General features: G+C 55.3%; 9 protein-coding genes and 1 non-coding gene across 14 annotated transcripts; 7 read left to right on the top strand and 3 right to left on the bottom strand.

Moving 5' to 3' along the window:
- Positions 1 to 2,914: 2,914 nt before the first annotated feature.
- Positions 2,915 to 4,063, bottom strand: NEUROD2 (neuronal differentiation 2). Its single transcript, XM_065910830.1, has one exon. It carries the CDS (start codon positions 4,061 to 4,063, stop codon positions 2,915 to 2,917), a length of 1,149 nt encoding a protein of 382 aa, XP_065766902.1.
- Positions 4,064 to 22,822: 18,759 nt separating this feature from the next.
- PPP1R1B (protein phosphatase 1 regulatory inhibitor subunit 1B) lies at positions 22,823 to 31,599 on the top strand. Its single transcript, XM_065909566.1, has 8 exons — positions 22,823 to 22,996; positions 23,143 to 23,310; positions 24,924 to 24,984; positions 25,242 to 25,264; positions 25,721 to 25,796; positions 28,865 to 29,062; positions 30,622 to 30,741; positions 30,830 to 31,599. Exons 2-8 carry the CDS (start codon positions 23,230 to 23,232, stop codon positions 30,877 to 30,879), a joined length of 609 nt encoding a protein of 202 aa, XP_065765638.1. The 5' UTR covers positions 22,823 to 22,996; positions 23,143 to 23,229; the 3' UTR covers positions 30,880 to 31,599.
- Positions 31,600 to 32,126: 527 nt separating this feature from the next.
- Positions 32,127 to 64,687, top strand: STARD3 (StAR related lipid transfer domain containing 3). The gene is made up of 15 exons (XM_065909457.1): positions 32,127 to 32,245; positions 51,350 to 51,628; positions 57,010 to 57,087; positions 57,443 to 57,520; positions 57,646 to 57,699; positions 58,099 to 58,216; positions 58,419 to 58,517; positions 58,749 to 58,804; positions 59,173 to 59,265; positions 59,903 to 59,965; positions 60,131 to 60,226; positions 60,594 to 60,673; positions 60,759 to 60,863; positions 61,890 to 61,983; positions 62,386 to 64,687. Exons 2-15 carry the CDS (start codon positions 51,401 to 51,403, stop codon positions 62,488 to 62,490), a joined length of 1,347 nt encoding a protein of 448 aa, XP_065765529.1. The 5' UTR covers positions 32,127 to 32,245; positions 51,350 to 51,400; the 3' UTR covers positions 62,491 to 64,687.
- Positions 64,688 to 64,823: 136 nt separating this feature from the next.
- TCAP (titin-cap) lies at positions 64,824 to 66,069 on the top strand. The gene is made up of 2 exons (XM_065909458.1): positions 64,824 to 64,981; positions 65,222 to 66,069. The coding sequence occupies exons 1-2, from the start codon at positions 64,872 to 64,874 to the stop codon at positions 65,613 to 65,615; spliced, it is 504 nt and encodes a 167-aa protein (XP_065765530.1). The 5' UTR covers positions 64,824 to 64,871; the 3' UTR covers positions 65,616 to 66,069.
- A 1,081-nt stretch (positions 66,070 to 67,150) lies between these two features.
- PNMT (phenylethanolamine N-methyltransferase) lies at positions 67,151 to 69,299 on the top strand. Of its 2 annotated transcripts, none has more exons than XM_065910208.1 (4): positions 67,151 to 67,226; positions 67,664 to 68,026; positions 68,447 to 68,654; positions 68,778 to 69,299. In XM_065910208.1, exons 2-4 carry the CDS (start codon positions 67,825 to 67,827, stop codon positions 69,217 to 69,219), a joined length of 852 nt encoding a protein of 283 aa, XP_065766280.1. In that variant the 5' UTR covers positions 67,151 to 67,226; positions 67,664 to 67,824; the 3' UTR covers positions 69,220 to 69,299. The 2 variants fall into 2 exon arrangements, with proteins under 2 accessions (XP_065766280.1, XP_065766281.1); XM_065910209.1 differs by lacking the exon at positions 67,151 to 67,226 and adding an exon at positions 67,356 to 67,569.
- Positions 69,300 to 69,876: 577 nt separating this feature from the next.
- On the bottom strand, positions 69,877 to 83,364 carry PGAP3 (post-GPI attachment to proteins phospholipase 3). The gene is made up of 8 exons (XM_065909058.1): positions 83,146 to 83,364; positions 81,804 to 81,901; positions 80,851 to 81,003; positions 73,367 to 73,429; positions 72,670 to 72,731; positions 72,210 to 72,346; positions 71,744 to 71,945; positions 69,877 to 71,554 (listed from the first exon to the last, which is right to left on the bottom strand). Exons 1-8 carry the CDS (start codon positions 83,324 to 83,326, stop codon positions 71,491 to 71,493), a joined length of 960 nt encoding a protein of 319 aa, XP_065765130.1. The 5' UTR covers positions 83,327 to 83,364; the 3' UTR covers positions 69,877 to 71,490.
- Positions 83,365 to 93,349: 9,985 nt separating this feature from the next.
- On the top strand, positions 93,350 to 117,777 carry ERBB2 (erb-b2 receptor tyrosine kinase 2). Its single transcript, XM_065908629.1, has 27 exons — positions 93,350 to 93,669; positions 100,312 to 100,463; positions 101,585 to 101,798; positions 102,510 to 102,644; positions 102,930 to 102,998; positions 103,162 to 103,277; positions 103,403 to 103,544; positions 104,412 to 104,531; positions 104,796 to 104,922; positions 107,620 to 107,693; positions 107,781 to 107,871; positions 108,111 to 108,310; positions 108,685 to 108,817; positions 108,909 to 108,999; positions 109,590 to 109,750; positions 111,182 to 111,229; positions 112,824 to 112,962; positions 113,045 to 113,167; positions 113,462 to 113,560; positions 113,838 to 114,023; positions 114,142 to 114,297; positions 114,394 to 114,469; positions 114,783 to 114,929; positions 115,263 to 115,360; positions 115,560 to 115,748; positions 116,042 to 116,294; positions 116,434 to 117,777. Exons 1-27 carry the CDS (start codon positions 93,597 to 93,599, stop codon positions 116,787 to 116,789), a joined length of 3,768 nt encoding a protein of 1,255 aa, XP_065764701.1. The 5' UTR covers positions 93,350 to 93,596; the 3' UTR covers positions 116,790 to 117,777.
- A 138-nt stretch (positions 117,778 to 117,915) lies between these two features.
- On the bottom strand, positions 117,916 to 119,303 carry MIEN1 (migration and invasion enhancer 1). The gene is made up of 4 exons (XM_065908630.1): positions 119,148 to 119,303; positions 118,946 to 119,043; positions 118,434 to 118,510; positions 117,916 to 118,346 (listed from the first exon to the last, which is right to left on the bottom strand). Exons 1-4 carry the CDS (start codon positions 119,234 to 119,236, stop codon positions 118,263 to 118,265), a joined length of 348 nt encoding a protein of 115 aa, XP_065764702.1. The 5' UTR covers positions 119,237 to 119,303; the 3' UTR covers positions 117,916 to 118,262.
- A 2,308-nt stretch (positions 119,304 to 121,611) lies between these two features.
- Positions 121,612 to 121,683, top strand: TRNAE-CUC (transfer RNA glutamic acid (anticodon CUC)). Its single transcript has one exon. It is a non-coding gene; the product is annotated as a tRNA-Glu (tRNA).
- Positions 121,684 to 124,836: 3,153 nt separating this feature from the next.
- On the top strand, positions 124,837 to 134,650 carry GRB7 (growth factor receptor bound protein 7). 4 transcript variants are annotated; one of them, XM_065910678.1, is made up of 15 exons: positions 124,837 to 125,005; positions 129,419 to 129,575; positions 129,682 to 129,835; positions 130,016 to 130,172; positions 130,299 to 130,420; positions 130,513 to 130,590; positions 131,868 to 132,005; positions 132,341 to 132,451; positions 132,600 to 132,698; positions 132,975 to 133,055; positions 133,163 to 133,279; positions 133,461 to 133,521; positions 133,649 to 133,736; positions 133,839 to 133,932; positions 134,135 to 134,650. In XM_065910678.1, exons 2-15 carry the CDS (start codon positions 129,424 to 129,426, stop codon positions 134,279 to 134,281), a joined length of 1,599 nt encoding a protein of 532 aa, XP_065766750.1. In that variant the 5' UTR covers positions 124,837 to 125,005; positions 129,419 to 129,423; the 3' UTR covers positions 134,282 to 134,650. The 4 variants fall into 4 exon arrangements, with proteins under 4 accessions (XP_065766750.1, XP_065766751.1, XP_065766753.1 ...); XM_065910679.1 differs by lacking the exon at positions 124,837 to 125,005 and adding an exon at positions 125,176 to 125,274; XM_065910681.1 differs by lacking the exon at positions 124,837 to 125,005 and adding an exon at positions 126,642 to 126,717.
- Positions 134,651 to 134,888: the final 238 nt, after the last annotated feature.

Genomic DNA, 134,888 nt, shown 5'->3' with positions numbered 1-134,888 from the left:
TTCCACCTCCGCCTCCAGCATTCTCGGGGCGGAGGAGGGAGAGCAAGGTCTCTACTGGGTTGGTCTTTCAGGGGAGCCGCGGAGCTCAAGGTCAGAGAGTATAATCCGATGGACCCTTTCGCGCCTAGTGAGTCCTTCAAGTGCCTTTCCCTTTTCTCATTTGTCAGGATGCTTGCATCTTGCGGTCTTGGGGCCAACCTTTAAAAGCCTCAGTGTGCCTGACTTCAAGCCCCAAACTCAACACTACAACCTCCATTTCAGCTCTAAAACGAGAAGTGTTTTTGCAAAAATAATTTAAATAAGCAGAGTCAGAAACAGGGCCATTGTGGTACTCCTAAGTGTGTTCAGGCTTTGGGATGGCCAGTGTTTGGGACTTAGACCCCTCTCCAAATATTCCAGTGAGCACTGGTGTCTGGATTGGAGTGGGGGGTACTGTTCTTTGCGGGGGAAGTCAGTTCAGAGCAGCCTCTGCTCCTGAGGCTCAGAGAAAGAGAACCCTGAGGTTACCTTGCCTGAGAGGAGGAAGTGGCTTGGGCCGTCTGCCTGAGGGCGTCCTTCGCCCAGGAGCAGCACCAGGCAGGAAGGGGGTTGTCCCTGTGTGGATCAGAAGGCTTCTCTCTGTCTGGTCAGGGGAAGCTAGTGGCTATGTCAGGCTCCGCTCTATCGACCTCCCAGGCTCCTAGACTCAGGCCCCTTCACAGAACTCTGTGGGTGTTCCATCAACTTCATCAACACCTCTACAAATTTCAATATTCTTGAGGTTGGAAATGGCTGATTCCCTTGAGTCCACTGAAATTTTAAATGTAAGACTGGAAAGACTTCTTCCATTAATATTTCATTCTCATAACCTGGTAGTTTTTCTATTTAAAAGCATTCCTGTCTGGCTCAAATGGTTTTCTCTTGATTTCTACACACTCATTTTTTTTGCAACAGTGGGCAAAGGATTGTAAAATGACCGACTGCTCTCATCTTGGTTATTTTTCAGTGATGAAAAGATATTTTGTTTTCAAAAGAGGTGCATGTGCATGTTAGGGAACTGAAGGAGTGTAATGAGTTTAGCGCAATGCTTTGTGCTGGGGGCGTGTGTGAGTCTGTGTAAGGTCTGTGAGGGGCAGCAAGTGCAGCTGTTTCGGTGCCCAGTGGGTGGGTGTGAGGGGGTTTGTAGTGTGGGAATCCTACCCAGGAATTTCCAGGGTTCCTCTACCTGGCCACCACACAGTCGTTGACTCTGTTTTTTCATCACGCTGAGTCCCAGCTCAATGCCCAGAATGAAACGAGGCCACCGTGAAAAACCGGTCCGGCTTTGCATCTCATTTACATAAATATTTATTAATCGTCATTAAACTGAACAGAAACACGCAATGCACTTCGGGTGTCCGACGGGAGTTTCATCTTCGCTACAAGAGGAAGGTAAAATTGCGTGTGAGTGTGTGGGTGTTTCGCCTGTGGGTTTGCATTTTTGCATCGTGTGTTTGGATGTCTGATCTCCTGCCTCCGGTGGGGAGAGGTTCTCCTTTTGCCCCCCCTTTTTTTGGGAAACCTCCAGGAGGAGTCCTCAGCCGTCTCCCTGCCCACCTGTCAGCCAGAGCCAAGAGGATGCCTCGGACAAAAACTCCCTCTCCAGCCACCGGAAATCGCCGGGCGCCTGAGGCCCAAAGAGGCACAGTAGGGAAGGGCTGCCTTCAGGTCTGGGTCTCCACCCTTGTCCCGGGAAGGGATAGAGTCGCCTGAGGGGGGTTGGGGGGCGGCGAGCTCTCCTCCCTCTGCCCCCCAACGCCGGCTCTGGGCCTGCGTGTGCGTGCGGTGTGGCGTGCGTGTGTGTCTTTCATGCAAACCCTCCCTCCCCAAACCGACCCCCCAACAGTTTGCCATTCCATACAAATTTGGAAACAGATTTTTAAAAAACAGCATGACGCACAACGGGGACGGGGCGGGGGAGGGCAGTGGCACTGGGGCCCCAAATCTCGGAGTCTCTGATTGTAAGAACCTGGGGAGGGGAGGGGGCAGCGCCGGCCCCCACTTCACCAAAGTGCACAGATCCGCGCTTGGGCGGCGCGGCCCGCGGGCCCGGAGGGGCATCCCGGGGCCGGCCGGGCCGCTAGGCTCAGTCAGAACCTCCTTGCATAGATATTTGTGTCTTTTTATTATTGGTAGTAGTATTTTTTGCCTTTTATTGCTTCTAAAAGTTCTTACTGCGTTTTTTTCTGATCCGGACTCTGCGTTCGGCCTCCGTCGCCTCAGATTTTTTTTTTTTTTTTTGTAGGTATGTTTGTTTAAAAAAGGAAAAGGGGAGAAATGGACTCTAGTTACAAATTATCTTGGCCTCTCTCTTTCCTCTCAATCTTTCCCTCCCGCCAAAATTAAAATCACAAAACGCTCAGACTAGGGGTTGGGGGTGAGGGCTTCCAGGTCCAGGTTTGGCGCCCAGACTTATGCCCTTTTCAAGAAAGAGGGGGCGCCCGGCTCCTCGGCAGCTCGGTGACTGTTTCAATAATAATAATAATAGAAGGAAAACAGTATACCACAGCTCAGCTGCCCCCCTTACCAAAGCCTTTGGGCCTGCAGGGGGAAAGGGGAAGAGGAACAGTGCAGGAATTGGGAATGGGGGGAGGGGTCTCCAGAGAGTGCCCGAAGAGGGTCCCTGTAGAAGAATTCCCTGGGAAAGAGGAGGAGAGAACCCCTTGGGGAGAGAGAAGGCGAGTCCCCTGGGGGAAGCGAGGCCCCTAGGACGGGCACCCACAGATAAGAGGACCGCGCTGCCCAGGAGAGCGGCAGAACCGTCGGCCCGCTCCCCGAACCCCGCGCTGGGGTAGGTGGGTGTGCCCCTGCGCTGGGGGGGTGGGGAGGTTGGGGGCAGGGGTGCGGGCAAAGGCCAAAAAAAAAAAAAAAAAAAGGAAGGGGCAGGCGCGAGGTCTCAGTTATGGAAAAACGCATTGAGCTCCTCGTACATGGGGCCCCGGTCGTGGTGAAGGTGCATATCGTAAGATAAGAGATTCTCCGAGTGGACGCCCCCGCGCACAGCCGACGAACCAAAGACCAGCCCGTGGCCCGTGGGCCGCGAGCCGGGCAGCGCCGAGTAGTGCATAGAGTAATGGTAGCTCTTCTCGTGGTCGGGCGACGAGTCCTGCTTGAGCGAGAAGTTGCCATTGAGGCAGAGCGGGGGGCTGAGCGGGCCCTCATACTCGGAGCTGTTGTAGTCCGGGCTCGCGCCGCCGCCGCCCGCCGCCGCGTACAGCGTCTCATAGGCGGCGCAGTAGCCGTGGGTCCGCAGGGCGTGCGCCGCGCCGCTGCCCAGGCCGCCCGCCGCCTGGCACTGTGCGCCCGCCAGGCGCGAGCACGGGTACGGGTAGGGGTGCATGGCGAACGGACCTCCCGAGCCGTGGAAGCGGCCCGTGCCGTCGGCGCCCTGCTCGGTGAGGAAGTTGCGCGAGTTGAGCTGCAGGCAGCCGGCCACCAGGTTGGTGGTGGGCTGCGACAGGCCCTTGCACAGCGTCTGCACGTACGACACCAGGTCGGGCCGCTTGCCCGAGCGCAGGATCTCCGAGAGCGCCCAGATGTAGTTCTTGGCGAGGCGCAGCGTCTCGATCTTGGACAGCTTCTGGGTCTTGGAGTAGCAGGGCACCACCTTCCGCAGGTTGTCCAGCGCCGCGTTCAGGTCGTGCATGCGGTTGCGCTCCCGCGCGTTCGCCTTCTGCCGCCGCAGCTTGGAGCGCTCCAGGCGCGCCTTGGTCATCTTGCGCTTCTTGGGCCCGCGCTTCTTGGGCCGCTCGCCCTCGGCCTCGTCCAGCCCTTCCTCTTCCTCCTCTTCCTCCTCCTCCTCACCCCCCAGCTCGCCTTCCTCCTTGACCTCGGCCAGCGCGGCCTCCTGCACCTCGTCGGAACGGAGAGGGACGGGCTTGGCGGCCCGGGCGGGCCCCGGAGCCCCGGGCCCCGACTGAGGCGGAGGCGGCGGCGGTGCGTCGCCCTTGTCGCTCCTCGGCTCGTCGTCGTCGCCGTCGCCCCAGCTGGCGAACTTGGGCACGTCCGAGAGGAGACCGGGCTCGCTGAACAGGCGGGTCAGCATGGTGCCTGAGGACGCCCGGCGGGCGGGAAGGGGAGACACAGAACACAGAGTTAGGGGCGCGCTGGGTTCATGCCGCGCCCCCTCCACCCGCCTCCACCCCCGAGTCCAGTGCGGACTCCTGCCCGGGGAGCCCTGGATGCCCACCTCCTCCGCCTGCCCCACCCCGAGCCTGCCCAGCCCTGCCCCGGCCGCGCGCTCGGGATCTCGGCCCAGGCCCTTTCCCCAGCGCTGGGCCCCGGCTCCACCCCTCGCCTGAACGAGGGGCCGCTCCCCGCGCCGGGTCATCTCCGGGTGTGGTTGGGACGGAGCTGAGGCTTTAGGGAGCAGATCTCTTCGCCGGGGGGAGGCTGCACGATCACCCGGAAAGCCTGTTCTCTCCGGGCGTTGGAGGAAGGCTGGGCGGCCGCCGGTGGGGACAGCTGCCCCGCTCGGCGGCTCCGGCGGCCCGGGCCCCTCCGCCCTGCTCCCTCACCCTCCCGTGGCTCTCACCCCCACGCTCCCTAATCCAATTTGCAACTTGGCCGCGCGCCGCCCTCGGCTCGGCCCCCACCCCCGCAGCCCCAATTCCAGAGGCGGGAGGATCGTTTCCTCTAGCCGGGCGTCCCCAGCTCCCGGAGCCGGCTCGGGGCGGCGAGGGCTGAGAAACCCGGGCGTGGGGAGGAGACGGAGAGAAGCGAGCCCCGTCCGTCTCCCCTGCGGTCGGGGACCCCCTTCCCCCCTTTAAACTGCCTCCCTCCCACACGGCTCTTCAGATCTCGTTGTATTTCGGGATTGATAGGAAAAAAAAATCCAAATTTGCTTGTTTGCTTCTCTCTCTCTTTTTCCCGGTGGTAGGGAAAGGTCGAAGGTTCCTCCGGGACAACCATGGGGGGTTCCCATCTCAGGCTCTTCACGCCCCCCATGACCCTGCTTCCCCCTCCTCCCCAAGCCCCAGGCGGGCAGAGACGCCTCCCTCCGCAGCCCCCTGAGCTGCAGCCCCTTACGCGAGAGGAAACCCAGGGCTCCTCCGATGCCCACCCCATGAGGGGGCATCATCCCAGGAAGGGGGGATTTGGGGACCGTCCTGTCGGCCGAAGAAGCTGCCCCCCCCAACCAGCGGGTCAGATCTAGCTCCCTTTCGGACAACTTACCTCGGAGAGGAGTCAAGGGGAGAGGGGAGGGGAGGGGGGGGAGGGGGGCAAGAGAGAGAGGGGGGAGAAGAGGAATCTTCTCGCTTATTTCATTGTTCCCCCATCTTCAGGGAGCGGGGGCAGCGGCTCCTCAAGGCGGCAGGCGCCGGCGTCTTCAGAGCGCCATGCGAACCGCGGAGCGAGTGTGGCATCTCTACCAGGCGGGGTACCAGCCTCTATGCCAGGCCATATGGGCTTGGCACGTCACGGGCAGCAGCTATCACATGAGAGACGGTGATTGGCATGCGTCTGCATTGGGGGAGAGCCGGCTCCCCCGGGACCCGCCGCCATCTGTCACTCTCTACTCCAAAAAAAAAAAAAAAAAAAAAAAATTAAATAAATAAAGGAAATAAATAAATATCTCTGCCGCCCTCCCCTCCCCGCCCAACGCAGGGAAAGCAGGGATTGAGAGGGAGGTAGGAGGAGTTGCCCCCCTTGGATATAGAGTCCCCCACATGGGAACAATGGGGTGGCGAGGTTGGAAATTGGGGGATTTTGATGTTCCCAATTCTGTGCTCCCTCCAGGGCCCTGCTCTGGCCATTTCTTTCCTTGCAGGCCCCCAAAGGTGGGTCAGGAACCAGAACCTAGGGTCTGGAGAGGGGACCTCTATGCTTGCCCCCACACCCCCCAGGGGGATTCGCTTGACCACAAAGGGACAGCTGAGGCCTCCTCCCGGGGTGGGCGTGGGGGGCGTCCCTGGCCTAAGCCCCATAGGTAGATGTTGGCACCGTGCCATCCCTCATCCCTGTCTGCCCCTCCCCCACCCACCCTCACGCACACACAACATATGTGGCTGAACGAAATTCAAACCAAGGGAAAGACAGAGAAAAGGAAAGACTTGCCTGGATGTCTGTGCCTCTGCATGGGCGTGTGTGTGTGTCTGTGGGGACATGTGTGTATATCTGTGGAGTCAGCCGATGGGAAAGATTTCCTTGGGTGTTTGGGGGCACATGTAGGTTGGGATCTGGATGGAAAGCAGCCCCTGGGATAAGACTATGCACCCACCGTCTGGGGGTGGGGGAGAGGGTTGGGTCTGAATTCCTAACCCAGAAACCTCTCCCTCCGCTCCCCACAATTCCCAGCCCCACATACCCTCCTCCTGAGAGACAAGTAGCTGTCCCACCAGTCTCTTTCTTTCCTGGCCTCTGACTTGGTTGTTTGAAGGAGGAGGGGGCTGGGCTGGGAATCACCTCAAGTTCCTGAAGGAGATGCAAGCATTCCCCTCCCCCTTCAAAAAATCCTGAAAGTAGAGAAGCCAACTCCAGCAGTCCACCAGTGACCAGGGGGAGGTAGGTCAGACAGGTGCCTTGGTGAGGAAAGTAGGAAATTGCTGTTTTATCTTACAGCTCACCTTTCAGCCCTCTCCCTGGGCCAGACACAGATGCATGGATTGAGGGAGGAAGCTTTACACACACACACACACACACACACACACACACACACACACCTGTTCCTCACTCTGTGTGCAAAAAATGGATACACACCCCTACTCAGATAGAGTCTTGTGTGTAAGCAGGCAATCACAATCAGGTGTAGAGAGACCCTGGTCTACACCTTTATTCAGGAATTTGTAGTGTGTTTCAGACCCATATTTCCTATCCCTTCCCATCCTCCAGCTTCAGTATGCTAAGACAACTTCAATTATACTTGACCACATTCACTTTGATGGCAACCATGTGCCAAGTACTGGGTGGTGCAAAGACAGAGGTCTCGTTCTCAGGCTGCACAGGAACACTTTTCTCCTTCTAGGACTTCAGGAAGGGGTCTTGGACTGGGAAGACACTGATTCAGTTTCTCATAGAATGAATTAGGTTCTACACAGAGGCATACATGGTGGCGAAGGAGGCCTTGGGAGAGGGGGGGCTGCATCTGTGTGAGGCTCAGAGGCACTGGACCAGGTACAGAAGGCACCTTGAAGAGTCCTGATGTGAAAGTGAAAGTGTCAGTCACTCAGTTGAGTCTGACTCTTTGGATTCCTGGACTGTAGCCTACCAGGCTTCTCTGTCCATGGGATTTCCCAGGCAAGAATACTGGAGTGGGTTGCAATTCCCTCCTCCAGGGGATCTACCTGACCCAGGGACTGAACTCAGATCTCCTGCACTGCAGGCGGATTCTTGACTGTCTGAACCACCAGGGGATCCAAGTGTCCTTACACTGAGGCCCGTGGTGGGGGACTGACTTGCCCAGGGCTATGCAGTGGGGCACAGAACTGGATCTAGAACCCAGGGACTTGACTCCCAACCCAGTGCTCCTCCTATAGTCCCACAGTCTGCCTCAGGGGGCCCCAAGGATGAGAAGCCAATGTTAAGTCTTCCTCCATTCATACATCCTGGTCCTAGGAAGGCACATGATCTGGGGGCACTCGACATGGCAGAGGGGGCCAAAGGATGGAACTCAGGTGGGGCAGAGATTCGGCAGTGCTGGCCAGGCCCCTGTCCACTTCTGGGCATAGCCTCAAAGGCTTTCCTGTCTCTTCACTGAGGCTGGGGGTCTTCAATCCAGACACACAGCTCTTCTTGAGTCCCCCCAGTTATATGGTATTTTGATTCCATGCATATGCTTTAGGCTCCAATTCCTAGCCAACCCTACTTACCATCCTTAAAGAATGCTGAATGCCTTGAACAAGTTACATAACAGCTCTCAGTCTTGATTTCCCCATCTGTAAAATGGGGACAATTATGCTACACTTCATAGGGCTGTTGTTAGCGCGAAATAGGATAATGCGTGTATTGAGTTGAGCATGGGGCTAGCAATAGAGTGCACCTTCAGTAAATGCCAGCTCTCCTTTTCCTTAAAGCACTTTGTAAACTGTAACATGCTTTACACTAATAATTTGTTGCACATACCCCCTGATACATATTCAGAATGCTCTGTCTACATGGGAACTGAGTTTTTGTTGAATTAATGGGTGAATGAATGGATGAGTGCATGAATTAATGCTTCCTTGGGGTTGAAAGATACCCCCTGCCCTCTCCTTTGGACACTGAGGCCTGGGTTAAGCCTCACAGGCCCCTACAGCTCTGCTTTCTACTCCAGCAGAGCCCTTTGGAGGGCTTCCATCCCTCCCCTATCTCCTTTCAGGAATGACCTCACCCCACTTCAGCACCGCCCCCCCACCTGGAGAATGAGGCCTGAGGAGTTGGGGGGATGTACCTGGGGGTATGGAAAACTTCATTTCTCTCAGTCTGTTTGCTGCCCCTGTCTTTTCTTCCTTCAGAAAAATGGAACAAGTTTTTCTCACTCGACACATTTCAACTTTTTTTTAGAAGATACAATAAAAAACAGGGGAAAATTGGAACAGAGGGAGGTGTGGGATGGGCCCGCCTTAGACATGAGCCTGAAGGAGGTATAAAACACACGTGTCCACATACACATGAACAAGCATGAACAGACAGGGACGCCGTGCACCTCTCTGTCCACCCAGAGAGGCAGAGATGCGGGGATAGAGAGACAGAAAGCGCCAGAAATGGAAGAAAGGAGATGGAAGAAGAAGGACACCCAGAGATGCCATCTGTTCCTCCCCCTGGCATTGGGGGAAGGGAGTTGGTGAGGGGCCTGGTCCCCTCTGGGTCTCTGAGAGGGAAAGGGGAAGGGTAGGCATCTCAGGCAAGCCTGGAAGATTCCCATTTCTGTTACCCACCCCCATCCAGGGAGCCGGGAGCTGAGGGTCTGAGGTTCCCATGGAGACATAGCCCCATCCCAGGGGAGGCCACTGTCTGGGCACCTAAAATGGCTGCCTCAGAGGGGTGGCGGCCATTTTGTGCAGGCGTAGGTCCCGGGTTGGCGGGGGTGGGGCCTTGGGGGGTGTAGAAGAGAGCGAGCGTGAGGGGATAGGTCATTCCTGAGCAGTCTAGGGAATCTTGCTCAGAGAACTGGAGAATGTTGTATAAAGCTGCTCTCATTACGCCCCCTGCTACACCAAAAAAAAAAAAAAAACAAAAAAACACCACACCACACATAAATCTGTAAATCTCCATTCCATTCAGACACCCAGAAGGACACCTAGCCAGACACTTGCCACCAACATCACCATGCTCCAAATAAGACTGGGGGGGGGGGGCAAGTGTGCTGGGGAAGGGGACTTTATTTCCCACCAAAGGGCCAAACCGTGGGGAGTAAGTGGGTTCGAGTCCAGGCGTCCATGCCCCTCAGCCATTTAACTCCATCTCCCGGGCGCTCCCAGGCTGAGGTGGTCTGGCAGGTGAAGAGTGAGGGCAGGAGCAGGACAAGGAGGGGACGGTCTCCTCGTCTCCCCCCCGCCCCGCCCCGGCTCTGATTTGAGGTGAAGGGCAGGAATGTGGGGGTCCTCGGAGGGCCCGTGCTCCTGGCACTGCGTGTGCTGTGGCGAGGGAGGGCGGGGAGGGGGCCGGCTGGCACTGCCCACACGGTGACTCTGCCATCGGCCGGAGGCGTGAAGGGCCCTCCCGAAGCCCCGGAGAGCCCGCCGCCCTCCCTCCGCCCCCTGTGCACCCCCAGTCTGACGGGACGTGGGGGGCGGGGACCTGCCGCGTCTCCCCGGCTCTGGGGGGGCACCTGCCCCCTCCCCCTGCCCGCCGCAGTGTGCTGGGGAGCGGCGGGCACGCCAGATGGCGTGGCTGAGAATGCGGCGACGTTGCCGGGAGGTGAGGGCTGGCACGGGCGATGTGCGGCTGCGTGCCTCGTGGTGCCACCGGGGAGGGCGGGGGCGGACCGGTGAGGTGTAGCCCCCCATGCCCGTGCTGACCTCCTGTCCTGACCGCCAGCTCACCGCCAGCGTTTGCACTGACTTCCTTTGCCTGCTGCCCTGGGCTCCCGCGCCAGGCCCAGGCCCCACCCAAAGATAGGTGGGCACCTGCCCACAGCACCAGGCCTGATCTGAAAGTCCTGAGTCGGACCCCTGCTGCACACCTCCCTAATCAGGGACAGAGGGCCATGAGGAGACCCACTGACCCTCCTGCAAAGCCAGCCCCCCGCAGGATTGTTGCCTTGCTCCAAAAGTACAGTGGCCTGTGCCCCATCACCTTTGCCTTCTGGCATCTGGGCCCTGTTTTGTTTTGAAAAGAGCTCCTTCCCTAATGGACTGTAGTCTCTGAGTCTCTTTTTTCTTCAAATTCATTCTCATGCCTCACCAAGAGCAGTCCTGCTTGGACACCTCCTCCTGGGTGTCTTCCCTGATCTCCTCCTGGCAATTTCAGTACTTACCACCCACTGTTAGGACAAACTGTTTGGTCACGTCTCCCTGACTTGACTGTGGTGGCCACTTACCTTATATCTCAGTAGTCTGGGGCTTCACACAGGTTGTATAGAGTTGATGTTCAATAAATGCTCCTTGTATTAATGCCTAGCTGACTTAGAGGAGTTGGGGTACTGGAGCCTATCTCCAGAGAATCTCCTAAAGCAGTAAGGTCTAAGGTCGCAGGTCAAGCCCAGAGCCCTCAGACTCCTCCTGCTGCCTTCGGCACAAATTTCAGTCTGGGGAGGAAGACTCGGGATGGGGTGGTGGGTCACAGGTTTTCCTTTGAGTGGCTCTCAGAGAGGGGGCTCTGTGCATGGAGACTGAGTCTGGGGGTGCTGGGCCCCCATTCCCTGGGCACGAAGCTCAGACTCAGGGCACATGAGGTCCCTCACTGCCTCCCCCTCCTGGGGGGTTCCTGCCCAGCTGCAGACCCCCTTCTTGGGCTTCATATCTCTCAGCAGGCTCAGCGCCCCTCTCCTATCCCTTGTCCTACCCCACACCTTCCTTGCGTGGGGTAAATGCAACTTGCCACAGGGACGGGAGATGAGGTCCAGGGACGCCGCTGAGTTGTCCCACTCCCACGCCATTTCTTCTTTGCTGATGCTGCTCCCCAAAGCCACCCCCAATACCTCAACCTTCTTTTGTAGGTCTGGCTCAGCCTCTCCTCCCTGGAAAGTTCTGACTCCCCACAGGCCCTTGCTCCTCTGGCTTCCTCACAAAGACTGGGGGTGTTCATCATGCCCATTCCATGGAAAAGTCAAATCTGAATGTAGTATTACCCTCATCGGGCACCTTCAGTGGTCCCCATCACCCCTAGGGTCAGGCCTTGCTCCTTAGGGACAACTGGATCTGGTTGCTGAGCAGTTCTCTCTCTATGTTTGTCCCTGCCTTGAAATCTGCCCCTCAGCCACTCTAAGCTCCTCCAGCTTTCACCAGCCTCCTGCCTGTGAGCTTGCTCAGGTTGTCCCCTCTGCATGGAGCACCCTCCACTTTCATCATCTTTTAAGCCTAAGCACCACCTCATCCAGGAAGCCTCTCTGGGTTAGATGCCCTCCTCTGACTCCCCTAATGCCTTCTGCACACCTCTAGGAAGGCACGGGCTTCCCTGGTGGCTCAGCGGTAAAGAATGTGCCTGCTAATGCAGGAGACACAGGTTCGATCCCTGGGTCAGGAAGGTCCACTGGAGAAGAAAATGGCAACCCACTCCAGTATTCTTGCCTGGAGAATCCCATGGACAGAGGAGCCTGGTGGGCTACAGTCCTTGGGATGGTAAAGAGTCAGACACAACTTAGCAACTAAATGATGATGACAGGGAGGCGCAGGCCATGACCTTTGCCGCACAGGTCTCTCTCACCTGGTAGGCAGTAACTAGGTAAGGGGTCTGACACCCACGATATCCTCAATAAGTGGCTCAAAGGCCTGTCCCCTCGTTGTCCAGAAACTGAATGCTGGAGCCAGGGCAGGACACCGGCCCATGGGCAGCTCCCCTTTCTTTCCCCTCAATCTCCCCCCAACCCCAGCACTGACATTGAGCATCAGCCTTCCCCTCTGTAAAATGGGCGTGATCATTACAATAAGATGCCTGTGGAGCATCAAATGAACAAACAGGTGTGGAAGCGCTGCCTCCAGGTATGGCTGCTCTGGCCTCAAGCCCCCGATCAACTGTATTTAAAACAACAACAACAACAACAACAACTTTGTTCCTGAAGTTCTGTTCATCACCACATCTTTGTTCTGCTTTTCTTGTCACTTTTCCAAGTGAGCAGTTGGGATGTCCTGCCCCTGCCCCTCCATGGGTCCCGCCCGCAGAGGAAGGCAGTCAGACGAAGAGGGAGCTCAAGGTAGTCCAGAGAGCACCAGACTTAGCAGGGTCTCAACCTTGATCAAATCATGTAACCCTCTGCTTCCGCATCTGTAAAATGGGAATAGTGCCACGTGCCCACCTGCTGTCTCTCTAAGCGCTGATGGGAGGACAAAAAGACAGTACTCGGGGTGGTTAAGTCCTGACTGACGGCGGATGGTGGGCACCCACGGGGCAGTGCAGGGCAGTGGGAAAAGCACAGGACAGTGGTGCGTCCCAGGCTCTCTTTCCTCCGGGCGGGCTCTGCTTTGAACTTGCCCATGACTTGGGCATGTCCTGATGTCCTCCGCTGGAAATCACAACTCAGGAGCTGGGTTGGGGACTCCTGGGAGCCTGGCACTGGAAAGTTCTCAGATGCTTGAGCCCAGCGTTGGAGCATAGTGGCACCTGAGGCTGGCAGTGGGCACAGATGACCCGCAGCTGCAGTGGTGCTGGCACTCACAGCATCCAAAAGCCGTGCGTGGAGGGTGCACGTAGACAGCAGTGCCAGCAGAGCAGGGGGTCATAATTTAACCTCCAGGTTTAGCCCCTGGGAAACTGGAGCCCAGGACAGTGTGAATGAGACTTAGCTGTTACTTCCTTAGTTCAGTACCCTGAGGGGTCAGGGGGCATGGGGAAGGAAGGGAACAGTTGAGGGGTAGGAGCCTCGAGGCCCAATGCCCCACCTTACAGATTAAAAAAACCCCACACCACAGAAAGGGGACGCAACCTGCCCGGTGTCACACGAGTGGTGACAGAGCTGGGACGAGAAATGAGGACCTGATTACCTCTTGCGGGTCCTCCTGTCCCTCGGGCTTTAGAGTTCTCTATAATAATGAAATATTTTATAATCCATAATAATGAAATGACAGCGGTGGTGTTATCGGTGCTGGGCCCTGGCTTCACTCACACACAGTCTTATTTCATTCTCACCATGACCTCACATGTGGGATGACTGTTAACTCCACTTAAAGACAAGACGCTGAAGCCCAGAGCGGTTGAGGTTAAGGCTGCTGAACCCAGCTCTGTCTGACCGAGTCCAGCCGCTTACTCACTTTTACATATGGTGTTCCTTTCTCTGAAACCCAGGTTATCTCTACACTGTGGGAGCAGTGGGCTTTCCAGTGGCACTAGTGGTAAAGAACCCGCCTGCCAATGCAGGAGACATGAGACGCGATCCCCTGGAGGAGGACACAGAGACCCACTCCAGGATCCTTGCCTGGAGAATCCCGTGGACAGAGGAGCCTGGAGGGGTACAGTTCATAGGGTCGCCGCAAAGAGTCGGGCACGACTGAGGTGACTTAGCACATGGGACCAGTAGACTCTAAAGGATAGAGGGAAAGGAGGGGGCCCTTGGAAGATTTAGTGCCAAGGGTTTGCCTGTAGTCCAGGCCCCCACATAATGCGAGCCAGTGTCCCTGCCTGGATCTCTGCAGTTCAATTCATGGGTAGGTGGGGGTGGGGGGTGGGGTCCCTCTGAACAGTGAAACGTGCAGTCACTTCAAACGTGGGGTTTATCCATCCAGTATCCCTCTTCCTTCAGCTCCTTTAGGAGGTGCTCTCCTCAGCTTTGCAGGTTTGGTGAGTTGCTTCCTTCACCAGGAAGTCCTCCCTGATGCTCTCTGGGGAAATGTCACTCTTTCCTCTGGCCCTTGGCTCCAGCTTGAGCACTTGGGATGGACAAACCAGGGGGAACCCCAGGTTTATAGCTTGATCACTAGCCACCTGCCAGGTCATTCTGTTTTTCCCTCTGTAAAGTGGGAATAAGGAGCCCTGCCGCACAGAATCTTTGAGAGGACTGGAAGCGAAGTGGTGTCTTATGAGGAAGCTCCTGGCACTCCTCCTCCTTGTCCTTCTCACTCCAGCTTTCTCCCGGATCTCTCCTCATCACCCCCTCCGCGTGCCCAGCAGAGGACCTGGCGCGCCCCGCCGCCGATTCCCGGCTCGCAGCCTGCCCTGCCGCCGCCGGGCTCCCTCGGCACGTGCCCCGAGCCCCGTGGGACCGCGTCACCTCCTGGGAGGCCTCGGCACGCGCCCTCTCGCCCCGAGCCCGGCTCCGGCCGCCAGTCGTCTCCGGGAAAGGGGTCAGACGGGCAGCCGGGAGGTGGGGTGGGCGGAGGCGGGAGCGGGCGGCTGCGGGAAGAGGACGCTGCCCCTTTAAGGTGCCACCGCCGCGTGGCAGGGAAACAGCTTGTGCCAGCCCCATTCCGCCCGGCTCCGCTCGCTACAAGAAACACAATGCATAACAATCAGGCGCGCGCTTGGAGCCGTGCCACGCGGCGGGGGCGGGGCGGGGCCGCGGGCGGGCCGGGGGGCGCCCGGGTCTCGACCCTCGACCGGCGTCCGGTGGCCGCGGGCGGGCCGGGACCCTGCGCTGCCCCGCGCGGCCGCTCCGCGCCCCGAGAGGTGGCCCAGCGCCCCGGCGTCCCCCCTGCCTCGCCCCGCTCGCCTCCCTCTCCCTCCCCGCCTTCGCGCTCCCTACAAAGTTCATTCCCACTAACTCTTTTCCAGGCCACTTCCCTCTCACATCTGACAATCCGGGGCCCCTCATTCTCCCAGTAATCACTCCACTGCACTAATTGCACATGCAAATATGCAAATGCGTATTAATTAATTACTATACTAATTAGTTCTGTGGTATTTGCGAGTAATAAATCATTGGATGGGAGCGAGGAAGCTGGAGACCTGGCCCATTTTCATTCTGCATAAAATTTTAATGGTCTCTCTGGCTGATCCGGGACGGCTTCGCGCGGAGAGGCTCTTAAAGGGCCAGTGGCGGCGGGAAGGGGCGCGGGGCACAGAGCGCGGGGCGACCCCGGCCCTGGGCGGGTTTGCAGGTGCAGTCCTACGCCCTGGAGAGGCGGTCTAGGGCACGGGCTTGGCTTTTCTCCTCCCATCCCGGGCGAGGGGTCCTCCTGGGTGCCTTCTAAGGCGAGAATCCGGGCGAGGAGGAAGAGGAGGAGGCCGAGCTTGGCTGCTTTAAGAAAGGAAAGCGGGCAAGGAGCTGTGAGAGGCCAATACCAAGGCCTTTGAGGCCCCAGGAAAACAGAAATGAAGACTCCATCTCCGGAATGGCTGAGTAAACTAAGGCACGAACAGGCCAAGCTAAGCTCTCACCCCAGCGGATCCCCAGGGGGAGAAAGCCTCCAGGACGTCTTGGGTTCCCTAATCCTGTCTCATCCTGTCTCTGATGGGGGCCACCAAGGCTGGGGGTACCTCCAACTTTTCCTTTCCACACACTCAACCTGCTGCCCCACCCCCATGGGCACCAGCTGGCACCCTGGCAAAGCAGTCCCTGACTTGAGTGGGCCCCTGGGACCCTCCTTTTTTTCTGGGAGGTAGTCAGGACCTGGGCATAGGGAGGGGGCTGGCGGCTTCACAGAACCATTGACTCAGGGAGGCAGACGGTTGTGCCTCCTGACTGAGCCCAAGCCAGGGTCTAGGGGAACGTCAGAGGTGGGGACATTGAGGAAGTGGAGGCTTTGGGCCTGTCCTGAGCTGGGATCTCCAATACCAGAGTCTCCAGTCCTGGTTCTACTCACCCTCCAAACTTCATCCCGCATGGGCAAGCCCCTGGTGGGGCAAGGCTTAAAGAGAATCAGTGCTCTAGTGGGGCCTGTAATAGTGACAGCAGCTCACCATACTGTTAATTCGGGGGAACATTTATTTAGCTGGAGACCTGTTCTGAGAATCCTAGGTGGCTCACAACCCGCCAGTGACGTAGCGTCTATCAAAGGCCCTTTCATGGATGGAGAAGCACAAACGCAGGCACGAGACAGCTAAGTAATCTGCCCAAGGTCACTCAGCTGCGAGGAGTGGAATGGGATTTCAGCCAGTCCTGACACCCAGGTTCTATTTGCCACCCTTTCCCACTTCTCTCTCCACCATCATGTCCCCTGTGGTAAGGATAAGAACTTCATGGGTGGAGTCTCGTATAACCCAAGAGGGAGGGACTGGGATTCTCCCCAGTCTAGAGCTGGGGAACCCAAGGCTCAGAGAGGGTGACTGTAAGTTGCTCTGGGTGCACAGGGGGGATGTAGTCAGCCAGGCTCACACCGGGCTGGGAGCCGCAGAGGCCAGCAGGTCTCTGGGGGTCGGGCAGGAAAGGGTCCTGACAGCTACTAGAACAAGAGAAGAAATGGAAGGGATTTCATTCAGTTAGATGGACTGTGGGGACAACTTGCTTTTTGAGAGGTGGGGGCTACAGGAGTAGGGTGGGGTGGAAGCTCTTCCTTCTTTCCCAAGAAGCAGACTCAGGCCATGGCTACCTGAGTCAGGAGGAGGTGGGGACAGAGGAATGTGAGGGAACAGAGGGCCCAGAATGACAGAGCCCAGTCAGAACCACAGAACTCAGAAATCCTGGTTAATTTTTCTGAATTTTGTCCCCAGACTGCCTATCTGCTCCCACCCCTGGAAATCTCCTGAGCGCCCCCACCCCAAGGTTTGCTATTTGTGGGGAGCTAGGAGATCCAGTCTCTGCTCTCATCTCAGCAGAGGGATGAGAAAGCTAACACTGTTACATGACTGTAAGCACCTACTATGTGCCAGGAACTTTGTATGCCTCTACTTTTCACAACAGTTGTGTAAATATTATCCCTATTTTATAAATGGAGACACTGAGGAAGGAAAGAGAAGTTATTTGCCCAAGGTCACACAGCTAGTAGGTGGGAGACAGGGATTTGAACTCCCAATCTGATGTGCTTTACCACACAATTCCCCATTTCCAACTGAGCTCCTTGTATCTATAGGGGCGTGACCAGATTGACCCTTTTGCCTGGCAGAGTCAGCAGCAGAACAGTAGCAGCAGGCATTTCACCTGGAACTTGGAGATAAAAAGAACATGTCTCCTGTCTGCCATTCACAAGACCCCACCCTCCACCCCACCCCGTGTGGATTTTCATGGTGCCTTTTATATGCTAGTGGAAATTGGGCAAGGTGTATATTCTAAAGGCCCAGATACCTCCTCTCATTATCCCGGGGCTGAGTGTCTGTGGTCATCTCCCCAGAACAGGGAGCTCTCCCAGCATTCCTCGCCCCCCATCCACCCCCCCCCCCACCTTGAGAGAACAGCAGGGTCAGTGAGTCTGTTAGCATCTGTCAGGGAGACCACCCTGAATCGGGAACTGAGATTCCAGTGCACTCAGGGATGAGTCCAGGGTTCCTTCACCTTCCAGTTGCTCAGGGAACTTCTCTAGGGAATAGGGACACTGCATCTCCCCAGGAACTAAGGAACTTCTGACACCTACCCTCTGGGACAGGCAGTCGTGGGTTGGGGGTTAGAGGGTGTTGGAATGGCCTTTGGGCTGCATAAAAATCCTCCTCCCCTCTCCACTCCACTGAAGCCCAGGGAAGCTGGGGTTTCATCAGGGTTTCCCCCACACATGCCCAGTTCTTGGGAGATTGGGGGCAAGTTAGCGAGCTGGGGGAAGGAGGCAGGAGGGGCAGGCTGGAGGCTCTGAGCTTCTCCATGCAGCCCTCGGGGCCGGGTGCCTGGGCAGGAGGGGGGGCAGAGCAGCTGCTGGCGATTTATTAAGCAGTCACGGAAAAATTGGTTTATAAATTAACAGCTGTTTTAACTTTAGGGCCTCTTCTTCAGGGAATGGAAGCAGCCGACTGGACCGGGATTGGAGTGTGTGTGAGGCTGGTGGAGGGGGTGGGAGGCGGCAGGCTCCGGCAGCTGGCGTTCTTTGGGGGCAGCCTCAGCTGGCACCTCGGGGGGCACCAGGCAGTGGCCAGAGCAGGGGGTCTCCAGGTGCCCGGGGCCGAGGCTGCCCCCGCTGTGGGCTGTCGGCTTGCTCATTCTTCTCATCAGTATCCCACCTGGGGGCGCCAGAGGGCAGAGATACCGCTGTACTCATATCTGCCACCAGAGGGCAGCCTCCACACATTGATTTTTGCTTCCCACCCAGATCCGTCCAAACTGGGCTGAGAGAGACAGAAACTGGGACCAATACAGAGCAAGGGAGAAGCCCAGTTCAGTGCATGCAAGAGTTGTTCTACTCGCCCATCCCGAATGTATTAAAGACAGCAGTTAAGAGTGGAAATTCTGGAGTCAGATGGTCTGCCTTTGAACCCAGGCTGTGGGCAGAAGTTCTGAGCCTCTTTTCCCTCATCTGTAAAATGGAGTGAATCTACTGAGGATTAAATGAGCTAATACATATAAAAGGTCTAGCCCAGTGTCCACTACAGAGTAACGCTCTCTATATGCCAATTTCTATAACTTATGTATTTATCTATTGATTCATTCCTCAAGCCATTGCCTCTACAGCATTTAGTGCTACTGTATTCTGGGCACTATAGAAGGAAGGTGATGATGCAAAGATAGATAATGGGTAGGACATGTCTCAAAATAGTGTGCTAAGAGTTAAGACACACCCAGTAAGGGAGGAGGGGAGATTGACTTGGATAGGGCAAAAGAGAACATTTGAGGATGATGGTAGTGGTCATGTGTTGAATAACATTTTCAAAAACTCATAGAAATGTATATTTTAATTTACATTTTATTGATACATTTTATAGCATATAAACTGTAATTCAATAGAGTTTTTTTTAAAAAGCACTCAATGTGAATTTATTGAATGGGCCAAGGGTTGGATGATGGATGAATGAATGAATGTGTGTCAGTGAATGCTCAGAGATTGCCACCTGTCCTGGTGTCACCAGTGTCCCGACTGCGAGTGCCCTTGCTCTCTCCTCTCGGTGTCCAGGGGTTTTCTCAGAGGCGGGTCTTGGAGTCCCCAACATTCTCTTCCCCCTCCCCATTTCCCTCCCCCTCACCACTAGCAGTGGCAGGGAAAGATGCCCCAGTGTGCCCTGCTAACGCTCCCTGGCTTCTCTAAGATTGCTTCCCAGGACTTCTGGGGACCTCCTTTCCAGCTGCCACGTGTCAACCCAGCCAGCTAAACTCAGCTCCGCGGTGCCAGGGTCAGGAGTGTGATGCCCAGCCACGGACCCGCAATGCCAGCAGCTCGGCAGCCCAAACCCTGGTCAACTCTCCCACCTGCTGGCCACTTCAGGAACTGCATCCCTAGCGCTCTTGGGAAAGTGTTGGTTGCTCTGTCTTGTCCGACTCTTTGCGACCCCACGGACCGTACCCGGCCAGGCTCCTCTATCCATGGGGATTCTCCAGGCAAGAATATTGAAGTGGGTAGGCATTCCCTTCTCCAGGGGATCTTCCCGACCCAGAGATCGAACCCGAGTCTCCTGCATTGCAGGCAGACTCTCTACCATCCGAGCCAGCAGAGAAACCCTCTAGAGAAGCTGGAACCTTTACTGAATACTGACCAGGAGCCTTGCCTTGGGCTGGGGACTTTATTAATTTTATCTTTTTGAATCGTCACAGGTACCATTGAGGTGGGTTTGGGGGCAGGAGGAGACAGGCATAGTGAGGCTAAAACATTTATTGTCTAAAATCACACAGTCCCCAGGTCTGTCCAACTCCGCAGTTTATGTTCTGTCCACGAGACTGTATCTTGCTTGGGAGAAGGGAGGGAATATTCACGATTGTCCACTCTCCCTGCCTCCCCAAAAGAAAGCAAAGGCTTCACGCTTCCAGAGAAGGTGAATGTAGAGCCTCCTGTATGCCGGGCGCGGTGGCAGGCAACAGGCAATGATGTGAGAGAACTGGTGTGCTCAAAATAGTGTGATCAGATCTGCTCTGTACGTTAACAGATACCCTATGGCAAACTTTTTTGGTTAGTCCAAGCAGAAAGACCCATTGCTCAATCGGAGTTAAGTCAAACAAGGTCTTGAATTTGTTCCTTGGACCCAACCGCCTGTGCTTCTAACTCAAGAATAATAACCAAGGAGTGGCACATTATTTTTACATCTCATTTGCATATGATTAATTCTAAGAGAGAAGGGAGGTCACCCTGGCCCCTTGCTTCTCAGCTGCTCTGGGATATTCCTGACCCTGGCCACCTCTCCCAGCCCCAGCCGGACTCCCCCATCCTCACCAGGCCCTCCCCACTCCTTGCCCCTGCCCACACTTCCCCCAGCCCCCAGAAGTCCCTGTCCCTCCTTCCTCTGTCACCCACGCAGCCCCCGCCACCTGGCCGCCCACCTGAAAAACTTTTCCCCAAGTTCTTGAGAAGTCGCGTAGGATCCAGGAGAGAAAAATCAAAGTAATAAAACCTCGTTTAATTCCTAACGGAGGGCAGAGCTGTGAGCTGCAATTATCTTAATGTGGAGCTATTTTTACTCTCTCTCCATCTCTGTCTCCTGCCTCTCTCTGTCGTGAGGCTTCCTCTCTCTCCCTCTGTCTCCATCTCTCCCATGTGTTTTCTCGCTCTTTCTTTTCCACGTTTCCTGCCTCCCCCTCCTTTCCCTCTCTCACCTCTTGTCTCTGCCATCCTTCCTTCCTTCTCCTTCCTGCCTGTCCCTTGTGCCTGTACCCCTGTGAGCCAAGCTCCCCCATCCTGCTTGACCCCAGGGTTTAGCAGCCAGAGCTGTAGGTGCCTGGGTAAAGGTTGGAAGAAAGGGAAAGACCCTCCTCTCTAGGCCCGAAGACCCGTCTTCCAGGTTACCCAGGAGAGGGGAGTCTCCCTTCCAGCTGTCCCAGCCCGGGTCTAGGGAGCTTTTCCTGATTCAGGGCCTCCCAGAACTCCAACCCTCTCGGCAGAACCTCTGTGAACAGGCCCTCCCTGGCCAAAGGAGCCTCATCAACTGTGGTCCCAGAGGCCCTCTCAGCTCCAATGGGCCCTGGGGTTCCCCTGGGAGCGATGTCTCCCTGTCCTCGTCCTCTCATTATCTGTCCAGCTGTCTTCTGTCCCCTTCACCCCACCCAGGACCTTCTTACCTCCCTAGCACTGGAAGCCACAGATCTCTCAGCCTCCTCTTGGCCCAGTGGCCACACAGGTTACTGCCTGGGCCGTGCCTTTCCTGTGCCCCTTCTGACCCCTGTGACCTCCTCATTTGCCTCCCAGGGCACTGCCAAATTGGTGTTTACCACCTCCCAACACAGCCCATCTGACAGAGGGGTCTGGGCCAAGCTGGGGACTGCCAGAGAGGCCCACACCCCAGGGCCAGGGACCAGGCATCTGGCTGTTTCCCCACAAGCATAAAAGTCAACAAACACAGCGGGACTTGAGCCAGGACTGAGGGTGGGGGAGCGGTGCGCCCAGCGGCCAGGCCTTCCAGCGCCCACGGGCAAAGCTCTGCTCCCATTCCCTCTCCTCATCCCCAGAGTAGGCGCTGACTCTGGGGTGCTGCGCCATGCCCCTGACCCCATTTTCACAAGACTCCGCTGGCCTTTTGCTTCCTTCTCACTCTGCCAAGGGCCCAGCGTGCTTGGCCTGGGAGTGGAAAAGTTGCTGGCTGGGGGAGGGGGGCTCCTGACTGTTCCAGGCCTGAGCGTGACCAGGAGAGAAGAGAGCCAAGGCACACACAGCCCCAGGAAGACACACACACGTACAAGTCTACACACACACACCCGCTCAGAGCGGCACTCATACCCTCGCCCCTGGGCCCGAAGAGGGAAACACCAGTTCCTGCCAAGGCACCCAGCACCAGATGATAAATAAACAGGGCCACTCCAAACCACAGGGCCATCTCCTCCCCTTTCCCCCCTTCAGAGACACATGCAAACACCTCTGCAGAGAAAGAGAGGCTCACACCTCCAAAGGAGCACACACACACCTCTCCCCTTGCTCTATTCCTGCACGGAACTCACACGTGATGGCACGTGTACACCCCAACTCCCCCAACTCTATCCCCCTGAGCTGGCTCTGTCTCCCCCACGTCACATCTGGGGAGAGCAGGCAGGAGACACGTGAATCCGGGGTACCTCACAGCGTGGACACATTTCCCCCCCCCCACAAGAGCGCTCCCAGGATCACAACCTTACCCCCCTCCACTCTTCCTGCTGGACCTGTGCATACGCGCTCCCACCCCGCTGCGAGCTGGCACAGCCTGCCCATCACCTTGACAGCCTCTGACATCCTCCCCCACCCCGCCCCCTCCCCCGCGCACACACGGCCTTCCCACACCCTGCCACTCACACCTGCATCCCTGACACTCTCACACTTACTCACGTAGACTCTCTCACCGCATGGACCCCCACCCCACACACACACTCCCCAGCTTCAGGCGCCGCAGGGCCCCTGGCACTCACTTTCACACACTCCCCGCCATGATGACTGACATGTGTCCTCCCACGCACACCCCGCTCCTTCACGCTCACTCGCTTTCTAGGACACCCCCATTCACAGCGTGACACGCTGGTGCTATTCTCTCCACGACCTCACAGCCTCCCCGCGAAACTCCAAGCACCCAGGCCAGGAAGGGGTTAAAGTCAGAGTCCCAGGGCCCCGCGGCCCCTCTCCCCTCGGCCTCCCCCCATTATCCTCCCTGCTGGACTCCATCAATAATGCAGCTTCAAGTTCTGGGGAGTCGGCAGGGGGCCCCCAGGCCGCTCCCGCGGTCCTGGCTCACACTCCCCGCCCTCCTCCCGGCCCGGGAGAACACGCTCCTCGGCGCCCATTGGCCGCGGTCTCCTGAGCCCTCCCACCAAGCGCCCGGGCGCCAGTCCCGGGCCGAGGGGACGGGCTGGGGACCCCAAGGCTGGGGCCGGAGGGCGAGACCCGGAGAGAAGGAGCGAAGTAGAGACAGAGGGAGACTCGCGGAGAGGGAGCAAGGGAGATCGAGGAAGGTTGGAGAGACACAGAGAGAGGAGGGAAGGAGGGACAGAGACCAGACCCGCGAGCCCGAGGTGCGGGCGCCAGGGGACCGAGGCACCCAGGAGCCCCAGAACCGCGGGCCGGCGGCCGCCCCCCACCCCCGCGCGCCCTCCCCTCGCCGGCGCGGTATTTTTATCTGTGCGTGAACAGCCCTCCAGCTCCTCTCTGCCGCACTCAGCCCGCTGCCGCCGCGGCGCCCGAAGCAGCGCGGGGGAGCGGAGCCGGGATCGCAGCCCGAGACCCCACGACGCGCGCCCCGCCCGCCATGGACCCCAAGGACCGCAAGAAGATCCAGTTCTCCGTGCCCGCACCCCCCAGCCAGCTCGACCCCCGCCAGGTGGAGATGGTAAGGGGGCTGCGCCCCACCCCTGGCAGCGCCCCCCCTACCCTACCCCCCACTCCCCGACTCCTCTGCGCTCCGGGATCGGAACTGGCCTGGGGGACGCGGGCGCCCGGCCCGCCTCGGACGCAGCGGGGGCGCGGGGCAGCGCGTGAAGTTCGCCGGAGACTCCTGTAACTTTTTCCCTTTCCCGGGGCCTCGCACCTGATCCCGGGGCGGGAGAATCCCCGGCGGCCCCAGAGAGGGAGGACTGTCCTCTGGACCCTGCACAGTGTCCTCCTTCCCTGGGGTCCCTCGGGGACCACTGGTATGACAAACACGATCCACTGACCCGTTACACAAAGCGGGCTTGCGCCTGCCTGCCCCACGCTCTGGCCATCTCTCTAATCCCACCCTGCATACCTGGGCTGGGGTCACCCGAGCCTTGTCCTGACCTCTAGATAAAGCCACAACATGGGCGAGGCGGGGCGGGTGGAGAGAGAAATGATGACCAGTCATTCCAGAAGCCGAAAGTCCTTACACAGACATCTGAGTCCTCTGGACAGCATTCCTGGGGACTGGGTACCAGAGGCCTCCAAAGGTGGGGATGAGATGTGGGGCCTGATGGCGAAAGAGACATGAGTTTTGTGCGGGCACCCCCCCCCCCCACTTAGCCATTCACTTGTTGCTGTTGTTGAGAAGCAGAGCAGAGAGAGGGGGGCCAAGTCGCTTTGCTGAGAGACGTCGTTGGTGGGGCGGCGGGGGGACCGGTTTGGGCCCTGGCCCAAGCAGCTTTTGACCTGGAGGGCAGTGTTGGGAGATTGTCAGGGGGAGGTGGCAGTTTCAGCTTAATTCACCTGGTTCTCTTTGTGCATTTCCCTGGAGCTCAAAGAGGACCTAATTAACTGACAGTGGATCTGATTGCCAAGCTAGGGGGAAGGGTGGGGGAGTTACTGGGAGTACTGAGTGCCCCCCCCCCCCCCTTCAGCTTGGCTTATGTATCAAAGAGGGCGACTTTGGAGGTTTTATGAGGACTGGGTGAAGAGTTCCACAGCCTGAGTGATACTGCTAGAGGGGCCCAGACCCAGGCCCCAGGGTGTCCGGGGCTCAGGCGCATGCCTGAGCCTCAGGGTGAGGTTGGAGGTGCCTGCCGTTGAGGCTCAGCCTCCCTCTGCAGCTGGGGCTGGTTTCTCTGGAGCCCTGAGCTGACTTTAGGTGGGCAGGCCACGTGAGTGCCATCTTCCACAGCCAGCGTCGGGTCCTGAGGTCCGATGTCTTCATAAAGGGGAGAGGGAGGGCCATGGCAGGGGAAGATACGGAGGGAGGTGGCAGTTCTGGAGTAGCCATGGAGAGAGACGGCCATTGGCTGGCAGCCAGAGGTGGGCTTTTCTTGCCCTTCTCTGCCTTGCCATGCTGTGTGGCTTTGAGCTCTTTGCTGAAACTCTCTGAGCCTTGGGTTTTCACCTCGGTAAAATGAGGGGGTTCGGTGAGCTCTGGAGTCCCTTTCAGCTCTGACAGTCTTTGATTCAAAGGTTCCCTGGGGACTCCAAAGCACAGTTTGTTCCCTGATGCCTGGGTGGGGGGTGGGGAGTGGGCTGCAAGAGTCCTGCCCTCCCTTCTCCCCATCTCTGTCTCCTTAGATCCGGCGCAGGAGACCAACCCCTGCCATGCTGTTCCGGCTTTCAGAGCACTCCTCACCAGGTGGGCCCCTTCCCTGCCCCCTAGTCCTGGCCCCACCCTAACTGCGATGCCTTCTGGGGGCCCCTGCCAAAGTCCCTTGAGTAGGAGACTGAATGGAGGATGGGGGGTTAAGGTCCAGGAGCCCAACTCCACTGGGCTCATTTATTGACCAGACACCTCCCAACCCCGGGAAGGAAAAGGCCCAGAGACTGGCTGAACTTTGGGGGAAAGTACCAATAATTCGGATTCTTTCTCTCTTCTTTTTCCTGGCTCCCCAGAGGAGGAGGCCTCACCCCACCAGGTGAGTTTCCAGGGGCAGCTGGAAGGAGGGAGGCCAGGCCCTTTGTGATGGGGTGGACAGGATTACTTCCCCGCTAGCTCAGGGTGCCACCCAGGAGGACATTAGCATATCAATTGGCACCTTGGTGAGAATGCCTGGTGCCAGGATGCAGATTCTCCTCTACCCTCGTCTTTGCTCTGCTCAGACTCTGGCTGGGCCTCCAGAATCCAGGGTCCCATCCTGAGCCAGGCCGTGGCTACAGTGCCCCTCCCCAAACCACCAGGTGGCTTCAGCCTGGGTGTGGGGTGTGGGAGCAGCGCCCGGACCTAGAGCTGAGGCTGGACCAGTCAATGCAGTTGCCCTGGGCAGCTGGCGGGGGGGGGGGGGGGGGGGGGGCGGGGGGGGGGATGGAATGGAGGGAGGGTTACAGGACCAGGGGTCTCTGTGAGCCCATTTAACCTGGCACTTCCCCGGCAGAGAGCCTCAGGAGAGGGGCACCACCTCAAGTCGAAGAGATCCAATCCCTGTGCCTACACACCCCCCTCGCTGAAAGGTACTCCCCCAACCCATGGTCTGCCTGTCCCCTTGACCCCTGGAACTGGGCTGACACTGGGTGTGCAGGGCGGGGTGGGGGGGAGCGTTGAGCTTTTGTTGATGGGGAGGGACTGTCTTGTGCACCCACCCCAACCCCAACTCAGAGACCAGTTCCTTCTTAATGTGGCCTTGGAAAAACAAGGCGCCCTGAGGCTGAAAAGGATGGTGTGGGTCTGAAAATCAGGTTTCGGGGTTGAAAGAAAAGAGGTATATAACAAGTAGGCATCGACATAAAGAGACTCAGCTCTCTGCCGCCTCTGCAAGCATGCGCTGAACCACCTCCCCCGCCCGCCCCCCCCAGGGCACCTTCTTAGGGTCGCACCCCTTGCTCTCCCCTCCCGTTCCCTGGCCTTTCACACAGGTCTGCACACCGATGCTTCTTCCGTTCCTACTTTTCCTTTCAATCCCCAAAGGCAGGTCACCCCTATAGCACTCTCTTATGGAGCGCCTAGTGTATGCCAGGCCCCCCTGGTGGGGGTGGAATAAGGGTAAGATCTAGCCTCAGCCCTCCTGGGGCCCTTCACCCCAAAGCATCCAGGAGAGCTACAGAGGAGAGGGGACTTGAAGGATGGATAGGAATTCAACAGGCGAGCCAGGCATGGAGGGGTATTCCAGGAAGAGAGAGGAAGGCGTGCACGGAGGAGCAGGTGTGAAATCACAGGGGGTCTTCAGGGCTGCCTGGAGACTTGGCTTCCAGGGGGGAGCTGAGGGAGAGACAAGTTGGTGGGCCAGGTGGGGGTGTGGGGAGGGTCCTTTTCTCACTAAGCCTTAGGATGCCTTCCCACCCCCAGCTCAGCTCCAGCTCTTCTGGCCTGGCCAGCGCCCTCCTCCCATGGAGGGAGAGAGGGAGGCTGGAAGGGTGTGCAGAAGGGTGTGCTGAGAGCTCGATTGGGTGGGTTTAAGTGAGCTCGCAACCACCGGCCAAGGTCAACAGGTGCAGCTGTCAGCCTGCCTGCCTCAGTTGGGAGCAGAGAGAATTAGGAGAGGAGAGAAGATGCGGAGACAGCAAGTGGGCACAGGTGTAGCTTTCAGAAGGCCTTCCGACCTGTGGGGATGTGGGGAAGGCCAGCCCCTGAAGCAGGCGTGAGGGAGGAGGTGCCATCTTCTCAGGAGAGAGCATGAGAAGTCTCTCTCCTCCGCACCCTGGGCTGAGTAGGGGGCAAGTGGATGTGAGAGGGAAGAACCACCCTTCGACTCCTGATTGTGAGCAAGGGGCAGCGGGCGGGGGTGAAGAGAACAGACCAGGGTGCTGCCCAGGCAGCCTGCCTTGGCCAGAATGTGCCCCCACCGCCACGGCCCCTTTGGGCTGCGACCTGGGAGGGGGCCAGGAGAGGGGCTGTGCTGGGGACCTTGGAGCTTCCAAAAGGGAGACTTGAGTCAGGGGGGAGTTCAGGGTCCCAGAGATGGAGAGAGAGAGAGAGAGAAGGAGGCAGTCGGGAGGCAGAGGGGGGAAGACCCCAGAGAGCCCTGAGAGGCACGAGGCAGGAGAGGCACGCGGGAGACTCTCACGGGGCGCCGCACACACCTATTGTTGTCGCTGTGGCTCACGAACTGAAGCACTGAACTCTCCTCCCCCGGCTGCCACCTCCTCTCCTTCCTCCTTTCCCCAACCCTCAGAGGACCCTTCTGAACTTCCAGGGCACTGTGTGTTGTGGGTTTCGCCCTTTCTGGGCAAAGTAAAGCCTCTGGCAGTGTTGGGGGATTGGTCGGGGGAGAAGCCTAGAGTCTTGGCTTGAAGGGGGCTCTCCAAGGCTGAGCTTTTGCACTTGGCTCAAGGTGAAGCTTTGCTGAGTCCCCAAGGACAGGGAAGGGCGATTTATTGCACTTTTATTGCCTGGGTAGTTTGCCCAGAGTTAGCAGGAGGCACTGGGTGGAGCTCGGGGCCAGACGGGGCAGCAGGCAAGCACAATACACCCTCTGTGCCTGTCCCTGAGTTGGCAGAAGTGCCGGGCCCTGCTCCCTGTACAGGTTTCCAGCCTGGATCTGCCCCTCGGGCTTTCTGAGGGGAGGGGCTGCCTGCAGATTAGGAAGCAGCTGCAGCAACCCTAGCCCCTAGACCATCAGCATCTGGTCTCTAGGCCTCTAGTTTAGTGACCTGAATGCTCTAAATCCCACCAGCTCCTGGCCCCCTGCTGCCTCTGCCCCGGCCACACTTCCCAGGGTCCCCTTCACTCCTGCCTTTCTCCCAGAGTCCTCCAGCCCTGGCCTTTATCTCTGAACCCCCTCGTCCTTTCCATCTTTTGGAAACTTCTCTCCAGCTGCCCACACTGTTCCCTTCCTAGGTCCTATCCCAGCAGGCCTTGTTGGTGTTGGGGGGGTGGGTGGTGTTTGCTGCTTTCTAGGTCACTGCAGAGGGAGCTAAAGCTTGGGGATGTGGGTCAAGATTGTGGGGGCCGTGTCTAAGCAGGCTGCATCCCCAGGCAAGGACATCACTGGCTGCAGACTATTATGTCCTCAGTCTCAGAACTGTTACTGCCTCTTAGAGCCTGGGGCAGGGTGTGTGGCATAGCATCTATGATGGAGCCCTGCCAGGGAGTGGGGACCAAGCCCAGTATGGGCAGCAAGCAGGATCCGGGTGAGCGATGAGCAGGCTGGGCACTCCCCTAGAAACTGAAAGGACAAATGCCTCAGGGCCCGGCCCACCAGTCCCGTACCTTCTCCAGGGGCTGTAGCTGGTAGACAAGCTCCCCAGCCAGGAATGTTAAGCTGTTGCTCTGCCCGCCTGGTCTTGTCCAGCTTGGCACCCTACGGCGTAGGGAGATGCCTGGGGCTGGCCTCTGGGGCCCAGCATCTTTGGACAGCTTAAGAGCCAAACATGATCAAGAGTCTACCCCCTGCTGCTTCTGCCCTGGTCTGGCCCCCAGCAGGCTGAGCAGCAGCCTGTAGTGTTTGAACTAGATCCCTGCGGGGGTCAGCTCTGCCCCAGCCCCCAGGAAGGAGGCTGGGGTTGGGCCACGTGCCTCTCCTGCTCCCTGGGCTCCTTCTCGGGCCTGGCTGACCCGTGCCTTCCTGGCCCCCCTGTGCCAGCCGTGCAGCGCATTGCTGAGTCTCACCTGCAGTCCATCAGCAACCTGGGTGAGAACCAGGCCTCGGAGGAGGAGGATGAACTGGGGGAGCTGCGGGAACTGGGCTACCCGAGAGAGGAAGAGGAGGAAGAAGAGGAGGAGGATGAAGAAGAGGAGGAGGACAGCCAGGCGGAAGTCCTGAAGGGCAGCAGGGGGTCTGGTAAGCGGAAGGGGCTGTGAAGCCTGAGTTTCACCAACCATGGGCTTGGGTGGGGTCCTCCTTGAGTGTCCTGGGACACCCCCTCCCAGTTTACAGTTTCTCCCACATGTAAAGGGCCTTCTTACTCTCTCACCCCACAGGATGCCTCGCACTCAGCTTTACCTGACACCTGGGCTGTTCCCATACTTGATTCCGTCCTTCTCCCTATCAGGTTTTCCCTAGTAATTCCTCTCTTCCCTAAGAATTAAGGCAAGGCTACATGAGGTTTGGGGCTAGACCCAAGAAAGGACTTCCCATCCATGGCCACTGGGAGGTGTAAAGAGATGAGGGATAGAGGACTAAGAGTGTCCAGGGCCTCCGTCGCCTGCATTTCTGGATACAGGATGTGGTCTCTGCTGGGAGACACAGGACTGGTTGATAAGTTGTCTCAGGAACCTGTGGTTCTCTCCTGCTTTTCTAATTTCCTAGGCTGGAGGTGAGCACCCCACTCCAGGACTCTTGCCTGGAAAATCTCATGGACGGTCGCGAAGAGTCGAACACGACTGAGCGACTTCACTTTCACTTTTCACTTTCATGCATTGGAGAAGGAAATGGCAACCCACTCCAGTGCTCTTGCCTGGAGAATCCCAGGGACAGGAGAGCCTGGTGGGCTGCCGTCTATGGGGTCGCACAGAGTCGGACACGACTGAAGCGACTTAGCAGCAGCAGCAGCAGCAGGCTGGAGGTGAAAGGGTGCCCTCTAGTGTCTGGATGGAGAATCTAGGATTCAAGAACCAACCCGGTTGTCTGCACCTCCAACCCCAACTGCCTGGGAAGAGAGAGGCCAGAGAGGGGCCTAAGACCTACACAGAAGGCCTCAGAGCTAGAGACCCCAGATCCCAAATTCTACAGAGCCGGGTCCCAAGACCCAAAGAATTCCTAGGCAGGAAGATCTCAGCCCCTCCCAGGGCTATTTTTTCCATGCCTGACCACTTCTAACCCTCTGAATGCATATTCAATGTTTTGGTCCCATTATTTATGGGGATGAAAAATAACCAACCATCACTGCTTGCAGTGTCCACTCTTTGCACCCTGCCTCAAAATGGCATAGGCCTCTGCTCTGCATTGGTGCTGGGGGCATCAGATGTGGAAGCAAAAGCTTCAGCTGCAAGCGTTGAGTTGACTCCCACTGACACCCCCAGAACAGGTGAAGAGGAGGTGAGAGGAGACCGTTCTCTCAGGAAAGTGCAGGGCAGTGGGTCAAATGGCAAGATGTCCAAGAAACAAATATCAGTTGCCACCAAGCCTGGAGTGGCTCCTAGGTGCTGGCAGTGGGTGTTAACTATCATTTAAGGCAGTCTACAGAACTTCCCTCCTACCAGCCCCTTCAGAGAGGTAATAATGACTTATCTAAGACATGTGGTTAGTCACGGGAGGTACTTAGTCCAGTGCTCACTCCACTACACCATGACACCCTCAGAAAGCTTAGTCTCAGCCAGCGGCTGGACTTGGCTCATGTTCTAGGGCAGCTAGATGGATACTCAGAGCTCCTGTTTTTATCCCTTCTTTCCTGTCCCCAGCTGGGCAGAAGACAACTTATGGCCAAGGTCTGGAGGGTCTCTGGGAGCGCCCGCCTCCTCTGGATGGGCCCCAGAGAGACGGAAGCTCTGAGGACCAAGTGGAAGACCCAGCAGTGAATGGTGAGACTTGGGAGTGGGGGGCTGAGGAGGCAGGGCTGGGATCTTAGTGGGCATGGCCATGCTCTAAGTCCCTCTGCTTGCTTTGCAGAACCCGGGGAGGAGCCACAGCGCCCTGCCCACCCTGAGCCTGGCACATAGGCACCCAGCCCTGCATCTCCTGGAAGGAAGTGGGGGGAGGCATTGATGTTCTCCAGAAACCCACTCTGTTCACACCCTATTTTGTACCCTGCCCCTCACTTGCTAGGGCTGCGGCTTCTGACTTTTAGAAGACTAAGGCTGGTCTGTGTTTGCTTGTCTGCCCACCTTTGGCTGATGCCCAGAGTCCCTGGGCACTTGCTGCCTTATGCCTACCCCTGCCAGTCATTCCCCCATACACCCAGCGGGAGGTGGGATGGGAGAGCTTGCATTGGGAAATCCAGTAAATGGGGGACAAAGATTCATCCTTCACAATTCTACTCCCTAGACCCTCTCCCCTGGGCACAGGAAACCCACAGGGCAAGACCCTAAGATCTGGGGGAAAAGGATACTGAGAACTTGTAAGTGCCCACAGATCTTTCTCCATCCCTTGAGCAATTCCAAGTCATCACCCCTTCACTGCCTTCTACCAGGGCCCAGAATTCAGGCATCTTTTCCATGGCCTCAACTTTTGGTAAATCTTCCCCCTTATCACCTGCTCCCCAGCCTGGGTGCCTGGAAGATGGACTGGCAGAGACTGCTTTGTTGCATTTTATGTGTGCTTTGATGCCAGGAATGCCGCCTAGTACAAGTCCTTAGGGGGGCACATGGTGGGGGAGCCAAGCTCTCCTTGTCCTCCAGCTGCTCTGCCCCTTCCCCTCTTCCCTGACTCCTGGCCTGAACCTGTAATAAATCTTTGTAAATAACTGTGCTGAGACTTCTCTTTCAGGGGAAAGGAGAGGGAGGAGGTAACAGGTTTCCCTACGTGGTAGTCATCCAAGAGTCAGGTCCTCGACCCTAGTGTCCAGTCCTCTAGCTTGGAGCCTTGACTGCAGACAAGCTCCAAACCCTCTTGGGAAAGACCTTAGCAGTTCTAGATCCCGCTAAGGATGGCTGAAAGGGGGTGGGGGAGAGAAGTCCTTCAAGAGTAATTGAAATCCTACAAAGGACCCATCCCCCCCCCCCCCCCACGCCTCCCCTCGGGAAGATCCTTTTTCTCCACAGTGCCAGGCTTTCGTGTCCCAACAAGGATGATGTCTCTGGGCTTCTTTCCAACTCCCCCTTCCGTTAGGAAGCTCTTTTCAAGCCTAACTTTGGCTGCAGTCCCCACTTCCGGATTTGGGGGGTGGGGCCCGAGGGCTTGGGGGCGGGGCTGAGGAGAAGGGGCGGGGCTGCAGTCCTACGCACGTCCCGGATCGCTCTCGGGGGCGGACTCAGTGGCGGAAGTGGCGACAGGAGCTCCCTTTCCGCTCGGAGGCGCTGCTGGGGCGGCGGAGTCAGATTGCGGTTGCGGGTAGGAAGAGCCGGGGTCGTGGCTGACCTGGAGCAGGTGGGTCCGCAAGAGGTCACTGGGACCAGGTGGTGGTACGAGGGCTACGTCTTGCCAGCGGATCCCGTCTCCCTAGCGGGTGTCCGTTCGTGGTTCCGTCCGACCCTTCCCACACGCCCTGCGCCCCACGTTCCGCCCCCTTCCTCAGCTCGGCCCAGCTCCACCCCGCACGGGATTCAGGGGTCTCCGGCGCTGACAGTCCGCGGCTCCGCCCACTCGAAAGAGTCCGGGAAGGGCGTCCCGGATCGCCCTCCATAGCTTTCCTTTTCACTGTGAGGGGGTGGTGTCTGGGTATTAAGGGCAAGAACTGGATATGGGGAGGTGTCAGGGTTAAGAATGAGCAGGAAAATACCTACAAGTTCCTGTAGGTCTCCGTCTCACTGTCATCCGGGCTCCCTCAACTTCCTTTGGAAATGGAAGTGAATGACTTCTTAATGGACATCAGGAGGGCTCTTTGATATCTTTCTTGAGTTCTTAAAGGTGCATAACACCAATGACGCTAACTCGTAATTGAAATAGTGGATATGTGTCCCTTCCCCCCTTTTTGGCTTCCTCCACGTCAGCATCCCCTTATTTTCTTCCTACTGCTCTGACTGCAGAAGCACCGTTTCACAGTTTCCTCTTGCCCAGCCCCTTACTCTGTACACTGAATCTGGATGGTCTCATCTACTCTCGTGGTTTCAGCTTTGCGTCCGTGTGTGTTCAGAGGCTCAGTCGTGTGTAACTGTGACCTCTTGGACTGTAGTCCTCCAGGCTCCTCTGTCAATGGGGTTATCCCAGCAAGAATACTGGAGTGGGTTGCCATTTCCTCCTTCAGGGATCGAACCTGTGTGTCCTGCGGCTCCTGAATTGGCAGGTGGATTCTTCTTTACCACTGAGCCACCTGGGAAGCCTGGCTTCAACTTTAGGTGCGAGAAAGGCACCCAGATCTCCAGCTTCAGCCAGGCCCTTCCTGGAGCCTCAGACCTGGCCGTCCAGCCACCAGTTGGACAGCTCTGCTTCAGCTGCCACTCAGGCTCTCTAAAGTCGAACTGCTCTTTTCCCCTGCAGATTCATTTGTTCTCAACTACCCCATCCTAGCCAGAAACCTGAGACTCATCTTATACTTCCTCTTCTTTCTGAGTTCTCATCTCTAAGAGGTGACCTGGTTCAGCTAACTTCCTTAACACGCTTCAAACCTGGTCCCATGCCTCTAACTCTGTGGTCAGCACCCTTGTTGATATGTTTTGCACCTGGATGATTGTGGAGACTTCCCAGCAACTTCCAGTTCACGGCTGCCTGCAACCCAGTCTCCCAACTGTAACTCTTGTGGTCCTTGAAAAAGATGTCTCATAACATCACTTCCTTGCTTAAAACCCTTGGATGGTTTCCCATTGCCTGTGGGAAAGGCTGAATCTTTAGTACAGATTACATGACTCTCTTTCCTACCCTATGTGTACCCTGAGGTCCAATAATATGACATTGCAGGATGCGCTTGCCCGCACTTTGCCATTTTGTGTCTCCATGGCTTTGCATGCACCAGCCCCACTGCCTAGAAAGCCCCTTCTCCTCTTACCTACTGCCTACCTTTTACTTGACCTTTAGTGCTCTGCTCAGGCAACATTGCCTCTGGATCCCCGCCCCTGCCCAAGGCTAAATATTGTCCCATCTGAGTCCCTGCAACACCCTGTCCAGGATAGCATGATGATGGAGGATACAGACTCCTGAACTGGACTTCCTGGGTCCTGGTACTATCTTATGAAATTGATGAAGGCAGTGCTTCAGTTTCGTTTGTCAAATGGAGATATTCTGTGCCTACCTAGCACAGTTATCGTGAGGATTAAATGAAATAGTGTGTGTTTAGGGCTTAAAATGGTGAGCGGAGGTGTGCGCAATAAATTAGTGTTAACTGTTACTACTGTTTACATAAGAAGGATAAAGAACAGTGATTCTGACTTTTAATTTTATCAACTGCTTGAGAACAGTTGATATGGCTTCTCATTCTGTCTCAGAGCCCCAAAGCCTGACTCTTTGTCAGTAAATAAAATGCTGGGGTAGAGGGCATTAGGGGCAGGATCTGAATTTGACTGGTAAGGATTCAAAACAGTAGAAGACCTAGACCCTATGTCTTTCTGCTCAGGAAATGAATCTGGAAATGGATAAATGTTAGAGGCCAAGCATGAATTCTAGAGAAATGTACACAGAACTCTGGAAACCCAAGGAAGAAAAAGGCCAAAAGTGAGTTCCCAGAGGAGCTGACAGTTAGGGGCCCTGAGTGACAGAATGAGTACCAGCAGGAGGTAGAGCCCAGGGTGAGCTCAGAGAATGGAAAGCTACATCCTCCAGTTGGAGAGCTCTTTCAGGGGAGGGGGCTGAGGTGGCCATAAGGGCAGATTCCTTTCTTCACCTAGCCACGAAGGAGTATCCCCTTGGGTTAGGAGCCTGCAGGGACCATGTCCTGGGGAGGTCTGGAGGCTTGGTGCCCATGTTTGGGGGCAGGTCCCTAGGGGTAAGGTCAGCATGCATGCCTGTGGGCTGGGCCCGTGTTTTAAACCAGATTCTGGGCTTTTGTTCAAGCCCTGGAGTGCCCATCTTCCTTGCCTCCGGCTGATAGATGCGGAGGCCTGGGTCAGATGACTCCTCCTCCCTGTGGCTTTCCTGACCTCCCCCACTGTAGCCTGGGTCAGATGCTCCTTTCTCTGGGAGCCCACTGTCCTTTGTTCATCCCTCCCTGAACGTGCTGATCGCAGTGTGGCACAGTGCCTTTATCTGTCAGCCTCCCTTCTCAGACCTGGACCCCCTGAGTGAATATCCCCAGGGACCAACACATGGCTGTCATGCTGTAGGCTCTCAGTTTACCTGCTGTGGTAAACCAAGCTCTCCGACACTTGGCCTTGTTTGGGGGAAGGGGTGTGGGTGAGACCAAAAATTCTGTACATGTGACAGCTCACACTTGTTGCATTCAATGACAGAGATTGTTGGCCCCATTTTACAGACAAGGAAGCTGAGACTTGGGAGGTGCGGTCAGGTTCACTCAGCAGGAACTGTCTTCTGACTCCAGGTCTACAACTGTGTCCCAGAAACTTCCCTGGGCTCCTAGTCCCCAGTGAGACATTTGCCACATCAGTGGGACAAAGGACAAGGGAGATATACCATCCTGCCTGTTTTATGTCCCTCTGAGCTTTTTCTGCCTGGGAAGGGGCTGGTCAGGGCCAGTGCTGGGAGGAGTCTGTTCTGCAGACCCCCACCCCTGCAGGGCCCTTTGGGGTCATAGAGTCACAGAGCTGGGGACATCCCTGACATTTAATAGGGCCTGGCATGTGGAGGGAGCTGCAGGGCTGAGTAGATCTCAGTTTGATAGGATTTTCCAGTAAGTGAAAGTGAAAGTTGCCCAATCACCCAATTGTTTGCTACCGCATACAATCCATGGAATTCTCCAGGCCAGAATACTGGAGTGGGTAGCCTTTCCCTCCTCCAGGGGATCTTCCCAACCCAGGGATCAAACCCAGGTCTCCTGCATTGCAGGTGGATTCTTTACCAGCTGAGCCACAAGGAAAGCCCAGTAAACTGTACTTCAGAACCTCCTGGGCTAGGGCAGGGTGGGAGTGTTCCGTGATGAATATGGTTTCTGTTTTGTCTTGACTGGGCCCTGTTCACTTCCTCAGAAGGAAGAGAGAAAGAGCCTGGCTTGGCCTCTGAGATCTTACTTGTCACTGCTGCTGTGTCCTGGGCTCTCCAGGGAACTTCCAAGCCCTCTGGGTGGGGCAGAGTAGGGACCAGGAAGCTAATGTGCCGAGGCTGATGGCATAGGCCACCAATCTCTGAACTTCAGGAGAGTCTCATATGTACCATCCTGGGTCAGCTCCCTGAGATCAGGGCCTCTCCTACCAGCCAGCAGTACTGATGGGCCCTCAGTTTGGGCAGAATGCCATGCTGCATGTGCCTGGCCCGGGGCCCTGCCTCTAACACTGTTCCCATGGCCGCTGATAGTAGTCATGAAGCGAAGTGAAGTCACTCAGTCGTGTCCGACTCTTTGCGACCCCATGGACTGTAGCCTACCAGGTTCCTCCGTCCATGGGATTTTTCAGGCAAGAATCCTGGAGTGGGTTGCCATTTCCTTCTCCAGAGGATCTTCCCCTATGCAGGGATCAATCCTGGGTCTCCCGCATTGCAGGCAGATGCTTTACCCTCCAAGCCACCAGGGATTTCCCAATGTAGTAGTCATAGCTGCTGTTAACTAAACACAGGCACACTGCAGCTGTTATTTCTTTCAACAGCTCTGTGATGTGGGCACTCTACCATCCCCGTTTTACAGATGACAAGACTGAGTTTCAGAGAGACTCAAAGGCACACAGCGTAATAAAGAATGGCCCTCGGCTTTTGACTCCAGGTCTCCTGACCAACCCCCAAATCTATGCCCTGTCCCTCATTCCAGGGTGATCCACAGGCCAGTGAACCTTCTTGCCATGTGCATGGCCAAACGCTGTGACCTGGGCCTCACGGGCTCGGGGAGAGATGAGTTTGAGGCTCAAGCCTCAGGGTGTGGGGATTGAAGTGCTGAGCCAGGGCCCCGAGATCTGTTCTTGGGGAAGCCTAAGCTGAGAGTGAGGTTTGTCCAGGAGGCAACTTTTGAACTGGTCTCTAAAGAGTTAAGAGGTCCCCCCAGGGGAACTGGAGGCATGAAGGGAGACCAACTGGCCATGCTGTGTCCTGGGAACAGCCAGTGATCTGGAGAGTATTGGGGGAGGGTGTCAACCCCGTCGCAAGAGACGAGTGGTGGGGACCCTCGCTATCCGAGGGGTTTAAACCTGCCCCCAGGCCTTTTCCTGTCTGGGCTCAGAGAAGAGGAGGGGAGCCTCTACCCTGCCTGAGGCTGCCTGGGAAACCAGTCCTCCCCCTTGCCTGCTGGTGGAGGAAGTGCCTGGGCTCTGGGTAACACGAGATTCCAACTGAGGGTGGAGTCCAGTCCAGCAGAGGCTGGTCAGGTGGGGCCGCTCCTCCAGGACTGGGTGTGAGTGTGTGCACGAGCACCTGGACATGTGATGCTGGGTCGTTTCAACACACTTCCTCAGTGTTTGCTGTGAGACTGGTGCCGGAACCGGGCAGGCAGCCGTGAGCAGGCAGGGCGTCCCTGACCCAGTGGGAGAAGACAGGCAGGAAGCAGACCAGTAAACAAATAATGTCTGGGGTGATGAGTGCTGTGAAGAAGGAAGCAGGGTGAGGAGATGCAGGCTGGGGCTGAATAGAGGGTCCAGGGAAGACCTCTCCAGAGGGAGGGAACGTTGCAGAGACCAAGGGGAGGCGCTCCAGACACGCCAGAGGAGCAAGGGTCCTGGGGTAGGAGCGTGCTGGATGTGTCCACAGAGCCGTGTGGCTGAGGCAGAAAGAAGCAGGGGAAGAGGAGGCTTGTAGGCCAGGACGGGGACTTTGGCCTTTACTGTGGGGGAGCTGGAGGCTGCTGGAAGTTTGTGATGTCAAGGAGGTGCAGCCTGACTTTGACCATGGTCTCTCTGTCTGCTGTGTTGAGAACAGACTTGGGACCAGGGTAAGGAGGCGGTCAGGAAGCTGTTACACATGTGAGATGGTGGCTCAGGCAGGGTACTGATACTGGTGAGCAGTGGCGGATACTGGCTGGACTTGGAAGGATTTGTTCGTGGTTCGGATGAGGAGGGCAAGGCACTGAGCTCTCTACAGGCCCTGGCTGTTAAACCCTTTGGGGTCTTGTGACACCTCACTCCCCACAGGCCCTGAAGGTGGCCACATTTGGATTTAGCCCAGCCCTGGGGGAAGCCCACGTGCCCCTGGGGTGAGCTCCGCCCTGTCCAGGGCAGGCTGTGGGCAGGCCTCTCAAGGCTTCAGTCTCGTCATCTCCACAGCTCCTGGCAGCGGATGCAGGAGTGAAGGAGCGGACGTCTGCAGGGGGCCGGCCGGGGCCACTGCCAGCCCGGATTGGTTCCTTCTGGCCGTCTGGATGGTGCGCAGGCCTGTTTGGTCTGCTGTTCTCCCTCCCTGAGCCAACGTCCTCCCGGCTGGCCAGTGGCAGAACACAACCTGAGGCCGACCTCTTCTGCACACAGCGCCTCTGTCTCCCGCCCGGCTGTGGATTCTCCATTAACCTGGGTGTTAACAGAGTCTCCATCCAGAGCAACCCCAGCCCTGGCCTGAAGCCGTCTCACAGAGGCTGTCAGAACTCAAGACTGTTTCCACCTAAGATGAGACAGGGGTCACATCAGCTAAGCCTTCCATAGTGGTCACTCTGTCGGGGGCTGTTCTGGGTCCTTACCTGTAATAAGTTGCCTAAACCTTATAATACCTCTAAGAAGTAGATACTACCATTACCCGCATTTTATAGAGAAGAACACCGAGGCACAGAGAGGTTCAGTGACTAGTAAGGTGGGACTGCGGGCTTCCCCAGTGGCTCAGCAGTAGAGAATCCGCCTGCAATGCAGGAGTCACAGAAGACCCAGGTTCAATCCCTGGATGGGGAAGATCTCCTGGAGAAGGACGTGACAACCTACTCCGGTATTCTTGCCTGGAGAATCCCATGGACAGGGGAGCATGGCATGCTGCAGTCCACAGGGTCGCGAAGAGTTGGACATGACTGAAGGGACAGCATGCTCGCGCGTACAAGGTGGGAATCCAGGCTTTGAACTGTCTCCTGGGTTGGCATCCAATCGTTTCTTGGCTTCACTGATTCCTCCTGATTTGTGCTTAGTTAGGGACCCCTCAGGGCTTCCCCAATGGCTCAGCAGGTAAAGAACCCACTTGCAATACAGGAGATGCAGGAGACTTGGGTTCGATCCCTGGGTCAGGAAGATCCCAGGAGGAGGGCGTGGCAACCAGTATTCTTGCCTGGAGAATTCCATGGTCAAAGGAGCCTGGTGCACTACAGTCCGTGGGGTCACAGAAGGGTCAGGCACGTCCGAAGTGCCTGAGCAGCAGTAGCAGGGACCCCTCAGGGAAAACCCCGTGGCCAGTGGGGCTGGGGCCAGCATTTCCTGAGGAATGTAGCCTGGGGTACGTGTTTTGAGTCCATGGCTGCTGCCCCGCGGGCCTGGGAAGAAGGTTTGAGGAGCCACACTGCTCTGAGGTGAGAATCATTTCTGGACATAGATGACGTGTTGGCCTGCTCTGGGTCACAGAGCCTGGCTGGTGGAGGGAGCTCTGGCTGGAACTTGTGTAGGTTGGCCTGACCGTCCGTGGGAAGCTGGGCAGAGGAGAGGGTGAGAGGCCCACAGAGGTGGTGGTGGCAGCCGTGGTTCCCATCTACGGAGCCCTTCCTCCGTGGTGTCATGGGCTGTTCTCCATGCTCCCCACGCACGGCTGTCTCCTCTGATCCACCAAGGTGGCCCAGGGTCAATACAGGTATCCCCCAGTCCCCGTTTCCAGGTGCAGCCTCGGAGTCTTGCCGAGTGAGTGACAGACATAGGCACGTTGCAGACTTGCTTTGGTCAGGAAATGTCAGGCAGAGACTGGCAGAGAGCTGGTTGTGTAAGACCCAAACGTCAGGTCTCTGTTCCGGAGAGGAGCTCCCGAGATTCAGTAAGCCAGTCCAGCAGATGCAATATGCAAGAGGTTTTATTGTCGGTTTGCACAAGCCGGGCGACTCTAGTCTCCTCGGAGGCAGAGTCGCACCGTATAGCAGTGTAAGCTGACTTTTATAGGCAGAAGCCACATTGTTAGCACATCCAGTACAGTGAATGAGTAACATAAAAGTAACATAATGTGTATCATATGGGGTTATCTTATCTGTGAGTACAGGTGCTGGACGTCAGTTGGTTCCGGAAAACAGCAGGCTTGTTTGTGCAGTTATTGGGAAACCTATAGACGTTCCGTTTACATTTCTCTATCCTTATTTTGCAAACGGAAAATTCTGCGCAAGTAGAAAATTTACACAGGCCAGGGAATTTCGTGGTGTTTTTCAGATTCTTTCATTCCCCCCTTTTCTGTGTCATTAGTTTTAATCTTAAAACTTAGGGTTCTTGTTGTTTCACATCCCCAGGCCTTGCAGTATCCCTCTGGGGGCCCTCCACACCTCTGGACTTCAGGACGGGTCCGTGAGTGACCCGGACATACATAAAAGTCAAGTGCTCGGGTTTTTACCCGCCACCCGGGGTGTAAGCATCCATATCCAGGGAAGGGCTCTTGGGGGTTGGGATCCCAGCTTTCTCCCACTATGTCACACAGATCTACAGTCAAACTGGGGAAATACATGGAGACTGGGGCTACACCGGTAGTCTCAGTTGCTGTCTCTCCGGTTTCTGTGTTGAAAACTCTCCAGGTGATACGGTACACCTGGTGGGGGCTCCCGCCCTCCTGAACCGAGGGCGAGATGCCCCGGACAAATAGCAGAATCATTATAAGCGAGAAAGTCTTAGCTTTAGAGGATTTTGAGTGCGGTGGAGTTTCCATCCGTGTTCTGGCGTCTCCTCGCAGCAGCGGCCGGGTGCAGCTTTTACGTGGGAAGCGTGTATCCATGCTGCAATCCCATCTACCTTTAGTGCGGTAGGAGTGGCCAAGAGGATGGTGTAGGGTCCTTTCCAGCAAGGTTCCAAAGTCTTGGTTTGATGTCTCCACACCAACACTGTGTCACCGATCTTAAAGGGTTGGGGACAGGAAATAGGGTTATCCACACGGTATGCGGCTGATACGGACTTCCAGATTTCTTGTTGCACCAGCTGCAGAGCCTGTAGGTGGGCCTGCAGGGTAGGGGAAGTCACAAGGACATCAGGATCAAAGAAGGATGTAGCTGGCGGGGGGCTTCCATAGATGATTTCAAACGGGGTGAGCCCGTGTGGGCCGGGGGTATTTCTGGCTCGATATAAAGCCAGTGGTAGGAGTTGAACCCAGTCTCTAGTGCCAGTCTCCAGCGTTAATTTGGTTAAGGTCTCTTTAATTGTTCTATTCATCCTTTTTACCTGTCCTGAACTCTGGGGTCTGTAGGCACAATGTAACTTCCAATCAATCCCCAATGATTTGGCCACCAACTGACTTACCTGGGAGACAAAGGCCGGACCGTTATCTGACCCGAGTACCTTAGGTAAGCCGAATCGGGGAAAAATTTCTTCGAGGAGCTTCTTGACCACAACTTGAGCTGTTTTTTTTCTTTGTGGGATATGCTTCTACCCATCCTGAGAAGGTATCTATGAACACTAGCAAATACTTGTTATTATATAGGCCTGATTTAATCTCGGTGAAATCCACTTCCCAGTGGACTCCAGGCCTATGCCCCCTGGCTCGAACTCCGGAGGGGAGTTTTAGTCTGCCAGCGTTTACTTTTGCACAGGCCTCACAACCGTTTACAATTTGTTGTATCAGTAAGTCTCTCTGAGGGATGTAATAGTCTAATTTATTTTCATTTAGGAGGTCAGCCATTTTTCTTTTTCCCAAGTGGGTCAGTCTATGCAGGTGAGTCAAAAGTCTCTTGGCGGTGCTTTGAGGCATCACTGTTTTCCCTTGGTATATCCATCTGTTATGGACCTTATCATAGTCCGCCCCAAGTCCTTGAAGGAAGTCTAGGTCTGCTTCACTATAAACAAGTGCCGCATCATCATCATTTTTTGATGCTGACTCGAGTGAGACGGTTAGTATTTGGGGGCCTAGTGCCGCTTGTTTAGCAGTTATATCTGCCAGCCGATTTCCCCGTGCAATGGGTGTATCTCCCTTTTGGTGGCCTGGGCAATGGATTATCCCTAGTTTCTTTGGTAAGAACAAGGCTTGTAGTAAATCTAATATTTCTCTTTTATTTTTTATTTCTCTGCCTTCTGAAGTCAGCAACCCCCTCCTTCTATATATTTCTCCATGTACATGTGCCGTGGCGAAGGCATACCGGCTATCAGTGTATATGTTGGCTTTCTTACCTTCCGCCTTCCTGAGTGCTTGCATGAGGGCGATGAGTTCAGCCCTTTGGGCCGAGGTTCACGGAGGCAGAGCGCTGGCCCAAATGACGTTTTCTCCGTCAACTACTGCAGCCCCGGCTTTCCGCTCGCCCTCTAAAAGGTAGCTGCTCCCATCCGTAAACCAGGTGATCTCTGCGTCTGCCAGTGGTTGGTCGGTGAGGTCTTTCCTGGTTTCATGCACTTCTGCCAGGATTTGCTGGCAGTCGTGTGGGGTCCCTTCTTGGGGATCCGGGAGGAGCGTAGCAGGGTTGAGGGCGGCGGCTGGACCAAAACGCACTCGCTCCGTATCCAGCAGCAAGGACTGGTAGTGAGTCATTCGGGCATTTGAGAGCCAGCGGTCTGGAGGCTGGCGGACTATAGTCTCTACAGCATGGGGTGCAGTTATTTTAAGGGGTTGGCCCATGGTTAATTTGTTAGAGTCTTTGATAAGCGTGGCAATGGCCGCCACCATCCGTAGGCATGGTGGCCAGCCTGCCGCAACATTGTCCAATCTTTTGAAGAGATATGCGATGGGCCTCTTCCAGGGTCCTAGCTTTTGAGTTAGTACCCGCTTAGCAATCCCTTCTTTTTCGTCTACGAAGAGCTCAAAGGGCTTGGATATGTCCGGGAGCCCTAGGGCTGGGGCACTCAAGAGGGCCTTTTTGATGTTATCAAATGCTTCTTGTTGGGCCTTTCCCCAAAGGAAGGGGGTGTTTTGCTTGGTTAGGGGGTAAAGGGGTGCTGCCATTTCTGCGAACCCGGGAATCCAAAGCCTACAGAATCCCTCAGTGCCTAGAAACTCTCTCATCTGGCGGGGAGTTGTTGGGGGTGGTATCTGTGATACCGTTTGTTTCCGGGCTTCTGTCAGCCATCGCTGTCCATTTTCTAGCTGGTACCCCAGATAATTCACTTTAGTTTGGCAAATTTGGGCTTTCTTTGCCGAGGCGCGGTACCCCAGTTCTCCCAGAGTCTCCAACAGGGCCCCCGTACCTTTGTTGCAATCCAGTTCCGTGGGGGCCGCCAGCAGCAGGTCATCTACATACTGCAGAAGCACCAGGGCGGGGTGTTGTGTCCGAAAGGCAGCCAGGTCTTGATGTAGGGCTTCATCAAACAGGGTGGGGCTATTTTTGAATCCTTGCGGTAGTCTAGTCCATGTCAGCTGCCCTGACAGGCCAGCTTCTGGATCTCTCCATTCAAAAGCGAACAAGGGTCGGCTTTGTGGACTTAGCCTCAGGCAAAAGAAGGCATCTTTTAAATCCAATACCATATACCAGATATGGGAAGGGGGTAGGGTGCTAAGCAGATTGTACGGGTTCGGCACTGTTGGGTGGATGTCTTCTACCCGCTTGTTTATTTCTCTCAAGTCCTGCACTGGCCGGTAATCTCCCGTACCTGGCTTCTTGACAGGGAGTAGGGGAGTGTTCCAGGCTGATCTGCAGGGCTCAAGGACGCCCAGCTTGAGGAGCCGTTGTATATGGAGTCTGATTCCCTTGTAAGCCTCCTCAGACATGGGGTACTGTTTCACCGAAATGGGGGTAGCCGAGGATTTAATTCAACGACAATGGGCGGCTGTCCCATTGCTAGCCCCATTCCTGCAGTCTCTGCCCAGGCTAGAGGGTACTTCCGTATCCAGTCTTGGATGGGACCCATCGGCAAGGTTTTGGACTCTAATAATTTGTATTCATCTTCTAACTTTATGGTCAAAATTTGAAGGGGGGCCCCTCCGGGTCCTGTAATGGAGGCCCCCCTTTTCATGAAACTGAATTTGGGCTCCGACTTTAGAGAGAAGTTCCCTCCCCAACAAGGGGAACGGACAGTCCGGAACATGGAGGAAGGAATGAGTCACCTTACTGGAGGCCAGGTGCACCTTCCGTTCAGTAGTCCATCGGCAGAGCTTTCCTCCTGTAGCTCCTTGTACCCACGCGGTCCTGGTGCTCATGGGTCCGTTGGTCTGGGTTAATACAGAGTGCTGAGCTCCTGTGTCCACCATAAAGGTCACTGGCTGCCCCCCTATTTTTAATGTTACCCGGGGCTCGGGGGGGGGGGGGGGCTCCTGGCCCTGACTGTCCTAATCTTCATCCAAGGACAAGACCTTGGAGGATTCTCTTCGCAAATCCCGTGGTTTCTTTGGGCAGTCTTTTATCCAATGGCCTCTCTCTTTACAGTAGGCACATTGGTCACGGTCTATTCTCGGTCGCCTATTGCCTCCCAACCTATCTCTCCTTCCTGGCTCTGACCTAGGCTGAACTACGGTGGCCAAAATTCTGCTCAACTCTCTGTTACGCCTTTTTTTCTTGTTTCTCTTCTTTTTCTTCCTGTTCTTTTCTCAATCTGTCCTCTCTCTCTTCTTGCACTTTCCTAAGCCTTTCTGCTCTTTCTTCTGGAGTTTCTCTCTTATTGTAAATCTTTTCTGCTTCTCTCACTAGGTCCTGCAAGCTATAATCTTGAAGTCCTTCTAACCTTTGTAATTTATTTCTAATGTCCGTCGCCGACTGCCCTATGAAGGCCATGGAGACATTTCCCCTATGCTCGGGGCTACTAGGATCGAAAGGGGTATACATACGGTATGCCTCCATGAGCCTTTCAAGGAAAGCCGCCGGGGTCTCCTCCGGTCCCTGTGTTACTGCTCTTACCTGGGCCAAATTGGTGGGGCGTCTCCCGGCACCCTTGAGACCCGCGAGGAGAACCTGGCGATAGAGACGGAGCTGCTCCCTACCAGCAGGGGCGTTGTAGTCCCAGTCCGGACGCGTCAGGGGGAAGGCTGCATCAATTTCATTTGGAAGGAGAGTAGGGGCCCCGTTGGGCCCAGGCACGTTTTTTCTTGTTTCCAGGACAACTCTCTGTCTCTCTTCTACGGTCAGCAGAGCCTGCAAAAGCTGTTGACAATCATCCCAGGTGGGCTGATGGGTTAGTAAGATGGACTCAATTAGCCCTGTGTGGGCTGTTGGATCTTTAGAGAAGGGTGGGTTATGAGTCTTCCAGTTATACAAATCAGAGGCCGAGAATGGCCAGTATTGGACTTGGTTTCCTGGTCCCCCCACAGTCCTCAGGGAAATAACTGGGACCTCCATTCTTCCGATCCTCCCTCTCCCTGATCTCTTCGTTGGCCCAACCGGGAGGCGACGGGATATGAAGTATTAATCTCCCCGCTGGTCGCCGCTGGGCCGGTGGTATCAGGGGAGCGGGCCTCAGGGGAGGCGGACGGGGGTGGCCTGGCCAGAGAACCTGGTACTGGAGGGGGTTGATAGGGAGGGGGAACTTCAGACAGGAGATCAATTAGAACTGGATCTTCCGGCGGGATGACTGGTTTCATTTTGGCGGTCGATTTTTCTTTTTCTAAAATGGGGTAAAGAGGGGACTGGGCTGGTGGGGCCGTGGGTATATCGGCACCGGGAATCTTCGGCTTTTCTGCCACGAAAGGTGCCACCCAGGATGGCGGGTCCTGGGCCAGACTCTCCCAGGTAATTATGTAGGGGACTTGGTCAGGGTGTCCATGAAGTCCTGTGTCAAACACCCGTTCTTTGATCTGCAAAATACAATCAATGTTAAAACTGCCCTCCTGAGGCCATCCCACATTGAAGGCTGGCCACTCGGAGCCGCAAAGGGTTTGCCACTTTTTCCTCCTGATTTCTACTGACAGGTTACTGGCTCGTCCTTTGACGTCCTTCCACTGCTCTAGAGTCAAACTTAGGGGGGTAGTTAGTCTGGGTCCCATGCCGGAGGGAAGGGGGACACAAAAGTACACCAACACACTGACAGTACAGACACACAGAATGCAGACCAGAAGCCGCGCGGCACAGTATCGGCGCCAAAGTTCAACAAAAGAATCAGACGGGGGCAGAGGCCGAAGTCGTTGACCCCCGGGGTTGAGGACGGCCTGCTCGTCCCCAGCCACCCAGAATGCCCCCGGAGCGTCCTCCAGGGTTGAAATTCGGAAGGCCTATGACCCGTCAGTCCGCTTCACGAATTTCTACTAAGCCCGTACGGGTACCAAAGCACAAAGCACAAAAGGACAACAGACAACACGAACTTACTGCCGGCCGGACTTACCTCCTGCTGAGGTCTGGTATTGAATCCGGGGTCTCCTCGATCCCGGACGAGCCCCCAAATGTAAGACCCAAACGTCAGGTCTCTGTTCCGGAGAGGAGCTCCCGAGATTCAATAAACCAGTCCAGCAGATGCAATATGCAAGAGGCTTTATTGTCGGTTTGCACAAGCCAGGTGACTCTAGTCTCCTCGGAGGCAGAGTCGCACCGTATAGCAGTGTAAGCTGACTTTTATAGGCAGAAGCCACATTGTTAGCACATCCAGTACAGTGAATGAGTAACATAAAAGTAACATAATGTGTATCATATGGGGTTATCTTATCTGTGAGTACAGGTGCTGGACGTCAGTTGGTTCCGGAAAACAGCAGGCTTGTTTGTGCAGTTATTGGGAAACCTATAGACGTTCCGTTTACATTTCTCTATCCTTATTTTGCAAAAGGAAAATTCTGCGCAAGTAGAAAATTTACACAGGCCAGGGAATTTCATGGTGTTTTTCAGATTCTTTCAGTTGGAGCTTCTAGCCCAGGGTGTCACGGAGGCCTGGGAAGGGCCCTGTCTGTGCCCCAGCCACCTAAGAACTGGAAATTGGGCCCTTGAGGGGGGCGGGGGGCGGGGGGCAGGCACCAGTGGGAAGGGTAGCATCAGAGATCAGTCTGGGCTTCCCTCCAGAGCCTGTGCGGGGAGCCAGGACACCCCCACCTCCTGCCCTGCCCCTCCCCAGGAGCGCACGCTTGCCTGGAGCCTCTGTAACGTTGCCCATAGTGCGCCCAAAGGGGAAACCTGGGCTGAAGCCTTGGACAGCTTGCTCTGGGTCACCTGGCGGGTGAATTGTGGAGCTCAGATCTGAAGTCAGGCCTTTGGGGGCAATTTATTCCATGTCACTGTTGTGTGTAAACCCCCACTCCCCCACACCCCACACCTCTTACCTGAACGGCCTTGCCCACCTGCTTGCTCCATCCCCACCTGCACAGGCTAAACACCAGCCATCCTTCCCCTGACGCATCCATAAATGCCCATGGGGCTGCAATCATTGGTAGCAATCACAGATGGGAGATGCTGCCTTTTTTATTGTGATAAAGCATACACAGCATAACATTTACCATTGTAGCCACTTTTAAGTGGACAGTTCTGTGGCACTAAGTAAGTTATCATTCCCCTTATTTAATGCAGCTGAAGAAGCCGATTCTCAGAATGTTCTGTTTGCCCCAGTCGCAAGACTGGTGAGGGCGGACCGGGACTCAAACCCCGGCCTCAGAGGTACCAGCTGCCTGCTGTCGTCGGCTCAGTGGGGACCCACCCAAAAGCTCCTGCTGCGCCTGGGCTAGCATTTCCTAGGGCCAGTCAGAGAAGGCCTGGGAGGGGGCGTGAGGGGCCTCCAGAGCTTTCCCCGTGCCCAGAGACCTGGCTGGCCTCCTCCTCCCGACCCCTCTTACCCTTCTGACCCAGGATGAGAAAAACCACCAGTTCCCCCCCAGCCACCACCACCCCACTCTGTCCAAGCCTCAGCAGCTGAGCTTCCACAGGCACATCCAGTGTCAAGTTTGTCAAGTCCAGGCCGGCTTCTTCACACCACACGTGCTGTTCCCCTCCTGACACCCCTGAAGGTGCTGGGGAGCGGCTGGTGACAGCAGGCGGTGGGCTTGGCAGGGGGGCGCTGCTCCTAGGAGGCCGAGTGGCAGCCCTGCCACCTCCAGCCTCCTGACACTTGTTACTGCCTCCAGCCTGCTCTGCCGGCAGCCGCCTCCCTCCATCCTCCCGGCCAGTGTTCCGGGGACTGTTGAGAGCAGTTCTAGGCCAAGGTGGTTTTCACATCTGTAGCTGGCAGGTGGTCTCAGGGAACTCAAAACTTTCTGATGTCATCTGAGTGAGTTTTTCAAACCACACCCATGGACGTGCCTCAGGGTGACTTCAGATGGAGTTTGAGGGAAGGCTGACTGGTGGGGCTATCTGTGGCCACATCCTATTTTTTAATTGAAGGATAATTGCTTTACAGAATTGTGTTGGTTTCTGCCAAACATCAACATTTTTTTTAATTAAAAAATCACTTTATTTTTAATTGGAGGATAATTACAATATTTTGATGGTTCCTGCTATACATCAGTGTGAACCAGAAGTATAAACATGTCTCCTCCCTCTTAAACCTCCCTCCCACCTCCCTCCGCATCCCACCCCTCTAGGATGTCACTGAGCACCAGCTTTCTGCTCCCTGCATCATGCAGCAAATTCCCACTGGCTATCTATTTTACATATCGTCACGTATTCGTTTCAGTACTACTCTCTCAAGTCATGCCACCCTCTTCCTCCCTTGCTGTGACGATGAGTCTGTTTCCTATGTTGGCATCTCCTTTGCTGCCCTGCAAATATATCTGTTTTATATATTGAGATTCTAGGTAAGGTTTTTTGGTTGATGTTGTTTTAAGTTTCTCTTACTTACAAGGGTTTTTTTTTTTTTTTTTTTAATGGACCTTTTTCATGGAGGTTCAAGAGGGAGGGGACATATGTATATCTATGGCTGATTCATGTTGATGTTTGACAGAAAACAGCAAAATTCTGTAAAGCAATTATCCTTCAATTAAAAAATAAATACATTTTTTAAAAGAATGGACCTTTCTCCCAGATAGGGAAATGGAAGTTTGCTAAGAAGGATATGCCCAAAGTTATTCAGGGCTAATGGACGCCCCCGAACTCATTCACCTCTTCCAGCTCTTGCTTATTTGGATGCTTAGTTTCTTTCGTGGAGGAGGGTGACGCAGAACCCTGCTCTCTCCCACTGTTGGCCGGAGCCCCCACCCCCGCTCCAGAGCCCCCGGTGCTCGGCCCCCTCAGCCTCCCGTGTCGGCAGCGCTCTCAGCCCCCCCAGCACCTCTGCTCTCAGCCCCCATCTGCGTCTCTCACTTCCACGTGGACGTCTGGGTGTGTGAGTGTCAGTGCTGTTGACTCTCCAAGTGTGTCTCACACCCAAGCCGCTGCCACCCAAGTCCTGTCCCCAGAGAGGGAGGGAGGAAGCCAGGGGGGAAGACTAGACAGACCCGGGAGCAGACTGGGAGTGGGGAAGCCACAGCGCCCTGCAGTGAGACGGGAGAGGGAGAAGGTGAAGGCAGGTAGCGGGGAGGAGAGAGAGAGACACATAAGAGAAAACCAGAGAGAGACTAGTCTGATGGGGGTGGAGAGACACTCACAGATGGGAGAGAGGTGGAGAGGGAGACCCAGAGAGGGGGCGGAATAAAGACAGACGTGGGAGGGGGTACAGAGACACTTCCAAAGAACGGTGAAGAGGTAGCTTGTGAGAGAGACAGGAGAGAGGAGAGATGGAGACAGGTCTGGCGGAAGACAAGCGGGATATTAGAGATCAGGAAATGTCACCCGCCCTAGGGCTGCGGCTGTGTCATGGTGAAGGATGCGCCGAACGTGGGGTCTGACACTCGATCCGGCTGATATATGTTGGGGGGTCCCGTTGCCAGCAGCCTGTCACTCCTCTCTGCTGGCCGCCGCCTTCTAGAGCTGGTCCAGCTTTCCTTGAGTGTCCTCCAGATGAGCTTAGCACGGGCACCCCTAAAGAGTGGTAGAGGCTGGTGCTTCTGCTGAGAACAGTCCTGACTGTTGGGTTGGCACAGAGGTAGAGGGGTGGGTGAGCCGGCTTGCTCAGAATCCCTGCTGGCTACAGAATGGGGGCTTGTTTTCAACTTAGTAGTTGAAGGGGAGCATGGAAGAAAGCGGACAGCAAATGTGTGGAGGGACCGGACGGCTGTGGTGGGGGAACCGGTTAGATCTTGACCTTCCCAGGATCAAGCACAGAGATCCAGGGCTCCCCTTCCAGTGGCCCCCAGACCTGCCCCCTGGTTCTGCATGTGAGAAGACTCAGGGAGACTCTTCATGGGGTCCCAGAGACTCAGGCCCCACCATGATGCTTCAGCACCACTCTGGTTCTAGACTAAACCTTCCCTTCTCCTGCCTGGGGGACAGGGCCTCTGAGGGCCCCTGCCAGCAGATTGGTAGAACAAGGACCATGGGCCCGGGGGCTGCTCAGCAGGGAGGGAGTGCCCCACCGCCCATTTTGTCTCTGGGGTTTATGAGGATTTCAACCTCATGGTCACATCCATTCACCTTCTGGAGCCTCGGCTTGTCCTGTGTGAAGAATAGGAGGAACCATCCTGCCCTGGGTGGATTTGGAACACAGTGAGATTACTGGAGAAGGTGAAGCCCGGTAAATTCACTGGGTCTGGGGAAGGAGGGTGCAAGGCTCTGAGGAGAGGGCTTTGGAGCTGCCAGTTGAAAGGACTGGGGAGACCTGGGTGTAAGGCCCCCAAGGCAGGACCAGGCTGCCGCTTGAAGGGACCTAGAAGGCCAGGGTGGCCGTCATAGTGAGGCGGAGAGGAGCGGTAAGAGGAACCAGGCAGAGCCCCGTCCTGCGAGGGCCACCGTGAGGAGGGTGTATTATCCTCACGCCAGCGGGGAGCCCTTGGAGGGTTGTGAACAGGGAATGGCAGGATCTGATTCATGTTCTGAAACGCTTTCTCTGGCTGTTGCATAGAAGTGGTTGCTGTGGGTGGGGGGAGAGAAAGCCTGGAGACGCGCCCACCCATTAGGAGCAGAAGCTGCTGGGAGAGAGCTGGTTGGGCCTGAGGTGGGGGTGGTGGAGAGAAGGGACCTAGATGTCATCCCACCATCCCTCCGGGGCTGGCCTGCCTGGAGACACTGCTCTAGGAAGTCCCTCCCAGTTGCCATGGATCAGGGGGTGGGAGGGTAGGCTGGCTGCTGGGAGGGAATGTGGCTTTGTGCTTGGAAAACAAAGAACAGAGCTTGGGGCTGACTTCTCTTGGGGGTGGGGACCGGCCCAGAGGCTGTTGACAGGCCCAGAGGCTGAACTACAGGGCAGGGCTTGGCAGGAGCAGGCTGTGGCCCCAGACGTCAGGGAGGACCCAGGAGGCCCCCAAGGGTGACCATGGGCTGCAGGATTTTGCCTGGGGTGGGGGCGGGGTGAAGAAGCGGGACAGAGGGAGAAGAATGCTCAGACCCCTCCAGCCTGCAAGTCAGGCCACAGAGGGAAATGAGGCAGAGAGGGCCCTGGGCCACAGGGTTAGGCTGAGGGTGGGGGGCAACAAATAGGGGTCCTGGGGCTGCGTTCGAAGGGACGAAGGAGGTTCCCGGGCGCTCCTGGACCCTGACCCCAGGACCTGACCAGCCACCCTGCCTCCCCGCAGCCCTGCTGCTGAGGCCCAGCCCACCCCGGCTGGAGGTGGCGGCCCGCCAGGATGAGCAAGCTGTCCGGGGACCTGCTGGCCCGCGACCTGGAGCGCAGCCTGCCGGCCGTGGCCTCACTGGGCTCATCGCTGTCCCACAGCCAGAGCCTCTCCTCGCACCTCCTCCCACCGCCGCTGCCGGAGAAGCGCCGGGCCATCTCCGACGTCCGCCGCACCTTCTGTCTCTTCGTCACCTTCGACCTGCTCTTCATCTCTCTGCTCTGGATCATTGAGCTGAACGTGAGTGGGGCCGAGGCTGGGGGCACAGGTCCGGTTGGGGGAGCGGTGTTGCCTGGGCCTCGGAGGGTGGCCTCTGGGGGCGTGTTGATTTCCAGGTGAAATGAAGAATGAGACTAGAATAGCTGTTCTCATCTTCCAGAGAGAGAAACACAGAGACGTTAAGTTGCTTTTCCGAGGTCTCTCAGCACGTGATGAAGAAGGCAGAGCTGCGCCCCAGAACTCACGCGCTTGACCTCTGCGCCATACTGGCCCCTAGTGGACACTCTTGAGAAAGGAGGCGGGATCCCAGAGGGCTCTGGTGGAGCTATCGGAACCTTTGTCTTCTTTCTGCTCTACATTGCTCTCTTGCTTAGTTCATTCATTCATTCAGCAAATATTTCTGAGTCCCTGCTGTGTCTCAGGCGCTGTGCCGAAGGCAGAGGGAAGAGTGGGTGGCAATCTGTAAAGACTCCCAGTGACGCCCAGCTTTCCTTCCCCATCTCGGGCTTTCTTCCAGTGTCCCCAGTTTTGGCCTCTTGGTTTTGGTGAGATTCTACCTAACAGTCTGGAGACAGAGCTGCCTGTCAGGGTGGAGTCTGCCCCCCACCCCCACCATGCAGCACTTGGCCAGCTGGCGGTGGGGCCTAATCTCCGGCTGCTGACAGGGCAGAGCAGGACCTGATGCAGAGGTAGGAGTGTGGAACCAGGGCATCCTGGGCTGGGTCCCCCGTCCCAGCTTCTGCTCCATAGGAACTGTGTGACCTCAGCTTGGGACTCAGCCTCTCCAGGCTTCCTCTTGTTCTCCTTTTGCAAAGTGGGTCAGAGTTCCGGATGGCAGGTGTCCTTTCCCCAGGTCTCAAGCTCAGTCAGTCGCTCAGTCGTGTCCGACTCTTTGCAACCCCATGGACTGCAGCACGCCAGGCTTCCCTGTCCATCACCAACTCCCAGAGCTTACTCAAACGCATGTCCATCAAGTCGGTGATGCCATCCAACCATCTCATCCTCTGTCGTCCCCTTCTCCTCCTGCCTTCAATCTTTCCCAGCATCAGGGTCTTTTCCAATGAGTCAGTTCTTCGCATCAGGTGGCCAAAGTACTGGAGTTTCAGCTTCAGCATCAGTCCTTCCAATGAATATTCAGGACTGATTTCCTTTAGGATGGACTGGTTGGATCTCCTTGAAGTCCTAGGGTCTCTCAAGAGTCTTTTCCAACACCATAGTTCAAAAGCATCAATTCTTCGGTGCTCAGGTTTCTTTATAGTCCAACTCTCACATCCATACATGACCACTGGAAAAACCATAGCCTTGACTAGACGGACCTTTGTCGACAAAGTAATGTCTCTGCTCTTTAATATGCTGTCTAGGTTGATCATAGCTTTAATTCCAATGAGCAAGCATCTTTTAGTTTCATGGCGGCAGTCACCATCTGCAGTGATTTTGAAGCTAAAAAAAATAAAGTCTCTCACTGTTTCCGTTGTTTCCCCATCTATTTGCCATGAAATTGTGAGACCGGATGCCATGATCTTAGTTTTCTGAATGTTGAGTTTTAAGCCAACTTTTTCACTCTCTTCTTTCACTTTCATCAAGAGGCTCTTTAGTTCTTCTTTGCTTTCTGCCATAAGGGTGGTGTCATCTGCATATCTGAGGTTATTGATATTTCTCCCAGCAATCTTGATTCTAACTTGTGCTTCATCCAGCCCAGCATTTCTCATGATGCACTCTGCATATAAGTTAAATAAGCAGGGTGACAGTATACAGCCTTGACATACTCCTTTCCCTATTTGGAACTAGTCTGTTGTTCCATGTCCGGTTCTAACTGTTGCTTCTTGACCTGCATACAGATTTCTCAGGAGGCAGGTAAGGTGGTCTGGTATTCCCATCTCTTTAAGAATTTTCCACAGTTTATTGTGACCTACACAGTCAAAGGCTTTGGCATAGTCAATAAAGCAGAAGTAGATGTTTTTCTGGAACTCTCTTGCTTTTTTGATGGATGCCAACAGATGTTGGCAATTTGATCTCTGGTTCCTCTGCCTTTTCTAAATCTAGGTTGAGCATCTGGAAGTTCACAGTTCACGTACTGTTAAAGCCTGGCTTGGAGAATTTTGAGCATTACTTTGCTAGCGTGTGAGATGAGTGCAACTGTGTGGTAGTTTGAGCATTCTTTGGCATTGCTTTTCTTTGGGATTGGAATAAAAAGTGACCTCTTCCAGTCCTGTGGCCACTGCTGAGTTTTCCAAATTTGCTGGCATATTGAGTGCAGCACTTTCACAGCATCATCTTTTAGGATTTGAAATAGCTCAACTGGAATCCCATCACCTTGACTAGCTTTGTTCATGGTGGTGCTTCCTAAGGCCCACTTGACTTTGCATTCCAGGATGTCTGGCTCTAGGTGAGTGATCACACCATCATGATTATCTGGGTCGTGAAGATCTTTTTTGTATAGTTCTGTGAATTCTTGCCACCTCTTAATATCATCTGCTTCTGTTAGGTCCATACTGTTTCTGTCTTTTATTGTGCCTATCTTTGCATGAAATGTTTCCTTGGTATCTGTAGTTTTCTGGAAGAGATCTCTAGTCTTTCCCACTCTATTGTTTTCCTCTATTTCTTTGCATTGAAGCAATTTCTTTGATTGCTGAGGAGGGCTTTCTTTCTTTCTTTTTTTTTTTGAAGAGGGCTTTCTTATCTCTCCTTGCTACTCTTTGGAGCTCTGCATTCAAATGGGTATATCTTTCCTTTTCTCCTGTGCCTTTTGCATCTTTTCTTTTCTCAGCTATTTGTAAGGCCTCCTCAGACAGCCATTTTGCCTTTTTGCATTTCTTTTTCTTGGGGATGGTCTTGATCATGGCCTCCTGTACAATGTCACAAACCTCCGTCTCAAGCTCAAGGGTCAGGAAAACAGTGACTGTGGTTACAGAGGAGGAGCTTAGAGGAGGAGCTGGCTTAGGGGTGAGTTTGTGGGCGTGCTGAGCTGGACGGCAAGGCAGGGCACTGAGGGTGATGTTCCTTTGTGCACAGAGGGGGGCAGGCAGCCTCAGCGAGAAGGAGCCACAGCCATGGGGGAGCTTAAGGACTGTCTTACTGATGAGAGAGCTGAGGCTCAGTGAGCTTCAGGGTCATGTGAAGAGTTTCTGAGGTCTTAAACCGTCTTCCTTTGGACAATCCCCTTGGGCTTCCCTGGTGGCTGAGGTGGTAAAGGATCAGTCTGCCGTGGAGGAGACCCAGGTTTGATCCCTGGGTTGGGAAGATCCCCTGAAGAAAGAAATGGCAACACACTCCAGTATTCTTGCCTGGAGAATCCCGTGGACAGAGGAGCCTAGCGGGTCCATGGGGTCCCAAAGAATCGGACACAAATGAGCAACTAACACTTTCACTTTCCAGCATCAAAGCAGGCACTAAAATTCACCCACATCCTTCACTAAATGTATGTATAATATTTTCTTGACAGAAAAGAGCTGAAAAAAATGTTTGGCAATTTTACTTTGGAAACTGTATGGCTGTACTGGCTGTAATAGCTTAGCAGTCATGCAGACTTGAAAATTCTCATGGAGTGAGAAAATCTAACCTCCAAATTATTTTCAAATTTGATGAAAAGTTTCAGAATGCTGAATTTAACAGTTCATCGAATTAACATCATGTTTCTCATGGTGGACAATTAAATTTTTTCAATTTTGCCATTTTCATACTTTGAAATATATGTATTTTTAGTTTTTTTAAAATATTTATTTACTTAGTTTGACTTATTATTTACTTACTTGGAGAAGGAAATGGCAACCCACTCCAGTATTCTTGCCTGGAGAATTCCATGAACAGAGGAGCCTGGTGAGCTACAGTCCATGGGGTTGCAAAGAGTCGGACACGACTGAGCACACAGCACTTGTTTGACTGGGTCTCAGTTGTGGCACATGGGATCTAGTTCCTTGACCAGGGATTGAACCCAGGCCCCCTGCATTAGGAGCACAGAGTCTTAGCCACTGGTCCTCAAGGACCATCTTACTGATGAGAGAGCTGAGGATTAGCGAGGTTCAGGGTCATTTGAAGAGTTTCTGAGGTCTTAAACCTTTCCTTGGACGATCCCCTTGGGCTTCCCTGTTTTTGGTTTTCTAACAGACTGTGTGTTGCCCAGTGTCTGCAAGGACCCTGACCAGGCTGTAAGACCGGCGCCAAGGTCTTGCAACCAGAACTGGCAACACAGGGGCAGGAACTCGACTGTCCTGAGTCCTGATGCGGTGGGCTGGCCGGGGGGTGTGCAGGCAGGGGAGAGTTCTCTGTAAAGAGAAAAACCATGGAAGAGAGAGCTCTGTGGACAGTGACTCTGGAGCCCAAGAGGGCGTAGTCTGAGGAGTAAGAGGAGGATCAGGCTGGGGTGGGTTGTGATGTCAGCAAGGCGTTTGACTCAGTGGGGTGCAGGGTGGTCTTGAGGCTGAGGCACTTGGTGGGGGGTGCACCAGGGTGTGAGACTCAGTGAGGGGCTGTCCAGATGGCTGGCTTTTGCCCCGAGCATCAGAACCACTCAGGAGCTTTACAGCCATTCCAGATGCTCGGCTCACCCCGAGATTCAGACCAAGCGTCTCAACATCTGTATCTTTAACACCTCATCCCCCACCACCGCCCCGATTCAGATCATCTTCCGGAGATCAGAGGCCCTGATCTAGGTAGTCGTGAAGGGCCTTCCCCTTCAGGGCCCCCAGACTCCGTCCCCCGGAGTCCCCTTGTGCCCCCCTTCTCTGGGGGCTGGCACCCCACCTGCGGAGGCAGGGGCCTGCCACCCCATTCCGCCTGAGGCATCAGGCTGCAGTCTAGCTCTCAGTGGGCTCCCCAGGCAGGCTCTCAGGGATCCCGTTGAAAATGTGTGGGTGGCCAGGGCAGGGGCAGAGGCAAGGACCAGTCTGCTCACTCTGCATGCCATCCTCTCTAGCAGCTTGATGGATTTTGCCCATTAAGCACAAACCTAATCAATCGATTTGCCACCTGGGGCTCCGTCTGATACCACTGCCCACTCCTGGCCCCCGTCACCCCAGATGGATGCTTGGCTGGGAAGATGGAGCACCACAGTGATGGGAGGGAGAGGAAGTTATGGGAGAGGCCAGCTCCCAACTCCCTGTCTGCCACCATAGCGCCCGCATAGGGCCTATCACCTACCAAGGCCCTCCAGGCTTGCCCCTTTCTAGGCAGTGTGCTCATGAGTGTCAGGAGGCTCAGCTCTGCCTGTGTGGACTGCCTGGATCCTTAGAGGAACAGTCTCAGTGCTGGGGTCTCAGGCCCCTGGCTGAGCTCACCTGGTGCCTCGGTGCTCATTGGGTGGCAGCTGAGCATGTACAGCCTCTCCTCCAGGTCCCACCTGGCCCCTCTGGGAGGACGAAGGGCAGCCCTGGGGACTTGGTCCTACCCACATCTCTCTCTTCCAGACCAACACAGGCATCCAGAAGAACCTGGAGCAGGAGATCATCAACTACAGCTTTAAAACTTCCTTCTTTGACATCTTTGTGAGTGGCCTTGGAGATCCTGTGGGCAGAGAGGGAGCGGGGACAGGGTTCTTTGGTTGTATTTTCTTCTTCCTGCAGCACGCATCCTGATCTGATCAGGGAGCCTCAGTATTCAAGCCTGTTCCCAAACGAGGCCCCGCTTTCAGAGAGCCCCAAGTGGGAGGGGAAGACAAGACCCCCGTCCAAGGAGGTCACATGTAATCCCCAAAGAAGCACTGACTTGGCCTCAGCCATGCTCTGCCGGGGCGTGCACACCACGTGGGGAGCCTGGGGGAGCAGGGTGGAGGGGGCGGCCAGCCTTCGGCCGGGGTAGGGCCCACGGCTGCCTGTGATGGCTCCCCCACTCCCGTACCAGGTCCTGGCCTTCTTCCGCTTCTCCGGACTGCTCCTGGGCTATGCCGTGCTGCGGCTCCGGCACTGGTGGGTGATTGCGGTAAGATGCCACTTTCCTGGCAGCTCTCGGGCCCTGGCGGGGCTGGTTCATGGGATGGGATGGAGGAGGACTTACTCCCCAGGCTCCGTCTTCGCTCTGTTTCTCTCTCTCCCTCCCCTGGGCAGGTCACCACGCTGGTGTCCAGTGCATTCCTCATCGTCAAGGTCATCCTCTCTGAGGTCAGTGGCTCGGGGTCTGGCTGGTGTGGTGGGCATCTGGCCTGCGGGATGGGCTCATCCCAAGAAGGGACTGCTTCTTTGACTTTGGGTTTCTATCCCTATTGTCAGGGTTGGGTGAGGGGGATTCCTGTCCTTGGCTTTTTCTAAGGGGTCATCTTTACTGGCTTTGCCCACTTGCCCTGCTGAAACCCCAAGAACAGAAAGTTCCTCCTCCAGCCTGACCTTAGTGTATCCTGCTGTAGAATTCATTAATCTTTCCGTCTCAGAGGCATGTGCCACAGGAGGGGGCCAAGCAGCTGGTACCAGGAGTGGGGTGTAGGCCAGAGTCAACAGCCACGGGGTGGGGCTCTGGGTCGGGGGTGACCCCCGGCTGTGGAGCTCAGCCCCCTCCCTCCGCAGCTGCTCAGCAAAGGGGCCTTCGGCTACTTGCTCCCCATCGCCTCCTTTGTCCTCGCCTGGTTGGAGACCTGGTTCCTTGACTTCAAAGTCCTACCTCAGGAGGCTGAGGAGGAGCGATGTGAGTGCTGGGGGATGAGGGGATGCAGCGAGGGTCACCCCCACCCGAGAGAGGAGAGTTTCTGGCATGAAGGCCAGTTCTGAACTCTCTTGCCAACTCTGCCTCCAAGAGCCTTAAAGAGAGCCGGGGCTGGGGAACCCTAGGCTGCCAAGGCATGATTGTCCTTGGTCTGGGACGATGGCTGCCCATGTCTGCCCCCCAGGGTACCTTGCCGCCCAGGCTGCTGTCGCCCGAGGACCCCTGCTTTTCTCCGGTGCTCTGTCTGAGGGCCAGTTCTATTCACCCCCAGAGTCCTTTGCAGGTGAGGGTTGGTGGGTGAGGGAACTACCTCCAGGGAGGGGCTTTATGAGCAGCAGGGTGGCTGGATCTGTGCTTTCTTGTCCTTCTATCAGCTCCCTGGGGAAAGCGAGCAGTCCTCTCACACACACAATCTTATCCCCCCACACACCATTGCACTTGTACCCCAGCCCCTCACCTCCCCACCCCTTCTCCCCACCTCTTCCCATTGTCCCCCGTGCTTGTTTTTCTGCAGGGTCTGACAATGAATCCGATGAAGAAATTGTTGGGAAGAAAAGCTTCTCTGCCCAGGTATTTGGCTGCCTGCCCCTACCGGGGGTGGGCACCCCAGAGAAGAGCCAGCGCTGGGCTCAGCCGGGTGGGCAGGGGCTTCCCAGAGGAGGGCAGACCTTAGGCAGCCTGAAGGCCTGTCAGTTCCGTCTGAGTGTCTGGCTCACCGTCAGTCAGGCCCGGTGGTCTTCATCCTGCCTGGGTCCCGGGGTAACAACCACAGCCCCTGGTCCCCGGGAGCTCACAAGGCTCCGGAGACCAGCCCAGACCCTGCCTCTGGACATCCGGCTGAATCAGGCCTGCAGAAGAGACATGTGCAGTGTCTAGAGAAACACCCAGAGGGGTGCAGCTCCCAGGCTGACCGCTTCCTGCCTCCCCTCCCTGGCCAGGAACGGGAGTACATCCTTCAGGGGAAGGAGGCCATGGCAGTGGTGGACCAGATCTTGGCCCAAGAAGAGAACTGGAAGTTTGAGAAGAATAATGTAAGAAACCTTTCTCCCACTGGACCCTGAGAGTTGGCGTGTAGGGAGATTTCCCTCCCTTTTCTGAGGCCTGAGAAAGCAGCCCAAAGATTGCACGGGTTGGAACCCTATTTCTGCCCCAGGGCAGGGGGCTGGGCCCTGGGGTCAGCCCCGCGGCCTGGATTGAACATTTCAAGCGCCCCTCCCCCTGCCCCCCCACGGCGCCCCGCCCCTGCTGTCTGCTGCCTCAGCTCCAGCTTTGAAGGGGAAGCCAGGCTTCTGTGCTGTGTCCGGTGTTTTGTTTCATGATCAAAACAATGTTATCTAGAAAGATGGCAGAGAGCTTGGAAAACATCCCCGTCCCTCGCTCTGGCCAGTTCCCCTGGCAGCCTCAGCGGCCTGGAGACACAGGCCTTCGTAGTTGTAGCCGCAGCTGTGCGCCTGCCTTTTAACTTGATATCAAAAGCCTTTCTCTCCTCGTGGCAGGACATTTGTCAGAACCACTGTTTTTTACTGGCTGCTCAAATATCCCAAACTCCTAAAGTTTTCTCCCCTGGGCTGTTAAAATCCTGCCCTGCCCGTCACCCATTCTTGCCCCCACCCCGGCTCTCTTCTGCCCTCCACTCACCTCCCCACTACCCTTCTCTCCCTGCCATAGGAATATGGGGACACTGTGTACACCATCGAGGTTCCCTTTCACGGCAAGACCTTCATTCTGAAGGTGGGTGATGGAAAGAGTGTTCTGGAGCCTCTTGCTCTGCCTGGGACTCCAGGAAGGGCTCGGTGGTGTGGGGACCCTCCGACAGGTTTCTTCCACCCAGCAGGGAAGGGTTGATGTGCCCAAGTACATCTGGCGCCATCCAACCCTCTGCCCGCTCTGCCCCAGACCTTCCTGCCCTGCCCCGCGGAGCTGGTGTACCAGGAGGTGATCCTACAGCCTGAGAGGATGGTGCTATGGAACAAGACAGTGACCGCCTGCCAGGTGAGCTGAGCCGGCGGTCCAGGCCTGGCACCCCTCAGGGCAGAGCCACCTGGCAGGTGAGGGCATGGTCCAGTGTGAACAGTGAACCCCCTGGGGACCTGGGTTGCATCACTGAACTACTCTGGGCCTCAGCTTCCCCATCTGTAAAATGGGGATGGTGGTAATAGTGCCTCCAAGAAAGGGTTGGGAAGATGGAAGGACGAAATGCTCAGAGAGCTGGGCCCAGCGCCGGTGAATGGAAGTGGCTCCTAGTTACGGGGCCTGAGCAGGGAGCCAGCTGACCTGGGGGCTTTCCTGCGATGCTAGGCCCTTCCCTGGGGTTTTCCTGGGGTGGCTGCACCTTATCTCTCTGCCCTGATGCCTGCAGATCCTACAGCGAGTAGAAGACAACACCCTCATCTCCTACGATGTGTCTTCAGGGGCCGCGGGTGGCGTGGTCTCCCCCAGGTGAGCCCCCCGACCCCCCGCCTCAGGCAGGCCTCCTGCCCTTGGACCTTCCCGGCGCCCCCCTCATCTAATCATCCCCCTCCAGGGACTTTGTGAATGTCCGACGCATCGAGCGGCGCCGAGACCGATACCTGTCCTCGGGCATCGCCACCACGCACTGCGCCAAGCCCCCAACGCACAAATACGTCAGGTGAGCCGACCCTTGCCTGGGGTCGTCCGCACCAGCTGCTCCCCTGGGGGCCGTGAGAACAGGGCAGGGCTAGTGAGCACAGCGGGGCACTTTCTCCTGCTGAGGCTGCCTTTGTGTCCCCAGTCCCACTGTCCCTAATCCTGGTTATCTGGAACCACCACCAGGCTTGGGGGAGCTCCAGGGTAGACGGAGGGTGGCGATGAGTAGGGACCAGCTGGGAAGGGGGCTGGGAGCCATGAGGTGGCTGGTCTGGGGGACCAGCACAGCAGGAGGCTCTGTGTTCTGAAGCATCGCCTTCCTGCCTTTCATCCCCTTCTCCCTGTCCCGCGGCCTTGCCTCACCCACGCAGTGCTTGGAGGTACCTGAAGGAAGAGGCCTGAGTCCTCTGCTGTCTGTTCCACGGCCTCCTCCAGCCCCCCTGGCTCTCTAGTCCTAGTGCTGTGGGTGGCCTCCTCCCAGACACCCCACACTTCCCCTTCTGTCCTGGGGTTCTGCAGGGAGCACTGCTCTTCGTGTGTCAGCCCGGGGCTCTGGTCTCACCACCACCACAGTGTTTGCTGGGTGATGGGCAAGCTCGTTTCCCCTCCTGACGCCAGCTCTCTTTATCTGTGGAGGCGGGGGAGCTGATGGGATGTGAATCCTACTGCTCAGGCCTGAGGCCTCCCAAGAAGGCGCCCCCTCGTGGAGCCTCGCGGCTCTGCACTGCTCCCAGAGCTGGGCCCGGGGAGAAGTGCTCACCCCCGCACTACAGGGGTCCCTGGACGGACTAGATGGGGGCTGGAAGGTGGTATGCGCCCTGCCCCTGGGGCTGTGCAAACATCGACAGGCTGTTGGAGGAGGATTCGAGCACCCCACAGCAGGTGGGGTGGGGGGCTGTATCCTGTGGCGTCTGGGACACCCGTTCGGGCCCTGCTCAGACCAGCAGCTCCCTTCCTGCTCCCACCCCAGTCCAAGGTGGGTTGGGGCAGAGCGGGGGTCTGGGGTTTTGCTTGGCTCAAGGTTCCCCACCAGTGCCTCTCTCCTTAGGGGAGAGAATGGTCCTGGGGGCTTCATCGTGCTCAAGTCGGCCAGTAACCCCCGAGTCTGCACCTTCATCTGGATCCTTAACACAGATCTCAAGGTGGGCATGCTGGGGCTGCGAGGCAGGCTCTGCGGAGGGGAGGGGACTTGCTGTGTGGCCTTGGGCGTCCCTGCTCCCGGCTTCCCTGCCCTCCGCCTCCTTTCTTCCTCTGAAACCGGGGGCAGGGTCCAGATGGTCTTCTCACCCTGAGGTCCTCTGCCACCCCTCTTTACCTCTGACTCCTGAGGCCCGAGGAAGGGTGGCTGGTTGCCAGCCCACCCCCTCCCGGGTCTGTTTGTGCGACTCGTGCCAGGACCTGGGCACGGCATGTTCTTCCTGCCAGGGGTGGGGGAGAGGGCGGCCTCGGCTGCATGCCAGAGCTGCACCTGCATTCGGGCGCCAGTTGTTGAGGGGGAGCCCCTGCCGAGGGCCGGCCTTCCTGGAACCTCTCGCCTCCCCCAGGGCCGCCTGCCCCGGTACCTTATCCACCAGAGCCTCGCAGCCACCATGTTCGAATTTGCCTTCCACCTGCGGCAGCGCATCGGAGAGCTGGGTGCCCGGGCATAAGGGTGCCTCCTTGCCACCCTGCGGGCCAGGGTCCTGTCGCCACGGCCTCCAGAGCCAGAGGGGGGCACTGCTTGGGCTTCCCGCTGCCCACTGAGGACCTGGCCTCAGCAGTGGGGAGGGAGGCGCTTCCTCCCCAGCAGCACTGTGACCTGAGCTACCCCCTGACACCGAGCTTCCTGCGCCTGGAGGCGGCCATGAGCCGGCTGAGGGCCCAAGCACGGGGACTCTGCCGCTGCGCCCGAATGGGCCTTTCCTGCCAGCGGTCACACGGCCTCCTCCCTCTGGGAAGAGCAGACCCGCCGTCCCCTACTTGGCCCGGGGCGGGGTCTGGAACGGGAGCCACGGACTCGGTGGGAGAAGACCCTGGGCAGGACTGAAGTTGGGGCAGCTTGTCACCAGTGTGAAGGTGTTGGAGCCCCTTCTTCTGCCTGCTCTCGAATCACGGTTTTTTAGGATTATTTAAAGGGCCTGGGACCTTTCTCCACTTGCACTTCCACTTGTAGGGGTGTGGGTGGCAGGTGGGGGTGGTGGGCACTGGTGGGGAACCTGCCTCTCCCAGGTTCTCTCCAGGTTGCTGCCCTCCACCCCCACCCCCAGGGCCTCCTTGGGGACCTTTGTAATTTGAGCCAATTAAAAACAGGAACTCAAAAAAAATCAGCCCCTGCAGCCTGGCCTCTTGAGAGTGAGAAAAAAGGGCAGCTCGTGGGAGGGCTCGTAGGGCGTAGGGGAAGGAACCCTGCTCCATCCTACACATGACCCTCTCCTGCCCTCCCAGAGCCAGAATAGAGCCAGTGGGGGGCCCAGTTCTCGAACCACCCCCCACCCCGGTTCAGCTGGGCAGGTAAGTGGTCAGAGAAAAATTCCCTGCCTCCAGGCCAGGTCTCCTGCCTAGGGAAGGTCAGGTTAAGGTCTCCAGCCCAGGATGGGGAGGCGGGAGGTAGCGGGGAGACCCGGAAGGACCCAGAGTAGGCCTCCGCTGATCCTGGGGTCCGAAGGTTCGGCGGGGAGGAGCCTGGAGGCAAGGCCTGGGCTTCTGGGTCACTGAGGCACCTCTGGGCTCTGCTCACCTCCTCTCTCTGCCCATCACACTTGGGACCACCAGGAAACGGCCCTCCTTCCCTCCCTGCAGGCTTCCTGAGGGAATAACTTGCTTAGACTCAGGAGTGGGGGTGTTGCCTCTTGGTCCCGGCTAGGCATGTGACCCGGGCAAGTCTGCCTGCGAGAGCCTCCATTTCCTACTTTGTTAAAGCTGTGGCAAGATGAAAGGCACCAAGAATCAGGTGTCGTGCTCAGTAATCAAGAGGGTGCCCAGGGGCCTGACTGCTGGTTCTCATCACGGCCTCTGTCCCTGGCCTTCCGGGTGCCCTTTGCTTTGCCCACTCAGCCAACGCCCCCTCCTCCTCCCCCGCGCCCTCCTCCCTATGTGCCAGCCTTCTGTCGAACGCGCTGCTGCTCTGGGGGCGGGGCTGTCCCCGCAAGCCCTTGGACTGGCCCGCTCGCTGGGGACGAGAGCCAGGCCCCGCCCGGTGGCACCTTGGAGCTGGCAGCCCCCAGAGCTCTATTGGTAGGGCCACTGTGAACAGAAACTGAGGAAAACGAGGCCCAGAGTGGGTGGACGCCGCCCCCTACTCACAGCCTCCTTATGGCTGATTTGGGGGCTGGAGCCAGAACTGGCTGCCACCCACTGGAACCGCTGGGGTCCCATCTCACCCCAGCTGAGGGGTGGGGTAGAGTCGGGGGCCGCCTCCCCCCTCACTCGTGTCCAGGATCCCAGGGGTGGAATTAACATCCGCTGCCCCTGCCGGTTGGGTGGTGGCAGTGGGAGCCAGGCCTTTGGGGGCAGGCGCCTGAGGACGTGGCACTGTCCCTTTTGCTTGAGGGCCACGGTCGGGGGTGTGACGTGCCCTTGAGCCCAGGCAGAGGAGAGCAGCGGGGACAGGACCTGACGGCCTGGTACAGCGCCCAGAGGGGCCTTGGTTTCTACTGTTTCCCGCTCTGTTTACAGACAAGCTGCTGTCCTCCCTGGGCAAGGGGAAGGGGTGGGGCAGACGGCGAGTGCCAAGGTGGCACGAGGCTGGGCATGTGCCTGGTCACGGATAGTGTCTGAGGAGTGTCTCACACCTGGAGGTGTCACTCTGAGGACCCCCGCCCCCACGGGAGCATCTTGATCTCTTCTGAAGCTGACCTCTGACCTGGGGGCAGCCAGAATCCGGGTACCCCCCCAGCCCCTCCCTGGGCCCAGAGTCCCCCATCAGTGAGTCTTGGCTCTGCTTATAGCATCTGACGGCAGAGGGGCTGAAAATAGCCCCTGAGAGAGGGGGAGGAGGGGGCTATTTAAAGGGCCTGGGAGGAGGAGAGCCCAGAGGGAGTGAGCAGTCATCATGGCCACTTCAGAGCTGAGCTGCCAGCTGGCGGAGGAGAACTGTGAGCGCCGAGAGGCCTTCTGGGCTGAGTGGAAGGATCTGACGCTGTCCACACGGCCTGAGGAGGGGTGAGTGCTGGCCAGTCAGGGGGTCTCCCATCCTCTCCCTCAGAGCACCCTTCCTGAGACGCATAAGGCCAGACCACAAAGCCCAGGGGAGGTTTTGGGGGGTGGGGACCAGGAGAGTGCCTGCTGGGGGCAGTGGAGTCGCCCCTCCCAGGTCCTGGCAGCCCCAGGAGCTTGCCGGCCAGCCGGTGAGTGGCGGGCAGCCCTTCTCGGCTTCAGTGTCCCTGCCCCTCTCCTTCCCAGCTGCTCTCTGCATGAAGAGGATGCCCAGCGGCACGAGACGTACCACCGGCAGGGGCAGTGCCAGGCGCTGGTGCAGCGTTCCCCCTGGCTGGTGATGCGGATGGGCATCCTCGGCCGTGGGCTGCAGGAGTACCAGCTGCCCTACCAGCGGATGCTGCCCCTGCCCATCTTCACCCCCGCCAAGGTGGGCGCCGCCAAGGAGGAGCGCGAGGAGACCCCCGTCCAGCTGCGGGAGCTGCTGGCCCTGGAAACCGCCCTGGGAGGCCAGTGCGTGGACCGCCAGGACGTGGCCGAGATCACCAAGCAGCTGCCTCCCGTGGTGCCCGTCAGCAAGCCCGGCGCCCTTCGCCGCTCCCTGTCTCGCTCCATGTCTCAGGAGGCACAGAGAGGCTGAGAGGGACGGTGACTTGGGCTCCACGGTGCCTGCCCTGGGCTGGGCCCTTCCTGGCTAGGACCATGGAGGGGAGCTGCTGGTCACGGATGCTTCGTAGTTTGCCCAGAGTTGGGGGCTAGGGGAGGAGGGAGCCAGAGGCCAGGAGGCCTGGATCTCCTGAGTTCCCGGAGGGAGGGGAGTGGACGATGGGCACAAAAGGTGAAGAGCTGGGGGCCAGCACAGCCAAGTACCCCCAGTCCCAGGAGGAAGGGCAGGAGAAGCTGATGAGGGCAAGAGGTCCCTGAGAGGAGTGACCCCGGTCCAGATTTCAGCTTCAGAGAAGGATGAAGAAAAACTGTAAGAGGATCTGGAGTGCTCTGGGAAGGAGACTGGAGGGAGGGGGACGTGAAGAGGGCAGAGGCAGGGTGGAGCCCCCAGCACCCTCTGTTAGTGCTGCAATAAACGCTCAATCACATGCCAGAGTTTCGTCTCTTTCCTTCTGGTTGAGGGGTCCACCCATTGGTGTCCCCCCCACCCCATGCTCACTTCTAGGAACAGGCCCTGCATCTCAGCTAAATATGGCAGAATTAGTGGGTCACCCCATGCTTGCGGGGAGGGGCTGTAGGGACATCAGTAAACAGGGCGGCTGTCTGTTCAGTCCCCCTGACTGCCGTGGGCCCTGGCCTCTGCCTCCAGTCCTCTGGCACTGTGCGGTGCCCAGGAGGCCAGTTGGCATCCAGGGTTTGTTGAAATGATCTCATGGAGAATAAGGAGGGGACTGGCACCAGGACTGTCCTTAGCTGTGCCAGGGTGTGGTTGGGGTCAGGGACCCCAGGGCTGACCTCTCTCTTGGTTCTGAATCCAGACGGAATCAATCCTTGGCTGGGGTCAGGTGTTCCACCCTCCCTGGCCTGGGAGCCCAAGGTGGGTTGTTGGGAGGAGGGTGTGTGTGTAGGGGGTCAGGCTCCTGTCTGTGACTTCTGCAGCTGTTGCGGTAACTCATGCCCCAGACTGGCTGCCCAGCCCAACTGGAAGACGCTTTCTCTTGGACAAGGTGTGGGGGGCGGGTGGCACAGAGGAGGCCTGGGCCCCATCTTGGCAGGGGCTGGTAGCCTACCCATGGTGGAGAGGCACTATACTTGGTCAGAGTGGGGTCCTACTCCAGGAAGACCATGGAGATGGCCTCCGCAGAATCCACTTCCTATTTGGGGGGATAGGAGGGGAGAACCTGGCATCTTGACAGTCTGGTATCTGGAGTGCCAAGCAGTCTGCAGGCCTGGCCTGGTCCTACTCGCCCAGAGAGGGCTGGAGTGTGGGCTGTGAGATGAGAGGGGTCAGACTCCAGACGAGGCGACACACCTAATCCCTTGGCGTCCGAGGCTGGGCTCTCGTCCCCTATTAGCCCTGGCAGCCTGGAGAATGTACCCTGTGCCCTTCCGTCCTCACCTGGGCCCCTGGCCCTAGACGTGACGGGAACATCATGAGCCCGCAGGGCCTGCAGGGGAGGCCGGGCTGTTCTCTCCGCTGCGCGCATTAGCCCCACTCGCCTCCCCTATCGTCACTGCCATCTGACGGGCGGGGTCTACCGAGACCGTGGGGAGGCCAGAACGGACTGTCCTTTCTGGAGTCAGGGTGGGGCGCGGGTGGGGCGGGGGTGGGGACGGAAGAGAGGCCTGGAGGAGGGGAGCTGGGGAGACCTTACTAAGAAAGGGGGTGGATGTTGGAAAGGGTGTCCCGGAGATGGGGAGCCTGGCGGGGAACTGGGCCCTTGGTGGAGACCGCTGGGAGCTGGGAACTGGGGACAGGGCTAACTTGGAACCCTGGCAAAAGAGAAGGGAAGGGATGCCAGGCAAAAGGGGTGAATGAGGGGCTGGAGAAGAAAGTGGAGGTGCTGGGACTGGCGGCTGCGGGTTTCTGTAGAGTCTGGGGGTAGGAAGCTGAGGGGCAGGGCGCAGGAGCTGGTCTTGGAGGGCAGGTGAGGCAAAGAGTGAAGGGCAACCGGGAGCAATGGTGGAGCAGGGGCGGGGACGGATGCTCCCCTCCATCCCACCCCCGTGTGTCTGCTGCAGGGACACTAAAGGAGATGGATGGCATAGGGAAGACGCAGCGCGTGGCCCCAGGCAGCTCATCGCTCAGCCGCCGCCCCCGCACCGGAGGGGCCAGGGCGGGCGAGCGGGGGTCGCGCCGCAGATAAAGGCGAGCGGGGCTCAAGGGCGGCCGCGGCAGCAGCATGAGCGGGACAGACCGGAGTCAGGCGGCCGGCGCGGTGCCCGACTCAGACCCGGGCCTGGCGGCGGTCGCCTCGGCCTACCAGCGCTTTGAGCCCCGCTCCTACCTTCGCAACAACTACGCGCCGCCGAGGGGGGACCTGAGCTGCCCCGACGGCGTCGGGCCTTGGAAGCTGCGCTGCTTGGCTCAGACCTTCGCCACCGGTGAGCGCGGGGGAAGCAAGACAAAAGGTCCTCAGGGAAGCAGACGGGCAGCGCTCGAGAACTCTCAGAACTGAGAGGCGAGGTGGGGAAGGCGGAACGCTGGGGGCGGGCGGAGGAGAGGCGCTGCCAGGCCTCTGAGATTGCCCCCAACTTCATCCTCACTGGTAGGCAGAGTTTATGGTTGTGGAACCTGAGTCTCAGAGAGGTTAAGTTCATTCCCCAAGGTAAGTCAGCCGACGCTGCAGCCAGGACTCAGACCCTGGTCCGTCTAACTCCAGGGCTAGTGCTTTTGCCAGATAGAGACCCACTTAACACGGAGAAAGAACAGACAGAAGGGGCGAAGAAGCAGGAAAGGGAGGCAGTGACTGAGGCTGGGGGCTGCAGGCCTAGCGCCAGGGCTCGCTTCCTCTGCCCACCCAGGGGAGGTGTCTGGCCGCAGCCTCATTGACGTCGGCTCAGGCCCCACTATATACCAGCTGCTCAGCGCCTGTGCACACTTTGAGGACATCACCATGACAGATTTCCTAGAGGTGAACCGCCAGGAGCTGAGGCTCTGGCTGCGAGAAGAGCCTGGGGCTTTCGACTGGAGCGTGTACAGCCAGCATGTCTGTCTCATCGAGGGCAAGGGGTAAGGGCTGGGGGGTGAGGGTTGGTAGGGGGTTTCCCGGGAGTGGCTGGTGGGAGGCAACAAAGAACTGAGTGTAAGCACCCGGAACCCTGGTCCTGACCCTGCCTTCTGCCCCCCAAACAGGGAATCCTGGCAGGAGAAGGAGCGCCAGCTGAGAGCCAGGGTGAAGAGGATCCTGCCCATCGACGTGCACCGGCCCCAGCCCCTGGGCGCTGGAGGCCTGGCACCCCTGCCTGCCGATGCCCTGGTCTCTGCCTTCTGCCTGGAGGCTGTGAGTCCGGACCTGGCCAGCTTCCAGCGGGCCCTGGACCACATCACCACGCTGCTGAGGCCTGGGGGGCACCTCCTCCTTATCGGGGCCCTGGAGGAGTCGTGGTACCTGGCTGGGGAGGCCAGGCTGGCGGTGGTGCCCGTGCGCGAGGAGGAGGTGAGGCAGGCCCTGGTGCGGAGTGGCTATGAGGTGCGGGATCTGCGCACCTACACGATGCCTGCCCACCTTCGGACGGGTGTAGATGATGTCAAGGGCATCTTCTTCACCTGGGCCCAGAAGAAGGTGGGGGTGTGAGGCCCCTGTGCACGCAGAGCCAGTGGCCCTCACCCACCCAGATTCCCCGTTGTCTGCGGTGCGTCTAATAAAGAAATAAGTCCCTGTCGGTTGGTGTAGGTGCAATCTGTGGCTCCCCGGGGAAGGGCTCTGTCTTGTGCTGCAGGGGTATGGGAGGCATCGACCCTAGTCTTTTCCCCCCAGAAGCTTCCAAAAAGGTCAGTTTCTACACTCATTCTTCCCAAACTAAGGTAGGCCAGGGTCACAGGGAGCTCTTTCAGCATCTGCTGTGTGTCCTGCACCTGCTCGGTCTCTTCCATCCCCACACTCAGCAGTCCCCTCCTTGCAGGTGAAGCTCAGAAAGGTTAAGAACCAATAAACAGTAGTGGAGCTCAGAGGAACCCAGAAGGGGACGCAGATGTAAGTGGAACTTGTGGCCAGTGGAGTTACCATCCAGTCACAAAGACCCAGAGATGGGAGGGGAGAAAAACAGGCACCAGTGGGACAGGAGCTCCATCCATATCTGCTGTTGCCCTGAATCGAGTTCCTGCCATCCCAACTCCCATGTTCTTAGCTAGAGACCCTTCTGCCCCACTGCTGCTTCCAGCCAGCTCTGTCTTCTTCCCTCCAGCCCATCCTACTCACAGAAATGAGCTGGAAAATAGCAGGTGAGGCTGAGAGTTGGTTTATTAAGAATGTCCCTTGCCACCCTCCTCACCTTAAAATAGTTCTTAGTATCAAAAGAAGTTAATGCAGGCCACCCAAGTCCCTGAGGTTGGAGTCCTAGCTCAGTGCCCTTACCCCCAGGGAAGGAAGAGGAGCAGACTCCCTGCTCCAATCAGAGACGGCCGTAGGATGGAAAGTTTCTGGAGCTCCACGGTCTATCTGCATGGAGCAGGAATGTGCTATGGCTGCTGGCAACTGGCAGGGGTCACCTTTACCACGGCATAGGCACAGCACTGCCCCTGCCTGCTTCTGGGAAGACCAGAGACCAGAGCCAGCCACGGTCTTCTCCCCTCTTCCCCCAGATTGCCCCTTACCACCCCCCTCACCCTGGGTCAGAAAGTGGGAAAGGGGCTTAGCAGGCAGGGCGCTGCGGTAGGGGATGGCGAACTATGTCTAGGCAAGGAGGATCCCCATTTTCCTTCCTCCCTCTGCCTCCCAAGGGGCTGCTTCCGGGGGTGATTGAGCTCTTGAGTTGTGTGGCAGCCCTATGAGGTTTGTAAAGAGAGGGAGTGCAAAAGAAAGGAACACGTATACACACATGCAGCCTGGACACCCTTACCCCTGCCAGCGCTTGAGGACATCCTGGCTCTCTGCCTGGCCTGCGCTGTGTGCAGAGCTGGTGTTCAGCCAATGGTTGCCCTCATGATTTGGTCCCCCCACCCCCACTCACACGCCCTTGCACTCACGTTCAGTCTCTGCACAGTCCCCTAACCCACACTAACCGCCTGCCCTCCAACACACACACTTCAGAACCACTCACACACATCCACACTTTCTGCCCTGCGACAAGGCCAGTGCTCACCACCCCACCCCGCATCCCACACACCCCAGATCTGTGTCTCCCACCCCATCAACCTACACACTCGGTCTCCCTCACACATTCGTGTGTGGGCTCCCAACCAGAACAGCAGCTCAGGGGCCACAGGGATTCCTGTCCTACGCTCTCTGGGGTCCTGGCTCCAAAGAGGGAGTGTGGTGAGGCCTCCCGGGGGTCTGACTGGGGCAAGGCTGAGTGAGACTGCCCCCCAATCCCTACAGCTTACTTCCTCTAGATCCCATGAGATCTGCTGGGAAACTTGGGCAGCCGAAGAGCAAGTGTCTACTGCCACCTAGCGGTGCCCCGAGGCAGGCACGGGGGTAACAGAAGGGGCCTCACTGTATCCCCAAAGGCGCGGTACCTGCTCTCCCAGCCAGGCAGAGGGTGCTGGGAACCACCCTGGCAGTGAGGGGTTGTGAGGAGGAGGCTGACAGGGACAGAGAGACAGCCTCCCCTCAGTGGAGCTAAGAACACAGTTCCAGTCCAGCTCAGCTCCAGGGACTAGAGGGGTTGCCCATTTTCTAGCCCCAGATGTTATAAGGCCAGGTCTGCTGGGAGGCCAAGACCTGTAGGGGTCATGCGGGGGCTGAGCAAGGGGTAGGCAGGTTACATGATTCTGGCCCCACACCCTTCATGTCCAAGTTCAAGATGCTGAAAGGAAAATAAATCATCTCAAGGACTTCGGGGGAGAAGGGGAGCCAGCAGGGACAGACAGGATTCTCAAGAGGGCAGATCCGCTTCTCAGACCTTCAGTCCAGCTTGACCTTGGCCTCTGACTCCTTCAGCAGGTAGAGGCTGTCATCTTCCAGAAAGCTAAGGGTGGAGGGCGGAGGGGGGAGCCCACTGAGGCAAGGCACAGCTCTGAGAGCGTCCCCTGGGGGCAGGGGCGCATGGTGCAGGCAAGCTGGCCTGGTGGGGGGGTGACAGGTGCAGAGAGGCCTCTGAGAAGGCGGCAAGGGAGGGCACAGAGGAGGTGAGTGCTGGGCAAGGAGAGGCACCCACCTGAAGAAGAGGACGTGAACAGGGATGGTGCTGATGTGCCAGATGGCATGGGCATCCAGGACCCAGAAGAGAGGCGGGAAGTCCAGCAGCTCGAGAAGGGACAGCCCCTGCAGCAGCAGGACCACCGCCATGCACTTGTGCACGTGCGGCAGCCGCTGGTTCCGCAGGCACCAGGCCAGCCACCATGCCGCATTCACCAGGCCTGGGTGTGGGCAGGGGTGGGGGGAGGCTCACTCCCTGGATCTCCTTCCCTCCTCCCCAAGTCTCCCCTCTGTGACCCCGGAGCCACCCTCAGGAGCCTCCCCCGCAACCACCCCTCTCTCCCACCCCCAAATTCCTCCCTCTTCCTTCACCCTCAGGGTCTCTCTAGAACCTCCTTCTCTGGAGACAGCACCAAGGCCCACCTCCACCCCGAGCCAGCGGTTCCGCAGGCGGCCCAGCCCTCCCCAGAGCCCGTCCCGCTCACCCGTCGCCACGTTGACGGCCATGTTGTAGCCGTAGTCGAAGCGGACGAGACTCAGGTAGGAGACGTGCGCTGTCAGCAAGAGCAGCAGGAGGGCCCGGAAGGCACTGGCCACGGCCGGGTGCTGCAGCCCCACGGTCCTGCCCCGCCCCCCAGAGCTGCTCAGACCGAGTGACCGGCCCCCGCGGCAGCAGGCCCTGGGGCACCCCCTCACCCCAGCAGCCATGCAGGGGAGCCAGGCCCGCAGGGCAGGCTTCCGATCCCCGGGGGTAGGGGCAGCCTGTGACCATGTGCTACATACAGCTCCTTGGAAAGAGCCAGGGCCCCCCATCCCATCACGGAGTCCCCTCCAGACCCATCTGGATGCTCTGTGCATGCATGATGAAAGCCCTGGGGGAAGAGCACCCCCAGGGAGGAGACTGGTGACCCCTTTCCGCCCCCAGAGCAGACAGGATGGACTCACCTGACACAGCAGAGATAGACTGAGTGCAGAATGACGGAGGAGGCACAGAAGTAGTCCATTTTCTGAGGGCAAGGAGAGCTGGATGAGGGACCAGCGTGAAGGGGGCAGGCCGCGGACAAGGCTTCATGGAAGGCAGGGCCCGGAGAAGACCCACCAGGGATGGGGGTGGCGGAGAGCCAGCCAGAGTCTAATGTGGGAGTCCCAGGCCTATGGCCAGTGGGGATGTCTCATGCTCCTTTCCTCTATCGCTGTTTTATGTCTGAATTCAATAGACTGACCCTTGTATTCACATTATACAATTAAAAAAAAAAATTGTACTCAGCAGCAAGGGTTTAGAGGTGTGCCGGCCAAGACTCCAGAATGGAAGAGCGTGCGCAGACTTCAGAGTGCAGTCTGGGTTCAACAGCTGTGGGCTTGAGTCTGGATTGCACCCCCTTCAGTGGCTGAGTGATCCTAGGCAAGTGATCTCACCTGTCAAAGGCTCAGCTGCTGTATCAGCTAAGAAGAGCCAGTAATCACACCTGCCTCACAAGGGTCAAGTGAGGCTCAAGTGCACTAGTATGCTGAATAAAGCTCTGCACAAAGCAATGTTCGATGAACTCAGTCAGTATGAGAACTAAGAGCCAGGTCTGCCCCACCGCTGTCCCTGGTCCTCCGGGACTGTCCCCAGCAGAAGACGGAGTGGGAGGGCACTCACCTCTGTGAGGTCGGTGTCCCTGGTGTGGAAGACTGTGGACCAGAACCAAGCATTGAGGGAGACCTGAGGAGAGAGGTGGCTGGTGAGCGTGGCGCCCAGGGGCGGGGAAGACCCCCCCAGAGGGTTCACCTCCATCTCACTTTGGGAAAGGGGAGCTGAGAAACATGCTTCCCTGGGCCCTGAACAAACCCATGCCCCTCCACCCCCACCCAGCCTGGGTCCCTCAGACTCAAGCTTCCTACCCCTGAACCCCTCAAGGCTGCGATGCTGCAGCCTCCACAGGTTCCGGCCTGGCCTGGGAACCAGTTCCGGCAGTCAAGTTCCCTGGTTACTCAATGGCTAAGACAACAGCCCCCGGGGAACCTCACCTCCTCCCCCAACTGGCAGGTGATGACAGCCCCACCCGGGCCAGGGGAGTCAGTGACCTCAGCCTCTGGGGGCGGGAATGAAGTGGGTGGGGTGGAGGGGCTTGAGCCAGCTTGGGGTGTGTCTGGAGCAAGCAAGCAAGGGAGGGAGATCAAGCAGATCCCACTGGGGCCAAGTCTCTGAGGAGGAAGCCCAACCTTCCCCTGGCTGGGCTGGCCCAACCCGCCAGGCCAGTGGCTGCTGCTGGGGTCTGGGAGGAGCAAAGGAGCAGGGCTGGAGGGGCTGTGGTGGGCAAGGGCCCAAGGGAACGCTGGAGGCCTTACTCCTGGAAATTAACTGCAAGGAGACAGTACAAATCATCTTGCAAATGAGCCCTCACTCTGGTGGGAGTTGGTGGTGGCATTTTTTTGCAGGGACTGCTGAAACCCAACTATCTGAAAGAAGGGTGGGCTGGGGTGGAGACACACAACACTGGGCTGGGTGGAAGGGCTGGGAAACCAGTCAAAGAAACAGTCAAGGTCTGGCTTGGAAGGCCCTGGGGGTGGGGAGGGAGGCAGTAGGGTGGTACAGGCCTGCCAGAGATGGCTAAAGGCCAGGAGCTGCTCATTTGGGTCCAGTGTACCAGGAAAACTGACCAGGCAGGGGCCAGAAGGAACAGGGTAAAAAACCACTTTCCCCCTGGTATGCAGCAGGAAGGCCAGGTGGTAGGATGAGTTCCCTAACACAGGCTTGAGGGGGCTTGTGAGGAAAGGGGGAGAGCAATGGGGTAGAGGCCTAAGCTCCACTGCAAAGCTGCTCAAGCCTGGAAGTCTCTGGAGGCTTAGGGAGCCTGGTGAGCCTGTCTGGCCTGGGTTCAGGGCTGACTCTTGCTGCTTCTGCTCCTCAAGACCTGGGCACAGGCCCTGCCCTTCTGGGCCCAAGCTCTCCCCTGGGACAAATCAGGGGGCCGCCCAAAGTGATCCTTTGTCCCCTTTCCAGTCCTGATGTCAGGTGATTAGTCCAGGTCTTTTGAGGACAGCCATCCTGTCCCATCCCTGGAGACTGGACCCCTTCCCCAGAGACGGTAATGGGGCTGGTTTGGAGGCTGGAAAATGGAACAGGAAGTCCTTCCTCAGACTCTGCTTCTGCGAAGTCTGTGATGCTCGGGTCAGAGTAGGGAGAGAAGCAGGCTCAGTGCTGGAGACGGGGCCCAGGTGATCACGTGGGCCAGGAACACCGTTGGGGCGGGAAGTGGCCCTGAAAGCCAACGTGACGGGGAGGCAGAGGGGAGGCAGCAGGCAATGGCAGCCAGCCAGGTCTCCTCGTCACCCATGGCAGGAAGGAGGAGGTGACAGAATAAGCGCCAGCTGGAGGGCTGTGGGGGAACGCACAGGGCTTCGCTCTACGGGGCAGGGACTGGGGTTGTTTGGTCCCCTGTCCAGCTGCCCCCCCGGGGTGCCTTCCACTTACGGAGACCCACCTGAAGCCTGGACTCTGCACCCTGAAAGATCCCCTTTCCCCTGGGGAGTGTCTCATTATGGGGGACTCCTCTTCTGACCCTCTCCTCAGACTTGGGAGACAGTGTCATTAAGAGTGCAGGCCCTAGGGTCAGACTGCCAAGGTTCAAATCCTGCCTCTGCATTTCCTGTGTGTCCTTGGGCAAGTTATTTAGCCTTGTTGGGCCTCAGTTTTCTCATCTGTAAAATGGGAACAATCATAGTATTGATAAGGATTTAACGAACAAAACAAGTACAGTGTACAACGCAATGCTCAGGGCAGGGTCACACATTGGGACTGACTTCTCCCTGCCCTGCTGACCAGTGTCAGATCCGCACACCCCTTCACAGAACCAAGGCCAAAGAGCCCAAGTCTGTCTCCCACTCTCCGTGGAGGCCAGGGACGTCTAGGCTGAGAAAGGGTGGTCTCCCCAAATCTGCCTTGGCCCAGTCACAGGGGGCAGGGGGCAGGATGTCTGGAGCCTCCATCATGAGATGGACTCTGGGTTCAAGTTCTGTCTCAACCCCTAAACAGCTGTGTGATCTGAAGCAAATAATAGCTTCTCTGAGCCTTAGTTGCCTCACGTACACACACGTACACAGCAGGGTTCAGAATAGCACCCGCTGCGTAAGAGGGTCCTAAGGACGATGTCTGCAAGATCCCAGGCACAGCGAAACCACTCAGTAAGTGGTGGCTATTCCTGGGCCTGGCACACAGTAGGTAGCCCAGAAATATCTGTTTCCTTCATCATGGCCAGGGACTGACCCCCACCACCGCCCTTCCTCACAGGTCACAATGTTCCAGGGAAAACCACGGAGCCCCAGGGTCTCTTGGTCCCAGAACACAGACGCTGCAGCTCTAGGAAGAGCCCCCTCCTCCCTGCTCCTGAGCGACGACCCCACCAGGATGCACTGAAGGGAGGTTACTTCTCTTCGCTCAGAGTTTGTCATTAAGACTCAAGGTTAGGAACAGAAGGATGTGAAGGACGGGAGGGCCCAAGTGTACGGCTGCTCCCAGGCTCCTCGGCCAAGCAGGAGTAGAATGGGGGAGCCGGGGGTGGGGGGTGGTAACTGGCCAATCAGACAAGCCAGGAGGGCCATGGGCGCCAAGAACTCTGCATAAACACTGGGGAAAGGGGGAGGCCAGGGGCAGGGTGCCAACGAGGGTGGAACTGGAGGGGGACATGGCAGGCTGGGTGGAGGAGAGCAGGAGGCTGTTTCAGTCTGTTGGAAAATAAGAAAATTGAGACAAAAATATCACAGCCGTGAAACTGGTTGGATGCCAAGTGAGCCAGATCTGTCAAGAATCCGACCCCAGTGCTAAGCCCCAGTGCTCGGGGCTGTCATTGACACCGCCGCGGTGGGGACAAGTGGGTCTTTAAATAGCTTGCTGTCTCAGAAGTGGGGGAGGCAGAATGTTAAATATGATGCCTGCTGCCATGCTGCCCCCCCATCCCAGAGGCCTCAGGCAGGGCAAGCCAGCCCCAGTTCACTCCTGAGAGAGAAGTGGGCAAGAAGTGGATGGAGACAGGAGGAAGGGGACTTTTTCCACCATCAAAAAGGATTCCTTGATTTCCTGCTATTGCCTGTTCCACTGGCACTTGTCTGACCGTAGTGACGTCCTTCCTGAAGTCTAGCCATCATTCTGCTGTCTCTTCTCCCAGTTTCCTCAGCAGAGGTGGGGTACAGTTAGTCCCCACCACCATAAATCATCCTGAAGAGACAGTCTGGCCTTTCCTGGCACCCCATCCTCACTCTATCCCAAGGACCTTTCCTTGTTGGATGAAGGGACAGAGAATCGGTTTAGCCTCATAGCTTTGGCAGAGAGCAGGGGCCCCCGGTTCCATGAAGTCAAAGGTCTGTGGTGGGCTCCTCCAAAGCCTGGCCGCTGCCCAGCCCAAGTCCAGGTCTAAATGTTAAGGCAAGGGTTGACTTCTTGTGCCAAAGCTTCAACAGCCCTGCTAAGTGCTGGAGAAAAAGCCACTGAGACCCTTCCCCCTCCCCAAGACCTCACCTGGAGCAGGTGGGGGGGCCTTCCCACTCCAACTCACCAAAAAGCAGGAACCCCAGTCGCTCCAGAAAACCCAACCCACAACAAAGTCCACAGTCACAACCTCCATACAGCTTGGGATTTTTCCCTCTTGCAAATACACACAGGACTAAAGACCAAGTGTAAAATCCACACTGAATCATCAAAGACAGTGTGGACACTGAGACTCTGTCCCTCAAGGCCCTCCTGGTGGCACGAAGCGGGGGTCCCATGTCCGCAGGGTGTCCTAAGACACAGGCCACAGGTGTCTGTCCTCTCCCAACCCAGCATCACCTGCTGTATCCCTAAGGGCCCTTGTCCTGCTGGACTGCAGGACACACCTGGGAGGTATGATCCTCACCAAGACGGAAGCTGAGTGGCAGATGCCAGTGAGACGAAGGACCCCAGAATCAGGGGGGGATCAAGGCGAGAGCTGTGAAGTGACCATCGGCCTCTGGCACGTGTTATGAAGATGAAGGCGGGGACTCTCTGAGGTTCCCTCAGACCAGCATGTCTACCCAAGGGGGCTCTGAGTTTGGTTCAGAGAGTTCAGGTAGGACTGTCCTGTGATAACAGGGGCAGGGACGAGGGGGCAGTAAGGGCAGACATCAGTGTCCCTGGAAGAACGAACGCCAAGAGGAAGGGGACAAGTGAGCTCTCCTCCATTTCCCCACCTTTCCTGCTTGCACAGCCAGGACCAAATTTGCTTCTCTGTGTGAGGCCAAAAGCAGGGAGTGATGGCTCTGTCCCACCCGGTGACAGGCTGGGATGATGCCAGGCCCTAGTCTACACAAGCATTCTGGCCCCTCAGTCTGGCACTCAGAGCCCTCTCTGCTCCATTTTTACTCCCTCATCTGCCCTTCAGCCAGCCACAGCGGCCAGGCTGACCTTCCCAAGGATGCTGGTCCAGGCCCCATACTGACCAGTTTCTGCACCTTCGCTCCTGCTGGGCCCGCAGCCCAGGAGGCGGGAATCCAACATCCTCTCCCCTCTGGGCACGTGTCTAAGCCTGACCAGGCCTACGGATCCCGTAGAAGGAGATGCAGGGTCCCCTCCTCCTCGTGCTTCCCTGAGAGACTCCTCACCCAGACCATGTGGTCTCCAGCTCACAGCTCGCCAGGCTCGTTCCCTGAGCCCTCTTTGCCTCGGCCTCTATCCTGCCTCCCAGACTGGCCGGAGCTGCACCTCCCACCCAGCTGAGCTCCTTGGGATGGGGGCTTCAGCCATCACAAGCGCTAACCCCTGTCTCTACCCACAGCAGATACCCACTAAACATGTAGCACCTCACGTGGAGACAGCCCAGAGGGGGCGAGGTGCTCAGGCCCTGGAGTCAGACAGCCCCGGGGGCCAGCCTGTCTCCGCTAGTCACCACCCGGTGAGCTGACAACTTTGGGCATGTGTCCCTGCTCTGAGCCTTCCACAGGGCTTGCAGTGGTATCACGAGGATTAAATGAGAAAATGTATGTACAGAACTTAGGACCATGCCCATCATGTGATCTGAGTCCCATAACTGATAAAGATTATAAATATTATGGAATGGAAAGTATTAGGGAGGAGCACCATTTCCCAGAGGTTCCACAGCCTTCTTCTGGCCCTACTTCCAGGCCCCATCCCTGAAGTCTGAGGTTTGACCTAGACGGCCAGCATCTGACACGATCAGCTTCCCCAAGGCCCTCAGAGACCTTCAATCTCATCTTATTTCACAGAAGCAGAATTCAGGAGAACAGCCTACTCCTTCCTATCCTTGTCCCAGGGCTCCCCCAACCACACGATGGCCTTGTGGTTTTCCACCTGTGCCTCCTTCTGTCTGCATTGCTGCCTCCTCCTCGTCTATTCAGTCATTAAGTTTTGGGGTTTCTCGGGTCTCCATTCCAGATCCCTTCTCTTCTCATGGAGCTCCCCCCGGTGATGACATCCACACTCACAGTTTCTATCACTGTCTTCTAAGCAGAAGCACAGGGCTTGTCCTTGATTCCTCACTTCTCATCTTAGGTCACCTCACAGCCAAGATGATGTGAGTGTTAACTCTGGAGCCAGATGCCTAGATTCAAACCCTGGCTCCTGGGGCAGGTAACTTAAACTTTCCAGTCCTTGGTTTCCTTGACTGTAAACTGAGGACAATAATACTGCCTACCTCATAAGCTTTTTATGGGGTTAACAAGGTTAATATTTATAAAGTGCTTAGAATGATACCTGGCACAGAGTAAGAGCTGTGTATGGGTTTGTTAAAGAAATACATTAAAAAATTTTAATGTTACCTCCAAAACATAGCTCAAACACACTTCTCTTTAATACTCCTCCTTCCCCAGACCTGTGCCACCTCTCTAGCCTAGCTCCTGTGCCCTACACTAAAATTATCAAATAGCCCCAGCATCCACTCTTGCCTCCTCCAACCTGGCATCTACACAGAGGCCAGAACAGCAACTGTATTCCCGAAGCCCCTTCTCTACAACCCTCATTGCTTCCTGAGATTTTGGGAGTCAAGATCTAAAGTGTTACTATGAGGTTTTGAGAGTCAAGATCTAAAGTGTTACTATGTCTGCAGGCTCTCCACCTCTATCCATCCCCAGGCTCCACCTGCTGCCCACCCGCTCACCTGCCTCACACCCCCTCCCAGCTTCTTGCCTGGTTGGCCTCCTGATGTTCATGTCCTCATATAACCTGCACTCTGTCCTGCCAGTGCGCATTCATCCATCATTCTGATTTGACCTCACATACCCCTTCCTCACGGAAGCCTTCTTGGATTGCCCCGTGCTGATCTAGACCCCACCACACCCCCCACAGCACTGATCTAGGCTTCACTGCACTTGTTCATAACTGACCTTTTACATTCAATTGTGTACTTATGTAACTGGTACCAGAGGGCGGGGACCCATGTGTTTTTATATGCTTTTGGATCTCTCGCACATAGTAGGTACTCAACACCTGAACACATGACTGCTTTGATGGAAGCAAGGTGAGTGAGTGGGGGCTGTTTCCCTAAGGTTTACCGTGGTAGCTCTGATCCAGAGACATCTATTGCAACCTCTCCTGCCCTCCCCAAGGTGACTGTGGTTCACATCTGTACCACAGTCCCTGTTTCTCTCACACAGCTCCAGGCCCCAGATGCTGGCTCTTCTGACCAGCCACTCTGTGAATCTCAGAGACCTCTCTGGATACTCAGATGGAACATATTTCAGCTTCTCCAGGGATGGTCTAAGCTCCAGATGGACTGCTGTCGCTGCCATGGCCTCTAGGCCTCGGCTGGGGTTGACAGGGCTTTGAATCCTCCACAGGGGTCCTGGGAAAGACCTGTGGTCCCAGCATGCTTCTACCACCCATCTCCCTTCTGTGTCTATAAACTGTCCTACTGGGTGTTTGAGCGGCTTCCTGCTTCAGGACGAGATCAAGGTCTCTTTCCTCTCCCCGTCCTTCTCAGACAGCCTGACCCAGGATCTTCTAGAAAGTGAAGGCCTGTTTCAGCACCTTCCCGGCTCTCCCCAGGCTGGACCACCCCACAGCTGCAGGTTTATCCCTGGAAAATTGAGGGGAAGCTAGGTGAGTAAGAATGGGGATCTAAGGCTTCCTCGTTCTTGGATGAGGGTGTAGAACAGGAATACTGCCAGGTTACCTACCCAAGCGAAGACCACGCAGGTGGGGTACATAGGGGAGGAGGCTGGCACGGAGGTGCGGTAGCGACAGAGCATCACCAGGTTGGCCAGGCCATTGAGGAAAGAGGCCACAGCAGAAGCTGGCTCTTGGAAGCACAGGAACCGGGAGAAGGGCCACTGAAAAAGGAGCACATGGATGGGGCCTGAGGGTCAGGCATTGCCCAGTTGGCCCCACCCATCTCTGCTTGACCTGCTGCATCCCCAGGTCCCCAGCCGGCTCCTCAGCTCTGGACCTTGGCCAAAGCCTCAGGTGCAGTCCCTCTTCAGGTCAACGAGCTCCCCTGCAGTCCCTGGCTGAGAGTCATCCCTCCATCCTGGCCAGCACTCACAGCACTGGGATGACCAGGCGGGCCAGTGCTGATGGCTCAGTATGGTTGGTGGAAGCAGCACAGACCTGCCATCTAGAAGACACAAGAACTAATCCATCCTCTACCACTGACCACAGCCCTCTGAGCTTCCCCTTCCTCTGTGACAAGCTGGGGAGAATAATTCTTACCAACCACAACAGTCTAGAATAAGATCTTATTGGATCAAAGGGTATCAGCAAGCTGAGCCTCTGTGCCTCACTGGGCAACCTGAGGGGGTATTTTTATTTTAAATCCAGATCCCTACTGAAGAAGCAACAGACAGCATACCAAGGGGACACTCTGGGAATTTGTCCTTGTAGGAAGGTGGGCATCTCAACCACTCTAAGCAGCCCAGCACCACTCCCTGAGGAGACCCCAAAACCTCCTAGATCTTGTTACCTCAAACCAAGAGGCAGGACACATTGTTCCCATCTGATGATAGGAAAACCAGCATATTTTGAGAACAGGAAACACACACTCATCACCCCACACTTTGGCTTGCTTCAACAGCATGGTCCAACTAGAGGCATCTAACTCCCACCATATACTTAACCTGACGCTCCAGCTCACCTTGCCATGGAACTGAGGCACTTTGTGACCTTCCTGGAGATAGAGGCCAACGGTGACCCACATACACTCATACTTACAGTCGTCCCGACAGGTCCAACCTGAAACCGATAAATATGGCCTGGTGAATTCCCCAGCACAGGGAGGCACAGAGATAGCCTGAAAGGGGCTCAAACCCAAACACAAGCCAAGAGGGCCTGCAGGTTGGGGAAAACCAGAAGAAACCTGAAAATTCTAGCTTTCTGCTTGGATGGATGAGTGATGGTGCAACATACACACAAGGGAAAGGTGCATATGTGCGTGTATGTGTGTGTGTGTTAGAGTGTATACTGAGCAAATAGAGCTGTCTCTTCTTTAATCCAAGATGGAGATTTTGGCATTTGATGGACTCATCTGTGGACATCTGGGTTCATGTTTGCTCTTCCTGAATACAGGATTTGCTCTCACTCCCCAGGGAGAAACCCTTGTTATCTTAACCCCCATCTATGAAAATGAAGCTCAGGTTCTTCACTCTGACTTTGGAGGCCCCACATTGCCTTTTAAACTTTATTTCCCACCACTCCTTTTCAGGCACCCTGCTCTCTGAGTAAACCAAGCTGCAGGATGTGTCCATATCTACCCAGGGCCTCCACTCTCTGTTCTTTCTGTCTGGTGAACAAAGGACAGTAAAGAGAACAAACTTGCAGTCAAACAGGCCAGAACTGAAAACTCTACTAGTTACTGGCTGTGTCACTTTGAGCAGGATACCTAACCTCTCTGAGTTAAATCAGTAAATCAGTAAAAATCAGTAAATCAGTAAAAATCAGGTTAAGAGAATCAATCTCACAGGGTTGTTGTGAAAAATAACTATTTTGACACGTGTCACACAGGAAGTGCCCACTCTGGCCACAGGCCTCAATTTAATGCACCTATCGGGAAGACCTTCCTCTCAGGAATGTCCAAGATAACCAGTGCCCCCAACTCTTCAAAGTCAGAAATGATTCCTTTCTCCCCCACATGCTACTTAATCTAATAATCCTTTGGGGCTTCAATTACAGTCTCCTTGCATTACGAGCCCCCAGTGGTAGGACCCTGGTCTGATTTCAGTGTCATTCCAGTACTTTGTACCCAGGAGGTAGTAAATGCCCATTTGACTGAATAAATAAAAAGTAAACGAAAAAAAAAAAAAAAAAAAAAAAAAAAGTAAACGAAGCTCCTGGCTGACAGGCTATCATCACTCTGGGGCTCCACTCACTCACACCCATAATGGACCTCAGGGAGGAAATAAGGTGCATCATTACAAAGTGGTATTAGGGGGCGGGGCCAAGATCGTTGGGCGGGGCCTACCGCGGGGGGTGTGTCTTACCTGCTAGACTCATGTAGATTGGCTGGCGGGAGCGGAAGTGCTTCAGTGCACCCCCCGAGCAGTTCCGTTCTTCGCACCGGAGCAAGCAGTCGCGGTACACTGGCTCGCGGTCGCCCTGGGAGCCGCTTGCTAGCGCGGCTGCTCCAGCCAGCAGTACCAGACGCGCAGTCCGCCCGGCCATCCTTCCACCCTGGCCCTCCGCCGGCGGAGGAGCTTAGGAGCTTTCACTTCCGGAATAAGCGGAAGTGCCTTGTGTTCTTTCATCTGCTTTCCGCCGACGTCCACCCCAGTTTAAATAAAAGTTCCCGGGTTTTTGCCGGCGCGTGCCCCGCTCTTCGCCTAAATGTTATCTGCATATAACAAGGCGACAGGGTTAGAGTAAGGGAGACACCGGGTAGGTTAAGAAGCAAAATAAAATGGTATTTTATCAGCATTTGTCTTCTTCTCCGGGGTGTTTTTGTTGGAGCTAGGGCTATTTTTCTGTCCCCAGTTTAATCGGATTTCCGCACTCTAATGTACCTGGAAGTGTCTAATTATCTTCCAACCCCACTGGCACCACCACTCTAGTTAAAGAAATCATCATCTGTTGTCCAGGCATCCAAAGTAGCCTCTTAACACATCCTCCTACTTATACTTACACCCCTCCAGCCCATACTCCATTTCCAAGCATTGACATTTGACCATATCATTCTCCTTAAAATTCTTTACTGGTTCCTACTTGCCTCAAGATAAAATCATAATTCCACAAGCCCTGCATAATCTGACTCCTGCCTGCTGATCTCCCTCATTTCTCTGCTCCAGACTTCCCTCAAGAGGCCATGGCCCTTGACCTTACCTCATCCCCTTGTCCGTATCATTCTTACTCCAACTGATTCTTTTAGTTTCAACTGAAACACCGCTTCTAGGAGTAAATAACACGTGGAGGGTGATATAACATATGGTGGTCTCTGTTCCCAGGCAAGATTGTGGAGGGACCTTGCTGTCTTGTTTACTACTATACTGCCAGCACTAGTACAGAATTTGCCTCAGGGTAGGCCTAGCATAGACGCAAAGGAGATCACATCTATCGTCAACAAATGCTAAAAAAAGAAAAATGACATTTAAGTTGAAAGAAGCCATACTAAGACTTCCAGTTGACTTTCAGTAGAAATAAAATTCAGAAGACAGTGGAGCCACATATTTAAAACACAGAAGGAAAATTAACTGTTAAAACCTAGGATTTGATATATAAAAATATATATGACTCAAAAATGAAGACTAATTATGTTTTCTGACAAACAGAAACAAAGAGAATTTGTCACTGCAGACCTTCAGTGACAGGGATACTGAAAGGTATTTTTCAAATAGAAGGAACACGTCCCCCAGTGGGAAGCATACAAAGGCAGGATGTGATAGAGTGAAAGCAGATATGTGCGTCATCTAGATGACTATGGACCACACAAAGTGATAATGACTAAACTTTTGGGGTCATTTCTTTTGAATTTTATTAAAACTGGTTTATGGCTTCCCAGGTGGCTTAGTGGTAAAGAATTGGCCTGCCAGTACAGGAGACACAGGTTTGATCCCTGGATCGGGAAGATCCCCTGGAGAAGGGAATGGCAACCCATTCCAGCATTCGTGCCTGGAAAATTCCATAGACAGAGGAGCCTGGTGGACTACAGTCCATGGGGTTGCAAAGAGTTGGACACAACTGAGTACACACACACACACACACACACACATACACACACAGGGGCACTTGCTAAGACCGAACATGGAGTTTTTTGTTGTTTTTGTTTGTTTAAGTGAATGAACAATGTAATTCATCATAAGAATTTGGGTGCCAAAGCTGGGCTATCAAATCACCAGCATGATTCAGACTATGCTGAGATAAGAGAGATATCCTATTTTTAGAAAAATTAAGAGGAGGATCTTTGGGAATAGGAAGTGAAAGTGAAAGTGTTAGTTGCTCAGTCCTGTCCAACTCTTTCCAGTCCCATGGATTGTATAACCCACTAGGCTCCTCTGTTCATGGAATTCTCCATGCAAGAATACTGTAGTGGGTAGCCATTCCCTTCTCCAGGGGATCTTCCCAACCCAAGGATTGAAGCATAATTAGTGTGTGTGTACTGATTGCCTTTTCCTCCACTCCACTCTCTGGATTCTATTCTCTCTTTTTTTAAATTAATCAATTTATTTGGCTGAACTGGGTCTTAGTTTTGGCATGTGGGATCTAGTGCCATGACCAGGGAATGAACCCACGGCCCCTGCACCGGGAGCTCAGAGTTTTAGCCACTGGACCACCAGGGAAGTCCCTGAATTCTACTCTTTCACTCTGTCAGCAAACATTTCCTGAGCCCCTAGCCCTAGCTCCAAGGTAAGGCCCAGCTCCAGGAGGCACCATTCATATTTTATGTTCTGTGAATGGCGCTCAGGGGTGCCCCATTCACATTATATTTTCTGCAAATTGTACCTTTTTCAGTTCAATATGACATGAATAGTGTCCCCCTGGAGTTGGGCACCCAGTTTGATACTGGATGGGAAACTGAAATGAACAAAACAACCACTCAGCCCTCCAGGAGCTGAATGAAAATAATCGAGTGCTAATACTATTTTGCATCTGATGGATCAGTTCTTTCTTTTTTCTCGTTCTCTTTAAAAGTTAAAACTAGTTAGAGTATAGTTTATTTACAATATGTGATAGACTAGTTTTTTTATAATACAATATTTTATTTTGTCCTTACTATAATGCTTGGATGAATATTTTTATTAAGATTCCCACTTAAAAATGAGGAAATTTAGGATTAAAGAAGAGGAAATACTGACAGAGTACGGATTCTCCTTTTGAGAAATAGAGCTCTTAAAACTTTCAAGTTTCCAATTTAGGAAGCCTCATCCTATATTATATCAAACATCCTAAAATGTGGCAGCACACACATTAAATAAAATTTGTAAATAACTATATATAGCTGAATTGAGTTTCTGTAACTAGTTGACAAATTGCTATATTTTAAATATATATATAGCAATTTTAATAAAATATAGCATCTTTAATAAAATATTAATTGTTTTTCTGCAGTTTTCTTATCATATTTTGGAGCTAGAATTGAAAATTTTTTCATGCCTCAAACATTTTTTGGGTCCTTGAAAATTCATGGCTATCCAATGGAGAAAACAATCCTAGATTAAAGGTGGAGAGGTCTGTCATGTTGTCCTGATGGGAGATGAGGTGTTGTTTCTTTGGGACATCTCTTTTTTTTGAGGGGGGGGACATCTCTTGAGAATGTTTCCTGCCAGAAGAAACAATTATCAGGCTTCTCCATCTCCCCACTTTTCAGCCCAGAGACCCTCCTTTCCTTACTCAAGAGCTCCCTCACCTTAATCTGTTTCCTAGCTTGGATTTTGTTTTTTATGTGAGTCACAGTCTGCAAAGTCATTGATTCATTCCTTCAACTCAGGCTTATTGAGCCCTATTGGGTGTTAGCAATTGCACTAGGGGAAAAAAACAGATGAATCAGAAATCCTTCCAAGTCTAGGGAAGAGAAATACAAAAGCAAACATTACAGTGTGCTGAGGGCTCATAGGCAAACTGACCATATTCTTAGAATGAAAAATTGAGGGATAGCCTACAATGGGGATTTCTTCTAATTTATCAAATAGGTATTGCAGTTTACCTTGTGCAAGTCTCTGGGGACAGAGCAATGAACAAGGTGTCATCTTTCTCATGGTCAGAGGAGGAAGACAGGCAATAAATGAATCCTAAACAAAACACCAGGATAATTTAACTGCTAATGCAAGAGCACATTGGTATGATCACGATATAGGACTGTTTAGCACTGTGCAAAATATACATACCTTTTAATCCAATAATTTGCACAGATTCTCTAACCAGCAATTTCTCTCCTAGGTATATCTACGTCTACATAATCTCTAGGTATACCTGCACAAGTGCAAATGGGGTAAAGTACAAAGCTATTCAAGGCAACATTGTTCATTATTTTCAATAGCAGAAAAAAAAGAAAAAACTAAATGTCCAGCTATAGGGAATGAATTACATAAATTGAGGGAGATCCAGATAATTACCACAGAATGAAAAATAGAAATTAATAAGAATGGGGCAGATTTATAATATCCTGACATGGAAAAACCATCATGATAAATTTGGTAAGTATAAAAAAGCAAGATACAGAACAATATGTGTATGTCTACACATTACCTCGTGTGAGGGAAAACAAGAGTATATATATTATGTTTGTTATTTTTAGAGACTTTACCTAGAAAGTGGAAATAATTGCTGCCTCTGGGGAGAGGTGGAACTGTGTATCTGGGTGACAAGGAAGTGAGAGATGTTTTTTATTCTTGTACTTTGAAAACTTTGTGCTATTTGTATGTCATCAGAAAACAGAAATAATGCAAAAACTCAGTTTCACATAGTCACAAGCACTGAGTAATATAATTGGAAAACAACCTGAATGAGGGAAGGAAGGCAAAGGAGCGAAGAGGAGGAGGCCACTTTGGATTAGGTGGTCAGAGACCTTTCTGAGAAAGTGACATTTGAGCTGAAATCCGCTTGACCAGAAGAAACCAGCCCTGGTAACACCTGGGGGCAGATTGTTCTAGGCTGAGGGAACAGCCAGTGGAAAGGCCCTAAGGCAGGAACAAGCTTGGCATCTTTGAAAAACAGAAAAGAAAGCTGCATCACTGGAAGGCTCTGAGACCGAAGTGAAGACCAGAGACCAGGTTCTGACAGGTCTCAGGTCAAGGTGAAGAGTTTAGGCAACAGGAAGTCATTAGGAGGTGTTTTAGCACTGGAGCTAATGAAATGATGATTTATGTCGAAAACATTTACTTTGGTATTGTGTGGGAGAAAGGAAGGATTGAAAGGGGGCAAGATCCAAGATCAAAGACCCATGCTTTTGCCTATGGAACTGATGGAAGCTTAGACCAGCTGGTGCTGGCATTAGGAAAATCTTAGATGAATTGGAAGAGGAATTGATGGATTTTTGAAAGATGGTTGTATGGGAAGTGCAAGGAAAGAGAGGCGTGGGTTCAGTCAATGAAATCATCTGAAACTGGAATTATCTCTCCCATATCTAGACTTCATGATTGCCATAGCTTTATGCTTCTGAAAGCTTCCTAGTCTCTTCTTCCCCAAACCAAAAGCCAGAGGCAAGAATGTCCTCATTCACACCCCAGTCATCTGTATCTACAGCAGCAAGTGGGGTGAGTATGGGGTCCTCAAGGCTTGAATGGAGCAGGAAGACCCAGTGCTTGTGAAACAAGGAATCTGAAATCTGCCAAAAAAAGATGACTCAATGGGGCTTTCAAGGGACAAGTGTAGGGGTTGAAAGGGTCACTACTCCCACACCAAACCCTAAAACACTGTGACCAGGAACTATTCAGGGCAACTCTCATATTTCAGATGGCAAAGTAAAGCCTTATTCAAGGCCACACAGCCCAGTTACCATGTGAGGACAGCCCCTCAGATGCACTTAAGGCACATGGTAAGCAGTTAGCACAAACACACCGACAGCATGGGACACAGGATCACAAGCCGAGACAGTTATGCGTGCCCAGGCCAAGATGGAAGCCACAGGTGCTCCATGCACCTGCATCAAAGCCAGATGAGAGCCCAGGCAGCCTAGAGAGGGAGGAAGGCCAACTCCCCAGGCCTTGCCCTGCATTCCTGAGAGGAGCTGAGGGGCTGAGGGAGGCGATCAGCACGCCCAGGGTCTCACGTGTCTGGTGTGTCCCTCTGGGCTCTGCTCCTTTGCTAACCTGGGGACCGGGGTTAACAGACTGACCTCCCAGAGGTTAGGTTGCAAGTTAAGGATAGATTTTCTGACCAGAAACTTCCAAATTACTCTCCCATGGCCCCAGAGAGGCCTTGTGCCCACTTTTGGGGGACTCCTTCCAACCAACTAATTCATGCAGACACTTCCCCAGCAGACCTTGCCCCAGACTAGAGGCCTTGTGGGGTAGGCCCCAGTTTGTGACCTGGACCTCGGACTGTGGCCTGCATCTCCTCCCTTTTTCTGTTTGTTTTCAGTCCTCTGACCCCAGGCTGGCTGTTGAGGTAGCCAGAGAGGAGGAGACTCTGGTGCCAACACAGGCACACACACACACACACACACACACACACACACACACACACGGCCTCCTGTGCCCCCAGAGGTAGCCAGAGAGGAGGAGACTCTGGTGCCAACACAGGCACACACACACACACACACACACACACACACACACACGGCCTCCTGTGCCCCCAGAGGTAGCCAGAGAGGAGGAGACTCTGGTGCCAACACAGGCACACACACACACACACACACACACACACACACGGCCTCCTGTGCCCCCAGAGGTAGCCAGAGAGGAGGAGACTCTGGTGCCAACACAGGCATACACACACACACACACAAACACACACACACACACACACACACACACACGGCCTCCTGTGCCCCCAGAGGTAGCCAGAGAGGAGGAGACTCTGGTGCCAACACAGGCACGCGCACACACACACACACACACACACACACACACACACACACACACACACGGCCTCCTGTGCCCCCAGAGGTAGCCAGAGAGGAGGAGACTCTGGTGCCAACACAGGCACGCGCGCACACACACACACACACACACACACACACACACACACACACACACACGGCCTCCTGTGCCCCCAGTGTCAGCGGCTGGTCAATGATTGGCTGGTATTTCACAGGCTGCTGGTTCCAGCCCCCAGCCTGTTGACCCTTCGAGGTCACCTCCCCGAGCCGGAGCCCCTTCCTGCCTCTTCAGTGCTGGTGGTCACCTCCACTGCCTGCAGACCCAGGACCTGCCGCCGAAGGCCTGCTCAGGCAGATCTGAGGCGCTGCCCTCTGGCCTTCAGGCACCCGCTTCCTCTGCAATTGTCTGACTCCCCAGGCCCCTCACCGGACCCTTCTGGCAAACCCTCAGGTTCCTCCAGCAGCCCCGGCAGGCCCCAGCCCCCCCTGCTCCCCTCCGAGGGCGCCCCCCCCAGTCTTTGTCCCTCAGACATCCCCTTTCCTTGGCTGTCCCACCAGGCCCTGCTGGAGGGGCAGTTGAGGGGAGAAGCAAACAGCAGCGCCCACCCCTGCCCCCCTTCCTCTCCTCTTGTCAAACACCAGACAAGGTTTTCTCCCCTTCCTTCCTGGCTCTGAATGGGCTCTTTCTCTTTGGGAAACTCAGCCCCTCTGGAGCCTCCTCCCGGGGCGTGAAGCTCTGACCCCCGCTCCTCCCCCGCCCCCCACTCCGGCTCCCACCCCCCCACACCCCGGTGACTCCGCCCTCCCCCAGCAGCCCTCCGGACCAGCTTTGTCTCCAGCCCAAGTTTCCCCCTGAGATCTGAGATGCCGAGAGGGTGGGCTTGCGAGGCCAGAGCAGGAGTAGGGGGTGGGGAGGCGAATTTTTGTGGAGGGAGGGACCAGTTGTTCCCCGGATTTCTTGGAGGATCCTCCTCTGACTCCTTTGTGGGGACCCATAGGGAGAGTGGGTTCAAGCACCCTTGATTCCAGGCTCTGGAGCTGAATGGATAAGGCCAAAGTCTCAGGGCTCCTCTTCTGCAAAATGGGGAAGGACAACATCTCCTCTCCTGGTGCCTGAGTGCTCAGAGAGATGAGGAGTGTGGCTCTGAGACAGAGGGTGGCACACAGTGGGGACTGAGTGAAGGTGGCTCCACTACAATTTTGCTGGCCGGACGAACCCTCCACCATGGCAGGGAGCATGGGGTCCGGGGGACAGGGGGTGTCTTCAACCCTGACTCTAACACCCTGATGCTCTCTTGAAGCCACAAGCTTGGATGCCTGGTGCAGGTGCAAGTCCTCCAGCACGTGGCCGGCAAATGACTCTTGGAGCCGAGCAGCGCATCCTCTCTCTGAAGGGCTGAGAGGCCACAGGTCTGAGAAGTTCCTTCACTAGGTCCTGGGCTGAGTGACGGGGTGAGAATGAGGGGCTGTTGTGATGGCTGTTCCACTTTTCCCTCGTTAGCCCTGACAGTGTCTTGGGCAAATTTTTTAACGTGTTTGAGCCACCATTTCCTCACCTCTAGAGAAAACAGGGATATTATTGATGCCCATTATGAAGGGTCATTGTGTCCCCCCACACAGCAGTATTTCTTGAACATATGTGACTATATTCCAAAGAATAAATCCATTATACCTCATCACCCAGGACATACTTGACTTACCCCACTTACCTGTAGTGAACCTTTTTGATTGCATTCCATTTCTCAACAACAAAAAAAGTTTTGTCCTGATTATTGAAATTAGTTTCACAACCAACCCAGTGTTTACTGATCTACAGTTTGAACATTACTGGTTAGGGCCAGAGGTGGACTTACTATGGTCTTAAAGAGGACTAAGGGGATTTTCCTGGTGGTCCAGTGGCTAAAACTCCTTGATTCCACTGCAGACAGCATGGGTTCCATCCCTGTTTGCTACAGGGAATGGCCAAAAACTAAATAAACTAAAGTGGGGTAAGTTTCAGGCTCCTCATTTGCATGTATGTGTCTAATTTTGTACTTATAACTTTGTTTTCCTTTTCTTAAAGAGGGTTCCTCAAATTTCATAACTTCAGGCCCCACAAAACCTAGATTTTCCCCAGTGTAACTAAACCTGAGACCACTTATTGGGCAGTTATGTTGTTGTTGTTCAGTCACTAAGTCTTGTCTGACTCTTTGCCACCCCATGAACTGCAGCATGCCAGGCGAGTCTGTTCTTCATGATCTCCTGGAGTTTGCTCAAACTCATGTCCATTGAGTCTGTGGTGCCATCCAACCATCTCATCTTCTGTCCCCTCTTCTCCTCCTGCCCTCAATCTTTCCCAACATCACAGTCTTTTCCAATGAGTTGGCTCTGCATCAAGTGGCCAAAGTATTGGAGCTTCAGCATCAGTCCTTCCAGTGAATATTTAGGGTTGATTTCCTTTTACTATGTGCTAGATACTGTGCTAAGAGCTTTGGGAGTATTATCTCCTTTAACCCTTAGCAGTCTGCAAGATGCTATTTTACAAGTGAGCCAGCTGAGACACAGAGAGGTTCAGTCACTTGTCCAAGGTCACACAGCTAACACGTGGTGGAGTTGAGATTTGAACTGAGGTCATCCTGATCCCAGACTGCCCTGTTTTCTGGACCTTACCATGAAAGTGGTTGCCTAGAACCATGCTAGGAATAAGGAAGTAGTTTAAGAGATGCTAATGTCCTTCTTTCTCCACCCCCACCCAGTAGGTGCCTCTGATCCCCTCTGAGCAGCACAGTCCTGCTTTAGGCTGAACATTTCAGCATTCCAACTAGAGTTGCCAGGTTTTGGGGGTTTTTTTGAGTTGCCAGTTTTAGCAAATAAAAATAAGACTGCCCAGTTAAATTTGAATTTCAGATAAACAACAAGTCATTTGTTAGGGTAGGTATATCTCGTGCGATATTTTGTTGGCATTCCCAACAGAAACCTAGCCTTCCTTCCATCCCCACCCCCACTCCACCCCCCACCGGATCTTAGCAACTGAGTCAGGGGCTCCAGGTGGAATGCCGGGTGGGGAGGTTGAATGGAGCAGGCTAATAAAAGACAAAGGACAGAGAAGGAATCTTGGATGAATTGGGTGCTGAGTGCCCCATAAAGTAACAAGGATGCTCTTTGAAGGATTAAGATGTAGGTTTCTCCAATTTGACTCTTTCTCCAAACTTGTAGACTCCCTTGAAACCATGCTTTTCAGACTGGAAAAGATACCTAAAAGATTCCAGAAAGGTATGCCAGTAAGTCCTGGATGCCACAGATTAAAGGCAAAACATCCCCCTCCTTGACTAACATTTTCACTTGAGGATGTGTTAAGAAAACCATTATTAGGTATTAAAGCAAATAGGCATCCTGATTGAGCAGGATGCAAAGGGCCAGGAATGTTTTAAGATAAAACCTACGATTTAAAAGAAAGTTCAGGATGGCAGGCTAAAGTGTTTGTCCCAGACTTTCAGGGAAGGGAGGCCCGATCATCCTCCTCTCCTTTGGGGGTGTTTTCCTTGGTGGCGGGTGGGGGGGGGGTGTTCTCCATGGAAACGGGCGAAAATTGCTGCCGGCGTCCGGGAGCTGGGAGCAACGCACCCAGGCCTGCGCGGAGAGAGGGAGAAAGTGAAGCTGGGAGTTGCCACTCCCAGGGACTTGCTGGAATGCGGTTGGAGGGGGTGGGGGTGGGGGGGGCGAGCTGAGAGCGCGCTTGCTCCCAATCACAGGAGGAGGAGGAGGCGGAGGAGGGCTGCCTTGAGGAAGTACAAGAATGAAGTTGTGGAGCTGAGATTCCCCTCCGTCGTGCCCACGAAGCCGAGACGAGCCCCTGAGGCCGCCGACCGCTCCAGCGCCTGGTGCCCTTTCCGGCGCTAGCGCCCGGCCCCCTTCCCTCGCCCGCCCGGCGCCCTCCCCGCCCGGTCCAGCCGGAGCCATGGGGCCGGAGCCGCAGTGAGCACCATGGAGCTGGCGGCCTGGTGCCGCTGGGGGCTCCTCCTCGCCCTCCTGCCCCCCGGAGCCGCGGGCACCCAAGGTGGGTCTGGGGTGGGGAGGGGAGGGAGCGGCGACAGGACCCTGCCGCCTGGGACCCCCGCCGATGTCCCCGGGCACGCACGGGTAGCGGGGGGCATCGGAGCTCCCTGATCCTAGGTTTCAGATAGTCGGGGCGCTCGAAGCCGCGGGCCCTCGGCTCGGAGGGGCCAGAGAAGGAGGGGTAAGGGGGCGATTATGCCGGAGCGGCTCTAGATGGGACCGGCGCTGTGCAGGCTCCGCGAACTTGTCATAAAAGTTCTCTGAAGTTACTCAGAAAGTTTTCCTCAAAGGGTGACTTGCATGGTGTGTGTGTGTGTGTTCCCCTTTCTTGAGCCCCTCAAGCGCCTCTCAAAGCCTTTCCAGTTGGCAGCCTCCGCCTCCAGACTGGACTGGGTTGGATTCCTGGGGGTCCCTTCTGCCCGGCCCCCTCCCCGCCCCCTTTCGGCCAACTGGGTTGAGTTACTCCGGCTTCGGGCAGGATCGGGGTGCGGAAGGGGGAGGTGGGGAAAGCAACCTGTCCAGTCGGAGCCGGGGAGCCCGAGGGTGGCCAGTCCGACGGCAGCGTTGCCTCACCGGAGCCGGGGGTGGGGGAAGGGGGAGAAGTTTGTTTTGAACAAGTTTCCTTAGGGCCGACTTAGGGACTGTGTGCTTTGTCACTGGGAAAGCGTGGGCCACGGAGGGGTGGCCGTGTGTTTTCTGGTCTGGGGCATTAAAGTGGGAGGATTCTGAGGGAGGGACTCCTGGGCAGTGGGAGGGAGAGGGGCTAGCTAAGGAACCGGGAGAGACGCAGGTGTGCTGAGCCAGGCTCCTCTGCTTTTCCTTTATGCTGTATGTGGGGAAGGGGGGCGGGGTACTGTGTGCCTTCCCCATCTGTCCATCTAGATGCGTAATGATTAAAGCTAACACGTATGGGAAATGCGCCCCGTGCCCGGTGCTGTGCGTGTTTGCCTGGGTTCCCCCCTTTATCCTCAGAACAACCCTATAAGAGAAGTCCTACCAGTGTTCCCATTTTCCAGGCAAAGACATGGGCTTCAAAAGGTGAAGTGGCAGCAAGTAATTGGTGGGTCCTGGATTGGACTCCAGCTACCCCACCAGCTCAGCGGTAAAGAATCTACCTGCCAATGCAGGAGATGCAGGTTCGATCCCTGGGTCAGGAAGATGGGCAACCCACTCCAGTATTCTTGCCTGGAAAATCCATGGTCAGGGGAGCCTGGTGGGCTACAGTCCATAGGGTCGCAAAAGAGCCTAACATGACTTAGTGACTAACTAAACAACAGCTCGGACCCAGGCAGTTGGACCCCCACCAGCCACACCTTGGAAAGCGCTGTATTCATCTACCTTGAGCATTGGGGGACACTGGGCCCTGCATCGCCGGATTGTGGGGAGGCCAGAATGAGAATGTTCTCGGAGTGGTGGCTGGTCTCCACGGATCAGGGAGTCTGGAGACGGGGTGGGTGTTGGCCTGTTTGTGTGTGCCCGAGGGCCCCTCTGTCAGAGCTTTGCTGTGTTATCTGGGGGGCTACTGTGTCAAGGTGTTCTTGAGTTGTGTGGTCTATGTGTTCATGTGTCTGGGCTTTGCGTGGCCTCCCTGCGGTCACCCTGCTGAACTCTGCCCTCTCAAGGAACTCCCTCTAGAGCTGCTGTAAACAGCGGGAGGTGGCCCCACGCTACCTTCTCTCTGAGCAAGGAGCCTCTCCGTCCCTTCCCTGTTTCCCAGGCGGGCCTTCGGCTGAGAAGAATGAGGCAAGGCTGGACTGCCAGGCCGAGCCGCTGCCCTCCTCACCTGGGCCTGGGAGGTGAGCAGGTGGAGCGCAGCTAGGCTGCTGCAGTATTGGGTACTGGGGCTCCTCAAGGCTTCCTCACGCCTCGGCCCACAGTGCTGGGTGCTGTGAGAGGCATGTTGTGCAGGAATGGCTAAAATGGCAGAGACCCACCCAGCTGCCTCTAGTACTCCCAGTATATGCCAGGGCTGAGGGGGAAAGGAAGATGGGGAGAAAGCCAGGGGGTTGGGATTTTCTTTTCTAACAGTCAAAGTTTTGTAGAGTGCAGCAAACACATCTTGGACAGACCATAGTTTAGTTCCTGAAGGATTCTCCCCATAGTCTCCTTCCTTCTTTTTGCTATACTTAGGGAAAGTAACCTCATCCTACTATTCAATAAAAAATAATAATTGAAAGCTAGGCTCAAATGCCAAAAGAGAAAACACATTGTATTACAAAGTCAAATACAAAGCGCTTTTCATTTTCTCTTGGTTTGGAATTACCCAGACTCCTGCTTTATGGACTTAACTTTTAGAAAAGTACGGCATGCTTCCTACTTGCCAAGTTCTCATCCACTACAGTTTCATTGCTTCTCTGCAATAATCCTGTGACGTAGGCGCACAGATGAGAAACTTCTCTGAAGTTCAGAGAAACAAAGTGACTTAACCAAGGCTTCCTAGCAACCCAATAACGTCCAGGGCATTTTTGGACTCTGATGAGGAGTCATTAAGAGTTGATCAGAGGGGCTTCTCTGGTATTTCAGTGGTTAAGAATCTGCCTTCTAATGCTGGGAACGCAGCTTAGATCTCTGGTTGGGGAACTAAGATTCCCACATGTCTCGGGGCAACTAGTGAGCCCAAGAGCCCCTGCATTCTGGAGCCCCGAGCATGCCACAACTAGAGAGAAGCCCGCACATCACAAGGAAAGATCCCGCATGCTGCAACTTAAGACCAGACAGAGCCAAAGGAAAAAAAAAAATTGTTGATCAAAGTGTTACGCAAAGCCTCAGGGGCAGTCAGGTGGCCAAACTAGGGCAGAGGTGCTGTTTTGTTATTGTGGTGAAAATAAGGGTGAGCTGTGCCCCCAGCCCCAGTTTCCCTCTTGGCTTTGGAGTTCTTCCCTTCCATGTCCAGTCCATGTCTGCCTTCCTCTTGTGCCCTCTCGGCAGGGGATGGAAGGCAGGAGTGGGGCAGAGGCCAGTGGGACCAACAGGGCTGCAGGCGAGGGAGGAACCAGTGAGGGGCTGGCGCTGGGGCTGGTATAGGGCCAGGCTGGGTGTTCCTTCCCCTGGTGCTAGCATGATCTGCAAAGAGATCCCCCTGTCTGTACTGTGGGAAGCCCCTCCACGCTGACACCTCCATCTTTCAGTCGGCCACCTTTCCTCCCCACCCCTGGGATGAGAGATGCGTTAGGGAGAGGGGTGTGTGCTCTTTTAAGGAGTGGGAGAATTATTATAGCCAATGGTTGCATTGCCCCAGCTCTGTTGACAAAGGCTTGTCATGTTTGCACACTGTTTCTTGATTCATTATCTCATTTAACTCTCATGTAATTTCTCTGTAGAGAGTAAGAGTTGTTATTGTTTATTATCTGCGCCTTACAGCCAGTCAGGTCACTGAGCGCCTGCTACGTCACAGGTACTGCTAGGTGTACAGGTGAATCTGATTTGACCTCTGCCCTGGAAATCCAGGGACTTGATCAGGGTTACACTGTGAGCAGACCCTCCAGGGTTCTGGCCTAATGAGCTGAGCCCAGGGCCCGGTCTGATCCACCAGGAGCGTGTGCTAGGTGAACCTTGGTGTCACTGGAATGGGCTCTGGCCCTGTGGGTCTGAGGCAGGTGAGCTTTGGGGACGCAGGCAGTGCTCATGGGAAAAAGGAAGTGTTGGCTTTTGTGCTGGTGACCAAGAGAGGCAGGTGAGGCTGAAGGCTGGTGAAAAGAAGAGAACCCACTTGAGAGCTCCCTAGAGCTGGGACCTGACCACTGACATTCAGTTAGAGAAACATGGGGACTGTGACCAGCTTCTGGGCAGAGGGCTGGACACAGTGACCTCAGCTGGTCCCTTTTGGTTTGGAGACTCTTTTTTTTTTAAACTAATTAATTAATTTTTGGCTGCGCTGGGTCTTAGTTGTTGCATGCAGGCTTTCTCTAGTTGCGGCCAGCAGTGGGCTACTCTCTAGTTGCAGAGCTCAGGTTTCTCATTGCAGTAGCGTCTCTTGTTGTGGAGCACGGGCTCTAGAGTACATGGACTTCAGTAGTTGTGGCACACAGCTTAGTTGCCCCGTGGCATGTGGGATCTTCCTGGAGCAGGGATTGAACCTGTGTCCCCTGCATTGACAGGTGGATTCTTAACCACCAGACCACCAGGAAAGCGCTGGTTTGGAGACCCTTGCTTGGAGTTCATTCATTCTTTCATCCCACACTTATCCAGGGCTCATGGTGTCCTTGACTCTGGTCTGGTCCTGCCTCACGCTGCCTTTGCTCCAGAGATCTGGCTCCTGAAGGGCAGGTGCTCTGGAGACAAAACTCTCCTATGTGGGACAGGACCTCCTACTGTGGAGGAAATCACTGAGGGAGAGTGGATATGGAGACCACGGTGAGGACTGGGGAGAGGGAGATGAGTGAGAAGATGGGGGTGTGGAAGTCCTTCTTGGTTTCATGTCAGGTTGGGTGTTATTAGTCCCCAGGCCTCCAGGGAGTAGGTCTCAGAGTCCCAACTTTACCACCTGTTGCAAACAATTAGTCTTTATTTTTTGGCCGCATGTGGGATCTTCATTCCCCAACCAGGGATCGAGCCCGCACCCCCTGTATTGGAAGCTCAGTCTTATCACTGTACCTCCAGGGAAGTTCCCACAAGCACTTAGTCTTAATCAGACTCTAAACGGCCACAAACAAACCCGAGGGGCGGGGCTCCCTCTCTTTCTGGTCCTCCCGCCCAGCTCAGGCCTGGAGCCTGTTGTAATCAGTGGCATCAACAGAGCTGGTGTGTATTTACCTTTGCACAGGGTGTGGGGTGGGGCGTGTGTGCAGTTAGGCCTAGTGGAAGGAATGTGGGATCTAAAGTCGGGCAGACTCCAATTCAAATCGTGCCTCTGTTGCTCACAGCTTTATGATCTTGGAAGCATAATTCCTGGCAGCCTCAGTTTCCTTCTTTGCAAAATCAGGGTTGTAGATCCCAGCCTCTGGGGGCTGAGGCTCCATCCAGAGTGCCTGCCCGGCACACAGGAGATGCTCAGTTGACCCTGTTGCCCCCAGGGTTCCTGTTGTTGTTTTCCTATTGCCCGGCTACCGCAGCTGGTGTGTCCCTTCCAGGCGGCTGAGGCCGCAGGGGGTGGAGACGGCCCCTGCCCCGGCTCTGCTGGTCCCGGTCCCCGGCCTGGGCTAGGGCCTCGGGGTCCAGACCTGGAGACAGCTGTGCCTACAAAGCAGCTGAAGCTGCCGAGGCCGGGGGAGGTCCTGGCAGCGGGCGTTATTTTGGGCCTGGCCTGCCACCCCCGGATCCTGTTTCTCTTGGGAGTCTGGGGGGAGGGACCCTTGAGTTCTATTTCTGGGTCCTCCCCTTCCTCGCTCTTTGCTTCCTTCCCCCCCTGGCCAGAGGGGTGGGAAGAGAGACCACTCTGGGTGTCCCTGGGAGACTGCACGTTTGTGGCTCTTTACCCAGGCCGGACCCCTGGGGCTTGTTCCCCCAGCCTTTCCTCCGATTTCTGGGGGCAGAGGGTGTCTCTTATTACCTCTCAGGATTTGACCTTAGGCTCCAAGTTGTGGGGAGAGCAGAAGCCCTGGTGTCAGGCCCCACAGTCAGCCATTGTGCTGTCCCCCTGAATCTGCACGTAGTCCATGGGAGGTGGAGTGGGGACCAACAGGAATTCCAGACAGCTCAGGCACCTGTGGATCTGTGAATCTGGGGGTGCCCTCCACCCACCTCCCCCGGCACACCCTCCTGGGCAAGACGCGCCAGGTGATTCATCTTCTCACCAGAGCAGAAAAACGAGTTCCACTGGGCCCTTTAATCTCCCCCCCTGCTGGTAGGCATGGTGCCAGCTGCTGCCAGAGCGCCCCCTTACCAGGGGTAGTTCACCATTTCTAGTGTCCCTGGACTTAGTGGGTACTTCTGGTCTCAGGGACACGGGACTGGGGTCCAGGTGGACTGGGGAGCAGTTCTTGATGCCACTTGGCTGGTGGCTGACGGTGGGCAGGTACACAGGGCTGACGTGGTGCCCTTGTGGCAGTTGTTTCGTGGCACAGATTCTGCCAGCTGGTTCTGGAGTCTTGCCCTGAAGAGGTGGCAAGGGTGAGGTACCAGCAGAGGAGGCTTTGGAGCAGGCAGCACTCTGGCTCAGTGTCTGCAGCTTGGGTCCAGATGCCCAGAGTTGGGATCTGATGCTCCTTTTCTCTGCCTGGGGAAATCCCAGAAGTTCCTGCAGTGACCAGGCTCCTGGTGGTCCCCAGGCCCCAGCTATGACTCGAGCTGACCCTCCTTCCCCACTTTCTGGGTGGCATTGCGGGGGTGGGTATGCCTTGCCAGGAGGTTGGCATGTGGGTGGCATTGTTTGCTCGGGAAAGGGGCAGGGGGTATCCAGAGGATTCATGATTCATCATCGCCTCTCTTGGGGGATTTTTATCCATTGGCCCTGCGTTGTGCCTTTGGGACAAAAGAAGGCTTTCTTTGCCAGCCAACACCCTGGATTGAACGGGCAAGCTCCCTAAGGCTGGCCCAGTGGGACCCCCTCTAGATGCTCAGGATGGGCCAAGTTGGCGGGGGGGGGAACCTCTGCCCTGATTTCCCCCCTTTTCCCAAATTTGCACACTTCCTTTTGCTGTTGCACGTGGCCAGTTGGAGAAGCTCGCTGCGCAGGCCCTTTGACCCGTCTTCTCTGTCCCACCAGTGTGCACCGGCACAGACATGAAGCTGCGGCTGCCGGCCAGCCCCGAGACCCACCTGGACATGCTCCGCCACCTCTACCAAGGCTGTCAGGTGGTGCAGGGTAACCTGGAGCTCACCTATCTGCCTGCTCATGCCAGCCTCTCCTTCCTGCAGGTGAGGCCCATGGGCAAGACCCAGCCAGGCCCTGCTTCCGGCGGGGCTGAGCCCTCTGCCTGCAGATGGGTGGTAGAAGAAGGTTCCCCGCCTTCCGTTTTCTCTTTCACTGTGGCTCCTAAACGGGGAAGTCATTTCTGATGTCTCACCCCATCCATCCTACACTAAGACCAGTTGATTCCCTGTCTACAGTGTGGCTGACTGTGGACATCTCTGGGTGGAATGCATCTATTCCTGGGCTATATATTTTGCTCTCTCACTAGCATGCTCACCTTCCCTTGTCCAACTGTCCCAGCCACTGTCTCCCTCCTACCTGGAGTAATGAAGGGCCTGGCAAGTTCTGAGTCTAGTTCTGCTGCTGACAAGCCCTGTGAATGTGGTCTAGCCCCTGGTTTCACTGGATCTCAGTTTCCCCATCTGTATATTGGGAGCCACGAGTGCTTCTCTGGTGGCTCAGATGGTAAAGAATCCGCCTGCAATACAGGAAACCCGGATTCAATCTCTGGGTCAGAAAGATCCCCTCGAGAAGGAACTGGCTACCCACTCCAGTATTCCTGCCTGTGAAATCCCATGGACAGAGGAGCCTGGTGGGCTACAGTCCACGGGGTCGCAAAGAACTGGACACGACTGAGTGACCAACACTACATTGGGAGCCATAGGCATACCTGGACTCCTCCTGGAGTCCTCCTGGGGAGCCCATTTAGAATATCATGTGGGAAATATATGTGAAAGGGTCAGGAACAGGAGAGAGAGTGGAAGCCAGCCTCTGGGTCGTGTCCCAGAGCGGGGCCAGGTGTGCGGCGCTTAGTCCGTTGAATCCCAGATATCATCTCTTCCAGGCCTTTCCTTTACAGATGGAGGAGCTGAGGTGTAGAGAGGGTGGGGTGCCTGCTCACAATTTACAGAGTGCTGCCCCCACCCCCTCATTTTCTTTCTTGATCATACTAGAATCTGGTCCTAGAACCTGGTTCGGGGAGGTGGTGGGCAGACTGCTTGGCAGCTGGGCCCTTCCTTGCCCAAGATCGCCAAGCACAGGGGACCTTGAGGAGGTCTTGGGGGTTGGGTGGTAGTGGTCCAGGGCCCGACCTGCCTCAGCCCTCTGTTCCTCTGTCCCCTCCCAGGAGATCCAGGAAGTGCAGGGCTATGTGCTCATTGCTCACAATCGAGTGAGTCAGGTCCCACTGCAGAGACTGCGAATCGTGCGAGGCACCCAGCTCTTTGAGGAACACTACGCCCTGGCCGTCCTGGACAATGGAGACTTTCTGGAAAGTGCTGCCCCTGCTGCAGGCATGGCCCCAGGAGGGCTGCAGGAGCTGCAGCTGCGAAGCCTCACAGGTGGCCATCTTTATCATTGAAACTTTCTGCTGATTACTGAGAGCTGGCCAGGGGTCCCTACAAGTCAAAGGGAGACTTTGTGTGAATCATAACTGGGGTCTCTTCAGGATGGATGCAGGTGGAGCTAGGAAAGGCACCCTTGTGAAGATTCAAAAAGATTTCCCCTCTTCCCAGGAAGTCACAGCTTGCACCAGCCCACATAGTTTGATGATTAGGATGCAGGCTGGATTTTTGCCCACTTCTTGGCTGAGTGCACATGTACAGTGAACAACCTGTGTAACTGTACGTGGCAGCCCTGAAGCAGACAGTGTTTCAGACTTCAGTGCCCAGTGCTTTGCATGCATAATCCCATCAGCCCTGCCATAATCCTGCAAGGGAAACATCAATGTTCTCATTTTACAAATGAGAAAACAGGTTTACAGAGGATAAGTCACACAGCTAGTTAGTGGTGGTGAGGCTGGGTTTCACACTCTTAACTGCTAAGCCATGCGCACACAGTAGAGGTGGAGGAGAGCAGGCAGTGACTCTGGATCTTTGTTTGTGGGTGGTATTGACAAGGCTCAAAGATGCTGAAGGGGTGTTCTCTGCTTCCGGAGGAACCCGGAGTGTGTTTCAGCGGCCTGCTCCACTTTTAGAAGGCAGGCAGGCCCCAGGGGAGATAAGAAGATGCCAGATGGGGGAAGAAGCCCCTGATTATTGCCCACCCCACAGAGATCCTCAAGGGAGGGGTCCTGATCCAGCGGAACCCCCAGCTCTGCCACCAGGACACGATTTTGTGGGAGGACATCTTCCACAAGAACAACCAGCTGCCCCTCAAGCAGATAGACACCAACCGCTCACGGGCCTGTAAGCCTCGCTCCCCCCACCACCTGCAGCCGCCGTCCTTTCTCACGCAGCCCAGCGACCCCAAACTCCTGGCTGACTCCTTGTCCCCCTCTGCTGCTGCACTAACAGCACCCATTTCCCCTTTTTCTGCATCTCTTCATCTCTGTGGTTCTCTGTCCTGTTCTTCTCTGCTTCTAGATCATGCCTCTGGCTTTGAAGTCCTCTTTTCCTGCCTGGGTGTCTCCCTCACTGCATTTCACATCCTGGTCTCGGTCTCTCTCACTGCCTCTCTGTTTCTGCCTCCAGGCGCACCCTGTTCTCCAGCTTGTAAAGCTCCCAAATGCTGGGGAGAAAGTCCTGAGGACTGTCAGAGCTGTGAGTTACAGGGCGGCCCAGGGACTGGAGGGTGGGGGCTGGGTGACATGGGAGCCAGCCCTCAGCCTCGTCCCTGGGGCTGGAAGTCTCCCCAGAAGGTGATGCTGGTGAGGGGCTGGTGCCTAGAGTGCCGCCCAGCCCTCATCCCGCCTCCCCTTGACAGTGACGCGGACCGTCTGTGCCAGCGGCTGTGCCCGCTGTAAGGGCCCGCAGCCCACGGACTGCTGCCATGAGCAGTGTGCTGCTGGCTGTACTGGCCCCAAGCACTCCGACTGCCTGGTATGTGCCCTCTGGGCCCCAGCCCTCAGGCTGCAAAGGGAAGGGCATCCCGCCCGGTGTTGTTCTATGGCCCCTGGCACACCAGGGCAAAACAGCCCCGTGCCCACCCACTGTCTGTCCCCCAGGCCTGCCTCCACTTCAACCATAGCGGCATCTGCGAGCTGCACTGCCCAGCTCTGGTCACCTACAACACGGACACCTTCGAGTCCATGCCCAACCCCGAGGGGCGCTATACCTTTGGTGCCAGCTGTGTGACCGCCTGTCCTTGTAAGTGCCGGGGAAAAACACAGCCTGAGTGATTTTGCTGGGGAGTTTGGTTTATATAAATGGGAGCATGTTGTGAGTATTGTCTGCCGCTGGCTTTGGAGAGCTGGTCATGGCAGTTGTGTCAAGCTGCCCGGTTCTTTAAACAGCAGCGGAACAGGTGGCGGCAAATAGTAGCAGCTAAGAGCCCATGCTCAGGAGGCTTGCATTCAAGACCTGGCTCTGTCACTTACTAGTCATGTGAGCTTCTTGCTGCATCTCGGTTTCCTCGTCTGTTAAATTGGGGCAAAAACAGTCCTGCTCTCGTAAGGTGGTTACAAAGTTTAAGTGAGTTAATATTTGTGAAGCTCTTAAAACTGTGCCCAGCTGATACTCAGCACCCCTAAATGTTAACTTTTATTCTATGGTCAGATGGATCTGAGTTTGATTTATTAGTTCCCCTGTTTACTGATAAGCATTCAGAGACTGACCTTGAATGTGGGGACTTCTTTCTTCTCGTGGGAGACAGCAGTGGGCCCTTGGATGCTGGTCATACCTTCCCCATGGTGGGCTCGAGTACAGAGTGTAGGATCAGGCCATTTGGGTTCACATCCTAGCTCCTCCACTTTCTAGCCCAGCGACCTTGAGTAATTTACAGAAAACTCTGTGCTCTGATTTCCCTTTTGGCAAAATGGTAGTCTAACAGTGCCTATCATCACATAGGGCTTTCGTGAGGAAAGGACAAGTGTCCAGGGCTCAGATGTGTTGTAAGGGCAATTCAGTCTCAGTTGATACCATTCTTACTGTGCTACCTGGGCATGGGACACGGCTCATGGTGGGCGTGGGGGTGAAAGGCCAGGAAACATGGACACACGATCTTGACCTCCTCAGACAACTACCTGTCTACGGACGTGGGATCCTGCACCCTGGTGTGTCCCCTGAACAACCAAGAGGTCACAGCTGAGGACGGAACCCAGAGGTGTGAGAAATGCAGCAAGCCCTGTGCCCCAGGTACACATTGGTCGCCCCCCCAAAGCAGCCGGCCTGGCCTAGCCCACTGCACCACCCTTCCTCAGACCCTCCTGGGACCCAGTCCTTTCCTCCCACTGACTCTGCCCCTGGCCCTTCCCCTGAGCTTCCCACAAGTTCCCCTGTGTCTCCTGTCAATGTGGGGAGGGGGCATGTGGCCCCAGGAGGGGACTGTGGACAGGATCCGGGAGGCTGAGTTCCTGGTGCTCCATGTGGAGGCTGAATGCCCCTGCCCCCTCCCCACAGTGTGCTATGGTCTGGGCATGGAACACCTGCGGGAGGTGAGGGCGGTCACCAGTGCCAACATCCAGGAGTTTGCCGGCTGCAAGAAGATTTTTGGGAGCCTGGCATTTCTGCCAGAGAGCTTTGCAGGGTAAGGATACTCGAAGTCAAGGGTGGACACAGCCTGAGACAGCATCAGGGCAGCCACTGAATCCTGACGCCCCAGAAGTGGCAGCATTTCTAGGGGGTGGTGGGACACGGAAGTGGGAGACCCAGGATACAAAGGAAGCAGGTGGAAGACCAGCTTGGCCAGGGGTGTGTGTGTGGGGGGGTGGGGGGTGGGGGCAGGGGAAGTTTTTTCTCCTTGTTTTTGGTTTTTGTTTGTTTGTTGTTTTTGGTCACACCATGTGACTGGCTGGATCTTAGTTCCCGGACCAGGGATTGAATCTGGGCCCTTGGCAATGAAAGGGAGGAGTCCTAACCATTGGACCACCAGGGAATTCCCGGAATTTTTCTCATAAATGACATGTTATCTATAAACATGCACTTACTTGTATGGAGGTCATGCCATCCAGATAAAGTAAAATTCTCTTTGAGTTCATAGTAGCTTTATTCATAATGGCCGCAAACTGAAAATAATGCAAATGTCTATCAATAGCTGGACTTTCCTGTTGGCTCAGTAGTAAAGAATCAACCTGCCAATGCAGGAGAGACCAGTTTGATCCCTGGATTGGGAAGATCCCCTGGAGGAGGAAATGGCAACGCACTCCAGTATTCTTGCCTGGGAAATCCCATGGACAGAGGAGCCTAGAGGGCTACAGTTCACGGTGTAGCAGAAGAGTTGGACACAACTTAGTGACTAAACAACATCAGTAGCTGAAAATGAATAAATGCAGCTTACCCTTGGACCTCATGGGTTTGAACTGCTTGTGTGTGTGCTAAGTCACTTCAGTCATGTCTGACTCTTTGAGACACTATGGACTATAGCCTGCCAGGCTCCTCTGTCCATTAGATTCTCCAGGCAAGAATACCGGAGTGGGTTGCCATGCCCTCCTCCAGGGGATCTTCCCAACCCTGGGATAGAACCCATGTATCTTATGCCTCCTGTATTGGCAGATGGGTTCTTTACCACTAGCACCACCTGGGAAGGCCTTTGAACTGCTCGGGTTCATTTAAATGTGAACTTTTCCCAATAAATCCATACTTCAGTACTGCACAATCTGGGGTTGCTTGAATCTGAATCTGTGGATGCAGAGGGCTGACTATATAGTTATCCTGGTGTTTTCAACCTTATAGAGGGGTTTGGTGCCCCTAACCCAGGCATTGTTCAAGGGTTAACTGTAAAAAATGGTATATTCATACAGTGAAATTCTCAGCAATAAAAGAAACAGCCTATGTATACACAGAACAACATTATGTTGGGACTTCCCTGGTGGTCCAGTGGTTAAGACTTCGCTTTCCAATGCAGGGGATGCGGGTTCCATCTCTGAGGAGCTAAGATTCCCCCATGACTTTTGGCCAAAAAAATGGAACATAAACAACAATAAACACTATTGTAACAAATTCAATAAAGACTTTAAAAATGGTCCACATCAAAAAATCTTAAAAATATTATGCAAAGTGAAATAAGTCAGATGAGAGGTCCACACTGTGTGATTGTCTTTGTTCCAGCATTGGCAAAACCACTGTGTGGTAACACAAATCAGAACAGTGATTGTGCCAGGGTGAGGGTCTGGAAAGGAACACAAAGGAAATTTCTAGGGTGATGGACATGTTCTACATATCACTGGTGGAGGTGGATATGTGAGTGGATGCATTTGGCAAAACTCATCAAACTGCACCCTAAAAATCTGTGTGGTTTCTTGTATGTGAATTATACTTCAGTAAAATATGTATTACAAAAAGGAGAAGATTCACTTCCTTCACCTCTACTCCCCTTTCCAGAGGAGACCACTGGTAACAGTTCGTGTGTATTCTTCTAGACCATTCATACATATATAGACATACATGCACAGAGAAATGTAGTTCTAATAATTTGGGGGGGAAGGTTGATTTAAAATGTGAGCCTGCTGTGAATATTGTCTGCCCCTGGCTTTGGAGAGCTGGTTATGACAGTTAGTTCATGTTCAGCTGCCTTGTTTCAACAGCAGTGAAGCAGGTGGCAGCAAACAGTAGCAGCTAAGAGCCTAGGCTGCCTGGGTTTGAGACCTGGGTTCTACCACTTATTAGTCATGTGGCCTTCTTGCTGTGTCTCAGCTTCCTCATCTGTTAAATGGGGGCAGAATTAGTCCTGCCGTCATAAGGTTGTTATAAAGTTTAAATGAGTTAATATTTGTAAAACTCTTATAACTGTGCCCAGAAAATACTATTTGTTTGGCCAAAGGGTTCATTCAGGTTTTTCCAAAACCCAAACAAACTTGTTGGCCAATCCAATACATTCTCCTAAATGTTAGTTTTTCATCTATAGTCTAAATAGATCAGGGTTACATTTAACAGCTCCTCATTTACTGATGGAATATTTAGGTATTTAAAACATTAAAAAATTTTAATTTACTGAGGTTTTTTATTTTCCCTCTAGCAAACAGTTGTCTCTTGTACATGCCTCTGGAAACAGGGGCCAGTGTCTCTCTAGGGCACATTCCTAGAAGTAAGAATTTCTAGATCAAAGGATATAAGTATTGTTTTGATAGATCCTGCCAAACTAGGGCCTGTGCTTTGAAGCTCAGGATGATGGGCAAAGGGTTTAAGTGGAGGGGACTTGGGGGAGGATGACAGGGCCAGCTTGTGGAGCAGGTTGTACCCACCCCCTTCCTGGCCCTGCTGACTCCTCCCCTAATCCTTCTTCTAGGGACCCAGACTCTAACATCCCCCCACTGCAGGCTGAGCAGCTCCAAGTATTTGAGTCTCTGGAGGAGATCACAGGTGGGCCCTGTCTCTCTGAAGCCTGCTCTCATGGGGCTGGGGGTTCTCATCCTGGCCCCACACCCTAGCCTCCCCCTGTGCCTGCAGGCTACCTGTACATCTCAGCGTGGCCAGACAGCTTGCCTGACCTCAGCGTCTTCCAGAACCTGCGAGTAATCCGGGGAAGAGTTCTGCATGAGTGAGCACCAGGGGAGGGGGTCCCTGCCGAGAGAGGAGCTGCCCAGGGAGGCCCGGGAAAAGTTTTGGGTGTATGTATAGTGGGGAGAAGGGGGTTCCTGTTCTCCGGGGACTCCAGCAGTGACCTTTCCATGGGAGTTTGCAGCGTGTGCTGGGGACAGGAGGAAGACGAGGGCAGTCCTGGCTGATGGGGGAGGTGCGCTGCCCCCCTGCATTTGAGCACCACTCCCCCTCCCACAGTGGTGCCTACTCGCTGACCCTCCAAGGACTGGGCATCAGCTGGCTGGGGCTGCGCTCTCTGCGGGAACTGGGCAGCGGGCTGGCCCTCATCCACCGCAATGCCCGCCTCTGCTTCGTACACACGGTGCCCTGGGACCAGCTCTTCCAGAATCCCCACCAGGCTTTGCTCCACAGTGCCAACAGGCCAGAGGATGAGTGCGGTAAGACAGAGAACCCAGTGCTGCATGCTCCTCGTCTGCCAGCGCGTGGGCGTGCCCAGGGGCCTCTGGCGGCAGCAATCTGGGACTTCCTTGTGCATGTGCCCATCCCAGGTGCCCCATCGCTGACCCAGCGGCTGGCCTGGCCTCTTGGCGTGGCTTCTAGCTGGGTCCGGCCACGCTGCTTTGGCATCCCTCCCTTCCCTTTCCTCTGTTCCTGGAACCTCAGAACTTTCTCCCTGCTGTGCTCGGCAGCTATCCTGCCTCTCTAGCCTAGAGCCGCGCCCACAAACTCCCCCCCCCCGCCCCCCACCAGCCTCCATGGGACCTCAAACCTCCCATAAGAGTCCCCTCTGACCCCTTCCTCCTCACTGCAGTGGGCGAGGGCCTGGCCTGCTACCCACTGTGCGCCCAAGGGCACTGCTGGGGTCCCGGGCCCACCCAGTGCGTCAACTGCAGCCAGTTCCTTCGGGGCCAGGAATGCGTGGAGGAATGCCGAGTACTGCAGGGGTACGCCGGGTGGAGGAGGGGGCGGCCAGGAGGTGGGGGGAGGTGCACAGGGGCTCCTTCCAGACCCCTTCACTGGCTGTCCTCCCCTCAGGCTCCCCCGGGAGTATGTGAAGGACAGGTACTGTCTGCCCTGCCACCCCGAGTGTCATCCCCAGAACGGCTCAGTGACCTGCTTTGGCTCGGTGAGGTGCTCATGGGCTCAGAGCTGAGTGGTGGGAAGCAGGGCAGGGTTGGGGAGGGGGGGAGCTGCCAGGGACCTGACCAAGTCCAGTAAAATATCCCTGGGGAGGGCTCTAAGCCCAGGCCTGAACAGTAGGAGAGTGGAAGGAGGCTGGGATGCTGGGAATGGCAAGAACTGTGGACCCTGAGACCCTTCCGACCATGCAGAAGGCCCAGGGAAGCCTGTGCGCTTGGCTGTGGCAGTGCCAAGGTGGTTAGACCTGGGCGCTCAGGCATCAGATTACCTGGATTCAAATCCAGGTGTCACTTCCAACCTCAGTTGGCTCATTTGTGAAATCAGTGTTATGCTAGTAGCCACCCCATTGGGATACAGTAAGAATTAACTTAAAATAGGGTTTGGCACTGTGCCTGAGCACCGGGGAGCTGGGTGCAGAACAGGGGCAACAGACATAGCAGGTCTGGGGCTTCCCAGAAGCAAGGTGAAAAGTGCTGCCACGTGGCCATGGGAAGCACCAAGGGGACCCAAGGGCTTAATCTTGCTGCCCCAGGGGTATCGGTGCCAGCCCCCCACAAATCCTTTCTTCCCTCCCAGGAGGCTGACCAATGTGTGGCATGTGCCCACTACAAGGATCCTCCCTTCTGCGTGGCTCGCTGCCCCAGCGGTGTGAAGCCTGACCTCTCCTTCATGCCCATCTGGAAGTTTCCAGATGAGGAGGGCATATGCCAGCCGTGCCCCATCAACTGCACCCACTCGTGAGTCTGAGGGCCTTCTGCATATAAAGAAGGGCTTGTTCCAGGAGCCTCTCTGAGGCTCTTATTGTAAAAGTGGGACATCTCTGCCTTTGCTTACCCCAAGGCCCTTAACTTTTTAATCTTTTTTTTCCTGATCACAAAAGTAACACGTATTGTTAAAAATTTTTTAATTAAAGCATGAAGGATAAATTAATAGTATTAACAGTTCTATTCCACTGTTAATAACTTGCCATATTTTCCCTCCAGTTTATATGTGCACATGCTAACATATGTATTATTATATAATATATAAAATATGTTTACATATTATTTTTATTCTCCAATTCTTATCTGTGCATGTTCTAGTCTATATTTCTTTTTACGAAAATAGGAACATAGACCATACCTATTGTTTGCAAATTGCTTTTTCTCACGCAACACTGCCGTTTTTCTTGCAATGCTTTTTCATGTCCTAATACAATGATCCGCCCTGTTCTTTTTATTTTTTTACTTCGTTGTTTTTTATAACACGTGGAGCACGTGCATACATTCTTGTAAGACACATTTTTCAGCAGAATCAAAGTAAACAGTGTAAAGCAGAAGTGCCCTTTCTCCCACTGCCCCACCCACCCAGTCCCTCCCCTCCCTGGGGAGAACTGCCAGGTTACTCTGGTATGTGCATTCATCCAGGCTTTTCTCCACATATTTACATAAATGCATTTTACATTTATATTAGGTTGAGTCATATAAGATTGCTGTTTTTGAAAGTCAAAAATGATCAAGAAACAACAGTTTCATCTAGCTCATCTATTTCTCAGCAATTTCATTTGACTCATATACACTTTGCTCCCCCGAACCTTCCCCCCTTTATGTATCTTGGAGGTCCTTCCTTGTGAATGCATATCAATCTACCTCCATTTTTTAAAACTATTCAATCTGCAGTATGGATGTCACTATTTAGTTGTGTCCCTGCCTGAGAGTACTGACTGAACTTGTTTCCTTTTTTTGCTTTTTGGCAGTTTATTGCACTTGAGCTCCATGTAGAAGTGAGCATCTTGTACATGCCCCCCTAATGTACAGGTGTTGGCATTTTTAGGGTTTATCCCCAGAGGTGGAACTGCTGGGAGGACCGCAGTAGTTTGCCCAACCACGGAAGTAGTTTACACTGGCATCCTCTACAGAGGAGATGGCCAAGCTCTTAGACTCGATGCTCCTTTGGGTGCCCCCACTTCCTACCCACCACAGGGAGGTGCAAAGGATATGGGTTTGCAGACTGGAGAACTCCCCCGTGGGGTGGTAGAAAGAGCCCTGGTGACCTTGAACCTACTTTCTGCCTTTGTCAAGTGGGGATCATAACCCAGTCACGCCCACCTCCTGGGATCCTGTGAGGCTGGAGTGAGTTCAAGAGGTGGTTCCCAGCCTTGTTGACGGGACTCTCTCTCTCTCCTGCAGCTGTGTGGACTTGGATGACAGGGGCTGCCCCGCCGAGCAGAGAGCCAGGTCAGCCTGGTCCCCAGAATGCATCCCACATTGCCCTCAGCCCCCCACTGACCCCTGGGTGGTCACTGCTGCTGGGTGCCATGTCCTGACATGACATGTGTCCTCCCCAGCCCACTCTTCCACTGTGGATACTCCTTTCGATTAGCTTCAACTAGTGGATGGAGGGGCTTCCTAGGTGGTGCAGTGGTCAAGAATTGGCCACTAGTGCAGGAGACACGAGGTTCAATCCCTGGGTCCGGAACACGTCCTGGAGTAGAAATGGCAACCTACTCCAGTATTCTTGCCTGGGAAATCCCATGGACAGAGAAACCTGGCTGGCTACAATCAACGGGGTTGCAAAGAGTTGGACCCGACTGAGTGACTGAGCACATATTTGCACACACACATGCAGTGGATGGAAGGCCTGCTCGGCTTGCTTGGGGGTCAGGGAATAGGAAGATACCCAGCACCTCCCCACCCTGTATAGCTAGGGGTCTCATAAGGGACACAGGCAGCCTTCAACTCCCTGGGACTCGAGGCACGTTGAGAAGAGAGCATAGCTGCAGCACTGAGGGAGGGACAGTGAATACTTCCCTGGGGTCAGTGGGAGGCCTCAGGCACACGAGCTAGGTTTTGAAAGAGGGGCGGGAATGTCACTTGTTTTAGGAGGAAAGCAACCAGGCAGCATGGTGAGGGGTGTCCAGAAAGTCTAGGATGTGTTTGCTGAAGATTCTGCTGTGGTGGGTAACTGACTAAGCCCAGAGGAAGGAGTAGAGGGTAAAGTCTGAGTCCGGTCAGGGCTGAATCTGGAAGGCATAGGCTCTCCCCTACCATGAGGCCACAGGCCCTGTGATGTCCATCACAGCCATCATTGGACTTGATTTCCAGGCAGAGGGGTGTTTTGGGAAGGGTTTTAGGGAGAAAAAGGTCAGAGTGTGTCCTAAGTAAGCATTTGTCCATGAAATAAGGGTCCATTAGAGGTCTGTGATAAGCCAGCCCTTGGCTAAGTAAGGGAGGGGAACAAGGATGACAAGGATGTAGGGGCAGTGCCCAGGAGATCCTTCTATCCCAGGATAAGCAGAGTCTTGAAAGATGACTTCATGCAGAAATGGTGGTCCAGGCAGAAGTATTATAACAAAGGCTGGGAGTTGTGGAAATCGTGACCTACGGGTGAAAATTTTGGCTAGAACATCAGAATCACTGTGTGCACATTCCTGGGCCCCACCTCATACCACAGTCAAAATCTCTGGAGGGTGGGGCTCCATACTCTCACAGGTTGACCAGTTCCCTGGTGAGTTTTGTCATAAGTTTGAGAATCCTGGTCTAGAGCCATGGGCAAGAGCATAGACAACTTGGAGATGTAGGTGTAGAGGGTTTTGAATCCTAGCAAGGAGTCTGGACTTTACTCCCCAGACGGTAAGGAGCCAAGGTAGGTTTTAGAGTAGGTCAGACAGGATGAGAGCCTGTGGGTCACCCTTCTGAATTCCCTTTGCAAATGCCAGTGACAGTCAGCCCCCTCTCCCTCCTCCCCCTCCACCGCGCCCCGCCGTGGGACCCCTTCATCTCCCCTGCCCCAGACTGGCCCCCAATCCATGATCCTGGCTCCTGCCCCCAGCCCTGTGACATCCATCATTGCCGCTGTGGTGGGCGTTCTGCTGGCTGTCCTTGTGGGGCTGGTGTTCGGCATCCTCATCAAGCGAAGGCGGCAGAAGATTCGGAAGTACACGATGCGGCGCCTGCTGCAGGAGACTGAGGTAAGGCGGCCGGAGGGCCTCTCGCGCGGCCTGGGGTTTGAGGCCCAGCCCGCGGCATTGACCCACTACCCCCTCACCCCAGCTGGTGGAGCCCCTGACGCCCAGCGGAGCGATGCCCAATCAGGCTCAGATGCGGATCTTAAAAGAGACAGAGTTGAGAAAAGTGAAGGTGCTAGGATCTGGAGCTTTTGGCACCGTCTACAAGGTCAGGGGTGGGGCCAAAGTCCCCGGGTGGGCGGTCCTAGAGGATGCTCCAGGGTGTGGCCGAGGGTTTGTTGGGACCACAGCCAGGAGCTGGGGATGGTGCAGTTGAGTAGGCAGTTAAGGATAAGGGATTGGGAGTGGCCAGTGGGTCTAAATGGTGAGGTTGTTGCTAAATAATGGGGTTGGCCCAAGGGTGGGGGAGGGAATTGGGAGCACAAGTAGTAACCCCAAGTAGGAAGACTGCAGGTTGGATCTGGCAGGCCCTTTTCCTGCTCACATCCTCCTCTCTGCACAGGGCATCTGGATCCCCGATGGGGAAAATGTGAAAATCCCCGTGGCCATCAAGGTGTTGAGGGAAAACACATCTCCCAAAGCCAACAAGGAAATCTTGGATGTAAGCCCTTCTACCCTCTCCAGCTGGGGGCACGGGGGAACCCCGGGCTGCAGGTCTGGGCTCTCTCTCTCTTCACTGGGGTTTTGGGGGACACTCTGTGATTCCCGAAAATCTCTACTCTTACCCTCCCTCGTCTGTGGGCCATGGTTCTGGTTTGTGATGAATGGGATTGGATTGGGTAAGGGTCCCATTTTCTCGGCTCAGCCCTCGGGAGGGTGTGTGGAGGTTGGGGGTTAGTGGTTTCCCATACCCTCTCAGTGTGTACCCTTGTTTCCAGGAAGCATATGTGATGGCTGGTGTAGGCTCCCCATATGTGTCCCGCCTCCTGGGCATCTGCCTGACTTCCACAGTGCAGCTGGTGACACAGCTTATGCCCTATGGCTGCCTCCTAGACCACGTTCGAGAACACCGTGGGCGCCTGGGCTCCCAGGACCTGCTCAACTGGTGTGTGCAGATTGCCAAGGTATGCACTTTGGGGGCCAGGGCTCTGCAGGTGCCCTTGGGGAGCAAGCCTCTAGATAGGGAGGTTTCCTGGGAGAGTTTTGGCAGAGTGAGGTCCACACTAACACCTCTAACCCCAGGGGATGAGCTACTTGGAGGATGTGCGGCTTGTGCACAGGGACCTGGCTGCCCGGAATGTACTGGTCAAGAGTCCCAACCACGTGAAGATTACAGACTTTGGGCTGGCTCGGCTGCTTGACATTGACGAGACGGAGTACCACGCGGATGGGGGCAAGGTTAGAGGAGGGAACAGAGTGGAACCAGGTGGGGTGGCGTCTGGCCCCTGGGAGAACTCAGACCTGGTTGGAGGACTTCCTTCTCTGTTCTACCAGGTGCCCATCAAGTGGATGGCATTGGAGTCCATCCTCCGCCGGCGGTTCACCCACCAGAGTGACGTGTGGAGCTATGGTGTGTGATGGGGTGGCTAGGGAGGGTGGACAAGGAGCCATGGCCCTGGGGAGAATGTGGGTGGAAGGATGGGGAGAATTAATGGACACCTTTAGTATGAATGTGGGAAGGAAGGAAGTGGCTGCCAGTGCCTCAGTCTGCCAGAGTTTGTGCACTTCCCAGGGAGTGGGGAAAGACCAAGTTATCTCCTGCCTTTTGGCACTGCATCTTTCCTCCTTCCCCTTGGTGCCAGGCTCTTGGGCAGAGCCTCTGAGGCTCTGTACACTAAAGCTGCCTCTTGTCCTCCCACCGCTTTACCTCATCTCTGCCCCAGGTGTGACTGTGTGGGAGCTGATGACTTTTGGAGCCAAGCCTTATGATGGGATCCCAGCCCGGGAGATTCCTGACCTGCTGGAGAAGGGAGAACGGCTGCCCCAGCCCCCCATCTGCACCATTGATGTCTACATGATCATGGTCAAATGTGCGTTCTTGAGCTGTGTTGGCTGCTTGGAGGAGGGGTGGGTGGTCCTGGGTGGATGGGCCTACAAGGGGAATGGGAGGGGGCCAAGAGCATGGTGATATGGTTAATCGAGTCTCAGAAGGCTCTCCCTGCCCTTTTACAGTACCAGTTCAGAGGAGCTAGCAAGGGCCAGCTAGGAAAAAAGACTGATGCAAAATAAAAAGGGGAAACTATAGCTTCTCTATCATCAGAGGGCTTTGGACTCTAGTGTTGTCTAGACTAGGGGTGGGGATGAGGGGTGCTGGATGCAGGCTGCAGCCAGAACTGAGATGCCAGGCTCTTGCCCACCCCCAGGTTGGATGATTGACTCTGAATGTCGGCCGAGGTTCCGGGAGTTAGTGGCCGAATTCTCCCGCATGGCCAGGGACCCCCAGCGCTTTGTGGTCATCCAGGTACTGAACCTTTCACCCCATCCCTGCCTATGGCTAAGAGCACTCTCCCTTAGAAGGGAAAAAAGGGAGAATGACTCCTGGGTCCCAGGCCTCCAAGCTCCTGCCTGACTTGTCAGACTTGTAGCCCTCCCTGAGCCACCCTCAGGAGGCTGCATACTGGGCTGGGGAGAGGCTGCCACATTGTCCCCTTCCTCCCCAGAATGAAGACTTGGGCCCTGCTAGCCCCCTGGATAGCACCTTCTACCGCTCGCTGCTGGAGGATGATGACATGGGCGACCTGGTGGATGCGGAGGAGTACCTGGTACCCCAGCAGGGCTTCTTCTGCCCAGACCCTGCCCCGGGTGCTGGAGGCACGGCCCATCGCAGGCACCGCAGCACATCCACCAGGGTCAGTGCCCCCATCACATGGTGGTGGATGTGGTTGGTTACCTCCCCTGACTCCAGTGGACTAGGATCCCTTCCTCCAATGTCCCCCAGCCATTACCTCTCATGGAGGAGGTCCCATTTTCCCTAAGAAGGATTCCTACTTTGATCCCATTTTTCCAACTGTGATCCCATTCTTTCTACCGTGTCTCTGTTATACATCAGAGATGATTTATCTCCTGGGACCCTGTCACCTCCCATGGAGCCTCCATCTCAGATCCATGAATCACCTCCATTTTGACCTTCTCTTGTCCTCAGAGTGGCGGTGGTGAGCTGACACTGGGGCTGGAGCCCTCCGAGGAGGAGCCCCCCAGATCTCCGCTGGCACCTTCCGAAGGGGCAGGCTCTGATGTGTTTGATGGCGACTTGGGAATGGGATCGGCCAAGGGGCTGCAGACCCTCCCCCAACATGACTCTAGCCCTCTACAGCGGTACAGTGAGGACCCCACAGTACCCCTTTCTCCCGAGGCTGATGGCTACGTTGCCCCCTTGACCTGCAGCCCCCAGCCCGGTATGAAATCCAGCTCGAGCTGAGAGATTGGGAGGTGGGGGCTGGGGGTGCTCTGCCCAGGGCCTGCTGCAGGGCAGTTGTAGCAGCTGGGACACATAGGTCCCACCCCCCTCACAAGACTCCTTCTCTTTCCTTTCAGAATATGTGAACCAGCCAGAGGTTCGCCCACAGCCCCCGTCACCCCTAGAGGGTCCTCTGCCGCCTCCTCGACCTGCCGGCTCCACTCTGGAAAGGCCCAAGACTCTCTCCCCTGGGAAGAATGGGGTTGTCAAAGACGTTTTTGCCTTTGGGGCTGCTGTGGAGAACCCTGAGTACTTGGCACCCCGGGGCAGGGCTGCCCCTCAGTCCCACCCTTCTCCAGCCTTCAGCCCAGCCTTTGACAACCTCTATTATTGGGACCAGGACCCATCAGACCGGAGCACTCCACCCAGCACCTTTGAAGGGACCCCTACGGCAGAGAACCCTGAGTACCTGGGTCTGGACATGCCAGTATGAGCCAAAAGGTCAGGGCCACTGAGGCCCTCCTGAACCCTCAGGGCGTGCGGAAGGCCTGACTTCTGGCCCACATCGGCACTAGGCAGGGAGCAGGCCCTTGGGTCATGTCCAGAGGAGCCTGCCATGCCAGGAATCTCCTTTCCTAACTTCAACTCCTAGGTGGCTGAGAGCGGCCCACCCTGACTTCTTCCAGATCCTTGGCACTGAACGACTTAGGGAGGCTGGGCCAAGTGTGAAGAAGGCCCCAAGGGGGTGTCTAGGAACTACAGCAACCCATTCAGAGACTGTCCCCGAGACCCAGCTCTGTCCCTGGGAAGAAGCGAGCAGCGGCGGCACCCAGACCCAGTCCTTGTACAGACTGCTTTTTTGGTTTTGTTTTTACTTATTTTTTTTGTTTACTTGTTTTTTTAAAAATGAAATAAGGACTCGGTGGAGAGTGGGTATTGGGGGGGGCAGTCCCTGGGGTTGGGGGAGGGATGTCCTCCACACTCACTTTCTCCATCTGCAAATATATTTTGGAAAACAGCTGAACACCAGCCTATGTCTAGGGGTGGCTTGGAGCCGTCCCTTTACTGCTCACCTCCTAACTTACATTCAGTTCATCTTTCCTGGAGGGACTGGCTAGGAATCTTCGGAAAGCTTGAATTAGGAGCCTTCTTCCAGTTTTCTGGCTCTTGGGTTGGGGGGAAACTGAGAGTTGGGATTCTGATCTGAGAGCCCTTTGAAAAGATCATTCTTAGGAAAAAAAGAACTCCTAAGGCCACCCACCCACCAGAATGGGGTAATTTCCTCTCTGTAGGTAGGGGGAGTCAGGGAAGGACAGAGGAAACAAGAGGCACTGTCTACTGTGTGACTCATTTTTCTTGCCTTGGCAAGGAAATCACTGAATTAAGAGTAGCTAGGGACAGGGAATCCTGTCATGCTGCAGTCCATGGGGTCGCAAAGAGTCGGACATGACTTAGTGACTGAACAACAAATCCAGAAAAAACCCACCCAGCCAGCACAGTCACACTAGTGGAATAAAGGTTGGGCTGGCCTCTATCCCCCATCCCTCCCTCCCCACAGTCCCAAATTGGACATAAAAACACACTAGTGGGCACAGGTGTTTGTAGTGCCACTTTATTGCCAATAGCTGACATTGCCTGGGGCTAGTGGAAAATAAATTAGGACTATGGTAACATCTGACAGGTACAGCTAAGCTGGAGAGGGGAGGTTTTTGTGGCACTGATCTTAGGGAAGGAGTGTAAGATGGCTGTGGAAATGTCCATGGAGAGCATCTCTTCCACCCCTAAGACCACAGAACCATCTACTCCCTCCTGGTGCCCACCAAAGGGGCAAAGTGGAGGCCAGGGTCACTTAGCTGCCACGAGCTAAGTGAGGTGAGAGAGGCATTGGGGAGCCCTCAGCGGGATCAAAGCGGGGCAACCAAGGCTTGGATCCCAGAAGAGAGCAGGAACCGAGAATCACATCCAGTCACAGGATGACACAAGGAGGGCGGCTGTTCGTGATCTTTTCGAGGGGTTCTCCGTTACTGGCTCTTCGGATGGCCTCAATGAGCTAGAGGGCAGAGATGTGGAATGGGATGATGTGTCCCTTGGAGGGGCAAGCTGAACTAGGGTTATTCCCAATATTGCAAGTACTCACATCTTTCTCATAAGGAAAGCCCCCATTCTCCAGCTTGGAGAACACCAGCTGTCCATTGATTTCAATCTCAAAGGCCCCTAGTATTAGATAAACATATGAATGAACTGTATGCTGAGCACAGGCAAAAGGTGACAAGTTCTATAAAAGGGGGCCTTCCACACTCCTTAGACTTCACACAAGCTGCCTCATCAGCCCCATTAGAGATTCTTCAAGCCATTTCCGAACCCTGGGTCAAGTCAAAGAAACTTAAGGGAGGCATCATCCGTGTGCCCTTCCTTTGAACTCCTGGTAACTCAATGAAAGTTTCCCTTCCCTCCAACACTTCGGTCTCACCCGTTTCTCCCAGTAGGCTTCAAATATGACTCCCCTCACCTACGGAAGGGGGCTCAAGCTGGCTGGACATTTTACTATGTGCCAGGTACTGCTGGACACTATAAAGCAGCCAATGCCAGAGCTAGAAAGTGCTGGAGCTGGGATTTAGAACACACTCAGCAGGTGTTCTGCAGCCTCACCTGTGCCCCCCAGGCGCGACTCGATCTCGATGCCTGGATACTGCTCCTTCACGGCACTCGCCAGCTCCAGGTAGGTCGCCTCGAAGCCGCAGGGTTCGCTAGGGAGAAGATACCGGAGGTCCGGTTGGGTTTCGGAAAAGGTACCTCCGGTGGACCCACCCGCGTCAGGCCCGGATCCCCGTCACTGGCAGGGGCCGCTCACCAGTACTCAACCACAATGCGGACCCCACGGCCTGGTTCGGTCTCCCCGGGAGAGGGCGCTACGGACGTCGGCCCTGTATCCCCGCTCATTGCTGCCAGCTCCCTACAGCCGCTGCTTCCGGGTGTGACGCGACGCCGCGGGCACGTGACGGGGCGGGGCCGCGCGTGACGTCGGGTCGCCCCCTGCAGGCGGCTGCTACTGAGTTATGACCGTGTTACCAGCTGGAGGGTTTGGGCTGGGCGGATCGGCCTGGATCACCTTTCCTGGCCCGAATTCTCGGAGCGCAGGTCTTGCCCCACATCTAGTGTCCGCTGGACTTCACGGTCTTATTTAATCTAATGACATAGCTTAGACTGCAGAGGGCCTGGGGTTGACTGATGGTATGGAATAGTTGCCGTTTCTCCTGTCTTGCTGAAGGCATTATAAACCATTCCACAGTTACACACTCAGGTACTTCTTACTCTTAAGCTCTAAACTGCAGGCACAGTCTGGGTAGTTTCCGTCTGTCTCATGCCTTCGGAAACCTTAGGTTTTAAGGCTTCTATTTCGCAGGCTCTGTGCTGCCATCACGTGCACCCAGTTCCTCCACCTCCCCGTCTCATCCTACCCCGCTACCGAGCTGGCTTCCTTATTCCCGTTTTGCAGCTCTAGAAGTGGAGGCTGTCTCCTTGCCTCTTCTTTCCCTGGAGCCCCACCAAAGGATCCTCTCAGGTTACCCACTGTAGCATCCCTTTAAACCATTCATTTTTAAACAATTCAGTGACTTACGGAGTTGTGCATCCCCACACATTTCCACACATTTCCACCGACATAAAAAAAGTCCCACCTGCGTATTTTCAATCTTTCCAGCTATGGGCTCCAGCCCAAAGCAACCACTGATCTGCTTCCTATCAGTTTGCCTTTTCTGGATGTTTCATATAAATGAAATACTGTGTAGTCTTTTGCTTCTGACTTCTTGCACTCCTTTTAAAGTTTTTGAGGTTCATCCATGTTATAGCATGTACTAGTGGTTCCTTTATGTTGCTGAGAAATATCCCAGTGTATGGATGAAATGTTTTGTTTATTCAATACCAATTGATGGATATTTGAGTTTCCTTTGAGGTATTTTTTGAATAATGCTGCTATGAATGTTTGTGTGTCTTTATATGTACATGTGTTTTTACTTCTTGTGGGTACATTCCTACCGGTAGAATTGCTAGGTTGTATGGAAAGTTTATGTTTAACTTAAGAAATGGCCAAACTGTTTTTCAAAGTGGCTGTACTATTTTACATTCCTACTAGCAATATATGATGATTTGTTTCCCTATATCCTTGTCAACACTTGTTGTCTGTCTCTTTCATTATAGCCATCCTGATGGGAGTGAGGAGGTTTTAATTTGCATTTCTCTAATGGTCTTGAGCACCTTTTCATGTGCTTATGAGCCATTCATATATCTTAATTTGGAAAAACATTTATTCAAATCTTTTGCCCACTTTTAATTGGGTTGTTTGTCTCTGTAGTGTTGATTTGTAGAAGTTCTTTATATACAATTGACCCTTGAACAACAAAGGTTTGAACTGCGTGGGTCTACTTACATGTGGATTTTTTTCAGTAAATACATAGTACTACACAAGTTTGGGTCAACTTGAAGATGAAAACCAGATGAGGGGCTGACTGTAAAGTTATATTCAGATTTTCAACTGCTCTGGGTCATTGGTACCTCTAAGCCCTGCATTGTTCAAGGATCAACTGTATTCTGGATACAAAGTTCCTAATCAAATATATGACTTGTAATTATTTTCCTCCAATCTTCCACAAGTATTTTTTTTCTTTTCTTTTTTTCTTTTTTTTTTAATGTATTTTTTTAAATTTAATTTTTGAAGTGCAAAATTTTAAAATTTTGGCAAAGTATAGTTTATCAACTTTTTATTTTGTCATTTGTGCTTTTGCTGTCTCATTTGTACCTGAGATCTCTGCCTAACCCAAGGTAGAAAGATTTTCTCCCATAATTTCTTCTAGAAGTTTTATAGTTTTAGCTCTTACTTTTAAATCCATGATCAGTTTTGAGTTAATATTTGTAAATTGTGTAAGGGAGGATCTAAATTCATCTTTTGCCATGTGGCTATTCAATTTGTCCCAGAACCATTTATCAAAAAGACTATTCTTTCCCTCACTGAATTGTCTTGGCACCTTTGTCAAAAATCAATTAGCCAGTAGGTCCCGTGGTTAAGACTTTGCCTTCCTGGAGAAGGAAATGGCAATCCACTCCAGTATTCTTGCCTGGAGAATCCCATGGACAGAGGAGCCTGGTGGGCTACAGTCCACGAGATCGCAAAGAGTCGGACATGACTGAGTGACTTCACTTCACTGTGTTCCTATGATCACTTCTAAGACTTAAACTCAGATTTCTTCATAATAAAACCCTTCTGAATATAATCCATTCAATTTATACTTTTATAGTGAAGTTTAACAGTTAACAGGGATTCCCTGGTGGTCCAGTGGTTAGAACTTGGTGCTCTCGCTGCCGGGGCCCAGGTTCGATCCCTGGTCAGGGCACTAAGATTCTACAAGCTGCATGGTGTGGCCAAAAAGAAAGGTACAGAAAAGTCATGTGACCTTGGTAGGTCAAAACTGTCTTTTTTAAACCACTCTTCGCATATATGACATTGACAATACAGTTATTTCCATGGATTTCCTGGCAGATGTCATGATTTTTTTTCCTGGGCATCAGGTTGATCAATGGATAAGATCCTCAACCCAAGCTTTTAATAATTTCAAAGTTAAAATTTTGTGATGGTTTATTTGTTGGTTTAATATCACCCGTATAATACTTACTGAGTTCCTAATAGTTAGAGATAATCTTTTTGTACATCTCCCAAACTTGAAATGTGTGCTTGAAAACATAATAAAGTAAATAAAATAATAATTGACAAAAAAAAAAAAAAAAAGACTTTGTCTTCCAGTGTAGAGGGTGGGGGTTCGATCCCTGGTTGGGGAGCTAAGAATCCCACATGTCTCACAAACAAAAAACCAAAACATAAAACAGAAGCAATATTGTAACAAATTCAATAAAGACTTTAAAAATGATCCACATCAAAAAAAAGTTAAAAAAGTAAATCAATTGACCAGAAATGTAAAGATTTTTACTTGGACTCTTGAAGCTGTCCTATTGATTTATAAATCTATTCTTTTTCGTTGTCGTTTCTTTTTTTATTTAAGAAATTTAGATATAACTTATACACAGTAATGCACATCCTCTTGAGTGTACCTTCCTGTCAGCCCTGACACACACCGTTGTACATCTACGACCAGGACCAAGATACACAACAAGTCCATGACCTCCTCACAAGCTTCTCTGCTGTCAACCCCTCTCCTCCTCAACTCCAGATCTGTTTCCTGTCCTTAGCATTCTGTCCCCTCCAGAAAGTCATATAAATGGAATCCTATAGCACTGAGCCCTCTGAGTCTGGTTTCTCTTTCCAACTTATCGTATCTTTCAACATCCAGAGTGATTTTTCCAAAACATAAACCTGCCTACTCCTCTGGGCCTCTACTTAAGCTCAGATGGACCCTGTAGGGTCTGGCCTCTGCCCATAGTTCCTGCTGGTCTGGACAGACAGGATGGATGGCTCTGAAATCTGGTTTACAGAACAACCACCTGAGGGCTTGTCAATACCATACATTCCTCGGTCTTGTCCCCAGAGACCAAGTTTCAGTAGTTGGGGATGGGCCCAGGGATCTGTTTCTTTGTTGTTCTTGTTTGCTTGGTTTTTTAAAGTTTTACTTTATTTATTTATTTTTGGTTGTGTTGGGTCTTTGTTGCCGCTTGGGCTTCTCTCTACTTGGGATTCCCAGGCTTCTCATTGCCACAGCTTCTCCTGTTGTGGATCACGGGCTCTAGGCATGCTGGCTCAGTAGTTGCGGCACACGGGCTTAATTGCCCAATGGCATGTGGAATTTTCCTGGACCAGGGATCGAAGCTGTGTCCCCTGCATTGGCAGGAGGATTCTTACCCACTGGACCACCAGGGAAACCCAGGGATCTGTTTTTTTTAAACAAGCCCAGGCAGATTTGAAGGCCACACTTTGAGGGACACAGTTGAATACAAAGCCTTTCCCCACACCTTTCACATCTGCTCAGCCACACCTGTGTGGGCTCCTCTCCTTCCTTCTCCGCCCTGCTCTGCCTCTGCATGCTCTGTCCCCTTTTGTCAAGCGTTTTGGCACTTGTTTCATCATCATGAAAGGTGCTCCCCCTTCCCATCCACCAGTCCAAATCCTCCAACCCAGACAACTTCCCCTCTGCTCAACTGTCACTTCTATGGAGAAGTATTCCCTAATTCCCTGTGTGTTTTCCCAGTATAGTTGTCTCCTGTCATCTCTTGTTATTCGTGTGATCCTTTGATTTCTTTTTGTTTTGGCTGCCGCTGGGTCTTCGTTGCTTTGCTTGGGCTTTTCTCTAGTTGCAGCAAGCTGGGGCTACTCTCGAATTGTGGTGGCTTCTCTTGTTGTGGAGCACTGGCTGTACGTCTGCGGGCTTCAGTAGCTGTGGTGCACAGGCTTAGGTGCTCCATGGCACGTGGGCTCTTCCCAGACCAGGGGTTGAATTGACATCCCTGCATTGTAAGGTGGATTCTTAATGACCGGACCACCAGGAAAGCCCTGGTTCTTTGATTACGTCAGTCTCCCTGATTGGCTGCATGAAGATAACGGTGGGATCTGTTTTGTTGCTCATTGTATCCCCAGTGCCAAGGATGCGGTTGGCATAGAGTAGGTACTTAACAGATATTAGTTGAGCAAATGAAGGATTGATTGAGTGAATTGTCTACTTGTTTTTCACAAGCTATCCAGTGGGTCAGGTGACCTTGCCTCTTTCCCCACTTCTTCACGTAGTCCACTCTGGTTTTTTCCAAGGAAAACTGAGTTTGGAGAAAGTTGAGCATCAAGTTACTCCTCCAGGTCCCCCAGGGCAGATCTCTTATCACCCCTATGAATTGTTTGTTTACTGAACTGTCACCCACTTGGGCTGGGAGGTGGCTGCTGCCTTTGATCTCAGTCTCCCAGGCCCTCTCTCCCACCTAGTGTTTGCCTCCTGCTGAAGGCCAGCGCTAAGGGGAGTCCCCTGGCACCTGGCCAGAGCTTTCCCCAAACCACTTCTCCCACTGGGAGACCTTGCCTAACCCCTTCGATTTCAGAAGGAAAACCTGAGCCCATGGACTTTGCTTAGAAGGGAGGATATATTCTGGGTGCCCCTGAGGGGCCAGGGTGCAGCCTGGGTGGTCAGACTGTGGCTGGAGGTCAAGGGGCAGGCCGTGTTGCTGGACATCCTTCTGGCTGGCTTCCCTCTTTCATAGAGTGCCCTTTGCCCCAAGGGGTAAGACCCTGAGCAGCAGACAGGCCCCCTAAATTGGCCGATGAACAGACCAGGTTTGGGAAGGGGCGTGGGGAAGTGTTGGCGAGTCCCTTTTCTCTGATCTTCCAGGTCCCAGCTTCTCCCTCCCAGGTCATGAGGACTCTAGATCTTCGCTTTCGGGGCTGTAGAGTTTGTCTCTCCCCTGGCACCTGCTACAGAAGGACAAAAACAATCCCAGCCAGGGCAGAGTGTCAGGGAGTCCCCGCCCCTCCTCCGGTGCTTCCTCCGCCCATGCCCCTCCCTCAGGCCCCGCCCCCACCTGCCCAAGATAATTTGTTTCCTTGGGTCAGAAGCCTGGACAACAGAGCTCAACCTCCCCCAACTCCTACGTTCAAAGTCGGGACACTCTCCTACCATCTGTAGAGAAGAGGGAGGGGGTTTAAGATCAAGCCCAGGTACCTGAGGTTCCTAGACAGCGCCGGACTTCGGACCCTGTGTCCTGCTACTCCAGCTGGGGCTCCTCCAGGTAAGGGGACCGAGATCGGTTCCAGACGACAATCTGCTCCCACTCCCAGCCGCACCAGGGCCCCAGGCTGTGCCAGTCTCAGGGCCAGGAGCTGACTGGATGGCTGCCCAGGTGGGCAGGACAGGCGGCCGCCTGGCTCCCCCTCCCTTCCCCGCTTCAGTGATGTCAGGCCAAGGGCGGGGACAGGAGGGGGACAGGTAGTTAAGAGCTTGGCATCTCCCTTCCTAAATCGGTGGCCCCAGCCAGGGATGCCAACACCCAGGGTCCAGGTAAGGACCAGAGCGCGGCACGTCGTCTTGGGGGCGGGGAGCACCAGTAGATCCGGGAGAAAGATGTGGAGATCTTTGGAGAATATGGAGAAAGATGTGGCCTGCTGCTGTGTTTCCCTGGAGACCTCACTTCTTTTCCTCCAGCCTCCCATCCTGCCCCCTCCTCACTATCTGCCCTCGGTCTTTCCCTGTTCTCATTCCCTGTTCTCCCCATTCCTTCGTCTCTCTCCACCCCTCCCCCCCCACCCCACCCCCAGCCCCAAACACACACTCCAACCTGCTGATGGGGTCAGGGAAGCCGGAATCCAGATTCTCTCCTCCCTGAGACATAGGCGGATTTCCCGCTGAAACTAGCCCCTCCCCACATCCCAGAAAGAGAGCTGGGAGGGGTGTCCCAACGTCAAGGGGGCTGCCCTAAGTCTCTCCCAGGCTCCATCTTCTTTGACCCCAGTTTGAGTTCCCCCAAGTCTTTATTAAAGACATGTCTCTGTGGGGGCAGCGGGTCACCCTCCAACTTGGAGGGGAGTAAAGGAGTCAGATTCTCTGAATTGCTAGAGCTTCATCTCTCTGGATTGTATCCTTCCTCAGCAATACAGGCTTCCCTGGTAGCTCAGCTGGTAAAGAATCTGTCTGCAATGCAGGAGACCCCAGTTCGATTCCATTCCTGGGTTGGGAAGATCCCCTGGAGGAGGGCATGGCAATCCACTCCAGTATTCTTGCCTGGAGGATCCCATGGACAGAGGAGCTTGGCGGGCTACAGTCCTTGGGGTCGCAAACAGTCGGACACGACTGAGCAACTGAACTGAACTGAACTGAACTGAGCGACTCAGCACAGCCCTCCGGTGGGAAGGTGGGGGTGGGACAGGCCCCGGGGGTGCTGGGGGGGTGGTTCCTTTCGGCTTCAGAAAGAAGTGGTCTAGGTAGGCTGAAGGGCTAACGCTCGGGGTCTGCAGCGCAGTAGGGCCTGGGGAGAGTGGGTGCGCTGTGCGGATGGGGGAGGGGGGCAGATTGCCTTGTCCGTCTGAATAGCCTTGGGGAAGACTCGGATCCCAGTCGGGGTCTCCCTGGCACGCTGGGGATGGAGAATGCACCTGCCTGCCGTTGCCAGGCCTTCCAACCCCACAGCGCCTCGAGAATGCCCCCTCTTGGTCCGCCCGTCCTGGACTCTGCTCTCCCCCCTCCACCCCCCCGCCCCCCGCTCTCCTGCTGGGGGGGCCCCCCGTGAAGGCAAGCAGCCGGTAATGATTAACTCCACAGACACTCTAGCATTCTTCCCGAATTAAAGTTTAAAAGAGCTGCCCCCCTCATTCCCATTGGATGTTTTTCCCCCTAGTGAGGGAGGGGGCGGGGCCGCAGGGTCCGGGGGCCCTCCCCCCAACTCCAGGTCAGCTAGGGGTTTCCCGCCTCCTCACCTGAGCCCTCACCCTAAGCGCTCCCCCACAGGTAAAGCCTTCCTCCTAACTAAATCCCGATGCGGGCGGGGCGTGGGGGTCCTGGGCCTGGCGGGGGCCCTCCCGCCACCTCTAGGCCCCAGCTCCAGCCCCTCCCCCCCACCCCGCCCGGCAGCGGAGCTGGCCTTGTTTTCTCCCGGCCTTCTACCCTGAGCCCGGCCACCCGCCCTCGGGGCCAGCCAGGTGGGGCAAGATTCAGGAAGTAAACAAGCAGGCTGCAGGCGGGAGGGCGGGAAGGAGGGTGGGGCCCGAGCCACGGTGGGGGGGCGGGGGGGCGGAGCAGTCGCAGAAGGGAGTCGCAATACTAAGGGGACAGATTGATGTGGGGGTCGATTTCTTCAATATAACCTTCCCAGGGCCCCAGTTTGAAAGTTTCAGGCCTCTTGGGGGGGGGGGGGCGGTGGAGGGGGCTGCCCAGGGAAGACAGCCAGGACCGCTTTCTCTCACCTCTCCTCTCTTTGGTCCTGACTCCCCAGTCCTGTCCTGCCTTAGAAGGATCTGGAGAACCTTGGAAGGGTCTTAGAAGGGTGATGGGATCTGAAAGCTAAACCCATCTAGAGTCAGCCTTCCCGCCCCCCACAGAGGCCAGACTTTAGTCTGATTCAGATCTACCCTCTCCCCTTCCAAACACTGCCCAGATTCCCCTTCCCTCTGGGATGGGAGAGGATCCAGTCCTCCTGGTCTCAGACCACGCCACTGTTGGTCTCTTTCTTCCTGGAGCGGGTGGTTCCTGCCACCCTTCCCCTCGTCCTCCCTGGAATGAAGTGGGCAGAGCTTTCTGCCAGAGGTTAGACGGCGGGTGGGAGTGGGGGCCTTGTGTTTTGGTGTTGATGTGCTGGTGTCTCTTGGTGTTCCATGGTGTGTGGATCTTTCCGTTCCTGGCAGGACCCCCAGCCCCATCGCTGGCTCTCCCTCCTGGCCTTCCCCTGTCTGCCTGTCTGTGTCTGTCTTCCTGTGTGTCTTGACTTTCCACTCCTGCTCCTCAATATGCCTTTGATCAGAACACCCAGGGGAGTATATGAATTAGAAGGACCCTCATTTCCTAAGGGTGATGAGGATGAGACCCTCCTGGGCTAGCTGAGTCCTGGGTGCTAAGGGTGGGCAGCAGCAGCGGCAGAATGGGAGTCTGGGGGCCCCTGGACAGGAGAAAGAGCACTGCATGTTTCTTTGGGTTACTTTAGGTACCCCAGGGACACCCCTGTGAGGTCAGCTCCACTCCAGATGGGCTTCTGAATCCCGGCCAGGCTTTTCTTCTCTCCTTCCTGGGTGAGGGGGCTCCTGGGGTGGGTGGTGGCTATGGGGTGGGGGGTGCTTTGCAGGTTGCACCTGGACCTGGACTGGAGGTAGGCCAAAGGTGGGGAGGAGGAGATGATGTCAGAGGGAGCCCCAGCCTCCCCCCCCCACCCACATTTCCTCCTCCCCAATCCTGTTCTGGGGGGTGTGGGGGAGTGGAGGGGATGGGTAGAGGCAGGGTTGTTTGTGTTTCTCCTAAGCCAGGAAGTAGTGGAGATGAGTCAAGGGTGAATGGAGAGCTCCAGGCAGTGTGTCCCGCCCCACCCTGACTCACCTGTCCCCCAAATCTCCTCATGTCCTCACTTAAAAGTTGGGGACCTGCCTCATCCTGGGTGCAGGGCAGGGGTGTGGATCTTGGGTGTCTTAGGCAAGCTAACAGCGCTGGCCCAGTATCTGGAGCACAGGAAGGGGACAGAACTGCAGGTTCTCCCAGGTCCTCCCAGGTCTCAGCCCAGCCTAAAGGGTCTCGGTTCCTGTGGAGGAGGGGCTTGTGATGCCTCTACCTGCTAGTGGCCATCTTTGCCCATCTCTTCTATCCTTGTCCTGGATCCTGTATAGTGCCTTTGGGTGCTAAAACATGGGTAAGACCCTGGCCTTGCCTGGGATGGCCGAGCATCTTCAGACCAGTGGGTGGATAAGACAGGTGCATAGTCATTGGTACGGAGGCCCCAGCACACGGTTGAGAGGGAGCCCTTTAGTCTGAGTGTGGGGAATCCAGGAAGGCTTCTCAGAGGAGGTGGCTCTGGTGTTGAGACCTCACGAAAGTTGGGGAGGGGGAGGGGTCTAAGGAAGGCACGCAAGGTTTGGGGGCCCCAGGCTCACCTTCTGCCTCCCACTGCAGCTGAGCCAGCCTCCTGCCCTCCTGGTTCCTGTCCTTCCCCACCTCCTTCCCCCCTTCTGTGCATCACTCAGCACTTGAGCAGGCGTTGCCACAACAGGCTCTGGCAACAAAGCGCTGGGAAAACCTGGGGCAGAGCCCGGAGGAGCGAGTGCCCCACGCTGGGAAGTGCAAGGGTGACTCTGAACCCCGGCCGTGTGTGGGTCAGGGAGTCGGTCGCTGCTGCCTGGCCTGTGGTGAAGGGACCCTCACAGCTCTTCCCCCGGGCAACCTGGGGTAAGGAAGAGCACTGGACTGGGAGTCCAAACGCTGAGTTCTGCTCCCTGACTCACCTGTGATGAGGCAGGAATGCTTTTCTCAGGACTCAGAGTCCCCCCCTTTTGTAACAGGGGCTCACTCTGCCCTTTCCCAGAGGCTCCAGGGAACCCCAGTTAGGGGGGATCGAGGAGGGGCCGGATAAACTCTGAGGAGCACCCAACAGAAGGGTGAAGGAGGTTGGGGTCCCCTTGGCCTCTCTCCCCAGGACAAGGGCACAAGAGCAGCTGTTCCTCTTCTCCCTCAGATGTCATGGAGCTGGGTCTGTCTCCGCTTCATCTCAGCAGCTCCCCAGAAGACCTGTACCTGGCCTCTGGGACCCCTCCTGAGACTCCCCCGCCTCTCGATGCCCCTCTGTCTGGGGAGGTGAAGAGGTCCCAGCCTCTGCCCATTCCAACCGGCAGGTAAAGTGGGGTGTCGGCCGATAGAAGGAGGCTGGGGGGAGCGGTCAGCGCTGGGGTAATGCACAGAAGCTTACCATCAACTCCTCCCCTCCACCTCCCGCCCCAGGAAACTTCTTCGAGAGGAGGAGCTGCAGTCAACCTCTCTGCCCTCCATTCCCAACCCCTTCCCCGAGCTCTGCAGCCCTTCTTCACAGAGCCCCATTCTTGGGGGGTCCTCCAGTGCAAGGGGGCTGCTCCCTCGAGACACGAGCTGCCCCCATGTGAGTTGCCCTGGGAAAGAGAAGGCAGGGAGCATGGGGTGCTAGGGGATGGGGCAGAGACAGTGCTGCCTTGGCTGGGTGGAGGGGGTTTGGTCACGGATCCCAGAGGGCAGAGCAGTGGGGGCTGGGAGAGAACCAGCCTTTGTCCTTCCCCGAGTCACCTGCCATTCCTGGGTGCAGGTCATAAAGGTGTACAGTGAAGACGGGACCTGCCGCTCGGTGGAGGTGGCGGCGGGCGCCACAGCTCGCTACGTGTGCGAGATGCTGGTGCACCGATCTCACTCCCTGAGTGACGAGAACTGGGGGCTGGTGGAGTGCCACCCCTACCTAGCACTGGGTAAGTTGGGGCGCCGGGGGCTGCCTGGCTCGGGAGGCAGTGCTTCACACTTCGGACTAGGCAGACGTCTCATCCAGGACGCCCGACTGCCCTCCACTGACCCCTGCTTTTTGCCCGTGACCCCAGAGCGGGCCTTGGAGGACCATGAGTCAGTGGCAGAAGTGCAGGCTGCCTGGCCCATTGGTGGAGACAGCCGCATCGTCTTCCGGAAGAACTTTGCCAAATACGAACTGTTCAAGAGCACTCCAGTGAGTGTGTGTAAGGGGAGGGGTCTGGGCCTGGACACCCCAACCCCCAGCCAGATCCTCAGTCCCTGACTCCTGGCTCCTTTTGCCCCCAGCACTCCCTATTCCCAGAAAAGATGGTCTCTAGCTGTCTGGATGCACATACAGGCATATCCCATGAGGACGTCATCCAGGTGAGGGCCCACTCCCATTTCATGGCCTTGACTCCCCAGGATCGCCCAGGGCTTCTTGGACCTGAAGCTCGTGCCATCCCTGTATGGGGTGGAAAGTCCAGCACCACCCTAAACATCAGTTTCTTCCGCTGTTAAATGACAGTAAATGTAAACCCCTGCCACTACGGCAGGTGCTAGGAAGGCCTCTGTGTGTGTGTGTGTGTGTGTGTGTGTGTGTGTGTGTCCACCTCTAGGCCTCTCACCCTGCTCTCCAGGCAGGTGCTAGGAAGGCCTCTGTGTGTGTGTGTGTGTGTGTGTGTGTGTCCACCTCTAGGCCTCTCACCCTGCTCTCCAGGCAGGTGCTAGGAAGGCCTCTGTGTGTGTGTGTGTGTGTGTGTGTGTGTGTGTGCACCTCTAGGCCTCTCACCCTGCTCTCCAGGCAGGTGCTAGGAAGGCCTCTGTGTGTGTGTGTGTGTGTGTGTGTGTGTGTCCACCTCTAGGCCTCTCACCCTGCTCTCCAGGCAGGTGCTAGGAAGGCCTCTGTGTGTGTGTGTGTGTGTGTGTGTGTGTGTGTGTGTGTCCACCTCTAGGCCTCTCACCCTGCTCTCCAGGCAGATGCTAGGAAGGCCTCTGTGTGTGTGTGTGTGTGTGTGTCCACCTCTAGGCCTCTCACCCTGCTCTCCAGGCAGGTGCTAGGAAGGCCTCTGTGTGTGTGTGTGTGTGTGTGTGTGTGTGTGTGTGTGTGCACCTCTAGGCCTCTCACCCTGCTCTCCAGGCAGGTGCTAGGAAGGCCTCTGTGTGTGTGTGTGTGTGTGTGTGTGTCCACCTCTAGGCCTCTCACCCTGCTCTCCAGGCAGGTGCTAGGAAGGCCTGTGTGTGTGTGTGTGTGTGTGTGTGTGTGTGTCCACCTCTAGGCCTCTCACCCTGCTCTCCAGGCAGATGCTAGGAAGGCCTCTGTGTGTGTGTGTGTGTGTGTGTCCACCTCTAGGCCTCTCACCCTGCTCTCCAGGCAGGTGCTAGGAAGGCCTCTGTGTGTGTGTGTGTGTGTGTGTGTGTCCACCTCTAGGCCTCTCACCCTGCTCTCCAGGCAGGTGCTAGGAAGGCCTCTGTGTGTGTGTGTGTGTGTGTGTGTGTGTGTGTGTGTGTGTGTGTGTGTGTGTGTCCACCTCTAGGCCTCTTACCCTGCTCTCCAGGCAGGTGCTAGGAAAGCCTCTGTGTGTGTGTGTGTGTGTGTGTGTGTGTGTGTGTGTGTGTGTGTGGCCACCTCTAGGCCTCTCACCCTGCTCTCCTGTCCTCAGAACTTCCTGAATGCAGGCAGCTTCCCAGAGATCCAGGGCTTCCTGCAGCTCCGGGGGTCAGGGCGCAAGCTTTGGAAACGTTTTTTTTGCTTCCTGCGCCGCTCTGGCCTGTATTACTCCACCAAGGGCACTTCCAAGGTGAGGTCTTAAAGGTGACAGCCCCAGCCCCTCGGAGACCCCATCCCTGGCGCTTCTAGGAGCTGCCCCTTCTCTGTGGGAACTCTTAGACCTTTCACCCTCTAGGCCCTGAGACCCTCAGCTACCCCCCTTCCCCTCCCAGCCTACCTGCCCTGGAAGGTAGCAGTGGGAGAGGCAGGGGAACTGAGTTCAAGTCCTGCCTCTGCCTCTGTGTGCTGTGTGACCTGGGGCCCTTTGCTCCTCTCTGGGCCTGAACTCTCCCAGCTACTTTGGGGGGATGGTGAGAGGGGGACAGGGTCTGCCTGTACGAAGTCTTGCTCACTTACGCTGCACAGGATCCGAGGCACCTGCAGTACGTAGCAGATGTGAACGAGTCCAATGTGTACGTGGTGACCCAGGGCCGCAAGTTCTACGGGATGCCCACAGACTTTGGCTTCTGTATCAAGGTGAGGATCCTACCTGGGGCTTCTGAGCTCCTTCTGAGACCCCCAGACCCTGCTCCTTGCACCCTGCCCTGCCCTGCCCCACGGAGATGGGAGACAACATGTGGTTCTAAAGGCAGATGTGGGACCACGCCGTCTTCTCTCCCCACAGCCAAACAAGCTTCGAAACGGCCACAAGGGGCTTCGCCTCTTCTGCACTGAGGATGAGCAGAGCCGCAGCTGCTGGTTGGCCGCCTTCCGCCTCTTCAAGGTGAGGGGGTTACTGGCTGGGGGGCTGACCCGGCTCTCGGGATCCCCGGCGTGAGGGAGGAGTTACAGTGCTGCCCCCAGAAGTCTCTGGAATGAGAGGGCATCATCATAGCCTTGTTCTCTCAGAATCCTTGGTCCAAGACTAGAGTTGCAGCTCTGGCTTCAGGAAGCCCCTGAGCCAGGAGCAGGGATGTGACCTGATTCTTGGGGAGTCCTGGTCTGGCGGAGCCCCAGCGTCTGTGTGACCTCTGGCCTTCCTTCTCTGTCCACCTCGCAGTTTGGGGTACAGCTGTATAAGAATTACCAGCAGACCCTGTGCCGCCACCTGTGCCCACCCTCTGGGGGCTCCCCACCCTTGGTGAGTGTTCACAGGGTGTTGTGGGAGGGGGAGGGGAGGCACCCAGGCCCCATGCCAGGGATGCTGAGGTCCCATCTGACCCCTCTCCCGTCCTGTCCAACCCGCAGAGGAGTGTCTCAGACAGCACCCTGGTGGCCATGGACTTCTCCGGCCATGCCGGGCGTGTCATTGAGAACCCCCGGGAAGCTCTGAGCGCCGCCCTGGAGGAGGCCCAGGCCTGGCGGGTGAGGGGGCTGCTCTCAGCTGCGTGTTTGTACTGCTCTCCATCTGGGCTTCCATGGAGCGGGAAGAGGAAAGTGAGGGGCGAGGGGAGGCACCCAGCTGCAGAAAGAGGCTCTGTATTCTTGAGGGGCTGGTAATGCTCCAGCCATGCCCTGATCCCCCGTGTCCCCCACTGTTCTGCAGAAGAAGACGAACCACCGTCTCAGCCTGCCCACCCCCAGCTCGGGCACGAGCCTCAGTGCAGGTGGGTGAGGGCCCGGCGTCCTCAGGGGTGGGGGCTGCTCTGGCTTCTCTGAGCCTTCCTGTTGCGGGTGGTGAGAAGGAGGGTCCCCGCCCCGGAGTGACCGCCCATCTGCCTCCCCTCACCCCAGCCATCCACCGCACCCAACCCTGGTTCCATGGACGCATTTCTCGCGAGGAGAGCCAGCGGCTCATCAGGCAGCAGGGCCTGGTTGACGGGTAAGGGGCAGGGCTGGCCAGGGCAGCGGACAAGGAGGAAACACGCCTGGGTCCGGGCGGCGGCCTCGTGTCCTCGGGTCACGTTGCCTTGTCTCCTGGCAGCCTGTTCCTGGTCCGAGAGAGTCAGCGGAACCCACAGGGCTTTGTACTGTCTCTGTGCCACGCGCAGAAAGTGAAGCATTACCTTATCCTGCCGGTGAGTGTCCCTGCTTCTGCCGCAGAAGCGCCGGACTGCCAGCAGCCGTCCTCCCCACCCCGCCCCCAGGGTGCCTGCGGTCTCCCCTCTTTGCTTGCTTCTGCAAAAGCGATGGGGACTCAGCCTTGGCCCAGGAGGGCGAGGGGCGCCCCTCCAGGCCCTCACCCCTCCCTGACTTCCCACCCCCTGTGGCACACCCCAGAGCGAGGAGGAGGGGCGCCTGTACTTCAGCATGGACGAGGGCCAGACCCGCTTCACCGACCTGCTGCAGCTCGTGGAGTTCCACCAGCTGAACCGCGGCATCCTGCCCTGCCTGCTGCGATATTGCTGCACCCGCGTGGCCCTCTGACCACCGCGCGGGCCGGTGACATCTCAGCCCACCCCAGGCTGCCCCCCTCCTCCGGAGCTGCCCGCCCCGGAGCGGACTCAGAGCGGGCAGGAGGTGAGGCCGGGATCATCATGAATGGCTGGGGGCTCCTCTACTCTGGTTTTCTCCTCTGCTCCTTGCCTCCCTCAGGCAGAAGGTGCTCCCCGCCCAATCTACCCTCAACTTCTCCTTCACGGAAGGCACTGGCGTGGCCCTCTCCCCTTCACGGAGCTCCTGGGTGCTGCTCAGGGACCGGACACTATGGGAGAAGTGGGGGCAGCCAGGTGGTCTTTACACCCCACATTTTGTACAGACTGAGAGGCCAGTTGATCTGTTTTATACTAGTGACAATAAAGATTATTTTTTGGTACAGCTGTGAGTTCTGTCTGGCAAGGCCCGGCTAGCTGGGGCTGGGGGGTGATCAGGAGAGCTGAAAGTGGAAATTGCTAGTTGGGTTCGACTCTTTGCGACCCCGTGGACTATACAGTCCATGGAATTCTCCAGGCCAGAATACTGGAGTGGGTAGCCTTTCCCTCCTCCAGGGGATCTTCCCAACCCAGGGATCGCGTGCAGCTCTGCCACTTTGCAG

Source organism: Muntiacus reevesi, chromosome 18 (genome assembly GCF_963930625.1).
Source record: "Muntiacus reevesi chromosome 18, mMunRee1.1, whole genome shotgun sequence".
Classification (NCBI taxonomy): domain Eukaryota; kingdom Metazoa; phylum Chordata; class Mammalia; order Artiodactyla; family Cervidae; genus Muntiacus; species Muntiacus reevesi.
Note: the sequence above shows the minus strand (reverse complement) of the source record. Positions and strands in the feature narration are given on the sequence as shown.

What these genes read in the sequence shown, in the direction of transcription:
- PGAP3 (XM_065909058.1), bottom strand. Translation starts at nt 83,326, where the DNA reads ATGGCCGGGCGGACTGCGCGTCTGGTACTGCTGGCTGGAGCAGCCGCG. An exon ending in AATCTACATGAGTCTAGCAG is followed by an intron (nt 81,902 to 83,145) that starts GTAAGACACACC and finishes TATCGGTTTCAG; the next exon opens with GTTGGACCTGTCGGGACGAC. An exon ending in GGCCGTCAACGTGGCGACGG is followed by an intron (nt 71,946 to 72,209) that starts GTGAGCGGGACG and finishes GCCCACACCCAG; the next exon opens with GCCTGGTGAATGCGGCATGG.
- ERBB2 (XM_065908629.1), top strand. Translation starts at nt 93,597, where the DNA reads ATGGAGCTGGCGGCCTGGTGCCGCTGGGGGCTCCTCCTCGCCCTCCTG. An exon ending in CTGTGTGACCGCCTGTCCTT is followed by an intron (nt 103,545 to 104,411) that starts GTAAGTGCCGGG and finishes TGACCTCCTCAG; the next exon opens with ACAACTACCTGTCTACGGAC. An exon ending in CCCATCAACTGCACCCACTC is followed by an intron (nt 109,751 to 111,181) that starts GTGAGTCTGAGG and finishes TCTCTCCTGCAG; the next exon opens with CTGTGTGGACTTGGATGACA.
- STARD3 (XM_065909457.1), top strand. Translation starts at nt 51,401, where the DNA reads ATGAGCAAGCTGTCCGGGGACCTGCTGGCCCGCGACCTGGAGCGCAGC. An exon ending in CTTCCTTCTTTGACATCTTT is followed by an intron (nt 57,088 to 57,442) that starts GTGAGTGGCCTT and finishes CTCCCGTACCAG; the next exon opens with GTCCTGGCCTTCTTCCGCTT. An exon ending in GGTGGCGTGGTCTCCCCCAG is followed by an intron (nt 60,674 to 60,758) that starts GTGAGCCCCCCG and finishes ATCCCCCTCCAG; the next exon opens with GGACTTTGTGAATGTCCGAC.
- GRB7 (XM_065910678.1), top strand. Translation starts at nt 129,424, where the DNA reads ATGGAGCTGGGTCTGTCTCCGCTTCATCTCAGCAGCTCCCCAGAAGAC. An exon ending in CTGGGGGCTCCCCACCCTTG is followed by an intron (nt 133,056 to 133,162) that starts GTGAGTGTTCAC and finishes TCCAACCCGCAG; the next exon opens with AGGAGTGTCTCAGACAGCAC. An exon ending in AGGAGGCCCAGGCCTGGCGG is followed by an intron (nt 133,280 to 133,460) that starts GTGAGGGGGCTG and finishes ACTGTTCTGCAG; the next exon opens with AAGAAGACGAACCACCGTCT.
- PNMT (XM_065910208.1), top strand. Translation starts at nt 67,825, where the DNA reads ATGAGCGGGACAGACCGGAGTCAGGCGGCCGGCGCGGTGCCCGACTCA. An exon ending in GGCTCAGACCTTCGCCACCG is followed by an intron (nt 68,027 to 68,446) that starts GTGAGCGCGGGG and finishes CTGCCCACCCAG; the next exon opens with GGGAGGTGTCTGGCCGCAGC. An exon ending in TGTCTCATCGAGGGCAAGGG is followed by an intron (nt 68,655 to 68,777) that starts GTAAGGGCTGGG and finishes CCCCCCAAACAG; the next exon opens with GGAATCCTGGCAGGAGAAGG.
- NEUROD2 (XM_065910830.1), bottom strand. Translation starts at nt 4,063, where the DNA reads ATGCTGACCCGCCTGTTCAGCGAGCCCGGTCTCCTCTCGGACGTGCCC.
- PPP1R1B (XM_065909566.1), top strand. Translation starts at nt 23,230, where the DNA reads ATGGACCCCAAGGACCGCAAGAAGATCCAGTTCTCCGTGCCCGCACCC. An exon ending in ACCCCCGCCAGGTGGAGATG is followed by an intron (nt 23,311 to 24,923) that starts GTAAGGGGGCTG and finishes CTGTCTCCTTAG; the next exon opens with ATCCGGCGCAGGAGACCAAC. An exon ending in CACACCCCCCTCGCTGAAAG is followed by an intron (nt 25,797 to 28,864) that starts GTACTCCCCCAA and finishes CCCCTGTGCCAG; the next exon opens with CCGTGCAGCGCATTGCTGAG.
- MIEN1 (XM_065908630.1), bottom strand. Translation starts at nt 119,236, where the DNA reads ATGAGCGGGGATACAGGGCCGACGTCCGTAGCGCCCTCTCCCGGGGAG. An exon ending in CGCATTGTGGTTGAGTACTG is followed by an intron (nt 119,044 to 119,147) that starts GTGAGCGGCCCC and finishes TCTTCTCCCTAG; the next exon opens with CGAACCCTGCGGCTTCGAGG. An exon ending in GTCGCGCCTGGGGGGCACAG is followed by an intron (nt 118,511 to 118,945) that starts GTGAGGCTGCAG and finishes ATCTAATACTAG; the next exon opens with GGGCCTTTGAGATTGAAATC.
- TCAP (XM_065909458.1), top strand. Translation starts at nt 64,872, where the DNA reads ATGGCCACTTCAGAGCTGAGCTGCCAGCTGGCGGAGGAGAACTGTGAG. An exon ending in TCCACACGGCCTGAGGAGGG is followed by an intron (nt 64,982 to 65,221) that starts GTGAGTGCTGGC and finishes TCTCCTTCCCAG; the next exon opens with CTGCTCTCTGCATGAAGAGG.